Genomic DNA, 144,179 nt, shown 5'->3' on the forward strand with positions numbered 1-144,179 from the left:
ACTTCTACCCTGTCTACCCATCATTCTCTGCTTCTGCTATTACATGATATCTTATCTTTAGGAGATTCTGTCTCTTGGGAATAAGAGATTTGTAATAAAGATTTGTAAAATGTGGTAAATGGACACCAGGAAAGAAGCAATTTGTACCTAAAGGGAGTTGTGGGGGTTAAGAGGAAGTTATTTTGTTCGTCAGTCCATCCATCCGTCCACCCACCTATCCATTGACAAAAAGATTATCTCCTTGGCTAAACTCTACTCAGGCTCTCCTGAGCTCTTTTCTCAACTAGGTCAACTTTTGGGCTTCTGTGTTCATCTCTGTATTTTACAAATTTACAATAATTCTGCTAAGTCATTTTAACCATAACTGCCTACCCTCGATATATGATTACCCTCAATATCCCCCAGGTGATGTCTGATATCCTGGCCTGCCTTCAGCAAGAATCCTGTTAGGTCAGTTTAGCCAGAATTCTTCCTTACCTCAATGTTTCCTCTCAGTACATTTCCATTCACTGACCTCTCGGCTTCTTAGCTATAAATTGCCACTTTTCCTTGTTGTATTTGGAGTCAAGCCCAATTTCTCTGTCCTTCTGTAAGACCCCCTTGTAGCAGCTCTCCTGTATAGTTATTATAATAGCCTCACTTGACTGCAGTTCACCTTACTGTTCTTAACACATGTCAGAATGAACAATTTTTTTCTTTAACACCAGTCATCCATCCAGCTAACAAACACTGACTGAGAGCTGGCTAAGTGCCAGACACTGCTCTAGCTATTGGGTATATCATGATGAACAAAACAGCAAAGGTCCTGTCCTATTGGAGTTTATATTCTAGTTGGGGGGATATAAAGCTTGTTTCATGACTTGAGGGAAGGATAGAAGTTCTCTGTGTAGGTAAGAGAATCAGGATTCTCCTAACAGAGAGAAGAGAATACATAGAAGCACAAAGGCAAGAAATAGCAAGAATATAACTAAACTGCCAAAAATTTTAGTATAGTTAGCTCATGCCATGTGCAGTAGGAAGGCAAGGATGAGGGAGACGAGGTAGGGCCAGTCATGTCCGCAGCTGGGAGTTTGGGTATTATCCCATGGCAAGGGAAAGGTCTGATAATTTGTGCAATATCTCTGCCTTCCTTCTTCCTGCCACTGTGCCCTCTCCTTCTTCTATTTCAGTCAGATGTGTGCTTGTCATCCCCACCAAATGAGTCAGATAAGATGAGCGTATTAATTTATTTGAGCAGACATATGTCTACATCATTTGGAGAAAAGGCACCAGACCCACTTTGTACTCTCAAATAATGTGATTAGGGCTAGGTCGAAAGCAGCAAACCTCCGCCCCTCCTAATCAGTTCTGCCTGCTTCAGCCCACTTCACTTCTCAGTTTGTCTTCTCAGCAAATTCTTACTTCCTTAACTCCCCACTCCTCAGGCCCTTTTGCCCACCACACACATACTTTGCCCATCTTATAGATTTATAGCTCTCCTGTTCTTGTTATTTGTTACGGCACATTACAATATTCACTGATTTCTATAATGAAGAAGGGATAAATGTTTTAGAATCTCTTTCCCTTTATGTGGGGGAAGTTACTGTAATATGAAATATGATCCAATCCTAATCTCACACCTTACATTCGTGGAATTCCAAAGGCAAGATTTGGACACGAATTTAGAGACTGTTTTGTCCAAATGCTTCATTTTAGAAAAATCTTTTTGTCTCAGAGAAACTTATCTAAAATTAACAAGCTCTGGAGTTAGAAGCAACAGAGGTACATCCTAGTTCCGTTACTCATGGGTGGGTATGTAGGGGTGTGTGTGTGTGTGTACATGTTTGGGTGTTAAAGGGGATGTGTGGTGGCAGGTCCTGGTCTAGACAGGGAAGTGAAGAAGGTCAGCCACAATCCCATGTACCTGGGCTTTGTGGCTGCTGGCACACTCCTGCAGGAGTTGAGACAGCAGAGGATCCAGGCCATCTGGCCACAACCCCAGCAGCAGGGATCCCTTCCTCTCTGCTCGAGGGTTAAGCTTTGCCATGTTCCTGCTCCTTTCAGTCTCGGCTTTTACTGCTCCTGCTACTTCTATGGACTCAGAAGGTTAATAACTTGAAAGAAACCAACTAATCAGTGTTTATGGCTTCTGCTGACTCTCAGTTTCTTCTGGTTAAGGTTCCTGCCTTCTGGTTCTCTCCGTGGTTCCTTCAGCTTGTGCCCATTGCTAACTCTCTTTCTTTCTGTCTATCCTTCACACCCCTGAAGAGAGAGGGATTGGATGGTTCATTTAGTTTCACGGGTATTTCTTATGGACAAAGTTCTTGTGCCAGACTCTCCTGAAGGCTGCCACCGGGCCTGTGGATCAGTTGTCCTGGGGCCACCCCATGACCAGGGTGGCTATAGTCTGCCTTCATCAGAAGGGACTATGGAGATGGCAGGCCCTAAACGTGTCAAACCTTCTCTCCAAGCAGACTCTGTTAGTGACTATCAGTGACTATGGTGGAGCCTAAATTCAGGCATTCACAGGCCTCATTCGCCCGCTCCCTAGTTCTGCGTATCTCTTCCTCACCAGTGTCCTGCCTCTTAGCTCCTCATTCCCCTGTGGCACCCTGTTGTTTCTCCTCCACTGCAGAGCAAGGCCCCCTCTCCCAGATTTTGGTATTATTGAACAGGATCTACTTAATTAATTATAACTGAAAATGGCTCACTCTGTTTCTTTGGGTATTTACATTTTCAATGATACCTTAAGCTGAACAAATTCTCCTCTAATGTGATTATTTCAGACAGCTAGAAGGAAAGAAAGATTTGGGAGGGAGCACATTTCCCCGGACTACTCCAATTATCATGTAAACAAACAGTCATTTATTCTCTGTGTCAATCAATGCAGTTCCAAACTTCTATTAACTATCTCACTACCACCTCTATTTCTTGATGATGATTGAGACATTAATGATTTTTTTTTTGTGAGACACACAGAATAGGGATGTTGAGACTGGGAGAAATAATCACATTTTATGCTCTAAAAGAGGCTCAGAAGAAACAAAATAAAGGACAGGAAAATCTTTTTATAAGGGGGAAATGTTTCTAATTTAAGGACTCTCAAACTTGCCATCACCCATTGCACTAAAGCAAAGCTAAGTTGTCATTCACGTATCTGGAATTAGTTCTGTATTCTCAAGGAGTTATTCTTTTTTTTTTTTTTTTTGAGATGGAGTCTCACTCTGTCACCCAGGCTGGAGTGCAGTGGCTGGATCTCAGCTTACTGCAAGCTCCGCCTCCCGGGTTTACGCCATTCTCCTGCCTCAGCCTCCTGAGTAGCTGGGACTACAGGCGCCCGCCACCTCTCCCGGCTAGTTCTTTGTATTTTTTAGTAGAGACAGGGTTTCACCGTGTTAGCCAGGATGGTCTCGATCTCCTGACCTCGTGATCCGCCTGTCTTGGCATCCCAGGGATTACAGGCTTGAGCCACCGCACCCGGCCAGGAGTTATTCTTTAGTCAATAATTATTATTCTAGTGTCTACTATAGACTGGGTGATATTCAAGAAATGTCAATTAGTATCTTATACTGAGTAAGGAGCAGCCATGGAGATACTCATTGTAAATATTTTTATTTTTACATTCATTTGCATTTGTCTTAAATGAAATAGAGAATATGTTTATGTACATGTGTGGGTATATATTTATTAAGTCTATCTTAACTTCAAGTTATATTAGCAAGATTTTTATATAAATAAACATGTAAAAAGATGTCATTCTCAAAAGATAGTATTCTAGTGACTATATAATCTATCATTTCAGTAGACATGATCATTGCCCCTGTTAATATTAGTGTAGTTTTAATATTTTCACTATTGCAATGATGCTACAATTATCCTTCTATATCAATCATTATTTACATTGATTATTATTCCTTAGAATAGATTCCCAGATCTGGAAGTACTGGGCTGAAAAGCATGAAGGTTTTTAAAATAAGAAAGTTATCTTTGATGTTAGTTGTAAAGAAGCTACAATGGCAGACATAGAAGCAATGCCAGAACCTTCTTCTCAAGTCTGGAGAAAAACGCATTAGTAGTATTGAGTTTTCTCCATCACGGGAAGGAAGTCTACTTTTTTTTTTTTTTTTTGAAACGGAGTCTCGCTCTATCGCCCAGGCTGGAGTGCATTGGCCGGATCTCAGCTCACTGCAAGCTCTGCCTCCCAGGTTTACGCCATTCTCCTGCCTCAGCCTCCCGAATAGCTGGGACTACAGGCGCCTGCCACCTTGCCTGGCTAGTTTTTTTTTTTTTTTTGTATTTTTTTAGTAGAGACGGGGTTTCACGGTGTTAGCCAGGATGGTCTTGATCTCCTGACCTCGTGATCCACCCGTCTCGGCCTCCCAAAGTGCTGGGATTATAGGCTTGAGCCACCGCGCCCGGCCGGAAGTCTACTTTTAAGAAGTGACTTCCAGCTCATGCCTGTAATCCTGTAATCCCAGCACTTTGGGACTCTGAGGAGGGTGGATCACCTGAAGTCAGGAGTTCAAGACCAGCCTGGGCAACATGGTGAAACCCCATCTCTGCTAAAAATACAAAAATTAGCTAGGCCTGGTGGTAATCCCAGATATTCAGGAGGCTGAAGAATGAGAATGGCTTGAACCCAGGAGGAAGAGGTTGCAGTGAGCTGAGATTGTGCCATTGCATTCCAGCCTGGGCGACAGAGTGAGACTCCATTTAAAAAAACAAAATAAAATATGTGACCTTCACTTTAGCCTACACTTTTTTGTTCAAGAAACATGTAACTGGGGTTTGGAGTCCTTTAATATCATTAACCACCTTCCACTGCCACATTAACAGTATCCTCCTGTCAGTCGACTCTGTCTACTCTTAGGATAAAATCCCGAGGCCTTTCATGACTTGAAACATCCACATAATCTGGCCCCTGCCTGCCTTTCCAGCCATGTTGTGACATTCTCCCCTTCCTTAGTCTGCAACCACACACTCCTCCTTCAGTTCCTGAGTGTGCCAACCTCTCTCAAAGGCCTTAGTCTAGTCATTTCTGTCTGGAATGTTTTCCCCTCATGATCTTTACATGGTCTAGCTCTTTCTTTTCCTACAGAACTCAAGTATTTTTTCTCTATTCTTTTTTTTTTTTTTTTTTTTTTAATTTCAGCAGCTTTTTGGGAACAGGTGGTGTTTGGTTACATGAATAAGTTCTTTGGTGGTGATTCCTGAGATTTTGGTGCACCCATTACCTGAGCAGTATACACCGTACCAAATGTGTAGTCTTTCATCCCTCACCACCCCATCCTTTCCCCCGTGTTCCCAAATTCCACTGTACCATTCTTATGCCTTTGCATCCTCATAGCTTAGCTCCCACTTGTGAGTAAGAACATGTTTAGTGTTCCATTCCTGAGTTACTTCACTTAGAATAATGGTCTCCAACTCCATCCAGGTTGCTGCAAATGCTATTATTTTGCTCGTTTTTAAGGCTGAGTAGTATTCTACTGTATCTGTATATACCACAATTTATTTACCCACTTGATTGATGGGCATGTGAGCTGGTTCCATATTTTTGCAATTGCAAATTGTGCTGCTATAAACATGCATGTGCAAGTATCCTTTCTGTATAATGACTTCTTTTCCTCTGAGTAGATACTCAGGAGTAGGATTACCGGATCAAATGGAAGTTCTACTTTTAGTTCTTTAAGGAATTTCCAGAGTTTTCCATAGTGGCTGTACTAGTTTACATTCCCACCAGCAGTGTAAAAGTGTTCCCTTTTCACTGCATCCATGCTAACCTCTATTACTGTTGTTTGATTTTTGGACTATGGTCATCCTTGCAGGAGTAAGGTGGTATCACATTGTGGTTTTGATTTGCATTTCCCTGATCATTAGTGATATTGAGCATTTTTCATATGTTTGCTGGCCATTTGTATATCTTTTTTTATGCAAATTATCTATTCAGGTCTTAGCTCACTTTTTGATGGAATTGTTTGGTTTTATCTTGCTGATTTGTTTGAGTTCCGTGTAGATTCTGGATATTAGTCCTTTGTCAGATGTATGGATTATGAAGATTTCTCCTAGAGTAAACATGCCTGTTTACTCTGCTGATTGCTTCTTTTGTTATACAGAAGCTTTCAGTTTGGTTAAGTCCCATGTATCTATCTTTGTTTTTGTTGCATTTGCTTTTGGATTCTAGGTCATGAAGTCTTTGCCCAAGCCAATGTCTAGAAGGGTTTTCCCCATGTTATCTTCTAGAATTTTTATGGTTTCAGGTCTTAGATTTAAGTCTTTGATCCATCTTGAATTGATTTTTGTATAAGGTGAGAGATGAGAATCCAGTTTTATTCTTCTACATGTGGCTTGGCAATTATCGCAGCACCATAAACTCTGAAATCCCTGGAGACCAGCACAGTGACTAGCATGTAGTAGTAGACACTTGATAACTATTTGTCATTACATTTCTAGTGAATTTTACCAGTTGTGGCACTGGGACAAAGTGTCCCATAAGATGAGATATTCAATCTAAAGCCAGATTTTAAAGGGAGAAACTTGGCCTTCAGGCCCAAGGTTGAAGTTGATCTGCGTTACCTGGTGTGGTAGCTAAACAACGTCCCCAAAAAGACATCCATGTCCTAATTCCTAGAACCTGTGAATATCTCAGAATGAAACACTGAGGTTTGCTTGGCCAAACAGCCAGTCAACAGCCCACCCCAGGGTTGGGGTAGCTGTGACCTAGGTGTAAAGACCTAAACTCCAATTTTTAAGTGCCTGTCTCAGAAGAAGTCTGAACTGCAGAAGGCACAGCATCCACTGAAGCCCAAATAAAACCAGTAGAAGAACCTTTGTGATTACATTTATGGCCCACTGGATAATCCAGGACAGTCTCCCCATCTCAAGGCTCTTTACTCAGTTATACCTTTGTTATATACCTCAGTTAAAGTCTCTTTGGCCATATAAGATCAGATGCTCAACTCAAATCTGGGTATAAATCTGAAATGGACTTCAACATGTGCTCTCTGTGAGCTGGTTGTTAGAGAGTGGCCTAGAGTAATTGAAACAACATAGATGATGGCATCAGCCTTTGGTTTGAATCTAAGATTAGGCATTTACTAACTAGCTGCGTGGCCTTGGACCAGTCATCTAACCTAGCTGAAATATAGTTTCCTTACCTGAAAAATGTCAGTAATATCTACCATGCAAGATAGTTGTGGAGATTGGAAAGTCTATTAATAATGTGCTGAGTACATAGTAGCTTTGCAAAGTGGTGATTATTATTATTACTGGGGTCTCTTCCAGGAAACCATTGCTAGAGTCATGGATCAGGGACTAAGATTTGTCTTAGGTTGGTGTGCCTGCTCCCCGACCCCAAATACCAAAGAAAGAAGCAGATATCAGAAAGGGAGATACTAAGGGATTATGTCCATTACTCTGCCCCCTCCCCTACTCCCGGTCTCAAACCCTTTTCAGCACCATCAGGCAAACCATAAAATAGGAAATATGTGTATTTCCTCACCTGGTAGAAAGCCTATGAAACTTCTGTGCAAAAAGTTACCTTTCAGTCCCATTTTCTTCACCTCTAAAATAAGGTTAATAATAGTACCTCCCATACAAGATTACTGTAAACACAGAAATTAGATAATGCATGTAAAACACATACCAAGGAACCTGGTATAAGGTAAGTGCTCGATCAATGTTAGTGGCAATGGGATCCTGGAGGTGCTAATAATGAGGAGAAGGATGGTGATGATGATAATTCAATGAGAGTGGCTAGTTTTCCTGGTTAAATTCAGCAGACACCTTGGCAATTGACAGCTCTCACATGGCCTTAAGGCAGAAAATTCTCTCTCTCTCTCTCTCTCTCTCTCTCTCTCTCTCTCTCTCTCTCTCTCTCTCCCTCCCTCCTTAAAACAACACAAATTTATTCTCTTAACAGTTTTAGGGGTCAGAAATTCGAAATCAGTCTCACTGGGCTACAGTCAAGGCATAGGCTGGGCTGCATTCTGCTGGAGGCTCTAGGGGAGAATCTCTTTCCTTGCTTTTTTCAGCTTCCAGAAGCCACCTACATTCCTGGCTTCATAGCTTTCCTCCTCTGTCTTCAAAGGGCATCACTCTTACTGCTGCTTCCATCAACATATCTTCTTCTTCCTTTGACCTTCTGTCCCCCGTCTTATAAGAACCCTTGTGATTACATTTACAGTCCACTAGATAACCCAGGATAACCCAGGACAATCTCATCTCAAGATCCTAAGCTCAGTTACACCTGCAAAGTCTCCTCAACTCAGTTATACCTGCAAAGTCTCCTTGGCTATATAAAGTAACATTCATGGGATCTGGCCATTTAAGATGTGAATATTTTAGGGGGAGGTTATTCAGTTTACCACAACCATCCATGGCCTGTGCCCACTTCCACACTTCCTCAGGTAGACTTCAAAATCTGTCTTTGTGAATCTTCCACTGCATACACCCTTAACACACTTGCCCTTCCCTCTTTCTGTTGTAAGCTTCACCCCTGGGTAACCTAGCCCTCCACCTACTACAGGTCTGCACCCAGGCAGCTCAACAAGTCTGGACTGAAACACAATTGTGCCAGTGTGTCCCACCTGACATTTTAAACCCCAGATCTCAGGCAGGTTCTCAGTGCTAAGGCAGAATTCTTGACATAGGCAGGGCACAGACAGGCTGGGGTGAGGTAGAATAATTCAGGCTTGAGATAATTCACAAAGCCAATGAATGACAGATAGGAAGGGTTAAACAGGGGTAGGAAAATCCCATGTGGATTTAAAAAATGAATTTTGAGGAACATTTGCTCTGATTGTGAAGACTTTGTGTGTGAAGACTTCTTGGTGATGAAATTCTAAGGCAAAAAAATATTGTGCAGTCAGCCCAAAACAAAGGAATCAATTCTAAGTCTGCTAAGAAGCTTGTGGGAAAAGGTCTTGTAAGTACAAGGCTTAACTTCTTGTGGGGGAAGACAGAAAATGATAAGATAAACACAGAAAGAAAAAATGTAATGCCAGGTAGAGAAAAATGCTGATAACGGCAAAATAGGAAAGTGGATGGAGAATGACACGGATTGCTCTTTTAGAAGGGGGGCCAGAGAGGGCTTCTCTGAAGTGATGACTGTGAGTGCAGCACACAGTGAAGGAGTGAAAAGAGAGGTTGGCAGGCAGAGAGAACAGCAAGTGCAAAATCCTCCAGGCAGGGTTTGTTTGGCAAGTTTAAGGAACAGAATGGAAGTCAGTGTGGCTGGAGCAGAGTGAGCACAGAAGGGAGTGATACATGAAGTTGGAGGGGATTCCAGAGGTCACACCATGGAGGGGCTTTGAGGACTTCACGTCATTGTTTGGCTGCTCCTTTGATGTGGGAGACAGATGCCCTTCTCCCTGTATCCACTGGAGAGTCATACTGCATTCAGCAATAGCCTGCTCATGTGTCACCTCTGCCGAGAAGCCCTCTGGTATCTCCTAGAGGCATTACTGACAGGCCTCCTGCATTCTCGCCTGGCTCTGGGAGTATATTATGGAAAATCAAGTGTTTTTCTTACACACCCAATATAGAATGCGTCACCTCTGGTCACCAGAATGTGTGTGGGGATTTTTTTTCTCACATACCAAAAGCAATTTTCCAGCGAACACTGTTAAAGCAAACTAAATATGGGCTGAGAAGGACTCCGTAATTTTATATTTGAGACCTGGTGGATGAAGTGTAACCTTGTTAAGATAAGCAGACAAGACTGAAAACCTAACTTAGGAGTATGTGCCTGTAACAATAGCTGAGTCTTGACCAATCCCAGAGGCCATACTTCAACCACTCATAGACTGCTAAGTGTTCGAACTGTGTTCAAATAAGGCAAACACCAACCTGTAACCAATCCAGCTGTTTCCCTACCTCACTTCTGATTTCTGTACGTCACTTCCCTTTTTTGTCTGTAAATTTCTTCTGACCATGCGGCATGCTTGGTAGTCTCTGAATCTGCTGAGTCTGAGGGCGGCCCTATTCGAGAATCATTCATTGCTCAATTAAACTCCTTTAAATTTAATTCAGCTGAAGTTTTTCTTTTAACACCACCAACTGGGTGTCTTATAACTTAATTCAATAATGACACTATCTACCTGGAATTAGAGTCAGATTTCACAGGTTAAGAGCGCAGTCCCAAAAAACTGCCCTCCAACTTCAGATGCCCGTCACAACTAGTAGGTCACCTATACTTCTGACCAAATGGCTGTAAATCAGAGTTCCTCCTCCTTGAGTTTGATTAATTTGCTAGAGGCTTACAGAACTCAGGGAAACACCCTACTTAATCTACCCATTTATTATAAGGGATATTACAAAAGATACAGATGAAGAGCCAGATGGAAGAGATACATACATAGGGCAAGGCGTGTGGGAAGGGACACAGAGTTTCCAGGCCTTTTCTGGGCAGGAGCCTCTACCTATTCAGCCACCTGGAAGCTCTCTAAACCATGGTCCCTTTGGATTTATGTTGAAGCTTCATTACATAGATGTAATTGATTACATTTCTGGTCATCGAGGATCCATTCAACCTTCAGCCCCTCTTGCCTTCTCTGAGATCAGGGGATGGGGCTTAAAGTTTCAACCTTTAGTCATACGATTCGTTCCCCTGGCAAACAGCTTCCATCCTGAGGCTATCCAGAAGCCCACCAAAAGTTGCCTGCCTCACTAGAACAAAAGATGCTCCTATTACCCAGGAAGTTCTGAAGGATTTAGGAGCTCTGTATCAGACACTCCTATCACTCAGGAAATTACAAAGGGTTTAGAAGCTCTGTGTCAGGAACTAGGGTCAAAGACCAAATATTAGAACAAAAGATTCTCCTAGCACCTCTATCTACAAGATAGAGCACTTCTATCCAATCAGGAGCAGAGACCAAACACATGTTTCTAACTAGATGGCAGTATCGCAAGTCCCTTACCTTGGGGGACATTAACACTTCTCAAGATCACAGTCTCTGGATAGGACAAAGTTACCTTCCTGTGAGAGTTGAAATGATCCATCCCTCTCCAAGCCCCAGTATCTGAGTCACCACCATGTAATAGGATCTTTTAGAGGATTTGTTTTCTCCTCCTTTATTTGAAAAGCAATTTTGCTTCCTTCTCCATTGTCTGGTTCTGTTTACATCTCATATTTTTGCCTTTTTACATAATTCACATTCTTGGCATTTGGGGTGGTAAGGAGTTCACAAGTATAGGAGGGGTCAGGTAGGAGGAGGGGTGAGAGAAGAGGGAGGAGCTTGGACAAAGAAGCTGAGAGCATAAGATCAAAAGAAGAGTAAAGAAATAAAATAGAAAAAAAGAAGGGGCAGTCTGATCCCTGGAAAGTCATCTCTCACGCCATTGCTGTCCATGGGAGTGGGCCTCCTTGACCTGCCTGCTGTAGCTACAATGCAAGAGGGCTGGAGGGCTCATATTTGAGGATATGAAGGGTGAAAATAAGCCTCGTGTTTTAAATGCAGTCATTAAACTGGTTAACATTAAGGACTAAAAAGGCAAAACCCGATGTTAAAAATAATAAAGATAATATATAACTTTTTTTTTGATGGATCTCATCACTCTGATGTATTTTTTTTTTATTATTATTATACTTTAAGTTCTAGGGTACATGTGCACAACATGCAGGTTTGATATATAGGTATACATGTGCCATGTTAATTTGCTGCACCAATAAACTCGTCATTTACATTAGGTGTTTCTCCTAATGCTATCCCTTCCCAAGCCCCCCACCCCCAACAGGCCCCGGTGTGTGATGTTTCCCGCCCTGTGTCCAAGTGATCTCATTGTTCAATTCCCACCGATGAGTGAGAACATGCAGTGTTTGGTTTTCTGTTGCTGTGTTAGTTTGCTGAGAATGATGGTTTCCAGCTTCTTCCATGTCCCTGCAAAGGACATGAACTCATCCTTTTTTATGGCTGTGTAGTATTCCATGGTGTATCTGTGCCACATTTTCTTTTTTTTCTTCCATATCTTGGCTTTTATTAATAATGCTGCAAAGAACATGGGAGTTCAAATATTTTTCAACATATTGATTGTATTTGCTTTGTACATATACCCATGAGTGGGACTGCTGAATAACATAGTTCTTTTTTTTTTTTATACTTTAAGTTCTAGAGTACATGTGCACAATGTGCAGGTTTGTTACATATATATACATGTGCCATGTTGGTGTGCTGCACCCATTAACTCGTCATTTACATTAGGTATATCTCCTAATGCTATCCCTCCCTCTTCCCTGCACTCCACAACAGGCCCTGGTGTGTGATGTTCCCCTTCCTGTGTCCAGGTGTTCTCATTGTTCAATTTCCACCTATGAGCGAGAACATGTGGTGTTTGGTTTTTTTGTCCTTGTGATAGTTTGCTGAGAATGATGGTTTCCAGCTTCATCCATGTCCCTACAAAGGACTTGGACTCATCCTTTTCTATGGCTGCATATTATTCCATGGTGCATATGTGCCACATTTTCTTAATCCAGTCTATCATTGATGGGCATTTGGGTTGATTCCAAGTGTTTGCTTTTGTGAACAGTGCTGCAATAAACATACATGTGCATGTGTGTTTACAGTAGCATGACTTACAATCCTTTGGGTGTATACCCAGTAATCGGATGGCTGGGTCAAATTGTATTTCTAGCTCTAGATCCTTGAGGAATTGCCACACTGTCTTCCACAATGGTTGAACTAATTTACACTCCCACCAACAGTGTAAAAGCATTCCTATGTTTCCACATCCTCTCCAGCATCTGTTGTTTCCTCACTTTTTAATGATTGCCATTCTAACTGGCATGAAATGGCATCTCATTGTGGTTTTGATTTGCATTTCTCTGATGACCAGTGATAATGAGCATTTTTTCAATGTGTCTGTTGGCTACATAAATGTCTTCTTTTGAGAAGTATCTGTTTATATCCTTTGCCCACTTTTTGATGGGGTTGTTTTTCTTGTAATTTGTTTGAATTCTTTGTAGATTCTGGATATTAGCCCTTTGTCAGATGGGTAGATTGCAAAAACTTTCTCCCATTCCGTAGGTTGCCTGTTCACTCTGATGGTAGTTTCTTTTGCTGTGCAGAAGCTCTTTAGCTTAATTAGATCCTATTTGCCCATTTTGGCTTTTGTTGCAATTACTTTTGGTGTTTTAGTCATGAAGTCCTTGCCCGTGTCTATGTCCTGAATGGTATTGCCGAGGTTTTCTTCTAGAGTTCTTATGGTTTTAGGTCTAACATTTAAGTCTTTAATCCATCTTGAATTAATTTTTGTATAAGGTATAAGGAAGGGATCCAGTTTCAGCTTTCTGCATATGGCTAGCTAGTTTTCTCAGCATGATGTATTAAATAGGGAATCCTTTCCCCACTGCTTGTTTTCATCAGGTTTGTCAAAGATCAGAGGTTGTAGATGTGTGGTGTTATTTTTGAGGCCTCTGTTCTGTTCCATTGGTCTATATATCAGTTTTGGTACCAGTACCATGCTGTTTTGGTTACTGTAGCCTTGTAGTATAGTTTGAAGTCAGGTAGCGTGATGCCTCCAGCTTTGTTCTTTTTGCTTAGGATTGTCTTGGCAATGCAGGTTCTTTTTGGTTCCATATGAACTTTAAAGTAGTTTTTCCAAATCTGTGAAGAAAGTCTTTGGTAGCTTGATAGGGATGGCATTGAATCGATAAATTACCTTGGGCAGTATGACCATTTTCATGATATTGATTCTTCCTGTCCATGAGCATGGAATATACTTACATTTGTGTGTATCCTCTTTTACTTCACTGAGCAGTGGTTTGTAGTTCTCCTTGAAGAGGTCCTTCACATCCCTTGTAAGTTGGATTCCTAGGTATTTTATTTTCTTTGTAGCAATTGTGAATGGGAGTTCACTCATGATTTGGCTCTCTGTCTGTTATTAGTGTATAGGAATGCTTGTGATTTTTGCACACTGATTTTGTATCCTGAGACTTTGCTGAAGTTGCTTATCTGCTTAAGGAGATTTGGGGCTGAGACAATGGGGCTTTCTAAATATACAATCATGTCATCTGCAAACAGGGACAATTTGACTTCTTTTCCTAATTGAATACCCTTTATTTCTTTATCTTGCCTGATTGCCCTGGCCAGAACATCTAACATTATGTTTAATAGGCATGGTGAGAGAGGGCATCCTTGTCTTGTGTCAGTTTTCAAAGAGAGTGCTTCCAGTTTTTGCCCATTCAGTGTGATATTGGCTGTGGGTTTGTGACAAATAGCTCTTATTATTTTGAGATACGTTCCATCAAAACCTAGTTTATTGAGAGTTTTTAGCATGAAGGTTGTTGAAATTTGTTGTAGGCCTTTTCTGCATCTATTGAGATAATCATGTGGTTTTTGTCATTGGTTCTGTTTATGTGATGGATTACGTTTATTGATTTGCATATGTTGAACCAGCCTTGCATCCCAGGAATAAAGCTGACTTGATTGTGGTGGATAAGCTTTTTGATGTGCTGCTGGATTTGGCTTGCAAGTATTTTATTGAGGATTTTCACATCGATGTTCATCAGGGATATTGGTCTAAAATTCTCTTTTTTTTGTTGTGTCTCTGCCAGGCTTTGGTATCAGGATAATGCTGGTCTCATTTTATGAGTTAGGGAGAATTCCCTCTTTTTCTATTGATTGGAATAGTTTCAGAAGGAATGGTCCTCTTTGTACCTCTGGTAGAATTCGGCTGTGAATCCATCTGGTCCCGCACTTTTTTTGGTTGGTAGGCTATTAATTATTGCCTCAATTTCAGAGCCTGTTATTGTTCTATTCAAAGATTCAACTTCTTTCTGGTTTAATCTTAGGAGGTTGTATGTGTCCAGGAATTTATCCATTTCTTCTAGATTTTTAAATTTATTTGTGTAGAGGTGTTTACAGTATTCTCTGATGGTAGTTTGTATTTCTGTGGGGTCTGTGGTGATATCCCGTTTATCATTTTTTATTGCATCTATTTGATTCTTCTCTCTTTTCTTCTTTATTAGTCTTGCTAGCGGTCTATCAATTTTGTTGATCTTCTCAAAAAACAAGCTCCCGGATTCATTGATTTTTTGAAGGGTTTTTTGGTATCTCTATCTCTTTCAGTTCTGCTCTGATCTTAGTTATTTCTTGCCTTCTGGTAGCTTTTGAAAATGTGTGCTCTTGCTTCTCTAGTTCTTTTAATTGTGATGTTAGGGTGTCAATTTTAGATGTTTCCTGCGTTCTCTTGTGGGCATTTCGTGCTATAAATTTCCCTCTAAACACTGCTTTAAATGTGTCCCAGAGATTCTGATACACTGTGTCTTTGTCCTCATTGGTTTCAAAGAACATCTTTACTTCTGCCTTCATTTTATTATTTATCCAGCAGTCATTCAGGAGCAGGTTGTACGGTTTCCATGTAGTTGTGCAAGGTTTTGACTGAGTTTCTTAATCCTGAGATCTAATTTGATTGCACTGTGGTCTGAGAGATAGTTTGTCGTGATTTCTGTTCTTTTATATTTGCTGAGGAGTGCTTTACTTCCAATTATGTGGTCAATTTTAAAATAAGTGCAATGTGGTGCTGAGAAGAATGTATATTCTGTTGATTTGGGATGGAGAGTTCAGTAGATATCTATTAGGTCTCCTCGTTGCAGTGCTGAGTTCAAGTCCTAAATATCCTTGTTAACCTTCTGTCTTAATGATCTGTCTAATATTGACAGTGGGATGTTACAGTCTCCCATTATTATTGTGTGGGAGTCTAAGTCTCTTTATAGGTCTCTAAGGACTTGCTTTATGAATCTGGGTGCTTCTCTATTGGGTGCATATATATTTAGGATATTTGACTCTTCTTGTTGAATTGATCCCTTTACCATTAGGTAATGGCCTTCTTTGTCTCTTTGTTGGTTTAAAGGCTGTTTTATCAGAGACTAGGATTGCAAGCCCTGTTTTTCTTTTTGCTTTCCATTTGCTCGGTAGATCTTCCTCCAGCCCCTTATTTTGAGCCTATGTGTGTGTCTGCACATGAGATGGGTCTCCTGAATACAGCATGCTGATGGGTCTTGACTCTTTATGCAATTTGCCAGTCTGTGTCTTTTAATTGGGGCATTTAGCCCATTTCCATTTAAGGTTAATATTGTTATGTGTGAGTTTGATCCATCGTTATGACATTAGCTGGTTATTTTGCCCATTAATTGATGCAGTTTCTTCATAGCATCAATGATCTTCACAATTTGGTGTGTTTTTGCACTGGCTGGTACTGGTTGCTTCTTTTTATGTTTAGTGCTTTCTTCAGGAGCTCTTGTAAGGCAGGCCTGGTGGTGACAAAATCTCTCAGCATTTGCTTGTCTGTAAAGGATTTTATTTCTGCTTCACATATGAAGCTTAGTTTGGCTGGATATGAAATTCTGGGTTGAAAATTGTTTTCTAAGAATATTGAATAAGAATGTTGAATATTGGCCCCCACTCTCTTCTGGCTTATAGTATTTCTATCAAGAGATCTGCTGTTAGTCTGATAGGCCTCCCTTTGTGGGTAACCCGACCTTTCTCTCTGGCTGCCCTTAACATTCTTCCTTCATTTCAACCTTGATGAATCTGACAATTATGTGCCTTGGGGTTGCTCTTCTTGAGGAGTATCTTTGTGGTGTTCTCTGTATTTCCTGAATTTGAATGTTGCCCTGCCTTGCTAGGTTGAAGAAATTCTCCTGGATAATATCCTGAATAGTGTTTTCCAACTTGGTTCCATTCTCCCCATCACTTTCAGGTACACCAATCAAACGTAGGTTTTTGTCTTTTCACATAGTCCCATATTTCTTGGAAACATTGTTCATTTCTTTTTAATCTTTTTTCTCTAACCTTGCCATCTTGCTTTATTTCATTAATTTGATCTTCAATTACTGATACTCTTTCTTCCACTTGATCAAATCAGCTCTTGAAGCTTATGCATGCATTACAAAATTCTCGTGCCATGGTTTTCAGCTCCATCAGGTCATTTAAGGTCTTCTCTACACTGTTTATTCTAGTTAGCCATTCATCTAACCTTTTTTCAAGGTTTTTATCTTCCTTGCAATGATTTCAAACATGCTCCTTTAGCTTGGAGAAGTTTGTTATTACTGACCTTCTTAAGCCTACTTCTGTCAACTCATCAAAGTCATTCTCTGTCCTGTTTCGTTCTGTTGCTGGCGAGGAGCTGTGATCCTTTGGAGGAGAAGAGACACTCTGGTTTTTAGAATTTTCAGCTTTTCTGCTCTCATTTCTCCCCATCTTTGTGGTTTTACCTACCTGTGGTCTTTGATGTTGGTGACCTACAGATGGGGTTTTGGTGTAGATGTCCTTTTTGTTGATGTTGATGCTATTCCATTCTGTTTTTTAGTTTTCCTTCTAACAGTCAGGTCCCTCAGCTGCAGGTCTGTTGGAGTTTGCTGGAGGTCCACTCCAGACCCTGTTTGCCTGGGTATCACCAGCAGAGACTGCAGAATAGCAAATATTGCTGCCTGATCCTTCTACTGGAAGCTTCGGCCCAGAGGGGCACCTGCCTATATGAGGTATCTGTTGGCCTCTGCTTCGAGGTGTCTCCCAGTTAGGCTATGTGGGGATCAGGGACCCACTTGAGGAGGTAGTCTGTCCCTTCTCAGAGCTCAAACACTGTGCTGGGAGAACCACTTCTCTCTTCAGAGCTGTCAGACAGGGACATTTAAGTCTGCAGAAGTTGTCTGCTGCCTTTTGTTCAGCTATGCCCCGCCCATCAAAGTGGAGTCTATAGAGGCAGTAGGCCTTGCTTAGCTGCAGTGCCTCCACCCAGTTCGAGCTTCCTGGCCGCTTTGTTTACCTACTCAAGCCTTAGCAATGGTGGACACCCCTCTCCCAGCCAGGCTGCCACCTTGTAGTTAGATCTCAGACTGCTGTGCAAAGAGTGAGCATGGCTCCATGGGCATGGGACCCACCGAGCCAGGCATGGGGGAGTCTCCTTGTCTGCCAGTTGCTAAGACCTTGGGAAAAGTGCAGTATTTGGGTGGAAGTGTCCCATTTTTCTAGGTACAGTCTGTCACAGCTTACCTTGGCTAGGAAGGGGAAATCCCTGACCCCTTGCACTTCCTGGGTGAGGTGATGCCCTGCCCTGATTCAGCTTGCCCTCAGTGGGCTGCACCCACTGTCCAACCAACCAGTCCCACTGAGATGAACCAGGTACCTCAGTTGGAAATGCACAAATCACTCATCTTCTGCGTTGATCATGCTGGGAGCTGCAGACCAGAGCTGTTCCTATTCGGCCATCTTGGGACCAATTGACCCACTCTGGTGTATTTTTAAAAAACAGTATAAGGCCAGGCACAGTGGCTCACACCTGTAATCCCAGTACTTTGGGAGACTGAGGCAGAAGGATCACTTGAGGCCAGGAGTTCAAGACCAGCCTGAGCAACATAGGGAGTCTACATCTCTGCAAAAATTTTTAAAATTTAGCTGAGCATGGTGACTCACGCCTGTGGTCTCAGCTACTGTGGAGGCTGAAGTCGGAGGATTGCTTGGGCCTAGGAGTTTGAGGCTGAAATAAGCTGTTACTGAGCCACTGTACTCCAACCTGGGCAACAGAGCAAGACCCCGACTCAAGACAAAAACAAACAAACAAATGAAGGGCACAAATTTGCCAGTTAGGCAGACCTGAGTTCAAGGTTTTTTTTTTTCCTTTTAAAATTTATTTATTTATTTGTAGAGGCAGGGTCTCAATATGTTGACCAGACTGGTTTTCCACTCCTGGCCTCAAGTGACTCCCCCCTGCCTTGGCCTCCCAAAGTGCTAGGATTACAGATTTGAGCCACTGCACTGAGGCTTAAATATATTTGTTATTAAATGACAGATAAAATTGTATGTATTTTTATTTACAACATGATATTTTGAAGTATATATATACACACACATATGTGTATATGTATGCATGTGTATATATACATATATGATACATGTACATATATGTGTGTATATATATACGCACACACACACAAGCACGCACACATGTATATACACAGTGGAATGACTAAATCCAGCCAATGAACATGCATGACCTCACAAAGCTGTCATTTTTGTGAAGATACACATTCACACTCAGCGTTTTTCAGGAGTGCCATATATTAATAACTGTAGTCACTGTGTTGTACAATTGATCTCTTGAACTTATTCCTCCTATCTAAATGAAATTTTGTATTCCTTTACCAACATTCTCCAATCCACCCTCCCCCACTACCCAAGACCCTGGTAACTTCTATAACTTTCTACTTACATGAGATCAACTTTTTTAAGTTCCACATATGGGTGAGATCATGCAGTATTTGTCTTTCTGGGCCTGATTTATTTACCATAAATAAATCAGCTTCATTTATGTTGCTGCAAATGATAAGATTTTCTTCTTTTTTATGACTTAATGGTTTTCCATTATGTGCATTTATTTTCTTTATGTGTTCATCCACTGATGGACACTTAGGTTGATTCCATATCTTGGCTATTGTGAATAATGCTGCAATAAACATGGGAGGGCAGACATCTCTTCAACACATCGATTTCATTTCCTTTGGATATATACCCAGTAGTGGCATTGCTGGTACATAGAGTCATTCTATGTTCAGTTTTTTAGGGAACCTCCGTGCTGTTTTCCATAATGACTGTGCTGATTTACATCCCCACCAGCAGTGCGCAACGGTTTCCTTCCTCCACATCCCAGCCAACATTTGTAATCTTTTGTCTTTTTGATGCTAGCCCTTCCAACAGGTGTAAATTGATGTCTCACTGCAGTTTTAATTTGCATTTTTCTGATGATGTTGAGTATTTTTTTCATATGCCTGCTGGTCGTTTGTATGTCTTAAGAAATACCTGTTCAGATCTTTTTGACCATTTTTAAGTTGGGTTGTTTGTTTTCTTGCTATTGAGTTGTTTGAGGTCCTTAGATATTTTGGATATAAACCCTTATCAGATGCATAGTTTACAAATATTTTCTCCTATTCTGTAGGCTGTTTCTTCACTCTGTCGATTGTTTCCTTGGCTGTGCAGAAGCTTTTTAGCTTGATATATCCCATTTGACTGTCAATTTTTGCTTTTGTTGCCTTTACTTTTGAGGTCACATCCAAAAAGCCATCACCCAGACCAATGTCATGAGACTTTCCCCTAAGTTTTCTTCTAATAGTTATATAATTTCAGGTCTTACATTTTAGTGTTTCATCCATTTTGAGTCTACTTTTGTATATGATATGGGATAATAATCTAATTTTATTCTTCTGCATAAGGATATTCCATTTTCCCAGCATCATTTATTGAAAAGAGTGTTCTTTCCCCTTGTGTGTTCTTGGTACCTTTGTCAAAAATCAGTTGCCTGTAAATACATGGATTTATTCCTGGGCTCTCTATCCTGTTTCATTGGTCTAGATGTCTGTTCTTGTGCCAATACCATGCTCTTTTCATTACTATCTCTTTGTAGTGTAATTTTGAAGTCAGGTAGTGTGATATCTCCAGCTTAGTTCTTTTCGTTCAAGACTGCTTTGGCTATTTGGGATCTTTTGTGGTTCTGTATGAATTTTAGGACTGTTTTTTGCTATTTTAGTGAATAATGTCCTTGCTATTTTGAGAGGGATTGCACTGAATCTGTAGAATGCTTTGGGTAGTGCAGACATTTTAACAATATTAATTCTTCCAGTCCATAGAATATATTTTCATTTATGGATGTCTTCTTCAATGTCTTTTATCAAGGTTTTATAGTTTTCAGTGTAGAAGTCTTCAACCTCTTTTGTTCAACTATTCATAACTTTTCTTGTAGCTATCATAAATGGGATTTTCTTGTTTTTCAGGCAGTTTGCTGTTAGTGTGTAGAAATGCTGTATGTTGATTTCATATACTGCAACTTTACTGAATTCATTTATTGGCTTTAACTTTTTAATGGTGTCCTTAAAACTTTCTATATATAAGATCATGTCATCTGCAAGTGGGGCAATTTAAGTTCTTCCTTTTTAATTTGGATGCCTTTTATTCTTTCTTTTATTTAATTGCTCTGGCCAGGACCTCCAGTAGTAAGTTGAATAGAACTGGCAAGAGTGGGTCTCTTTGTCTTATACTGGATCTTAGAGGAAATGCTTTCAACTTTTCCCCACTGAGTACGGTGTTAGCTATGGATTGGTCATAAATGGCCCTTGTTTTGTTGAGGTACATTCCATCTAAACCTAATTTGTTGAGAGTTTTTTTTTTTTTTTATCGTAAAAGGATGTTGAATTTTATCAAATGCCTTTTCTGCATCTATTGAAATGATCATACGGTTTTAGTCCTTCATCCTGTTAATGTATCACATTTGCTGACTTACATATGTTGAACCATTCTTGAATCCCTGGGATGAATCCAACTTGTTCATTACATTTTTATTACTTAAATGACTCTTGATCCAGTTTTTTTTTAATTGCTAATAAAGCTGTTTCTTGTTCATTTGTCAGAGGCTTTAACTGATGCCCTTACCAATTACAAAGGCTAACAATAGTGCTCAAGAGAGTAGGTGTAGTACCTGTTTACCCACAGCATCTTCTACAATAACCAACAACCGACAACCTATTACTGTGAGGCAGTTCTCCATGCATTAGCTAAAGAGATGAGCTATATAAAGTCACAAGACTTCGGTTTAAATTTTGTCCCCATCAGTGCCTTACGTTTGTCACAAAATCTCTTTAGGCCTCAATTTGCCCAACTACAAAATGGGAATGATGATACTAATAACACATATTGCAAAAGTTTGCTGTGTGGATCAAATGAAATAATGTATGTAAAGGACTTATACAGTGCCTGATACATAGTAAATGTTTCATATATGTTGTGATTAGTAGTACTTCAAACTATAGTGTCCTAAAGCTTTTTCTAGATCTCATCATAAATGGAGTCAGATTTGTTCATTTGGAGTTAGCAAAAGGGAAAAACTACTCCTTTGTTTTGCAAAATGTCTAATTGAAAGGCACGCTTCATGGTATCAAGACAAAGGAAGCCAAGGAACTCTGTATAACAAAGTAAAACTTCCTTTTCTAGTATATGAAGTTTTTTAAATACAAAATAATTTGGAATTTTCTTGGGACAGATCCCAGAAAGGTTTGGGGAAGTCCTGGATGCTGGGAAGAAGAAAGATGTGAGGTAGAATTCTATAGAGAGGGCAGGCTGGAGAAACCCTGTGAGAATCTTCAGGAGAGAGAAGGTTGTTTCTTCCAGGCTCTCTTTATCAGACAGATGGTTTTCAGAACAACAGCATATAATTTAACTTTCTGTCAAGCCTGTGGTCTTAACTGCTAGACTGCAGAGCCTCTCTCTGCTGGAAATCCAACTTCTTCTTTAGACTTTCCCAGGTGGTGTCTCCGTTGAATGAATCCTTATTTCATGTACACTGGTATTGCACTATTTGCATCTCATAAAATACTTAATTATTCAATCATTCTACAAATCTGTATTGCATAATCTCTGTGCCAGGCTCTATGTTAGACATTCATTACAGAACATGAAAATATGAAGATATTTATATATATGGTTGTCTTCCCAATATTGTTTCCAGTGCTAACAGGTATGAGCACACCTCTGCATGGCACACATTGCACAGAAAATCCTTAATAAACGTTTGCTGAATTGAATGGAATCAATAATAGAGAAATATTAAAGAGAGAAATGGCCAGGTGCGGTGGCTCAGGCTGTAGTCCCAGGCCAAGACGGGTGGATCATGAGGTCAGGAGATCGAGACCATCCTGGCTAACACAGTGAAACCCTGTCTCTACTAAAAATACAAAAAATTAGCCGGGTGCGGTGGCGGGAGGCTGTAGTCCCAGCTACATGGGAGGCTGAGGCAGGAGAATGGCGTGAACCCGGGAGGCGGAGCTTGCAGTGAGCCGAGATTGCGCCACTGCACTCCAGCCTGGGCAAAAAGCAAGACTCCGTCTCAAAAAAAAAAAAAAAAAGAGAAATATTAAAATGAGTTTTGCTTGATAATTTTAACTGGTAGAGATTCCACACAGAGAAAATGGACTAAACAAAATCACTTAGTAGGAAAATGCAAGGTATTCTCTGGGGACAGTGAGATATTCATGTTTTCTGTAGCTGAGAGTGGTGGATAATGAGTTTGAAGCTATATTGTGAAGAGCCCTGAATGCTACCTTGACAATTTCATACATAGTTTTCAATCAATAGGGAGCTATTAAGGGTTCTTGAACAACTGTGAGAAATAATCAAGTCTGTTACTTAGGAAGATTAATTTAGCCATGGTGTTTAAGTGTCTTAGAGGAGAGGGACTAGTGAGGAGTAGCCCAGGTATAAAGCTAATGAACTTAACTAAGCAACGTTGTTCAAAACTTCAATGAGTTTGTTGCTAGAAAGAAATGGAAAGGCATATAAAGATATAAGAGTCTTTGTTAAAGTACAGGTCTTAGCAGCAGAGTAGAGGTAGGAGGTATGAGAAAGCAAAGAAAAGGAGGACTCAGAGACAATTCTGGGAACCAGGCCTATGAGGGGGGAAGAAATGTGTTGTCATTAAAAACAAACAAACCAATGAAAAAACAAAACAGAAACGGTGATCGCAAAAAGAGCTGTTGGTTTATTTAGAGCTGTGACCTTGTTAACAGGAGAATGGCTTCAGAGATGTTGAGTTGTTTGGTTTTTTTTTGACGGAGTTTCACTCTTGTTGCCAGGCTGGAGTGCAATCTTGGCTCACCGCAACCTCTGCCTCCCAGGTAGTTTCAAGCGATTCTCCTGCCTCAGCCTCCTGAGTAGCTGGGATTACAGGCATGCACCACCATGCCCGGCTAGATTTGTATTTTTTGGTAGAGATGGGGTTTCTCCATGTTGGTCAGGCTGGTCTCGAACTCCCGACCTCAGGTGATCCACCAGCCTCCGCCTCCCAAAGTGCTGGGATTACAGGTGAGAGCCACTGCGCCTGGCTGAGATGTTGAGTTTGAGGGCCATTTCCATATTGCAGAAGTGGCATTGAGCAAACTGCTAGAAATAAAAATGAGTCTTGACTGAATGATAGAGCCAGAGGTGAAGAGTTGAGAGTTAAAGGAATAGAAACAGCTGAAACTGTGATAATAAATACATAACCAAGGAGAAGGCACGGAGAGAAAAGAAAGGGCTGAAAAAAGAACATCGGGGGATTTTCAGGGAGAAAGAAAACTGAAACAAATAATAAGGCAGAAACAAAAAGAGAAAATTAGGCACCTTAAGGTAATGCTACAACAGCAAAAGCCAATAGATGGCAATGCATACTCAGGAGGGAAGATGGATTCAGCAGCACAAATGCTGAAGGATCTGTGGAGCAGGAGCACCGGGGACATGACAGGGGGTGGGGGGTGGGGACTGTGGTTTGATGAAAGGAAAACCAAATTCAAGAGAGATAAGAAAACTGACTTGGAAGAAAACAGTTACTTTTCCAAAATGTTGATTGCTAAAAAGAAGAGGAAAGACCAATGAGTAACTTGAAGAGGTTGCAGGGTAAAGTGTAAGGGATCTTACACTTTTATTTGTTTACATGCTTGTTTATTTATTTATTTATTTATTTGAGATGGACTCTTGCTCTGTCACCCAGGCTGGAGTGCAGTGGCGCAATCTTGGCTTACTGCAACCTCCGCCTCCCGGGTTCAAGCGATTCTCCTGCCTCAGCCTCCTGAGTAGCTGGGATACCAGGTATGTGCCACCGTGCCCAGCTAATTTTTCTGTATTTGTAGTAGAGATGGGGTTTCATCGTATTAGCCAGGATGGTCTCGATCTCCCCTCCTCCTGATGCGCCTGCCTTGGCCTCCCAAAGTGCTGGGATTACAGGCATGAGCCACCATTCCAGGCCCACTTAGACTTGTAAAGAAGGAAGTGGAGGGAGCTTACATTACAGAATCATGATCATCCAGACTATCTGATGAGAGTGAAAGGGCAAAGGAGCGTGGGCAGAGGAGTTGAGAAAAACAGAAAGAGGTTGGGGCAATCAACATAAGACAAAAGCTTGATTGTGGCTGGGTGCAGTGGTTCATGCCTATAATCCCAGCACTTTGGGAGGCTGAGGCGGGTGGATCACTTGAGGTCAGGAGTTGGAGATTGGCCTGGCCAACATGGTGAAACCCTATTGCCGAGACCAACTTGGTCAGGAAGACCCTAACCCAGCGGCACTAGAGGAATTAAAGACACACAGAAATATAGAAGTGTGAAGTGGGAAATCAGGGGTCTCACAGCCTTCAGAGCTGAGAGCCCTGAACAGAGATTTGCCCACATATTTATTAACAGCAAGCCAGTCATTAGCATTGTTTCTATAGACATTAAATCAACTAAAAGTATCCCTTACCGGAAACGAAGGGATGGGCTGAATTAAAGGAATAGGTTGGGCTAGTTAACTGTAGCAGGAACATGCCCTCAAAGATGCAGATCGCTCATGCTTTTGTTTGTGGCTTAAGAATGCCTTTAAGCGGTTTTCTGCCCTGGGTGGGCCAGGTGTTCCTTGCCCTCATTCCTGTAAACCCACAACCTTCCAGCTTGGGCTGGAAGGTCATTATGGACATACCAGAATGCTGCAGAGATTTTGTTTTGGGGCCAGTTTGTGACCGGATTTTGGGGTACTTGCTCCCAACACCCCATCTCTACTAAAAATACAAAAATTAGCCAGGTGTGGTGGTGTGCACCTATAATCCCAGTTACTCTGGAGGCTGAAGCAGGAGAATTGCTTGAACCCAGGAGGCAGAGATTGCAGTGAGCCGAGATTGTGCCATTGCACTCCAGCCCGGGTGACACAGCAAGACTCTGTCTAAAAAGAAAAAAAAAAAACACTTGATTTTCACAGAGCAGTGAGGACCAAGTTCAGTTAAATAGCATGGAGTTCTGTTAGTGTAGACAAGACTTCTTTAACAAGCCTGAATGTTCACAGGGTAAGATCTGAGAAAATAAAGGCAGGGCTATGCCAACCGGGATGAACCTTGTAAGATAGGAATGGTAGGCCACAGGGAGAGGACTAGTAGCATGGCTCTGGGGCAAGTGACTTGACAACAGGAGAAGGGATAACTAACAGAGAAAACAGAGAGGTAGATAGATTAGAGACCATGATGAGAATACATGTCAGGCTCAGCAGGGCTGAAGCACAGAGAAAAGGGCACACTGGTTAGATAGGAAACAGCTTAGAGTGGCAAATGGCAATGTCATATCTTCCTTGTTTCTGCACCTTTGCTTATTTTGCTTCATTGGCTCAGAAACCCAACTGATTTCTTCCAATACAAAATTTCCCCATATTCAAGAATAACTATTCTGCCTTGCCTAAGTACTCCAACCCTCAATAATCTTTTTTTTTTAATCCTTCTCTATGCGTATAACTTGGGTCACTTATCTCGGTACTAAATTATGGGTCTGTACCATATGCCTTCATGTATGTTAATCTCATCAATCTGGTTTTGTTGAAAGCTTCTGGAAGGCAGAGACCTTGCCTGATATTCTGCTTGCAACTCTGCCTCTTAGCATAGCACTCGGCCAAAGCGAGTCCTCAGTAACTACTTGGTGATTGAGCAGATGAAAGGAGATCAGAGAGAGATAACAAGTAAAAAGTTTGGAGATGACAATGACTTGATAACTCCTGAACTGGACAAACAGCTCCTGAACAGAAGCTAATTATGTTCCATGATCCCTCTACACTTCAAAGCATCTGCTTGGAACTCCCACTCCCCAAATAATTCCTTCTTCAATCTACTCTTTTCCTACCTCAAACAGCCCACAATTCTCATAACCAAGAGAAATATACCACACGATCCAATTAGTATCCTAGCACTTCAGTGACAGAAAAGGATCATAAAAGATCATTTAGTCCACTTTTATCATTTTTCACACGAGGAAGCTTAAAAATCCAAGCAGATACAGTGAAGTGCAGTGACTTGTCCAAAATCACACCACTGGTTAATGCCAGAGCCAAGACCAGAAGTGAGATCTCCTGGCTATTACACTTTTTATGACATCACATTGCATCAATATCAAAGTAAGCAATTTTTCTATTTATCATAACCCTAAATTCTAATGTGTCTGAAGAAATTTCTAACTTTCCAACCCAATGTTTCTTCTTTAATCAGAGTAGTTTATAAAAGACTATACTTTCAAAAAGGGATTCCGGAAAGGAAGGTTAATTTATTGAGTAAATACTAAGGGACAAGTCCTGTGCTGGAAATTTTATAGATTTTGTCTCATTTATTCCTCATATCTCCACTATGAGATAGTTAACTGCCTTACGAGTGAAGAGATGCAAAAAGATTAAGATACTTGCTTAAATTTACACAGTTAATAAGTAGTATAATGGAGATTTGATCCAATACCTGGTGGCTCCCCAAGCCCACTGCCTTTTGAGTAAACTGTTAAAATTTCTTTTAGCTAGAGCAGGGAAGGGTGAAGAACAAGGTCTATTTTCATACCAACTCTTGCAGTAAGGGACAAATGATTTAGGATTGAGAGAAAAGCTTAGGGCAAAATGAAAACATTACACATATGGACTCCAAAGCAAATGGGGAATGGGCAATTCCAGATGAGCTCCCTTTTCCACAGTGCTTTATATTTTGCAGCTTCTTTTCCTAAGAGAAGGGAAATAAATGGCCCCACTGTTCTTGGGAGTGGGACAGAAGTATCTTATCCTCAAGGGACTGGCCATCTTAGTTTTCAAATTATTCCTTTCTTATCATCCAAGAGAGAAGGAAGCTTCTGGAACTGTGCCTGCTTTGCAATTCTATGCCCATTTTATCTTATCCAAGAGTGCCATCTTTGTAGCATGTCACCATGGAGACTTGATCAAACGCATGCTCATGCACTTAATCTTGCAATCTGTTGCTCACTGACTGATGTTCCTTCTTAGGCCAAAGAACAGCAGGTTCTTAAATGAATTCTTTTAAAGAACCAGACTGCTGACAAATGTTTAACCCAAGTCTGGTACATAGCACTTTAGTAATACACAATATTAAATCTGTTATTGTTTGGATAGCACAACTCAGGATGTTTGAATTAAGACTTGGAAAAAGAAAAGGCACATCATGTGTGTTAACTCTTACGCTGCTTGTCAAACTTTCCAAGTTTGTTTCATTCAGCAAACATTTATTGAGCTAGGTAACTATCTCACATCTCGAGTATGGAGATATGAAGATAACTAAGACATGAACTTTGACCCCAAAGAGCTCAAAGTCTGGCTGGGGACACACAGAAATAAAGTAACTATAGTATAATATCACATATGCTATAACAGACACACATGGAACTCACGAGAGAAACAGCTAGCTCCAAATGGAGGTAGAATAGGTGAAGAGAGAGCATTAGGAATGGCTTCTCAGATGAGGTGCCATTTGAGTTTGATCTTAAAGGGTTGATTCATGCGAAGGGAAATGAAAAGAAAACAACTCCAACAAAGGCTTGGAAGCACAACAGGAAAAACGTAGTTAAGGAACAGAATAATCAAATCAAATTAGTGTGTAGAATTTGGGGTAGGGATCCCCGGAGATTGGCAGGCAGTGGGGATGGAAAACTAAACTGGATATAGTAAGTAAAGGCTCTATGTGCCATATTGTAGCAATGCGGATGGTTGAATCATAAGCAGTGATCAGAATATGGGTAGTTTTATTAGGACTTTGAACTTCAAATTGAGAATAATGAGGACTCTGCTGGATTTTTGGTGAGAGAAGAACATGATCAGTTTTGGATTCTGAAAAGCTCATTTTCCTTAGCATATGAAGAAGAGATTTTTGCAGGACTAAGAGGTCCAGACAACACTAGAGGCAGGGAGAACAATCATGAGGTTTGTGTACTCATCTAGGAAAAAGACCTAGGGCAGAAGGGATATTGTGAAGGGGCGGGGGACACAACTGGTAGAGATATAATTAAATTAGAATCAATTGAGATAAAATTTTCAGGTCTCGGTGACACATGGAATGAGAGGGATAATGGATAATTAAGGCTTAGTCAATGAGAAGGCTTCCCAGAAGGCACATATGACAATCCAGTTTGACCAGCACTTCAGTCACATGGCCATGTATAGCACAATTGGAAGCTGGGAAATGTAGTCTTTTTTTCTGGGGAGTCATGGGATCAGCTGAAAATAGGTATACACTTATCAAGTGGGATAAGGGCAATCTCTGCCACCCGTATCTGTATTATAGCTGCAGTATTTGAATCATCCTTTTATTTTCTCTCCTCTGGAGATGTTGAAGATGAGACTCTTCAAGGGGAGATATTGTATCTGCAGTAGCCAACAGTGCCGGACACACAGCAGATACATAGATACTTAGTATGCTTTGCAATGAAACAATCTTGCCACTGCCTAGATACATATCTTTTTCTTTTCTCTTTTCTTTTCTTTTTTCTTTCCCTCCTTCCCTCCCTCCCTCCCTCCCTCCCTCCCTCCCTCCCTCCCTCCCTCTCTTTCTGTCTTTCTTTCTTTTCTTTTTTTGACAGAGTTTCACTCTTGTCGCCAGGCTGGAGTGCAGTGGCACAATCTCGGCTCACTGCAACTTCTGCCTCCTGGGTTCAAGCAATTCTCCTGCCTCAGCCTCCTGAGCAACTGGAATTATAGCTGCTTGCCAGGATGCCTGGCTAATTTTTATATTTTTAGTAGAGATGAGGTTTCACCATGTTGGCCAGGCTGGTCTCGAACTCCTGACCTTCCAAAGTGCTGGGATTACAGGTGTGAGCCACCATGTCCAGCCTTGCTTAGACATATTTCAAGTTCTTCCCTTTGAGCTTAAATTCAGCTAATTAATGCACCTTTTCTATGCTCACACCTTTTCCCGTCAACTTTCTGTCATTCCTTCATAGATCGGCTCAGGATGTTTGTCATACAGCAGTCACTTCTCAAAATGTGGACAATTGTTGTTTTCATTATAAAGAATGAGTACTTAGATTTTTTAAAAATGAAATTTTACTAGAGCTTCTGAAAGTGTGCAGGATAAGTTAAAAAAAAATAAAAAGGTAAGATGGTAAATCTGGTGATTTCTTCAGTATCCAGATGTACATATCAGGTTTTTAACAAGAAAGACAGATAAAATAGAAAAAAAATGAAAGGTTAGAAGAGCGTTACTTGGAATGCACTAAGGAAGAGGAAAGAATTAGCAATGATTTTTGAGGCTGGAAAACTAGGAAAATTGTACAACATTGGCAGAAAGACAAAGTCCACAGTTAGGATGGGGTGGAGACAGAGTAATTTTTATGGCAAAGATGACATTGGATTAACTCACTTAGGCCTTACTTTAAAATTTAGCTGTAATTATGATTTATCAACACATATCTCCTCCTTCCTTGGAACTTGGGAAGGAACTTCCTTATGTATCACTGAATTTTTATCCTTTCCCAGAAAACAGACATGCTAAGTTACCATATTGAAAATGTGGTAGTGAGTTATTCAATGGTTGCAGCATTGTTACTTCAAAATGGAAGGCATTTATACATTTCAATTCAAAATAAGAAAATTTCACACTGCATCTAGATTCAAATTATCTATAATCTGTCACTCTATAGAGGGACATGTATTTAAATGTTAGTAGTAAACAGAATTGAGTAAGTTTTTTCATCTCTCAAAATGTCTATTAAATTTCAACTTGATGTGATCAATGGAACACCAGGAATTCATGAAGTTTCAAAGTGGTCCAAGCACAAGTAAACCATTTTTTTTTTTTTTTTTTTTAGTTTTAGGAAGATAAATAGCTGAGAACTTCTTATACCTGCATAGTAACCCAGACACTAAACTCTAAACTTGCTCAACTTTTTAGAGCAAATTCATCAGATATTACCATGAAAAATGTGAGTTTGGATGCAAGGAGTAAAACGGACTAAATAAAAACATATTTGAAACTCCTCCTCCTCTTTAATACCTATGTAACTTCTTAAAAAAAAAAAACAACCTTATAATAGTATTGGCCAGTCATTTGAATCTTTGAAGAAAAAATTGATACTGTTATGCATGAAAACACAGCACCTATCCCTCACTCTTCCAACTTCTGAAAAGAGCTAGAGAGTGGCAAGTGCAACCATCATCTTCTCCCCAAAACTCCATATTTAGTGGTAATATTTTCTAAAACTTCTTTGAATTTTACTAGAGGTTATATATTGTAGCTTTTTTTCCCACTTGAACATTTATAGACAATACTGACACATGTTTGAAATAATAGATTGGAATTAACCCTCATATTAATTTTAGTTTCTTCCAAAGTGTGCATAGAACAAAGAACCAAAGGACAACATGCTAACTAATAAAGTAAATCGCTGGTACTTACGACTTAGCAAGTTATCTTCAGAAGCACTGGGTGTTGGATCTTGAAGCTGATAGCTTAAAGAGTGTGATTCTTTTGAAATGGGACCAAAGAAGGCTAAGATAAGCCCAGCACCATAGGGCTCCCAACTTAGGGGTGTTGACTGGACGGCTGAAGAGGTAATATCAATACAGTGTGCCGTGCTGTCAGTACCTAGATGATGGATAACACGATACTAGAAATGGTGGCCACAGTCAGGAGACTCGGCCTTCCTGCAGGTGAAACAAAGGAATAATAGGTGCTCTCTCACATTCAGAAGTGTGTGAGATGCCAACATCCACGAGAATATTCCATTTCTCCTTCTGAAGCAGAGTGTTACCTCTTCTACCATCCACATCCTGACAAGGCCTTTGGAAATCAACTCAAAAATTTTTAGCATTACTTTTCGGGGGAAGTTTGATTTAAAAAAATCTCAGTAATAATCTGAATCTAAATTCTTGATTTTTAAATTAGGAAAATGAATCTTTTGACACATTTCAAGGAGTCGCTCCAAGACCATCCATGGACCCAAAACCACTGACTCTGGGTTTTAAATCCTGTTAGTTTGGATTTCCTTAATTGCATTCATAAGCCCAGAGGTTCTCAAACTTTGCCCCATATTAAAATCACCTTGAAAACTTAAAAAACAAACCAACAACAACAACAAACCTCAGTGCCCAGGCCAGGTCATGTCCTGTTCCAATTAAATCAGAGTCTCTAGAGGTGGGGCCCAGGAATAAATATACATGTTTTAAACTCTCCAGGTGATTCCACAGCGCAGCAAAGGTCAGCAAAGGCGTCTGCAGCTGAAATAATTTAGTTGGAATTATCTTGAAAAAAAGAAGTAAAGATAGATTAGGGATGTAATGCTTTCTCAGCGCTTTTCCTGGGCCAATAGGCGAGTGCAATTCCCTCAGCGAACGCCAAGGGGCACCCTCTCCCTCCCCGCTGTACCTGGAACGCCTTCCTCTTTCCAACCGCACAAAGAGCCCGGCCTCCTCCCGGGTGACATCACAAAGGGCCGGTCCCCCGCCCCTTCGGCGCCACCACGTGTGTCCCTGCGCCCGGTGGCCACCGACTCAGTCCTCGCCGGCCAGTCTGGGCAGCGGAGGAGGGTGGTTGGCAGTGGCTGGAAGCTTCGCTATGGGAAGTTGTTTCTTTGATCTCTCGCGCCCAGCCCTCCTCCCTGGTTCTCCGCAGCCGCTGTCGGAGGAGAGCACCCGGAGGCGCGGGCTGCAGTCGCCGCGGCTTCTCCCCGCCTGGGCGGCCGCGCCGCTGGGCAGGTGCTGAGCGCCCCTAGAGCCTCCCTTGCCGCCTCCCTCCTCTGCCCGGCTGCAGCAGTGCACATGGGGTGTTGGAGGTAGATGGGCTCCCGGCCCGGGAGGCGGCGGTGGATGCGGCGCTGGGCAGAAGCAGCCGCCGATTCCAGCTGCCGTGGGGCCGCGCGCCCCGGGCGCCCCTGCGAGTCCCCGGCTCAGCCATGGGGACCTCTGCGAGCAGCAGCACCGCCCTCGCCTCCTGCAGCCGCATCGCCCGCCGAGCCAGAGCCACGATGATCGCGGGCTCCCTTCTGCTGGTGAGCGCTTGCGGGGACCGGGGGTAGCGGCGGCGCCGGAGCAGAAGGAACCGCTCTTCGGGAGCCGGGCGGATCTCCGGGCCGCGGCTTCGGGAGGCGCGGGGCCGGGCCGACTGGGTTACGGGCACTGAGGGGGTTGCAAGGGAAGGCAACACACCGGAGGGCCTCGACTAGGTTATTTGGGGGAATCGCAGGGCTCAGCCGGGGCTGGGGAATGAAGACGAATTGTTTTCCTTGCAGTCTGGCTTTGCTGGAGGAGGCGCTAGAGGTGGCCGCCCGGCTTCTGCGCATTTGAGGGCTTTTCCCCCTACTCGGCCTACCTCGAGCACCCCACGCCCGCAGCCACAGCCCTCCACCCATCGGCCACTGCCCCTTTGCGTGGTGTGGGGCCGGGGCCGCGGTGTGGGGCTCCGTGGGCCGGCCGAGCCCGGCGCTTTGTTGCAGCTGCAATGTCATGTCGGGATGCTACCGCAGTGGAAGAGAGTGGTACCGGTGCGCGCCGGACACCGGAGACCTCCGGGTGCTGCCTCGCGGTGCATTCCCAAGCAGGGCGCAAGCAGCCCCCTCCTCCATCCCTTTACCCTCTCTCTTCCCTCTTGGCTTGGGTGGGGTCTCAGGTTCTGCATGCCGAAATATCACCCTTAGACCCACTCTCCGGCGCCTCCAAAGCGCCGGCTTCCAGCCAGCCAGCGCGCTGGCACTCGAATGGGGGGAGGGGGAAGGAGATGTGTGTAAAGGAAGATGAATTTTCTGCGGTCTTTCCGATCCCTCCTTTACCTGTGGCTAGGCAGGTGACCCTGCAGGATGGTGCAGTCTTCCTCATCGCCCAAGCTGCATCCATATCTCGGGTCAATCATGTTGACCAAAAACTTACCCTCAACTTCCCCCAAATTCCTTCCCTTTACTTCCAACTATTGGGGTGAAGGGGCAAGTTAGATGGAAGAAAATTTGAGATCAAACCCTTGAGCTTCCCTTGCCTATCTTTTATCCCTGCAGGAAGGATGGAGATTCTTAGATAAAAACCAAACAAAAACAAAAAACAAGAGCTTGTTTTCATGGCAGGGCTGTGTAAGGGAAAAGCAGGCTTGCTGTCTCCTTCCCCAAAAGGGCTTAACGCCTGGCCAGCCAAGAACTGCTTAGATCTCAGGGCATTGCAGTTGCTATGGCCTGGGAATTCATCCTACAGACACTCTGGTTCCTTGTGTGTGTGTTTTAAGAGGAAGAGAGAGACTAAAGAAAAGTTTGTTACTGTTAGCATTTATAATGAAGCAAGTCACAGTCTCCCTTCAGAAACTCTTTTCTGCCCATTTATTAATGGCATGGCCAAGGTTTATATCTTTGAAATGAGTGTGGTGGATGGTAAGCAGTAGTGGGGGAGTCTCTTGGGACAATGAACCTGAATTGACAGTCTTGGTGTGGAGAGAAACACATCTAGGTCCATGGGAACACTGATCCTAGTTCAGTGGAGTGAGAATTACTCCTTTTTCACGGCCTTAGATCCACTACTATCCACTACTATGTTTTGGGTGCTTCCAACACATCTGATTATTATATGCCTCATAGAGTCCATTCCCAGATTAAATCTTAAGTCATTGTGCAATACTCCATTTATTTTACCTTTTAGCATGAGGTAGGTAATTAAACAAAGGTCTTGATGTAATCAAACGGTAGGTTGCTTTAACTGAGAAAGGGCCCAGCTCCTTTTTTTGAATCATCAGGCTAGGTGCCCTGGGTCACGCCTGTAACCCCAGCATTTTGGGAGGCCAAGGTGGGAGGATTGCTTGAGTTCAGGAGTTCGAGATTTGCCTGGGCAACATAGTGAGACCCCATCTCTACAAGAAGTCAGGTGGGTGTGGTAGTGGTGTACCCCTGTATGCCCAGCTTCTCAGGAGGCTGAGGTGGGAGGATGGCTTGAACCTAGGATGTTGAGGCTGCAGTGAGCTGCGATCATGCCATGGCACTCCAGCCTGAGTCACAAAGTGAGACCTTGTCTCAAAAACCAAACTAAAAAATAAGTCATCAAACTCAACCTATCCTAAAAATTTTGCACTGGATTTGCAACTAAAGACCTGACAATTTAAGTTTGGCTGCTTTGAAAAAAATAAAATTTATAATGGGGATTAGGAGCAGTCTCAAGATGATAACCAATACAGGATTCCTTATTCTTCTGCTAGCTATGCTAAAAAGACTTCAGTTAAATTCATAGAATGGCATGAGGTTGAGCCCTTCATCCTGAAGGGTGACTGGAGGGTGTGCCAGGAATCAGCAGAGACTATGTTATAATCCCCATCCAGGGTGGGGAGGAAATGCCTTTTGTCTTTCACATTCTTACTCTGCATGCCCAAGTCCACAGGACAGACTTTGTTAATGTGTAAAATGATGATCTCATGATACTGTTCCAAGAAGTATTTATCCCATTGGGATCATTGGCCATGTGAACATGATGGACACCAGGTACTGGAGCCTGGGTACACATGGCAGGGTACTCAGAACACTACTGGGGGAGGTGGGCAAGTTAGTGGCATGCCCACATATTGCAGTTAGATTAAAAAAGTAATAATCCAAATAAAGTGTTCTGTTTATTGTGTCTTCTAATGCTCTTCTTTCAAATATCTCCGTTTTTGTGTGACAGTATTTATTGTCGTCATTTTTGTGTTGCGACTTTTTGTTTGTCATGACTGGCTAACTGCATGAAAGATAGCTTACTATGAGCTTATAAAAATACAAATATACATGCACACAATATGATATAATACATAAACACACATATATAGCAATTGTATATGTATAGAGAGAGCAATTGCTACATGCCAGGTGCTTTGTATATGATATCTCACTTATTCATAGCATCTTTGTGAAGCAGGCGATATTATCTCCATTTTATAGTTGAGAAAATGGAAGTTCCTGGAATTTCATTAGTTTGTCCCAGGCGACACAGCTTGCACGTGATATTGCTGGGGCCAGAACTCAGAACTGCCCGGCTCTTCAGCTCATGTCCTCCTTTAGCCTTGTGCTACACTGCGTGTTTCACAAGTCCAAATTGCTTGGTAATAAAATGTAACAACAGAGAAGTTGTTGTTGGGGAACAGTTAAGATGGCGGTTTGGTTCATTACAGAACGTGAATGAGAATTACAGGAATGCTTTTGGAAGGAAGTATTCTTGTTGCTTGCACTTCTACTTCTGATGGGTGTCTGCATGATAATAGGAAGTAAAACATACACTGAAAGACAAGAGCTGGGTTCAAAAGTCTGGGGCTCAGGTGGACAAAACGTTCTTGTTGCTCAACACCCAGTAAGTCTAATGTGCATGGATGTGCTTTGTCGTCAGAATCTAAGATTACCTTCCACCTTCTTGACTTTACCAATTGTACTTTCCTGCCTGAGACACTTACCCTTGCTATATCATATCTCTGTAAGGCAGAGACAAGACTTTTAGGTTTGTTCCACTGATAAGGAATGCTCTAGAATGGCTTGCCCAGCCTGACAATACATAGTCAGAGACGCCTCTTGCCCTCAGGGAGCTCACTTTAACTGCATAGATAGGATGTTCACAGTGAGGCAGTCAGAAGAGAAGGGAGCCATAACTGGTAAGGGTATCAGGTGTGAAGTTTTAGAAAACACTCTTTTGCAAGCATTATGAATTCCAGATAGAGGGCTATTTGCTGTTATAGCCTGTCCAGCTGTGTGTTTGCCTAGAAAGTGCCAAGTAATAGTGTTTTTCTGTTACTGAAACTAGACATGTAGCTTAGTGCTACCTCCTGATCTTCATTTATCAAAGTACATTACCTGGCACATTGGCAATTCACTTTGACTGTTTGGGCAGGCGTGGAGTGGTCTGGAGGAGGCTGAAGTTCTGAATCACGTCAAGACTTGGTGGCCAATTCAAGCAGAACTTTAAATTAGAGCTGATATTATATCCAAAAGATTTTCTCCCTCCTATATATCTTAGCTCTACAATCCTAGAATGAGAAAGCTGCAAGGGAACATAAAAAATACTGATTTAACACCCTATATTTTTTGGTTGAGAGAAAAAAAATACTCTCTTGGGGAAGTGACTCATTTTTCATATTTACAAATGAACCTGCATGGAGCACCCTTTCTAAGCGAGGCACTATCCTGGGCAGTGGGAACCCAGGGATGAACTGGGGTTTGGATCTTGCCATGAAGGTACAATTTATATGGTATATAAAATGAACATGGCCATCACCAGTGCTGGTTGGGTTTTGCTCACCCATATGGAATCAGTGGATGAAGGTACTATACTTACCGTAATACACAAAATATGACTGATGTTAAAATCTTCAAAATACCTGAAGTAACTTTGGCTGTTAGTCAGAGAATCAGAGAAAAAAAAACCACTTTCAAATCTGAGAATGACATACGTTAGCCTCGGTGGAGAAAGCAACTTCTAATCAGAGGAATGGGGAGTTCAAAACCTGTGCTGGAATGCAGGAGTCCTGACCTACCCCATGAGTTATCATTACATTCAAAATGTGTATAACGGAGTTGAGCTCTCTCATCTGAACTGTTTCTGAAGACATGTGTTTGAATCTTCTTCAAGTCCAGTCCAAAACAAACAAACCTCTAGTGTAAATAAACTACACAAGTAAATCAAATCAGCAATAAAAAAAGTTCCTCGTAAATGGGATTTAAGGACTACCTTAAGTTGGGAAGGAAAAAAAGGGAGACTTGAAAAGGCATATATCCACCTAATGCCTGCTTGACGTGTTTTAGTGTGGCCAAATGTTGACAAAGTCTATCAAGCAGGATATGGTAAGCACAGTCAGTGCTGTATTTTCTGGGGCAGTTTGCAGACAGTCCTTTTCTCCAGGTATGCTCTCACTGGGTCAGAACAAATAGGTGTGACCTTCTGGGCTGGCTCTGGCAGATGGTCTTTGTCCTCTCTGCATTGTAGACCAGAATGTGGAGACATCACACTTTAACTTTTCAGGCAACTATATACACGAAGATGAGAGGTGAAGCCTCTTTGGAAGCTGCATAGACAGTTTACAAATTAATTTTGTGCTCAGCTGGTCCTTCATAAAGCATGTAAACTCTAATTGCCTTAAATAAACATCTTTTTTTTTTTTTTTTTTTGGTTTGGTTTTTGGTGACACAAAATGGTCAGGTGCATTATCAGACCATTAGTATTCAGGGGCTGGTATGAATTGAGTGACTTTTCCTCATGCTTATTTTCCAGTAAGCACTAATATTCTGTTGGCTTTCTTTCCCCAAGCAGGCCTGGCAAATTCCGGTGATACCAGGTCATCAGCAACTTCTTGGCAAACTCAGGTGCTTCTCTTCTGTGACAGGAAGAGCCCAGGTTATCTCTGAACTTTGGACTTGTGTCCAGTGATCACTTGGAGCTGACTCAGTGTGGACCATTAGACAAAGATACGTCTGTTTGACAGAATGACAATAGGAGCCATAATAGGAATCAATTTGGTCCCCAAAGTTGGATCCTCATTTAGCATTAGCAGAAGGCTGGGTTTTGTGGCTGTAGCAGCAACAGCTGCTGAGCTTTGATTATTCAGGATGGGGCAAGATCATGAATAAATACTGGCCTTGCCCCAGTGTTTGTGTTTGTCAAATACCAAAAAATAAAATAGGAATCCTAAATTGGCTTGTACGCTGCCACCTGGCTTTCTTACCACCTTCATTTCTAGCCTGAATCCAAGAGGGGAGGAGCTTGGGCAGAGTTTATAACCTGAGAGGAACCTGGCAGATATCAGTGAGTACAGGCAGGACTGAGGGCTATCCAGAGGTGGGGTTCACTGATATTTAGGCTGCTGACTCAAAGCAATAGTGAGCAATAGTGATCTCAGTGAGATCAGTGGGCAATAGCAATCTCACTGTTCTTGAGAGGTGTTAAAAGCCACCAGAAGATTTTCTTGTCAGTATCCTGGCTTCGAGATGACACATGTGTGCGGTGGTGGGAAAGTTGCACTCAGAGAGATCTCAGGCAGGTGTGGGGCTGAGCAGGGTGTGGGTGGGGATCAGGACATTGCCCTGTGGCTTCATATTTAAAAATTAAACCTAAGACTTTGTGCTAAACAAAAATAAAAACAAGAAAAGTAACGGGGGGCACTTAGTAAGCTAAGTCATAGCAAGGTTCATTATCTAATCTTTATATACTTTTCTATTTGTTCTGCTGCTCTCAATACTGCTGTGTGGCTCTGTTGCTTGGCTCCCTTGCAAATCTATCTGTTTTGGGGAAAGGAGCATGAGCTTAATGGATTTAGGAGAGAGGAGAGGAGTGAGTCCATGAGTCCTGGAATCAAATGAGAGCAGCTGTGGATTCAATAGGGCTTCAGCTCTGAGAGCCCAGAGGGGAGGAATAAGCAAGTGGGTGTTCATATTAATCATTGATATTGCTATCACTTATTTATTGAGTACTTATCTTTGACATTGTGTTGAATACCTTCTACAACTGATCTCAATACATCTGACAAGTCTATGAGGTAGTAGCATTAGCCCCATTTTACAGATAAGCGAATGGAGTTTGAAAAATCTTATGGTCATGCAGTTGGCAACTGCAGGAGAGAGGATTTAAATCTAGGTCAGTGTGGCTTTGTGCACACTGCTTTTTCTGAAAGTTGTTGGTAGGAGAGAGGTCACCTTAATTTACCAGAATTTTGTTTTCTGTAAAGAGAATGACTTTACCCTAGAGTTGAACATTCTCTTTCCAGAAATTTAATGAGCAATTCTGCTCCATGATGGTACTTGGAAGTTTAACTAAAACTGCTGGTCATAAAGTGAGAGCGACGTTTGAAAGGGGAGGGTATGCAGTCATTGGTAAGCTTTTTCCAGCATTTTCCTGTGGTGTGACTCTGACGGGCAATGGTGCCATGGCTAAGATGGAAAGATACTCCTGTAAATTGAAATGTTATAAATAGGGAATGAATGCTTTGCTTTCCTGCTACTTGGGTCATTTTGAAAAATATTTGTTTAGTGAGTAACGGTGTGACATGGGTTCTGCTTAGCAATGTAGTTTCAACTCACTTATCCTGAGAACTTGAGGACCTTTTAGGGTTTTCTTTGCTGTCAGCCTAGTTATTTGTATAGAATAAGTGCACGGGCTTGTACCATCTGTTATTAGTATTTCCTTTTTTCACTTTTCATTTCAGGTCTCTTAGAAACCGGTTTAACTCCATGATTTGAGGGGTATCAGAAGTCATGTGTTTGTGTGTGGCTTATCATACTGACTGGTAGCACTCGCTTAAGTAAGCTTTTAAATATCGCTTTGTAGGTTGTAGAGACTGAGTAAACTAGGAAAAGGTAAAGGGTGAGAGGAAATTATTTAATCATTTGTCCTGGAAAACAGGTTGGAATTCTGGTCTCCCAAATAACCTTTGGGACAAGACCATTGTTTGATTTCATCCTATATACGGCCAGGTCAGCTTACCCAGGATGAGGAGAGGTGGGAGTGTTGGGAAGGAAGAAAGAGATTCCAAGACGAATGGTAACAGGTCCTCAGAATAATTTAGCTGGATATTTTTGTTAATCTATTTTGTGATGCTATAAAGGAATATACGAGACTGGGTCATTTATAAAGAAAAGAAGTTTATTTCACTCATGGTTCTGCAGGCTGTACAAGAAGCATGGAGTTAGCATCTGGTTGGCTTTTGGTAAGACCTCAGGAAGCTTTCAGTCATGGCAGAAGGGAAGGGTGGCTGGTGTGTCACATGGTGAGAGAGGGAGCAGAAGAGAGGGAAGGAAGTGCTAGGCTCTTTAAACAACCAGGTCTGGTAGGAATTAAAAGAACTCAGTTATCACCAATGGGACAATGCTAAGCCATTCATGACAGATCCACCTCATGACCCAAACATCTGCCATAACACTCCCTCCAACATTGGAGATCACATGTCAACATGAGATTTGGAGAGGACGTACATCCTAACTATATCATGATTCAATCTTTGCTGTTCCTTTATGTGTAGAAGTCCATGACTCCACTCTCCTCTTGGGTTTAAACCTTGCTGACCTGGTCAAGGAAAAATAACAAAATAGACAAGGTTTGTGTGTGTTTCCTCATTTGAAAAGCTCAGGGCTAATACTGTTTTTCAGCTTCTCAAAGATGATATGCTCTTCATCTTTGTGTTTCTGGCTCAATGTCCTGACACATAGCAGTTAAGCAATAAATGATTAATGAATTTCAGAAGGATCTTGATTTAAACTAACTGTTCATTCATTCTAGACAATTTAGAGGTTAGTTGGAGCTAGAGTTACATCTCAGTCCTTTGAACTACAACTGAAGAATAGTTGACTTATTAAGAAAGAACAATTTAAACTTATGTAAGTTGGCAGACTAGAAGAACCTACTGGGTGTAGAATTCTCTTTATGTGTCATTTCAATTCAATTCCCTTTGTTTACAGTATTTATGTATAGTTAAAACTAATGTGTACGTACCTGCTTGTGTTCTGCTTTTCTTAGTGTAGATATTTTCTGTTATCTTAGATAGATATATTTATATGTTATCCATTTAATAAAATTTATAGGGCATCTATTAAATGTCAGGCATTGCTAGACTTTGGGTATATGATAGTGAAAGGCTGGCTATTCATGGGCTTTCTTTCTTGGATGCCATAAAAGCGGTGATGCTTAATAAGAACAAGCCATTTAAAGAACAGAAGGAAGAATATGCCAGGAGGAAGGACGGTATGTGGGATGGCCCAGAGGGAGGAAAGAGCCTACATGTCCAGAGAATAGAAAGAAGATTATGGTGGTTGGTGCTCAGTGAATGGGGACAATGGATCGAGCTTGAAAAGGCAGGCAGAGGCAAAATCATACAAGATCCTTTAAGGGATCAGGACATCACACAGAGTGCAGTGGGAAGCAGGGTAATAATATGACTTGAATGCAATTAAAAAAAAAAAACTCACTGGCAGCTCTGTGGAGAATGAATTAGAGAAGGGGAGCATAGAAGCTGGAGGCCAGTTAGCACCTTTTACAGTAATTCAGGGCAGAGACGATGGTGCTGGGCCAGTGACAATGAAGATGGGGATTACTAGATAGAAATTTTGGAGAGATTTGCTGATGGCGAGATAGGAAGGAGCAGGTGATATTGAAACAAAGCAGTGATCAAGGCTGATTCCTAGGTTCCCACATTGAGCAGTCTATGGTGGTCTGATTACTTTGAAAGGGAAGGCTTGGGGAGCAGTGGGTGAAACTGAGAGGCCTTAAGTTTGGATGCATATTGAAAAAGTTTGAGGTGCCTGTGATTCACTCATTTCAAGCCTTTATGGCTGCCACTTTTTAATAGCTCTATCCCCTCCAGTTGGCACTGTGCTGAGCCATTCTACGGTTGTTGGATGCTTGGCTTGCTGTCTCTTTGGTCTTCCACTACAAGCAGCACTAATGAAGTTGTCTCTGTATAAACCAATGGCTCTTTTTCCTTTTTGGGTTTTCCCCAAGCTGTGTTCCTCAAAGTGGAATTGCTGGGTCAAAGGAAATGAATGAATAGCTTTATGGCTTTTGCTGCACATTGCCAGACTGTAGTCCAGAAGAACTGAATTAATTTAGAATGCCACCAGCCACCTATAAATGTGCTTTCTAGCCCACAAGACTGCCAGTATTGGAGTTTATAACTATAATTTATTTACACTGCTTTAATTATAGATATATGAGGGTCCTTGGTTGTGCAAATTTGAATTTCAATAGCTCCTAGGGATATCAGACATTTATCCATAGGATGATCACCTTTGTAATTATGTACTCATGTAGCCCTCTGTTGTAACGATTGAGTAGGAGTTATGTTAGCCACATTTGCATGAATTCTTTATATACATTTTTAGTTTTATAAGCTTTTATTAGCAGTGTATGTCATATTTTTACATTCTACTTTTAATATTCTTATATTTAATAACATAAAAATTGAGATTTATGTTTTTATTTTTGAGATAGAGTCTTATTCTGTCCCCCAGGCTGGAGTGAAGGTGGCACGATCTCGGCTCACTGCAACCTTTTCCTCCCGGGTTCAAGCGATTTTCCTGCCTCAGCCTCCTGAATAGCTGAGATTACAGCGTGCACCACCCTGCCGGACTAATTTTTGTATTTTTGGTAGAGGCGGAGTTTCACCATGTTGGCCATTTTGGCTGGTCTCAAACTCCTGACCTCAAGTGATCCTCCTGCCTCAGCCTCCCAAAGTGCTGGGATTACAGGTGTGAGCCACCACACCCAGCTGAGACTTATATTTTTAAACCTTTTTCTTTGTTTGTGTCTGAAAATATTTTGCGTCTGAGAATATTTTCATTTTATTGGTGCTGTTCATTTTAACAGAAATTGATCTCTTTGCAGGTGCAATGAACTATTCTGATAACTTTGAATTTTCTATGTGATGTTTTAAATGTTGGGTTTGTTGACTTTTTGGACTTTAGTGTCATATTTGTGGTAAGAACTACATTAGTATGTTCTGCAAGACAGTAATACTCATTGCGTGAGGAAAGGGTTTTATGGTCAACTATGTTTAGGGAGTGCTAGGTTCAACTAAGTCACCATTTCTGGCAGCTCTCCTGCAGGGCCTGCTGGCGCCGACAATAGGTTAATATTAATTATGCCTTTCTAAGAGAAGGCTCTAATCAGGAGCACTTTCTAAAGTTTTAGGCCAGGGGCTGGTAAACTTTGTCTGTGAAGGACCAGATAGTATATATTTGCAGCTTTATGGGCCATGTGATTTCTGCTCTAACTACTTAATTCTGTGTTTGAATGGTGAGAGCAGCCCTAGGCAATACCTAAGAGATTGGGTGTGGCTGTGTTCCAATAAAGTTTTATTTGTGGACATTACAATTTGATTGTCATATCATTGTTATATGTCACAAAATATGATTATTTGTTGGATTTTTAAAACACTATTTAAAATGTAAAAACCAATCTTAGATTGTGAGCAGAAACAGGCAGGTACTGGAGCTTACTCACTCTTTTACAATTTTTATTTATTTATTTTAATTTGGGACAGGGTCTTGCTCTGTCACCCAGGCTGGAGTTCAGTGATGTGATCACAGCTCACTGTAGCCTCAACCTCCTGGGCTCGAGTGATCCTCCTACCTCACTCAGCTTCCTGAGTAGCTGGAACACCACCATACCTGGCTTTTTTTTTTTTTTTTTTTTTTTTATTTAATTTTTTGTAGTGACGGGGGTCTCCCTGTGTTGCCAGACTGGTCTCAAGCTCCTGGGTTAAAGCGATCCTCTCCCCTTGCCCTCCCATGCTCACTCTTTTTTAAGACCATAGAATCATTAATATCGCATGGGACTAGATCAGGGAAACTCACTGTGGGAAATGCTTACTTAAATTCTTCTCCAGTTATCTAAAGTACTTATTAACAGTAAATCCTTTCTGCTCTCTTGTGTTTTCTCATTTGCTGTATACCAAGTTTTTATTGTAAATGTTTTGAAAATGCTAGTGGACCCATGTTTCTCTTTTAACTCTTTGCTGTGCAGACTGTATTTTTTGTTTTGTTACTTGCTCTTAGTCCGGGATGGTTTGTTTCAGGATTATAGCTTTTAAAAATCTGAAGTCTTTGATACACTTCTCAGGAATTGAATACTTACATTTTAATTGAGGTGTTTTAAAAGATTGTCTTGGCCAGGTGCAGTGGCTTACATCTGTGATCCAGCACTTTGGGAGACCGAGGCAGGCGGATCACTTGAGGTCAGGAGTTCAAGACCAGCCTGGTCAATATGGTGAAGTCCCATCTCTACTAAAAATGCAAACATTAGCTGGGCATGGTGGCACACGCTTGTAATCCCAGCTACTGGGGAGGCTGAGGCAGGAAAATTGCGTGATCCCAGGAGGGAGAAGTTGCAGTGAGCCCAGATCTTGCCACTGCAATCCAGCCTGGGTGATAGAGCGAGACTCCGTCTCAAAAAACTTAAAAAAAAAAAAAAAAAAAAAAAGTGAAAAGAGAAAGGATTTTCCATCACTGGTTAGAAAATTTGAAAAATAAAAGTAAAAAACTAAAAGATTGTTAAAATATAGTACATCGTTAAGTTGGCGGGATTGATAATTAAAATAACATTTATGGAATGCTTACTAAGTGTCAGACACGTTTTGCCTGCTTTATCTGTATTAACAATTCTCAAAACAGTCTTTGAAGAGTAGGTATTGCTAATTAACTCCTTTATACTAATGAGAAAGCAGAGACACAGAAGTGAGTCATTTGCCAAGGCCACCCAGAATTAAGGATAAAAAAAAAATCCAACATGTTTTTCTACTCGCACACAAGGCTAAATACAACACCTTTGACACCAAATTCTCCAGCAGACACCAATTGAGTGCCCTCTAATTCAATTGAGTTCTGACCTGTCTACCTGGAGGTAGGGTCGGATCCCACAGTTTAAAGACTCAGTCCCAGGGGACTGCCCCCAACATCTGATGTCAAGCACAAGCCGCAGATTATTTTGCCTGTGCTTTGGCCTGACCAGCTGTAGATCAAGGTTCCCACAAACCCTTCCTCAGGTTTGATTAATGTGCTAGAGCGGCTCACAGAACTCAGGGAAACACTTTACTTACTCAGCCTCCTGAGTAGCTGGGACCACAGGCATGTACCACCATGCCCAACTCCAGTTTCTTAATAAAGGATACAATAAAGGATACAAATGAACAGCCAGATGGAGGAAATGCATAGGACAAGGTGTGTGGGAAGGGGCATGGAGCTTTCATGCCCTCTCTGGGTGCGCCATCCTCCAGGAATCTCCAGGTGTTCAGCTGTTCAGAAGCTCTCCAAACCCCAGTCCTTTTGGGCTTTTATGGAGACTTCATTACTTAGACATGATTGATTATATCACTAGCCTTTGGTGATCAGCTCAACCTTCAGTCCTTCTCCCCTTCCTGGAGGTTGGAGGTGGAGTTGAAAGTCCCAACCCTTCAATCATACCTTGGTCTTTCTTATGACCAGCCCCTATCCTGAAGCTACTTAGCAGCCCCCAGCCACCAATCATCTCATTAGCATACAAAAGACACTATTATGACTGGAGATTTTAAGGTTTTAGGAGTTGTGCACCAGAAACCAGGGACAGAGACCAAATATATAGTTATTAGATCACACTATCACACCTAGCTAGTACCTGGTAGATCTGGGCTGCTCAACACGCTATAGGCTAAAATATTAATAGGTTTTGTTTATGTGTGCTTTTATACTGGAGTTGCTGCACTGGCTGGAGTCATTGGTTTTGCCTTGGTTCATATGCTTTTCTTTAAATCCTTAGTGAGCACAGAGTAACATTCCTTCTGCATCTTTCCTCCTGTCTTGCATGGAATGCCAATTCATTTACTACTTAGTAACTAAATAAATGGGTAGCCTACTCTTGGCTTCTTCATGTATGCAGAAGTCTTAGAAATAGTTATTTCTAAGGACATGGAAGGAGATGAGGTTCTGTGGCCCCAGGACTGAGTGCTGCTGAGTATACACTCTCCTGCATTGCAGGTTCCAGGGAAAACAGCACCTGGGTTAAGTCTCGCATGGCTTTTCCTTTTTCCAGTGTCCCCTGAGCTTGCCTCCTTCCAGTCCTGCAGTCAGCACATTCTAGCCTTGGCATCCTCTATATTCGCCAGCTTTAAAAACGGTCCCCGCTTTTGTCTTAGCAACAGAAGACTTTTTTTTTTTTAAATCAGAGAGGATAGTAGCAAATGCAAGAGTTGACAAATGTCTATAACATAACTGGGAACAGTTCTGTCTGGGATTTGTGGAAGCTCTGTCCTTGAAGCCTTCCTCTTTGAGCGTTCCTTTTCCCCCACTTCAAATCTACAGAATTCTAAGCAGCCAGTGTCTTGATATTACACATTTAATGTGATGCTCAAAATAAAATGATCAGAAATTCTGAAAGGTCTAGCTCTGCCTGGCTTTTGCCTTTTGATCATCTGTTATCATGTTTTAGATTCACCATCTCAGGAATAACTTGGTTGCATTATCATCTCTACGGTAACAGGTTTCCTCTTCAAAATATTAGTTTTATGCAGCATTAAAAAAATTCTACAACAAACTCATAGGCAGTCTCTCTGCCTGTCCTTTATGAATAGAAAAAAAGTGTATCGCTGCCTTGACTTTGCTCATTTTCCACTAAAAATTATTAGAGTTTGATAGGGAACAAGAATGACAAAAATATATTGTAACCATCAGCTGTGAGGAATCTTTTGTTTGTTTGAAGGATGAGGTCATGGAGTAAGAATTGTTAAAGAATAAATAGGCATCAACATTCTGACATGTCTTTGCAGATCTGGGTGCTTCCTGTCCTTAGTCAGGCCCATCTCTGTGTCCTAGAATAGAAATGACAATAGGAGACGTGTGATGTGGCTTACCAGGGTGAATGCTGAGACCCAGAGAGTCTTTACAGTTGGTTATTTAGAGCTACCTCCTCCCTTTTTTGAAATTTGTGTTGTTCTGAGTTTACTTTTTAATCAATCATTCAGTAGGCATTTTATAGTGCTCATAAATCCTGTACAGTTTGGAATGGCACACTGATATTTACCTCATGTATCCATTGTTGGTGAAATAAATGTCTTGGATAAATGAAATTTTCCAAATAACTAAAGTTTAAACTAGGATAGAGCATAGATAACTTCCAGAGGATAATCTTATTATGCTGTTTATAATTCTAATCACCAAGTTAGTATCACCTTTTGTGAAGAAATAAGAGGGGAGGCTGTGTCCAGTGGCTCATGCCTATAATTCCAGCACTTTTGGGGACTGAGGTGGCAGGAATGCTTGAAGCCAGGAGTTTGAGATCAGCCTGAGCAACATAGTGAGACCCCCTGGCCCCCCTCAAAAAAAAAGAAAGAAATGAGGAGGGAATGTTTTAACTCTTTGATACATTTGCTTGTCACCTTAAGTACCCTGCAGAGTATAATTCCCGTAAGCCATTTGTCGTTCTGTTAAAACAGAGTGATGTCCTCAGGGTCTTTGGAGATGAAATGAAGTATCTGTCCTTGCACTGAAGGGTATAAGGCCAGACTGCTTTATCTCTTGAGTTATTGTGGCTACATTGTGGAGGCTTTGGGTTTTCTGCTGCTTGCTTTTAAACCTGCACTCGGCCGGGCATGTTGGCTCACGCCTGTAATCCCAGCACTTTGGGAGGCCGAGGCAGGCGGATCACGAGGTCAGGAGATGGAGACCATCCTAGCCAACATGGGGAAACCCCATCTCTACTAAAATACAAAAAATTAGCTCGGCGTGGTGGTGGGCGCCTGGAGTCCCAGCTACTTGGGAGTTTGAGGCAGGGGAATAGCTTGAACCTAGGAGGCGGAGGTTGCAGACAGCCTGGCGACAGAGCAAGACTCTGTCTCAAAACAACAACAACAACAACAACAACAACTAAAAAAACCTGCACTCATCTTTAGCAACCTCCTCTACCACCACTTCTAATATGCTGGTTCTAATTATTTATGGTCTGTAAGTCCATTCATTCATTTATTCAACTAACACTTGTCAGATGTTACCATGAGTCAGGTCCTTGAGGGCATGGATAGCACCAGTAAATGAAATACACTTGATCCTTGTCCCGATGGAGTTTGTGATCCATGGGGGAAGACATGCTAAACAGAAGAATGGGTAAGTACAAAATTGTGGTAGCCATACTGGGGGAAAAAATGGGAATAAGGGGATCTTGTGAAACTTGTTTTTATTAGTGGAGAGGTGGTCAGGGGTGGCATTCCAGAGAAAGTCCTATCTTTGTTAAAGACTTTGCCTTTCATCCTAAGTCATGTGGGAATTGATTGAGAGTTTTAAGCAGGGGATGAAAGGATGAGATTTGGTGTGTGAGTTGGAGTGGGTGTCAAGAAAGGAAGCCAAGATCTCAGTACTCATTGCTAAACTCTCAGAGGTCTGATGATTCCTGTGAGTGAGCTTCTGCTCTCTGTATTTTTTGACATTTCTTTTGACTGCCCTGTGCAGGTGTTGACAGACTTTCTCTATAAAGGGCTGGATAGTATATTATCCAGCATATAGTATATATGGTGTATTCTGTAAAGGGCTGGATAATATTTTAAGTTTGTAGGACATAAGGTATCTTTTGGAACTATTCAACTCTGCCACTGTAGCATGAAAGCAGCCATAGTCAATACCTACATAAATGGCTGAATTCCAATAAACGTGTTTATAAGAACAATTGGCCTGTGGGATTTAGTTTGCTGACCCCTGGCTTGGAGAACGCTTTGCTTCTTATTCCCGTGATCTTCATTATTGAGGTAGTTGTGCAAGGGAGGAAATGCAATCTATGTGGTCATCCCTGGCCTTGAGCTGCTTGTAATCATTATAGGAAGATAACTATATACACTTAAGTGGCCATCAGCAAACATCACAAGACAATCTATAATTAGGCACCAATATGATGAACAGAAACAGGAAATGTGATGAAGAGTTCACTCATCTGCTTGGAATCTGGGTGTCTAGGAATAATTTTAAAGGCTTTACAGGGAAGGTGGAACTTGACAGAAATAATTGTAAACACTTAGAGGGTTAGAGGTGAATACAACCTAGTCCAACTTGCAAATTTTAGTGATGCAGTGTTAGAAGATGAACAAAAGCAAACCACAGAACACTATGTATCGACAGTCCCCTTGGATATGTAAGACAAAACAAAACAAAAATCAATGGGAACAGCCAATTTAAGGTATGCATGCATGTACGTATGTATTATGTATCAATGCTCAGAAAAGGGTCTGGAAAGATGTGCACCAAAATTAACAGTGAGTCTCTCTGGAAATGAGTGGATTTGAGCAGAGACTTAAATGTTTTACTTTATAGTTCCTAATTGTTAGAATTATTACATGAATGTTTATTTTCATCATAAAAATATTAATACAGGGCAATATTAAAACAGTTAAAAGTGCCAGATTGGTTAAGAGGCTGAGAGAGAGTGGTGCGGAGAGTGCGATTGGGCTGTCTCCAAAATGTGTCTCAGAACCAGAGATTAGAGCCCTTAGTTCAGGGTGTCCACAACTTGGATGGGCATCAGAATCACTTGGAAAGCTTAAAAAGAAAATGAACCAAAGCTAAAACCAAATAAATTCCTGGCCCCATTGCAGACCCACAGTGATCTCAGATGATGGGGCTGGGATGTGATTTTTTTAAAAAAGCTTCCCAGGTAATTTTGATGCTGCCTTGAGACCTGAGGCTTTGGTGAGCCTCTGATCTAGTTTATCCAACTCTGTACAAATGAAGGAATTAAGGATCTTGATCAGGTAGGACTCAGCCTCAGATCTTTTGGCTCCCACTCTCTTGTACTTTTCAATGACTGCGTCCCCTAATTCAGGTGTTTTCCTAGCATTAGCTTTGGGTGGCATCTCAACTTGTTGTCGTGTTATACGGAAAACATTCTTAAATTCCACTTTTGAATGGGGTCCACCTCATCCCCATTTCCCATTGCTTCACTCCCAGATCATCATTGGGAATAATTTCTGCAGTGTTTTAATTTTCTTAGAAATCAGAGGGTTGCCACCAGGCTAGTGGGAAAAGCCCAGTTTTAGATCATGAGTTGACTAAAAGGCCTTAGGAAAATGGCTTTTCTCAGGTGCCATCTGAGTCTCTAAAAAGAGAAAGGGATATTGCCAAGTCTTCCTCTCAGCAGGGTTTCACTCAGGCAAAAGAGTCCGTGGAATGGTCCCTCCAGCTTTGTAGCACAGATTGGGTTAACTGCTTACTTCAGAATTGGAAGAGGCCTTCGAGGTCCCTCTAGTTCAGTGATTTTCAGACTTGTTTTAGGAATAAACCCCCTGCAAATGAATTCTTACTTGGAAAGCCGTATTAGCAAATTGGTAAAGTGGAGATGCTTGGTTTAGACAGAGATGGGGGGCTTGGAGCTTACCTCTCCTCCTCCCTGGTCTAAGGGGCATCCTGAGAGCTGTGTTCTGTCCAGTGCTCTCTTAAGTCCTATTTGAAAACCACTGATTTCTTCCTCTTTCCCCTTCCATAAGTAATGGTTCACCAACTTCAACTAACCTGAGCCCTCAAATCTGTCACCTTCTCTCCATTTCCACATCCACCACCCTAGTCTGAGTCACTACCACCTTTCATGTTGGTTTTCACCCTCTAACTGGGTTTTCTCGTCTACTCTCCCATATACCCCTTTCACCCTCTGCTCTGAAGCAGATAGCTTTTTTATTCACAGGTGCAATTATATGCCTCCTCCCCCCACCTATCATGTAAACATTTAATGACTTCTCATTGCATTTTGAATTAAGATCAGCATGTGGAGGCTCTTCAGATGTAACTGTGGCCCCTCTGTTGCATCTTGAGATAGAGCCATGAGCTTTTTAGTTCCTGTACTGAGCTTCCTTCTGCTTCACACTTTTGCTCTGGTGTTCTCTCTGTCTAACCCCCTTTCACTACTTCTTACCTGGAGTTAATTTCTGCCTCTCCATCCTTAAAAGCTATATCAAAATGTTTCTCTAACTTCCCTGAGCTGGGAAGCACCTGTTAAATTCCCTGTCATAGGATTCTATATTTCTCTCTCTCAGCAGTGATCTCAATTCTAATTGAGTAATTACTTTTTCTTGAGGTCAGGAGTTGAGAATTGAGTATATTCTTTTTCTATTCATTCCAACCTAGAATGTAAACTTCATAAGGGCTGGAATAGAGTTCTCAAGGTTCTTTTTTTTTTTTTTTTTTTTTTTTTTTTGAGACCGAGTCTTGCTCTGTCGCCCAGGCTGGAGTGCAGTGGCCGGATCTCAGCTCACTGCAAGCTCCGCCTCCCGGGTTTACGCCATTCTCCTGCCTCAGCCTCCCGAGTAGCTGGGACTACAGGCGCCAGCCACCTCGCCCGGCTAGCTTTTTGTATTTTTTAGTAGAGACGGGGTTTCACCGTGTTAGCCAGGATGATCTCGAACTCCTGACCTCGTGATCCGCCCGTCTCGGCCTCCCAAAGTGCTGGGATTACAGGCTTGAGCCACCGCGCCCGGCCAAGAGTTCTCAAGGTTCTATTCTCAGGCCATGGCATGGTGTCTTGCACACACCTATTAGATCTTCAATAAGCATTTGTCCAATGAATTCATAGTGTCTAGTTTTTGCCATATCTCATTTCTAGTGTTCGCCCGCACACGACTGCAGAAGGATCATTGTTTGTTGGCTCTGCTTGTGGGAACTGGAATTGTCTCTTGTTGTGTGAGGTAATTTAAAGGTTCTTTTTTAGAGACACATTGTGTAAAGTGGGTTACCCAGTATGATACAGTTTAAACAGGGCCGAGTTTTGCTTTAATTAGAAACTTGATCTATTATTCCAAATGAACAAAGAACTCTAAAATCCACTTAAAGTCTGAGAGAGTGTGGAGGCTGTGGCGTTGGGAGGTGGGTTTTATGTACAGCTGGGAAACCCTCTTTGGTAACTCAGTAATCAGGGTTCCTTACTTTAGATTTAGAAGTGCCTATCTGGGGGGAAATATAGAGAGCTGTAGGAAGCCTACCCCAGCTCCATACCCAAATCCACACCTGCTTGCTATTCATGACCTCCTGTGCTCGTTCTGCAGAGCCAACCTGGTGAGGGTGTGTGGGTGTGTCTGACCGTCCATCCTCTCACACAGGTAGGGAGGCTGACTTAGATCACACAACACATCAGAGTGATATTCATCGTCGACCACCACTCCCTGCCCAGATCTTGGGTTCAGTTCTCTTCTTTCATTAATTGAAGCATAATAAGCTGCTATTTGGGTTTCTAATACAGCTTTCAAACTTTCAGAACACCGCAGCTATCCAAAACTGCTTTTGAATGTAGACACGCCAGGAAGTACAGAGCAGAGCCACTTTTGCAACCTCTTGGGTTGGGTCTTTAGTGGGGAGATAGGGTCTAATCCCGTCGTTGGTATTCTTTTCTTTTCTTCTTCTTCTTTTTTTTTTTTTTTGAGACGGAGTCTGAGTCTGTCGCTCAGGGTGGAGTAATGTGGCGGTCTCGGCTCACTGCAACCTCTGCCTCCCAGGCTCAAGCAATTATCCGTCCTCAGCCTCCTGAGTAGCTGGGATTACAGGAAAAATGCCACCACATCTGGCGAATTTTTGCATTTTTAGTAGAGACAGGGTTTCACTATGTTGATCAGGCTGGTCTCGAACTCCTGACCTCAAATGATCTACCCACCTTGGCCTCCCAAAGTGCTGGGATTACAAGCGTGAGCCACTGTGCCCGGCTGGTATTCTTGACAAATGTAACTTGGGCTCCACAGGATGGTTCCTTTTATCCGGTGCATCTGCTGTGCTCGGAAAAAGGTGACTGGGGCTTATTTTGCAAATAGAAGGAACAAGAAAACAAAGGGCAAAGTCAGAAGGGAAAAGGGAAGACATTACAGATTTTATCATCAAGCAGGAGGTTTTTTCCAGGCTCTAAGATGAGGTTAAGCTTCTTCACAAGAGAATCAACAACTGTCCTTTTTTTTTTTTTTTGGCGGAGGGGAGGGTCTTGATAGAAAAAATGAATATACCATCATAAGCTGAAAATTAGTTTTCAATATTATCATTTAACTAGATGGGTAGCTCTGGGATAGGGGAAAGGGACCTCAGGGAAATACTTTTGATTCAAATAGTTAAATTTTGGGGTGGGAGAGAATTGAACCTTGAATTAAGTGTCAAGGTGCTAAAAAGACAGAAACTGATCACTATGAAAAAAATGTTTGATTTATTCTCTTAGTCACTGCTATAGCAGCCAATTTAGAGGGAATTTGCCTTGCTGGGTAGCTGGTAGTTTGAGGCAGCCATTATTGCCCTGACACATAAACTTTGTGCATTTCATAAAGGATAGTGAAAACTGTTGGAACTTCTCAATATTGATTAATGCAGAAAAACTTCCTCTTAATATTCTTATTCTCCCCCACTGTCTTCTCAGAAGGACCTCAGGATTTAGTCCCACAAATATAATTTCCTTTCCCCTAAATGCCTGTTGACTCCCTCTTGCTGGGTCTAGCTTTGTGCTTCCTCTCCTGGGTGGCTGCAGGCCCATGCTTTCGTAGCTATGGTCTTCAAAGGCTGAACAAACAGGGTGTGAATGTGAATCTAAAAGCATCAACTCCGTTGTTTAAAGCACATCACAAAAATGCCAAAGGCCTGCCTCTGTTTTGACAAGTAAATAAAAGTTTAGCTTCACGGAGGCAAACCGTCTGAAAAAATCATGCCGTGACTGTCAGGTAATGCCAAGCAGGCAATCTGGTGCTGTGGAAGTGGCAGCTTGAATGCATGCCTTCCTGGTTCTCAGCTGCCTTGTCCTCCCACCATGAAATGACAGCTTAACATTGGGGTTGGAGAAAGGAAGATAACTATTTAGCAAGTTATTTTCCTATTGCATTTGGATTTTGTCTAGTATATAACTTTTTTTTTTTTTTTTTTTTGAGACAGAGTCTCTTGTCACCCAGGCTGGAGTGCAATGGTGCGATCTCGGCTCATTGCAACCTCCGCCTCCCAGGTTCAAGCGATTCTCATGCCTCAGCCTCCCGAGTAGCTGGGATTACAGGCATGTGCCACCATGCCTGGTTAATTTTGTATTTTTAGTAGAGACAGGGTTTCACCATGTCAGCCAGGCTGGTCTTGAACTCGTGACCTCAGGTGATCTGCGTGCCTTGGCCTTCGAAAATGCTGGGATTACAGGTGTGAGCCACTGCGCCCAGCCGTATATAACATTTTAAATCTCAGCTACGAAGTGTTTTCACATCCGTATTCTCAACTGATTTTTATAATCAATTTGAGATGCATTGTCAGTTTCATTTTACAAATGGTAAAAAGGGAAGCTGATGCAAAGGTCAGGCAATGAAACCAAAGCGTCACAGCAAGTAGATCAAGCTGCAGGATGGGATCCACGTCTTCGTTTCTGTGGTTCTACTGTGTTGCAGCACGCTATCAAAAGGATGCAGTCCTGGTCGGATCTTTAACAGGAATGATGATGGTGGTGCTGGAATTGTTGACCCTTTTTTCTCCTCTGCTCCTATGTAACATCTTCTTGGTTTTTGTTCCTTTCCCTCCCCTTCTGTTTCTTTCAGCTTGGATTCCTTAGCACCACCACAGCTCAGCCAGAACAGAAGGCCTCGAATCTCATTGGCACATACCGCCATGTTGACCGTGCCACTGGCCAGGTGCTAACCTGTGACAAGTGTCCAGCAGGAACCTATGTCTCTGAGCATTGTACCAACACAAGCCTGCGCGTCTGCAGCAGTTGCCCTGTGGGGACTTTTACCAGGCATGAGAATGGCATAGAGAAATGCCATGACTGTAGTCAGCCATGCCCATGGCCAATGATTGAGAAATTACCTTGTGCTGCCTTGACTGACCGAGAATGCACTTGCCCACCTGGCATGTTCCAGTCTAACGCAACCTGTGCCCCCCATACGGTGTGTCCTGTGGGTTGGGGCGTGCGGAAGAAAGGGACAGAGACTGAGGATGTGCGGTGTAAGCAGTGTGCTCGGGGTACCTTCTCAGATGTGCCTTCTAGTGTGATGAAATGCAAAGCATACACAGACTGTCTGAGTCAGAACCTGGTGGTGATCAAGCCGGGGACCAAGGAGGCAGACAACGTCTGTGGCACACTTCCGTCCTTCTCCAGCTCCACCTCACCTTCCCCTGGCACAGCCATCTTTTCACGCCCAGAGCACATGGATTCCCATGAAGTCCCTTCCTCCACTTATATTCCCAAAGGTAACTTAACCTCATGAATTATTTATTTGAGGAAGGCTTTGAGCCCAGTGGCGGTACCAAGAGTGGGCTTATACCAAAGATGTTTTCTCCACTTTGTGTATTCCAAAGTCACCCCCTTGGAGAAGAGGCCTTCAAATGGTGGCTAATTAAATCTGGCTTCTTTGGACTTATTAGAAACATGTAGACTCAGAATTTTTCTATTAGGGGAGATCAAATATCTAAAAACTAGGTCACATCAAGCTATAAAATATGAACCAAGAGAAATAAGGACAGCGTGTGACCTTATGTAAGTCACTTAACCTCTTCAGGCCTCGGTTTCAAACTTGTCAAACAAATGAATGATTTAGATGTTTCAGGTTCCTTCCAGATTAAAAGTTTTCCAACATGGAGTCAGTCCCAGGCAGACACAGGCAGGAGCAGAGAAAGAGGGAGAAAGGGAGAAAATATCATTACATCTGGAAGCGAGGGACGAATTTTGAATCCAGGTGGGGCAAAGAATGGGTAGGAAAGTTAGGAGCATCAGGAAATAGGCAAATTTGTATCAGATTGAAGGTAACTAGCACTCATGTCTGGAAAATAATAACCATTTTTTCCCAATGATTTTAACTTTACTCCTTGTATCAATTATTCAAGTTTTCCATCAGAACCTCTAGCAGAATATAAAATTTATCCTTTATTTTCAAATTCTTTTTGATTGAATGTAATTTTCATGAGATGATGACCCACTTGAGTTGTTCCTCCTAGTGTCCTCTCATGCATGATTACATTTAGCCTTCATGATAACCCCGTGGAGACAGCCATCTTACAACTGCCAATTGAAATGAAGAAACAGCCTCCAAGAGCTCAGATGGCCACTCCAGCTTTTCTTAGGCCAAGTCCTGTCTCTAGGGACTCAAAATTTCCATCTCTCATACCTCTTAATGAAGATTACTTGTGGAGACTTCTCTGAGAGAAGTCCGCTAAGCTGCCAGCCCAAATCTTGTTTAATCTCTTGATAACAGATGCTCTTAATCACTGACCTGTCCCGCCAAGTCTTTCACTAGTCAAATTTGCATTTGATTTCTTTTCTTTATCTTAGTCATATTCTCAGTTTTACCACTGCATCATAAAATAGTCAAAAGATGGGAGAAGGAAGATGGACAAAAGAATTAAATTTGAACTGGTTCTCTGAAAACTGAAAATAAGAACTGATTAGATCTCTGCACACGTATGTGCCTGCTCAGTATATGAAGTACAGGAGAAGCTGTTGTCAAGCTCAGCTGTTGGATCCTTAAAGATGCCCTTGGTTTTGGAGTAAGAAAGTGAGTTCAGTGGTTCAGTTCCATTTTTGCCTTCCACATAGGGTCTTTACGAAAATGTGCAACATAATTTATTCTTAAGCCCCAAAGGTCATCTCATCTTTGATTATCTGGCCTAGCTTGGAGATGACCTGGGAAAGGAGGGAATGTATAGATCCCCAAATATGGAAAAGCTCTTCCCCCCTCCTTACTCTTTTTTCTAGGCATGAACTCAACAGAATCCAACTCTTCTGCCTCTGTTAGACCAAAGGTACTGAGTAGCATCCAGGAAGGGACAGTCCCTGACAACACAAGCTCAGCAAGGGGGAAGGAAGACGTGAACAAGACCCTCCCAAACCTTCAGGTAGTCAACCACCAGCAAGGCCCCCACCATAGACACATCCTGAAGCTGCTGCCATCCATGGAGGCCACTGGGGGCGAGAAGTCCAGCACGCCCATCAAGGGCCCCAAGAGGGGACATCCTAGACAGAACCTACACAAGCATTTTGACATCAATGAGCATTTGCCCTGGATGATTGTGCTTTTCCTGCTGCTGGTGCTTGTGGTGATTGTGGTGTGCAGTATCCGGAAAAGCTCGAGGACTCTGAAAAAGGGGCCCCGGCAGGATCCCAGTGCCATTGTGGAAAAGGCAGGGCTGAAGAAATCCATGACTCCAACCCAGAACCGGGAGAAATGGATCTACTACTGCAATGGTCATGGTGAGCCTTCTGTCTTTTCTCCTTGCTCACAGATCTCTCTGCTGCTTTTTCCCTAGTCCCTGTTTTCTGAAGGAATGGGAATGCATAGTTTGTGGAATCTCTTTTGTAGACCAAACACTACTTGATCTAGTCGTGTTATAGAAAAAGAGATTGTCTTATTAGAAGTAATACATTCAGAGAGAATAATCTCTCTTCCTCCTTTTCCCCTGGTACCTTTAAAACAGAAGAATGTTGCAGAATCAGAGACGTGAGTGACCCCTAGGGACTTTGTTTGACCTTGTCATTTAACAAATGAGGAATCTGAGTTCAGAGAGTTTTGGCAACATTGATCCAAACAAGAGGCTAGTTGTTTCTGAGGACAGATGGGACGAGACTCCTGACTGTTGGAGCACTTGCTTTTTCTATATGATTAGGCTGTGAAGCAAGTGAAGGGGACAAAACCCAACTTGTCATAAGTTTGCCTTCTTCAATCAGAACCTTGCTTTTAGATTCCTAACAATTTCCTCACATGTATATTTTCTTCACTTAACTTTTTAGGATCCCATGTCTGTCAGGAGGGTAGGATGGTCTTTTGGATTGCAGACCCCAGAAGCATAATAGGTCGGTCATCATCTGAGGCTCAGTATTACTTTCCTGGTAGTCAGCATGTGTTGCATACAGGCTGGAATATTTTGGCCTTTCCTCTTTTGAGGGCAAAAAAATAGCTTACAGAACTTGTCCCAGAGCTCAGTTTGATCTGAAGACTGCAGTTTTCAGACTGTGCAGTAAGTTCCCTTTCTTTAAATCCTAAATGAAACTTCAGCCCAGTTTTGATAACCCCATTCAGGTGTGTCCTCTCCCCTCAAAGAGAAAGGGGTGTATCTACTTTTCTAAAAAGCAGTTTGGCTTTTTGTAGTCTTACAAATATTGATACCATTTGGCATGGCAATTCCATTCTTGTGACTCTATCATAAAGGTATAATCAGAAATATTGAAACAAAGTTACAAGCACAAAGATCTTAAACTTTTAAACCAACATCATATCTCATAGAAATTGAAAACAACAGAAGGACAATTTTAGGGAAATAACTAAATGAATTATGGTGTATTCATAGAATGGAATATTATGTTGACATTCAAGATTTTATGAAGTTTTTGATTTTAGCCAGGAAAGTGTTTATACTAGGTCAAAGGGAAAAAACAAACACCAAACTGCATACTTTATAGAATATAATCCCAACTCTCATAAAACTTGAAAATAAGACTGAATGGAAATATGGCAAAGTGACATTTTTTTTTCCCCCAGTATGGTGGGATTTATGTGTGGGTTTCTTTTTTCTTTATTAGTTTTCTGTACTTTCCCCAAGTTGTCTGTACTAAGTACATGCTACTTCTATAATGAAAAATTTAGGAAAAGTTAAAGTCTTGCAACTCATTTTGCTTCCCCTTGTTGATTTGTGCAAATCAAGTTTGTCCATCCCCTGACCCAGGACAGCTTTAAGCTTTAGCTTTGAATGCGGCCCGACACAAATTCATAAACTTTCTGAAATCATTATGAGGGTTTTTTTGTTTGTTTGTTTTGTTTTTTTGACAGAATTTAGCTCTTGTTGCCCAGGCTAGAGTGCAATGGCACGATCTCGGCTCACTGCAACCTCCGCCTCCCAGGTTCAAGCAATTCTCCTGTCTCAGCCTCCCGAGTAGCTGGGATGACAGGCATGTGCTACCATGCCCAGCTAATTTTGTATTTTTAGTAGAGATGGGGTTTCTCCGTGTTGGTCAGGCTGGTCTTGAACTCCCAATCTCAGGTGATCCGCCTGCCTCGGCCTCCCAAAGTGCTGGGATTACAGTCATGAGCCACCTCCCCCAGCATTTTTTTTTTTAAAGCTTATCAGTTATTGTTGGTGTATTTTATGTGGCCCAAGACGATTCTTCTTCCAGTATGGCTCAGGGAAGCCAAAAGATTGGACACCTATGATGTAAATGGTCAAAAGTCAAGTGAAAGTCGGACAGAAGCAAACATCCTAGTTGGGTCTTAGCAGTCTAATCCTGCATAAACTTGAATAAGACAACTATTTACTGGAAGCCTGGCTGGGGAAAGCTTCAATTGCCCCCTTCTTTTTAATTAAAAAAAAAAAATCTTTTTATTTGTACATATTTCCAAACTTTTGAAAAGTTGCAACAATAGTACAAAGAATACCTATTTACCTGTGCCAACGTTTACCTATTATTAACATGTTGCTCTTTTGCTTTATTGTTTGCTCTCTCTACATAAAAAATACACCTATAGGGCCAGGTGCGGTGGCTCATGCCTGTAATCCCAGCCCTTTGGGAGGCTGAGGCATGCAGATCATCTGAGGTCAGGAGTTTGAGACTAGCCTGGCCAGCATGGCGAAACTCCGTATCTATTAAAAATACAATGATTAGCCAGGTGTGGTGGCACACGCCTATAGTCCCAGCTCTTCAGGAGGCTGGGGTAGGAGAATCACTTAAACCTGGGAGGCAGAGGTTGCAGTGAGCCAAGATCACGCCATGCACTCCAGCTGGGCCACAGAGTGAGACTTCATCTCAAAAAAAAAAAAAAAAATTTCACACATAGATTTTACATTATAAAATATGTATTATAGAATAGCTTATTATACATTATATAACATGTAATATATAATACATAATTATGTGCATATATACACATACATACATGGGAAAAATATTGTTTCTTAATTATTTTATGGCCTTTTATCCCCTGATACTTTAGCATGTATTTCCCGACAATAAGACTATTCTCTGCAGAAAACATACTACAGTTTTCAACCTTAATAAATTTAGCAGGGTTACAATACTTTGCCTTTCATTTGCCAATATTGTATGTTGACGCAATAAGGCCCTTGGTAGATAATATACTTTTTTTCTCTAACGTAGGATCCAGTCTAGGATCAGAATTGCATTAAACTGCCCTGTAAGTGGCTAGTCAGGATATTTGTTCTGTTGCAGATTTACCCAATTAGTAGAAAACAATGTGAACATCCTGGTAGATAATTAAATATCTGGAACTGTCCTCTCATTATTCACTTTATTACAAAAGCAACTCCATTCCTTTAGTAGTTACTTTTATAGATTAGATTATGATCAGCTACATTTTAAAACTCTCTTTTGCAGTCTGGTTTTTAAAATTCTTGAGAACACAGCAAGTGGTAGAGTAAAAACTGGTCCAGCAGCAGAAAGCAATTTAATATAATAATCTTAGATGTTCTTATGACCATGGTAACCTTATAAACTACTATGCCTGTGTCCTTAAAACAATATCCTACTTTGTAAAAATAATGGAAGTGCCAAATCAAACAAAGCCCGCTCCTACCCTTCTGTGAAAGCAGTACCTCAGCAATGTGCTTTTCAAACTAAATTACAGTAGTTTCATTGAGGCATAACTATCTCTTCCAATAGTTTAGGCTTGTTCCTCAGATTTTTGCATTGGGATATTTATATTTAAGGTATTTTTCTAAGGAAAGTCTTTTCTTTCCAAATTGCTAGTCTCAAACATGCAACTGGGTAAAATCCTATTACAAAGAGAGGTTCTGTTTAGTAAAGCCATTCCAGGTGCTCGGAGTGGCTTCTAGAAACAGGGCTTTGTTGGTCTGATTGCACTGAGTTCTGGCCAGCAGATAATCCTGTATAATAAGATCTTTTCCTGGTCCTTGTCTATTTCACACTGAATTGTTCATGAGGATAAGGTGGGAAGGAAATGGCTTAGCCTTGGGTTGTTTTCTATCCGAGGTCTTCTAAAATCTCACTTATCCCTGCCTACCCTCAGTAGAACAAGTCACGCTCCTGGATGCCATATAGATCCTCCGAACTCTGAAGCTAGGCCATTGGTTTCTGTCTTTCTTGCGAACAGAAACCTCTTTTATTATTCAGCTCTACTCATCCATCTTCATCTACCATGGACGTATAGTTTTTAAAGTTGAACTCCAGAAAGCTACAATCGTACTTTCATGGAGTCCTAGTATTGGAAACATAAGATGAGACCTCACATGGCTAGGAGATGGAAAAATGAGGGTGCTGTGGTATTTTGTATGCTTTCTTCCTTTCTGAAGTCAGAGCAATTTTATGTTTGGTAGATGTTGGTATGTGTTTGGGGACTGGACTGTGGTTTCATGTAGTATATCTACTTCAGCAACAGGAATTGGAAGTACTTCAGAATGTTTATATACAAAATTGTAGTTAAGAGGTTGAAGTGTCAGCAAGATAAGAATATTGTTAATACTCAATTTGTCATGATTTTATCATTTTTTAAAGATGTATTTCTTTATGTTGTATAACCTCAACATAATGGGGTAAGTGGTGGGGGAGTGTCCAAAAAGTTCAATTTAATAAAAATTAAGGATTTATGTGGATTCACATTAACCACCAGGTTACATGGAAAACATTTTTTTTATTTGATCTGTTTTGTCACAAAAGAACAAAAGTAAAGATAGTAGAACTTAATCCCTATACAATTGGCCATACATGGCACTGAGAAAAGTCACCAATGATCTGAAAACACTTTGTTCATTTCCTTATAGCTATGGAGGCTACAAAACTGTATTCCAGTCCCAAGTGAAAAACAGCATAGCTGAGAACAGAAACCAATTGCTGTTCGCTCATTGCTGTTTTTAATTTGTGCCGTTACTATTTCCCTTTTCCTTCTTTCTTTCTCTCCTTCCTCCCTTCCCTCCCCATTCTTCCTCCCTCCTTAACTATTTGCAAAAAGTAGGAAGTCTTGTTCTCAGCAACGAGTTGGCCTGGAAATTTAGAGGGGAAGTTTGAAAAGCAGGTGAGCAGTAGGAATTGCCCTGAAAGTACTTATGGACAAAGAAGCTCTGCAAAGTGACAAAAGGAACAAAACATCGGCAGTTTCTGGCTTGGATCATATTTCCTTTTTCCTTCGGACTGTGAAGAAAAGTGAGGGAAAAAAGGTGAGAGACAAAGGAATTGGATATACCTAGTTTAAACCTGCTCAGTTTCTGATTAGCACATTCTTCAGTGCTCTGCCTTGAGGAGACACTGCAGTAAGTATTTGTTAGAGACAGTGATCCCTCTCCACTTAGTTACATGAGGCACATGCGGTAGATAGGCAGCATCTCCTTTAAATCAGCTGCAACAGGGATTATGAAATCAGTCGGGGCAGGCACTGTTTCTCAAGCAGATTGTTTTGTACCCACTACAGCAAAAGGGCAAAGGTCTTATCCTGTAGAACTGGATTCTAAGATGCAATTTCTTCATTCCTTTAGCTCTCGCCATCTGTCACTGTTTAACTCTTTGTGGCTATGTGGTTTGTCTCCCCACATAGCTTCTAAGTTCTTAGAGAGAAGACATTGGGTCTTACTGTGTGTTTCCCTATGCCTGGAACAGGGCTCGAGGAGGGGTGGTCCAGAGCTGAGCTGGCACATATGGTAACCACTAGCGTCATGAGCTATTTAATTTAAAACTAAAATTAACTAAAGTTAAAAATTCAGCTCCTCAGTTGCACCAGCCACATCTTAAGTACTCAGTAGCCACACATAGCTTGTGGTTACCATATTGGATAGGACAGATAGAGAACACTGCCATCATCATACAAAGTTCTCTTGGATAGCACTGGTGTAAAGCACCCATAAACTAACTAATCTACATATACTTTTTAAGGCCGGATTGTTTTAAAGACATTGCATTGGTTGTTTTCTTGTTGACTTATACTGATGTTGGTGTTAGGGATTTAAACATAGAGACCTTCAGGTGGGTTCTTTATACTAAATTGCCATAGATGATAAGAATTATTTTTCAGAGCTAAAGGAGGCTTCCATAACAGCACCGCTTTAAAATACGCAAAAACTGACTAGGAAAAGATTGCTGACATCCGTTATCTGATTTGCTTATTTCAAAGTGAAACACATCAGCCAATGGACACTGGAGAGCAGGGTGATGCTGAGAGAGAACCCTGCTAATTCAAAGGCCAAGGCAGCTTTGTAAACGCTTGGGTGCTTAGGTTTAACTAGTGTGGAAATGGATTAACCTTCAGTGACTTTAGACTTGGATGTAAATATATGCTGTCCAAAACAATATTTTCCCTAAGCTATCTATACCACAGGTCAGCAAAGTATTTTGCCAGGTATTTTAAGAGAATCTAGGAGATTTTTAGGATTACAGGTTGCAACTACTCCACTCTGTTTGAAAGTGAGTAGTATGAAGTGGCCAGAGACACCATGTAAATGATGGGTGTGGCTATGTTCCAGCAAAGCTTTATTTGCAAGAACAGGTGGTTTGTCCTGCAGGCTGTTGTGTACCAGCATCTGGTCTACACCATAGACTGGTCATCTTTTAGCAGCTTCTTCTCTTTCACCTTCTGCTGGTTTGCACAGCTTGGATAAACAGTCCGATTCTTGGAGCCTTTCTCGAATTTCAACAGTTCGAGCTCAGTTTTTCCTCTAGCAGTAACTGTTTCTAAGTCTGCTGAAGGGTTAAGTAGCAAAGGAGAACCATCAGCTATGAGTGGGAGCAAGGAAAAGGTGGCAGCTGGCCTTGCATTTTCCCTTAAAAATTGTTCTATGCTTCCTCCATCTCCTAACAGATGTCAGCTTTCACCAGGAGAGCTCCATCTTCTGTATGGGTCCACCTCACAGGTGTACCTGCCATGTACCTGCTACAGCTCATCTCTTTGCCAAACTGGAGCCATAGAGAAGAGAGGAGGGATTCTGGGAGAGCTGAGGTTCAAATCTATTCTGCTACTAAAAGGCTGGATGATCTCAGGCAAGGCACTTCCTCTCTTTGGATCTCATCTTTCTTTGCAAAATCAGGAGACTTGAACCTATCACAGAAGGGCCACCAGATTTTGATCAGTGTGACAATTTATTTGTGCCTTACCTGAGTGTGCCTACTGTCTTGCTGGCTTCTATTGGGGAAAACATTGGCCTGAGGGGTCCTGCAATGTGCTGTAGGGTGGGGAACACTGCGCTGCTAGTCAGAGGGAAGAGACCAGGCTCAATGCCAACCTGATGCCACAGAAGGATTGTGTGCTCACTGCAACATGAGAGAGCTTTCCCCCAGGTTTATGAGAGTGTGAGGGCAGGTTAGTGAAAATTTCTATTTAAATTAGGTCACAAGGTTGGGGGAAAACCAAGAGAATGTGTAATAACTCTGTGTGCTTTTATGGAGAATGTGAGATTTTTTTTTCTTTTTTTAAAATTATACTTTAAGTTCTGGGGTACATGTGCACAAAGTGCAGATTTGATACATAGGTATACATGTGTCATGTTGGTTTGCTGCACCTATCAACTCATCGTTTACATTAGGTATTTCTCCTAAAACTATCCCTCCCCCAGTCCCCCACCCCCCAACAGACCCCGGTGCGCAATGTTCCCCTTCCTGTGTCCAAGTGTTCTCATTGTTCAATTCCCACCTATGAGTGAGAACATGCGGTGTTTGGTTTTCTGTCCTTGTGATAGTTTGCTGAGAATGATGGTTTCCAACTTCATCCATGTCCCTACAAAGGACACGGACTCATCTTTTTTTATGGCTGCATAGTATTCCATGGTGTATATGTGCCACATTTTCTTAATCCAGTCTATCACTGATGGACATTTGGGTTGGTTCCAAGTCTTTGCTATTGTGAATAGTGCTGCAGTAAACATACGTGTACATGTGTCTTTATAGTAGCATGATTTATAATCCTTTGGGTATATACCCAGTAATGGGACTGCTGGGTCAAATGATAATTCTAGTTCTAGATCCTTGAGGAATCGCTACACTGTCTTCCACAATGGTTGAACTAATTTACACTCCCACATTAGGAGTGGAAATATAGGAATGTAAAAGCATTCCTATTTCTCCACATCCTCTCCAGTATCTGTTGTTTCCTGACTTTTTAATGATTGCCAATTAAAAGACACAGACTGACAAATTGGATAAAGAATCAAGACCCATTGTTGTGCTATATTCAGGAGACCCATCTCATGTGCAGAGACACACATAGGCTCAAAATAAGGGGATGGAGGAAGATCTACCAAACAAATGGAAAGCAAAAAAAAGCAGGGGTTGCAATCCTAGTCTCTGACAAAACAGACTTTAAACCAACAAAGCTCCAAAGAGACAAAGAAGGCAATCATTAAAAAGTCAGGCGACAACAGATACTGGAGAGGATGTGGAGAAATAGGAATGCTTTTACGTACACCAATCAAACGTAGATTTCGTCTTTTCAAATGCAGATTTCGTCATTTCTTTTTACTCTTTTTTCTCTAACCTTGTCATCTCACTTTATTTCATTAATTTGATCTTCAATCACTGATACCCTTTCTTCCACTTGATCAAATCAGCTATTAAAGCTTGTGCATGTGTCACAGAGTTCTTGTGACATGGTTTTCAGCTCCATCAGGTCATTTAAGGTCTTCTCTACACTGTTTATTCTAGTTAGCCATTTGTCTAATCTTTTTTCAAGGTTTTTAGCTTCCTTGCAATGCGTTCAAACATGCTCCTTTAGTTCAGAGAAGTTTATTATTACTGACCTCCTGAAGCCTACTTCTGTCAGCTCATCAAAGTAATTCTCCATCCAGCTTTGTTCCATTGCTGGCGAGAAGCTGCAATTCTTTGGAGGAGAAGAGGTGCTCTGATTTTTATAATTTTCAGCTTTTCTGCTCTCGTTTCTCCCCATCTTTGTGGTTTTATCTACCTTTTGCCTTTGATGTTGGTGACTTACAGATGGGGTTTTGGTGTAAACGACCCATTTGTTGGTATTCATTTCTGTTTGTTAGTTTTCCTTCTAATAGGTCCCTCAGCTGCAAGTCTGTTGGAGTTTGCTGGAGGTCCACTCCAGACCCTGTTTGCCTGGGTATCACCAGTGGAAGTTGCAGAACAGCAAATATTGCAGAACAGCAAATATTGCTGCCTGATCCTTCCTCTGGAAGCTTCATCCAAGGGGGCAGCTGCCTTTATGAGGTGTCTGTTGGCCCCTACTGGGACGTGACTCCCAGTTAGGCTACATGGGGGTCAAGGACCCTCTTGAGGAGGCAGTCTGTCCCTTCTCAGAGCTCAAATGCCATGCTAGGAGAACCACTTCTCTCTTCAGAGCTGTCAGACAGGGACGTTTAAGTCTGCAGAAGTTGTCTGCGGCCTTTTTTTCAGCTATGCCCTGCCCACAGAGGTGGAGTCTAGAGGAAGCAGGCTTTTTGAACTGTGGTGGGGTCTGCCCAGTTAGAGCTTACCGGCTGCTTTGTTTACCTACTCAAGCCTCAGCAATGGCAGATGTCCCTCCCCCAGCCAGGCTGCCACCTCGCAGTTCAATCTCAGATTGCTGCAGTAGCAGTGAGCAAGGCTCTGTGGGTGTGGCACCGGCTGAGCCAGGCACAGGAGAGAATCTCGTCTGCCGGTTGCTAAGACCTTGGGAAAAGTGCAGTATTTGGGCAGAAGTCTCCCATTTTTCCAGGTTGTCTGTCAGGGCCTTCTGTTGGCTAGGAAAGGGAAATCCCCTGACCCCTTGTGCTTCCTAGGCGAGGCAACACCCTGCCCTGCTTCAGCTTGCCCTCTATGGGCTGCACCCACTGTCCAACCAGTCCCAGTGAGATGAACCAGGTACCTCAGTAGGAAATGAAGAGATCACCCATCTTCTGCATCGATCACGCTGGGAACTGCAGACCGGAGCTGTTCCTATTCGGCCATCTTGATCCTACTTCCAAATGTGAGATATTTTTGTAGTGATTGAAATTGAGCAGTTATTATAGAACTAGTAATGTCTTGAGTCTTTCATTCCCTTCAAGTGTGTAACCAAAAATTATAATATTCCAGCATGCAGCCTGATTGTAAAGGAATGGAAAAGTTCTATCCAAAGGTTTCATCCGTCTCTGAATATTTATGATGAGGGACACTTTGGTTTCACATGAGCCAAGGAGCCCTAGCCATAAACAGAACTCCTGAGAACAACCTTGCATTGGTCACAAGGTGGGTCACGAGGTATTTACATACCTAGTAAATGCTTTACTTGCCTTGGAAAAGTTGCTCAACTCTTGTATGGGCTGGGAAGAGGTCAGCAGGTCATATCCACCCGTAGAGAGTAGCCAGCTTCTGGGATACACATGTCCTGGAAGTAAAACCCTCCCAGTCTATTAAGTATTAATAAATAGGTGCAGGTTTTGGCTATACTGGAAATCCTTCTTAACTTTAGTATTTCTGATCATGGCTTATTAGTGTGAACATGACTCTCCCCAGTAAAAACTCTCTTAAATTACATGTTTACCACAGATCAGTGAATCTTTGTAATTTGTTGGGACTACATGCTTAAATTTTACAAGATAACATAAAAGTTATCTTGCAAATGGAGAAAACTGTCACTCAGTTTTCTGGGTGGAGGCTGGGAAATAAAATAATTTATTTCACTTCTAGAAAGGCAATGTCCACGTCTGGTTTCACATGCAGGTTACAGGCTAAGTGCTCTGCTGGGAAGAAGGTGGCTTTCCAGGGGCCCAGGAAGACCTCTTGTCCACAGGGTATATTTTTAGGTATGACAACCAAATTTCTTCCTGGAAAAATGCTTATGAGAGATATTAAATAAGAGAGGAATTATTCTCTGTCTTAGATGATATTTCTCCCTCTTTGTTCTGCTTTTTGGTATATTATCTCTTGGTTGAGAGTTATTGTTATCTATATGTTGCATTATTTGCCTAAATAGAAGCTAAATGGTCAGTCTTCCCAATTCTGAATTAGTTGGAATTTGGCTAAAGCAGGGAAATACATTATATGAAGTAAACATGCTATCCTACTCTGAAATGATGGAGGGAAGTTTGGGATAAGTTTGTAACCAGGTTCACTCTTAAGGGATCTCAAGGCAAAGGAAAAACTAGAAAATAATCTTTAAAAAGACTTGTTATTCAACTGCTTAACTTGTGATGTTTTTATTTAGTTATATACATTTGAACACCATGTTCAAGGCACTGTTCCAGGACTAGGGCTTACTAGGCTTTAGTAACATAGTGTTTGTTTTCATTTTATTTTTTGGAAAATTTACAAGTTGGAGAGCAATGAAGATCATGGGGAACGTGTGTGTGTGTGTGTGTGTGTGTGTGTGTGTGTGTGTGTCTGTGTGTGTGTGTTTGTATGTAAGTCAAGGTTAGAAGAGATTCACTTAGTCCAGTCCTCTCATTATACTGAGGATGAAGCTGAGGCACAGGAAGAAAGGGTGACTTGCCTGAAGTCACATGGCCAGTAGGGTTAGAGGGAAGCCAAGGCCTGGCTCTCTAATTCCCGAGACAGTGCTCTTTATATTTGACATGTTGCTTTCCTGGTCAAAGGACTGCAGGGTTCTTCTGCTCAGTGCAGAGGACATTCTGGTTTCTAAACAATTACTCAAGTTTCTTGAATGAGAAAACATACAGGCGATGCAAAAACCTAGAAGATAAATGAGGATACTGGAGACTGAGGTTGGGAAAACAAAGGAATGAAGGAACATAGCCCTTTGGCCCTTATCAGGGGCATAGGGTAGATGAGGAGGCAGGGATGGAAGGCGTGTCTCAGAGCCTGACCTACTCTCTCCCCCTGGATAACCTGGGTGACACTGGTAATGGTTCCCAGATGATAATCAAGCCAGAAGGGGAAGCGGTATGTGTCTACCTTTGATGAGCATCTTTTACCTGGATGATTTCAGGCTGCGGGAGGTGAAAGAACTGGTGGCTGTGAGATAAATTAAGCGATCTTGGCTCCAGGTGAAAGCAACTTAAAGAAATTCTTAAACTCTTTCAACATGCATGAAACCTTCCCACCTTTCTCTTGAAGAGACAAAGGTATTCTTCTTCATGTCTCCTTTCCTTGAACCCTCTTAGAGACTTGAGCACCTTTCTGGCTGCTTTTGACATTCTCTGACTTTAACTTAGTTTTACTTGAAAATCTATAAGAAAGTTCCTCTAGGAGAGCCTTATTATTGGTGACGGAAGGGAGAGAATAATACTTCCTGTTTGCTGAATGCTTATGATGTGCCAGGCACGGTTCTGTGGGATTTATATATATATTCTTGTTGAATTCTCAGAATAACCTTATGATGTCAGGATCATGCCAATTTTACACATGAGGAGCAGTGGCACAGAAAGATAAAGTAAGTTGACTAAGGCCACACCACGAGTCAGTGGTGAGCCGGGACTGGCTCTCAGGCATATGGCTTTGGATCCGGAGCTGGGAACTAGTGCATACACTGCATCTCACTCTTACCCTTCCATCCTTTGGTGAAGGAGGAGGGGAGGTGTGGACAGACACTTGAAACCTAGACCATCACAAATACACTGTTGCAACATATTTCTCCTCAATTTCTACTTGTTTCCCTTTCTAGGACCCCATGATGAGGAGTGGGGGTTGATGGAGAGACATATTCAAGATATTTATATTCAAAGAAGCAACCAAGATTCAGAAAGATGGGGTTGATAATTGTTTACTTCACCCTGGGAGGCAGCATAGTGCAGTGAAAGGTGAGGGCTCATGTGTCAGATATACTTGGGTTTTGAGTATCAGTCCTGTCTATGCCATGGTACCAAGCCTGTGTCTCACCTGTAATGTGGGTGTGAATCCTATCTCATGGGATGTCTATGCAGATTGATTGATATAATATGTAGCATTGATAACATTGCCAGGTTGGTTGCCCCTTTTTCTTCCCCACAAGGTCAGGGAGATGAGCCATACTGAAGCATTCATGAAGAGCTGAGGTCAGGCGGAGGGACATTATATCTGATTTTCAACCCAAGTAGAAATCTGTCTAGGGTCAAAATTTATAATGAGTCACATAGGCCAGAAAAAGTGGTTGCAGAGGCAACAACTGCACTAGGAACTTTTACTGTAAAATGCCTTAAAGATTGACCAGTATAAGAGTGGAAAAGAAAATCAGAGTGTGAGGCCAGGTGTGGTGACTCACGCCTATAATCCCAGCACTTTGGGAGGCTGGGGCCTGATCACTTGAGGTCAGGAGTTCGAGAACAGCTTGGCCAACATGGTGAAACCCCATCTCTACTAAAAAATACAAAAATTAGCTGGGCGTGATGGTGCGTGCCTCTAGTCCCAGCTACTCAGGAGGCTGAGGCAGGAGAACCACTGGAACCTGGGAGGCAGAGGTTACAGTGAGCCGAGATCTCACTACTGCACTCCAGCCTGGGTGACAGAATGAGACTTCATCTCAACAAAAAGAAAAGAAAAAAGAAAATCAGACTGTGGCATGGGTAGTCTGACTCTAACAATGTTAGAGGCTGGAAGGAAGGAAATTTACTCACACGGGTCTGCTCGTGTAGGATGGCACCTGCTAAGTTGATGGGTGCAGCCTTGGGAGGCGATAGAAGGGAATATTCTGTGTACTAGTGAAAAAGCAAACCTGCTCATTGGGAGATGTGTGGAGTGGGGCAGCATTGGCTCGGGAGGGAAGCTGTGCAGAGGGAAGGACCCTGTAGGCCTGATTTTGCTCACCTTAATGATAAAGGTCTTGGATTCAAATATTTGTAATGTCTCTTTTCATCTTAAAATCCTTCTCTTCGGAGATGCAAAAACTGAAACTTGCAGTTGAAAACAACCTACAACCAACCCCTTCTGTATTTTAGGATTGAAATTCAAATAGTTAAAGTACAGACCAGCTGGCTTGGTGGTCGAACCTCTTATTAGCATAACTTTGATGTCTCAATTTGAATGTAAAGACTGTTCTTTGGGGAAATAACACTGCTTAACAACCAAGACATAATTTGCTTAGCGTACTTATTTATATACTGAATTAAGTTATATTTTAGGACTTGAGTTTCTGGTTATAACATTTTTTATTTCTTCCATTCTATCCCTTATCCACAATGTACTACTCAAGCAAAGCAAATCATAACATCCCTCTTTCCCTAGCAAACCAGCAAAAATGGTTTTACTCAGTAACAGCCCAGTTCAGAGTTCTAAGTTCCTATGAATCCCAACCACAGGCTTAGAAAAAAATGTTTCCTTCCTTCCCCAAGTGTGATTCCTCTTTTAGGATTGGTCAGATGTGGGAGAATTTGTCTTTATTGGGGGTTGTGAACAAAACCCATCTCCCAGACTCAGAACCCTGCAGACTTCTCCCTCTTTCTAGGGTAAGTAGTAAGGGCCAGTCCAATAGTGGGAGTACATTGGCAATGCAGTGCAATTGTAGGAGTGGAATTGCATGGTTCTTATACAAAGATTTCCTAGAGGTTTCAGTGGTTAGGTGACAGAAGTCGATCAACTGTAAGCTGTGCTGTGGATATATTTGAACAATATTAATAAACTCTTCAATCAAGTATCAGGAACAGCTTAAGAAAACTTTCATCTGAATCATTAAAACCACCATATGCAGTGTTTGGAAATGAACAAATCAAGTGTGTTAGGGATGATATGTTATGTTAGCACTTTGCCACTTTGGTTTTGCTTAAAATGAAGTTATGGGGTGTTTGTTACTACCGGCATAGGCAAGATCAGGAGGTGATTTGGAATGCAAAGATGACATAAAATGTGATTACTATGATATACATTTTTAACCTTTATAGGAAAGGCTCCTTCTGCTACATTGTTTTCACATTCTACTTTTCTTTAACAAAGATTGATATGTTTCCTAAGTGCCATGTCCTGTTCTAAGCTTTTATAAATATCAACTCCATTTTCATAACCCTATAAGGAAGGCCACTACTATTCCTATTTTAACAGATGGGGAAACTGAGGTTTGAAGAGTAACTTCCGCAAGGTCACATAGCTAGGAAGTAGCAGTGCCAGGTTTTAAAGTCAGGCACTGATCTGACGCTAGACACTGTCCCTTAATGATCAGAATCTGCATTTTCCCATAAATTACTTGGTGCTAGAAAGGTCTAACCTTTTGTGGTTGATTTAAAAAACAAAACAAAACAAAACAAAAAAACCCAAAACTGTGCTCAATCAAGAATAAAATTATTTACCTTAGCAAAGCCCAGCTTGTTCTGAAATAAAACGCCTACAAAATTGTCATCAGCAGTAAATTTTCCTCTGTGGAAATCACTCAGATTTCCTACTTGTTCATAAATTGCTTGAAATAGAAAAATTCTAAAGCCAGACACCCAATGGCTGAAGGCTCTACAAGTCTGTTTTAAGAAATAGAGGCTGTTTCAAGTCAGAGGTAATGGAGTCATTCTAATCTGAACTCACTTCTATTGAACTTGATGTTTTTCTCAGCACCAGACAGCAGTGGCAACAGCAGCAGCAGTTGCTGCAACCAAAGAAGCTTTCACTCCTTTGCCAGGTAGACCTTTTGACTAAAAATTCCAGACAGTCATCCTGTCTGTCAGCCCGAATTTCCTATGGGAAGTAGGCTTGAAGTGTAAACAGCAGGAAGCCAGGCTGAAAGGAGCAGGTTATTCCCTTTAAGAGGCTGCTGTGTCCTAGTGTTCCAGCTCCAGGCTGACGGCCGCAGTCATTTTCCAGCGGCGGGGTTGGACTGTTCTCACCCCCACCCCCATCCCACTGCCTTTTCCACCTCTGAGTCCAGGAATGCCATTTCCAGAAGACAGCACCTTTCTCTTTAACCTCTTAGGGTGTTTGAGGATTATAAAGCACACAAAACTGTTGGCAGGAAAAAAAGCCTCTTATGGTTGTATCCTAAAAAGCATTATCTTATGCACAAGGTGGCCAGAGGCATGGCCTTTGACTTTGGGAGTCAGAGACTGTTATTCTCCTCAGACCCGCCCTCTAGTGACTTTGTTCTCTAGCCTTTAGGGTGAAGCTATTAATTTATTTATTTATTATTTTTTGAGATGGAGTCTTGCTCTGTCGCCTAGGCTGGAGTGCAGTGGCGTGATCTCGGCTCACTGCAACCTCTGCCTCCCAGGTTCAAGTGATTCTCCTTTCTCAGCCTCCTGAGTATCTGGGACCACCATGCCCAGCTAATTTTTATATTTTTAGTAGAGACGGGGTTTTGCCATGTTAGCCAGACTGGTCTCAAACTCCTGACCTCTTGGTCTCCCAAAGTGCTGGGATTACAGGTGTGAACCACTGTGCCCGACCTAAGGTATTTATTTTTAAAATGTATATTTCACTCTCTGTTTTAACTAACAGCTCTTAAATTTAAGCTGTTTGGGATATTGAAAAGCAAATCAGCATTTCCCCCACATAGGACTCAAATACAAATAGAAAAATTACATCTAAAAATGTATGTCCTTGAGTCAACCTGGTCAGGTATTACATAAGCAGATTTTGCAGAAGAAGAGGAATTTCTGGAATTCTGCTGATGTTCTTCACGAGTAATTGGTGGTTAACATTGCAATGTATGTATAGAATTTGACATATTAGGCTTATTGATGATGTGTCAAATTTTAATGAATAGGTGAATTCAAATGTATAAGTAAAAAAAAAACCTCTTACTATATTTCACCAAATCTGAGACACAGTTAATTGTGAGACATACCACTCTTTTATACACCACTAAGGAGAAAAAGGAAACACTACAAACAAACTGTGAAAAGGCATTGATTAAAATATACATTCAGGTGTCTTAGAATTAGTAAATATGGCGATCTTTCAGCCGCAGTCTCACCTTTTTCCATAGTCTGACAACATGATTCTAATGCCACTTTTCAGTTATCAGTTTTCCTCTGCTTGGCATATTGGGCAGCAATTGACACTCTTACCTCCCTTTTCCTTGAAACACTTTCTTGCCTTTGCCTCCAAAACACCACATTGTCCTGGTTTTCCTCCTCCATCTTGGGCTGTTTCTTCTCTGTCTCCATGGCGAGTTCCTCCTCATTTTCCTGACCTCTAAACAGTGGAGAGCTCCGGGACTCAGTGCTTGCACCTCTTTTCAATGTACACACTCTCTCCCTTGGTGACCCACAACTTTAAATACCATCTATCTGCTGGTAATTCCCAAGTGCATATTCCAGCCTGGATCTTTTACCTGAACTCACTATAGAAATATGCTCCTGCCTGCTTGACAGACCCAGATGTTTAACGGGCACCTCATGCTTAAGATGTCTAACACCAAATTCCAAACCATACCTCCACATCAATTGCCCATCACAGAAAGTGGTCCCCTGCCTTCCACTTGCTCAGGCCGAAACCTTAGCATCCTTGATTCCCTTATTACATTCTCGCCCCATATTTGAGTCATTAGCAAATCGTATCTGTCAGCTCTACCTTCAAAATACATGCAGAAGTCCACCATCTCCCATCACCTCCACGGACACCACTTTGGCCCAGACCATTATTACCTCTGCTGGATTACTGCTGTGGCCTCTAACTGGTTGCTCCATTTTTATCTGGGCCCCCTTCAGTGTATTCTTGACCCAACACATGGAATGATATCATTTAAATGTAAAGTCAGATTGAGTCATTTCTCTCCCCAAGGTCTCCAGTGACTTTCTATTGAATGCAGAGTAGCAGCTTAAAGGCCAGATGTGATCTGCACTCTCCCAACTCCAATTTTTTCTGTCTCTATGACTCCTACTGGTCCCTCTGCCTGGCCCACTTGCTCCAGCCATGCCAGCCTTCCTGCTCCATCTTGTCCATGCCAATACCCTTCCTGACATTGCACCTGCTGCTCCCTTTGCCCAGAACCCTCTTTCCGCAGATAATCTGCACAGCTTTCTCCATTAAGGGCTTGATGCTACCTCTATGAGGCTTCTCTTAGATGTGACAGCCCCATCACCTTCTACCCTATCCTCTTTCCCTGCTTTGTTGTTCTCCTTAGCTCTCCTCCCTATCTAACACCGTTTATGTTTTATTACTTCCCCACAATGGAACGTAGCCTTCACAAAGAAAGGGATTTTGTTTCACTTGGCATTTGTTCACTGCCATGAAAAGTGCCTGTACCTAGAAAAGTGTCCGGCACAAAGTAGATAGATGCTCAAGAAATTTTTGTTGAGTGAATAAGTTAACAGCTTCAGGTATTTGGGATAACTTCAAAAACAGACTAAGGTAAAGAGGAAGGAGGGATGTTTTTGTTTTGTTTTTTGCCCAGTGGAATGAAATAAAAGATTATTCGTTTTCCTCACAGTATCAGTGATATTTCTTCCATTTGGAAAATTGTCTGCTGTTTTGATAGTCCATCATTGGAAAACACGTTGTCCATTTACTTCAAGAGATCTTTGCACAGTGTTTTTTGTTTTTTCTTTTTCTTTTTCCTTCTTAATAGTCCCCAAGGTTCATCTGAGCTTACGGTTATTGTCTATTAAACCTTCAACCAGATAGTGATAAATTCTGCTTCAGAAATAATTTTTTTGCAGCTAAAGTAAAATCTAAACAGATCTTCTAACTTTTACACCTCAATTAGGAAAGGACTATTTTTAACCTGGGGCATACATAGTTCCCAGCACTAATAAAGCAGTTTCCTCTGTAGTGGACGTACTGGAAGTTACTGCTGTTGGTACACAAATTTTTAACCACGCTATGGTATACTGGTTACTATGAATCACAGGTACATGTGGGTATGTTGCTTTTAGGAACACTTACTCTGTTATTAGGCCGGAGAGACCACAGCTTGGACAGCTGATCTCAGCAGAAGGATTCTGCTGCAGTGGGAGAATCTGGGAGAACTTTCCCACTTGTGAGCTTTGACCACTAAAGTGGACGCAGTGGATCACTCTCAATGGGAAGAGGGCACTGGCAGAGGGAGAGGCCCTTGTACAAGAACAGGGTTCCTGGGAGCCCAGGTTTCACCCACTGATGAGCACAGAACACCATAGTCCTTTCTTCTCATTATTGTAGAGGCTGGAGATCTGGCAGGGCCACAAGGCTAGGGTGTGTGTGGGCCTGGGGCCACTCAGGTTCTCAGTGGCTTCAGTTACAGAAGCTGATGAGATGACAGATGGTGAGGAGACTCAGTTAAGAGGATAGAGATGACAAAAAAAAAAAAAAAAAAAAAAAGGCTGTCATTCATTCATCCAAAGATATTTGTGGTATTCCTCTGATAAGTTCTGGGGATACTGCTAGTCAAAGCAGTGTGGGCTTGGGCTTGGCCTTAAAGGCACCTTTGAGGACATGACCATTGTATGTGGAACATCAATTCCAATTCCAGTAATGTTAAAGCCAGGCTTTTATTCCAATTTCTGACTTTGACATATGTTGCTTTGTATATTTGCTGTATGTGCTGTGGCCATCTTTGTCCCTGTATCTGCAGCTTGTAAGGTTATGGACACAGTGCTTGCCTACTAGGAGCATGTCTTTTGAGGAGGTTTGGGGTGGTGTTAGAAGGGAGGTTGTCTTGAGTTCATGTCTCCTATCTTCCATGTGTACATCTCAGGAGACTGCTGTGTGTGTGTTGAGAAACTGGCACAGGGATAACTGTGGAGTCATCTGTCCTGGGAGGAGGTTGTGTGTTAATTGCCTCCCTGGGAATTTTCTCATTATTTATCCCTATACAACTCTCTTTCTAGAAGAATAATGAGAACTGACATTACATGTAACAAGATGTATTGGGGGTGCTTGAATCTTTTTATAGGATGAGTTTGATACCATCAAAAAGTTTATAAACTTGTCTCTTAGATGCACCCATTCTGCATGAGGCGTGGTTGTGCAGCATGAAACTGAGTGCTATGTTGTGTAGTTCCAGGCAGCCTTTGCTTCCTCCGGCTTTGTCTTCACTGTCCTTTATACTTCTTCCAAGGAAGGCTTTGATATGGGTTCTCAGTGATGACATTCATTTCAGATATTTATCTCCACAAGGAAAACAGCCTTCATATTTTCTCTAGTTATAAAGGTCAATTTGGGTTTTTATTAAAAGAGAAGGAACCCATTTTTGCATCCTGAAGCTGATATTCAGCTTTTAAAAAATGAGCTTCAAATTAGGATTGTCCCCCAGATAATGTGTAATTCAAGATTTTGTACTGCACTGGAAATTGCCATTTCTTCCATAATAACCCAGTTTATCAGCCCATACCTCAGTTCTTGAGCTCTCCTGCTGGGGATCAGGTCAGTACCAGCTCACTTGGAAGAAGCCATTGAGTATGGCTGTGATGGCCTGCATGTGGCAGAGGTGGTAGCAGCAGCATTTTTCCTTCCACATTTCCCCTCCTGTGGATGACTTCAGTGATCTCCTAACGTGTATGTGTGAGGTTCCAAGAAACACAGGAAGCCGGGAGTCTGGTGCTTGGCTCCATTGTTTAGCACCAGTAATCCCGGTGCTAAAACCTGTGTTTGTATAGAACTCTTCCCATCTTTTAGGTTCATTGGCCCAATGACACTTGTCCAGGCAGAAATGGAGGGGCAGGGGAAGAAGAGCTGAACTGTACTGACGTGCCACCCTAGGAGTCTTTAATGCTTGATTGCATAAATCTCCTTAACCACTCTACCAGATAAGAGGTGGTGTTTCTATTTCACTTAAGTGAAAAGTGAAATCTGAGAGGTTGCCATTTGCCCAGGGTCATGCAACTAACAAGTCACAAAGCTGGAGTTTGAAACCATGTCTTGCAACTACTACCGATGATCTTCCCACTACCTGTTCCTTCCCATCCTCGTACTTTTTTCCAGGGGCCAGGGCCACCTTCTCAGACAGTTCCTGACTAGTACAGCCTCGGATATATAGGGCTTGACTCCTTTGATGACCTCCCCAGAAACGTCATCCATTCTCCAGAACTCCAGGATCTGGCACCAAGGGAAAAGGCAATGTTGGCAGGGCACGGTGGCTCACACTCGTAATCCCAGCATTTTAGGAAGCCTAGGCAGGTGGATCACTTGGGGCCAGGAGATCGAAACCAGTCTGGCCAACATGATGAAACCCTGTCTCTAGTAAAAATACAAAAATTAGCTGGGCGTGGTGGTGCACACCTGTAGTTCTAGCTACTCGGGAGCCTGAGGCCGGAGAATCTCTTGAATCCAGGAGGTGGAGGTTGCAGTGAGCCAAGATTGCACCACTGCACTCCAGTCCAGCCTGGGTGACTGAGTGAGACTCTGTCTCACAAAAGAAAAAAAAGGCAATGTGGTGTTCTATCCCCCTGTCTATCAGCCCTTCAGTGGGTTGAGGGTTGTGCTACTTTTCAACGTAAGGAAAAAGACACTTGGCACCACATCCAGTTAAACAATTAAGATCAATTCAACACAGCGACTGTCACCAATTTTGATGAAAACCCTGGGAACTCCAATGGGACAGATGACTGGGCATCCTGCCAAGCAGAGAGGTGGTCTCCATGTCACTGTCATTTCACATTGAGGTTAATAATTGGGGTGGGAACTTTCATTGTCTTCTGAGTGTGGTTTCTTTTCTTTTAATGAAATGCTTTTCTAAATCTTTATGCTATTTGACAGTCCTACCCAAGGTCTCTTTAAATTGCTGTCATTGCAGGGGCTGGAGAACTACAGCCCGTGGGTCATATCCAGCCTACTTTTTTTGTAAATCGAGTTTTATTAGAACACAGCCACATTCATTTGTGGTGTTGGTGACTGCTTTCATGCTCCAACAGAGATGGGGAGTCATGACAGAGACTGTATGGTTTTCAAAGCCTCAAATATTTACTGCTGTCCTTACAGGAAAAATTTGCTGACTTCTCTCTTTCTCTCTCTTTTTCTTCTTCTTTTAGGGTATCATAGATTTAAAGAAAGGAAATAAAGGGTGCGGTGGCTCATGCCTGTAGTCCCAGCACTTTGGGAGGCTGAGGTGGGCAGATCAGTTGAGGTCAGGAGTTTGAGACCAGCCTGGCCAACATGGCGAAACCCCGTGTCTACTAAAAATAACAAAAATTATCCGGGCATGGTGGTGCGCACCTGTAGTCCCAGGTACTAGGGAGGCTGAGGTGGGAGAATCTCTTGAACCCAGGAGGCAGAGGCTGCAGTGAGCCGAGATCACAAGAAAAGAAATAAAGTCCCTGGGGAAATTGTTCCAGTGTCTATTAGGTGGTGCGAAAGTTACTGTGGTCTTTGCCATTTTGGTGACCAAAAAAAAACACAATTACTTTTTTTTGAGACAGAGTTTTACTCTGTTGCTTAAGCTGGAGTGCAGTGGTACAATCCTGGCTCACTACAACCTCTGTCTCTCAGGTTCCAGCGATTCTCCTGCCTCAGCCTCCTGAGTAGCTGGGATTACAGGTGTGCACCACCACACCTGGCTAATTTTTTGTATTTTTAGTAGAGACAGGGTTTCGCTATGTTGGCCAGGTTGGTCACGAACTCCTGAATCAAGGGATCCACTCAGCTTATCCTCCCAAAGAATTACAGGCGTAAGCCACCCGCCCAGCCTGCGAATGCTTTTGCACCAACATATACTTGGTTAATAATAACAGACCAGGAGGCAGCACACACACTGTGGCCAGCCTTGAGTGCATTCATCCTAGGCTGGATGGCCATTCCTGAGGAGAGTAATTCCAGCAAATAATAATGTTCCTCCACTACATCATATTCCCTATTAACCACTATTGAGGCACCACTAACTGGGTGGGTGACCTGGACTAGTCACCAACCCCTCTGCATGCGATTTCCTTGCCAACAAAATTGAACACTTAATCGTGTGTATTTATACAGTATATATAAACACATCTTATATATGTGTATGTTATATATGTGTGTGTTATATAGACAGTTTAAAAAGGAATAGTAAAATAAATCTCAAATAAAAGTAATAACATGAAAAGAAAACCCATTTCTCCACTGTCCAGCCGAGGAAACAGAACTTTATGAATACCTTTGAAATCCCTTCTGTGCTCCTTCCCCTCCCCAAAGAGGTAACTATCTCAATTTGGCAAATCATCCTCCTGTTTTTCTGTGTAGTTGATTGTTTTCTTTTGCCTAACACTTTTTCCTAAACAAAGAAGGCATTCAAAGCCCCAATCTGGTCTCCTCACTGGGGTTTTGTGATCATGTGCTAGACTAAAATGTTGGTATCCCCTGAGGGAGTCATTGATTTATCTTTGATTTATCAACTCCATGGAGGGAGAGGACAACAGTAAAGAACACTGGCGACCCCAGTCAGTTCGTGGAGTTGACCTCATGTTTTCATAGTAGAGAATCTAGTTGAGAGAGAGAACAAGATGAAACCTGATTTGTAGACCTTAAATTTAGCTTCCAGTCCATTTTAGTTTATGGGAAATCTCATTGTATCTATTCTTTGTGGGGTTTTTTTTCTTTCTTTCTTTATTTTGTGCCTTAAAAAAAGGATAAATACAGTACTGGGTTTTGGAAGAAGGAGTGGTTGTTAAACTTAAACCTTTTAAACTCTGTAATTACTGCGTAAAGGCCGTGTATTTGCATCTGAAATGTGCATTGAGCCTTAAGTTTAGTGCTCCGTATATGGAGCTTTCGTAATGATGGGAGCACTTCCAAAAATAAATTAACTCTATAGAAAATGTTAATCAGCTTATCCCCAGTGACCCTAGTGAGTTTCTCCATTGTACACATGAGGAAATGGACATGACAGTTAGAGGTTTGCCCAAAGCCACTGTCATTGGCATTATGAGGATTTAAGCAATGGTCCTGCTTACCAGAAAACACGGTCATGTTTTCATGTAAGACACTGTGGGCCTTAGTCAAATTGATCTAAATTAAGATTCAGGGACTAACAAGACTTTTGGTGTTTGGAAGAGTCTACCACATCAAACACAAGGAGTTGGCTTATTCCTTAAAGCTACCTGCAGGGTTTTAAATCAGATATGGGTTTTCTGAGGAGTCTATTTGCTTGAAATCAAAAACTCTGTATCTGACTAAACATTGCTCAGAAAACTGAAAAGCAATTGGTTCAAGTAACGTCACACTGCCAGGGAAAACTGTGAGAAGTACAGTAATGACTCAATTTGTGGCGTCCTTTTTTAATTTTTTGTGGCATTCTACGTTTTTTTTTTTTTTTTTTTTAGATAGGGTCTCCCTCTCTTGCCCAGACTGGAGTGCAATTGTGTAATCTTGGCTCACTGCAACCTCCATCTCTGGGGCTCAAGCAATCCTCCCACCTCAGTCTCCCAAGTAGCTGGGACTATAGGCCTATGCCACCACACCCGGCTAATTTTTGTATTTTTTGTAGAAATGGATTTTCACCATGTTGCCCAGGATGGTCTCGAACTCCTGGACTCAAGTGATCCACCTGCCTCAACCTCCCAAAGTGCTGCATTACAGGTGTGAGCCACCCTACCCAGCCAGCATTCTACTTTTATAGTTGACAAGAAAACAGCCTTCTACTAGGAACTTATTTTTGAAAACCATTTTCAGTGGATTGGTTCAGGATGTGTCTACAGTTTTCCACATCATCTGCCTCAACAGGATTGCTTGGCAGAGTAAGAATGCATGTTGAGGAGCCACAGTGTCCTTCGTTTTTACAGAAACTTTTATAATTATTATTGTTTTTATTGGCAATAATTGATAGCTCATTTTATAAATATTTTCCTGAACAACTGATGGATGCAAAAAAATTTTTTTTTCTAGGAAACCTTTGATTGAGAAATCAGAACAGTAAGCCCCTCTTTATTCTTCTTTTTTCCTTTCTCTCCTAAGCCTCACTTGAGAATGTGACCATATTTTTTTACTGAGTAGTAAATATTTTTAAGATATTGTTAACTATAACAACTATGTTATCAGGGCAAGTGAGCATGGCCTCATTCAAAGACATGATATTGGCCAGGTGCGGTGGATCACACCTGTAATCCCAGCACTTTGGGAGGCCAAGGCAGGCAGATCACCTGAGGTCAGGAGTTCGAGACCAGCCTGGCCAACACGATGAAACCTCATCTCTACCAAAAATACAAAAATTAGTTAGGTGTGGTGGCAGGTGTCTGTAATCCCAGCTACTTGGGAGGGTGATGCAGGAGAATCCCTTGAACTCAGGAGGCCTATGGTTGCAATGAGCTGAGATTGCACCATTGCACTCCAGCCTAGGTGGCAAGAGCAAAACTTCATCTAAAAAAAAAAAAAAACAACAACAAAGACATGACATTGATTCAGAGGACTTACTCACCCATTGTAGTAAAATACCAGAGCCCTTACTATAAGGGTGATATATGCACCCCACATGTAAATCCTGGCAAAGCCGATGGTAATTGTAGAGAGAAGATGCCGTAAAGAGAGAGACACCAAAGTGAGCTCCTCAGGGAGAGCCTCTCCTCACGAAGGGTTGGTGCCAGGTGCTTATCCTGAGTTTTTGGATCTTGAGATTTGGTTTTTGCAATTCACCAGTTTCATCATCACCATTTCATCTGTTCATCAGATCTGGGGACCACAAATGCACACTCACTGGGTTTTCAAGTGACTGCTGAGCCAGAATAACAATATATTGAATCACTGGGGACAGCTGTCTGTCAGAATAACCAGTCATGGTCATTTATAAGCCGAGGCATTTCCTTCCTCTTGGAATGTGCCATCAATATTGTCACATTTCATAGTGGTTACACATATAGGATTTCAATTGCAAACCTGGTGAGTTGGGTTCAATAACCAACTCAACTACCTTTGTGATATTGGGCCAGTAGCCTAACATTTCTAAGTGTATTTTTTTCTTACCTGTGTAATTGAAATATTAATGCCTTATAAAGATGTTCAGTGAGCTAATGCCTTAACATAATACCTAGAAGATAACAGCTTTTGTTATTACACTGTCCCTTTGGCTGCTGTCTTCATTATAACTATGCGAGTCAAGTTGGGAGACTGAATAATGAATTAGAAAATTGCTTGTTGAACATGACTTTGAGCACAAGTTACGGGTTCTTCAGGAATGCTTCCATTGGCCTGGAACAGGTGAGCACACTGTCAGTTGATATAAAGGACACCATTCCCAGAATTTGAACACCTTTTACCTAGACAGTGCTGGGTAAAGTCCATTGCAGTTTTAATTTGCGGCTTCCCTTTTTCTAAATGCCATGAAGTCACCATGTTTTTTAGATGGGAGCCTCTAACTTACTTGGTTACTGTTGTATTTAGTACAGTAGTTAAGTTTTAGATTATGCACTATTCTGAGTAATGTGATCAAATCTCACGGTCCTGTACCATCCTGCTCTGTCCTTCCGGGGAAGGGAATCATCCCTTTGTCCAGCATATCCATGATGGAGACCTCACCTGCCTGTGAGTCACTTAGTAGCCGTCTAGATTATCAGATTGACTGTCTCGGTACTGGTACCACAGTGCCTGTGTTCAAGTCACCCTTATTTTACTTAATAATGGCCCAAAGCTCGAGAGGAATGATGCTGACAATTTGGATATGCCAGCGGCCATAAAGTGCTTCCTTTAAGTGAAAATGTGAAAGTTCCCCACTTAATAAGAAAATAACTTAAAGTATAATAATAATAATAATAATAATAATAAGGAAAAAAAAGCCAATTGTATGCTGAGGTTGCTAAGATCTACAAGAAGAAGGAATCTTCTATCCATGACATTGTGTACAGTAACAGAGAAATCACTGTGAATACCTTATTTGGTTTGGCTTTCAAAACATCTTTTTGGGTCTGATTTATTATAATTCCATGATCGCTCTTTCTTCTGATTCTGCACTCAGGAAGTGAAATTTGTATGAGGGTACCAGCTAGTCCACAAGATGAGCTGCTTTTGCCAAGTGCTTAAGGGAGGCAATGCATTCCTTTGACACAGGGCGATAGGAAAGCATGCCTCTTCTAGTTCATTCATTAAAACAGAGCTGCCTTAGATAAGAAGCTTTCCTTACAAGCCCTCATTTGTTTTTTATTTTTTCTCTGGTATAGGTATCGACATCCTGAAGCTTGTAGCAGCCCAAGTGGGAAGCCAGTGGAAAGATATCTATCAGTTTCTCTGCAATGCCAGTGAGAGAGAGGTTGCTGCTTTCTCCAACGGGTACACAGCCGACCACGAGCAGGCCTACGCAGCTCTGCAGCACTGGACCATCCGGGGACCCGAGGCCAGCCTCGCCCAGCTAATTAGCGCCCTGCGCCAGCACCGGAGAAACGATGTTGTGGAGAAGATTCGTGGGCTGATGGAAGACACCACCCAGGTAATGGAGCCCTGGTTGTGTGTCTTTACCACTGACCTATTGCCCCTATGCTTCAAATTTTATCAGTTGTATGGGAACAAAGAAAAATAACATATTCGGTGGATAGGCACACACACACACACACCCTAATTTCTAGAATGGGGGTTCTCAGTGGCCGTCCGTTAGAATCATCTAGAAAACTTTAAAAAAAATACTGATGCTCGGACCCTACCTGCAGAGCAGTCACATCAGAATCTCCAGGGGGCAGAGTATGAATCAGTGTTTTTAAAAGCTCTCTTTGTTACCCCATTTACCATATCCTTTTGCGTGGCACACTTTGAACAAAACCAAGAAAATACGCTTTTTACTACACCCACCTCTTCTCCAGAGGGTGTTTTTGTGAAGTGGCTTATGAAGGCAGCATTCTCGCGTCCCGAGGATGCAGGTGGTGCTAGCAACAGTTGATGACAGAACTGATTCTCCTCCTTGGGTTGTTCCATGGAGCACATCAGATGGGAACTGAGGGGACCCAGGAGTGTGATTTCTTTATAGCCAATGAACCCTGGCTTTGGAGCCAGACAACACAGGATTTGACTCCTGGCTCTGGTACATATTAGCTTAGGTGACGAAGGGTAAGTTACTTCAACTTTCCATGCCTCTGTTATTCACGTTTTCAAGCCTGCTATATAAGATTAAGATGAGAAATAAAGCATATAAAATGCCTGACTCATTGCAAGTGTTCTACAAATGGTAGTTACGACCATGATGTAACTCATTTTACTTAACCTTTCTTTAATTGTGTGTACTTCCCTGAAAGGCCATGAATAAAGTACAGATTTGGATATTGAATCATATTTTCCATAGACTTCGATTCAGGTTTCAGAACATATTCCCAAAGTAAAGAAAGTGCTACCACTAAGACTTGATAAAACCCACTTAAGATTTAAAGGGCCAGGCCGGGCGCGGTGGCTCAAGCCTGTAATCCCAGCACTTTGGGAGGCCGAGACGGGCGGATCACGAGGTCAGGAGATCGAGACCATCCTGGCTAACACGGTGAAACCCCGTCTCTACTGAAAAATACAAAAAACTAGCCGGGCAAGGTGGCGGGCGCCTGTAGTCCCAGCTACTCGAGAGGCTGAGGCAGGAAAATGGCGTAAACCCAGGAGGCGGAGCTTGCAGTGAGCTGAGATCCGGCCACTGCACTCCAGCCTGGGCGACAGAGCACGACTCTGTCTCAAAAAAAAAAAGAAAAAAAAAAGATTTAAAGGGCCGGTCTGTGTTATTATTCCGGTGGTCCAAATTTGTTACCTAAAAGAGCTAGGTAGAGATTTTTTATGACATCAATTCAATTTACTATCATTCTATATCACATTTTGTGTATCAAAGGATTCCATTTTACATACTTTATACTTATGCATAAGTATACTTTATGTACTTAAGAAGTCCAAATGCTTTTATCTTTTTATACTGATAGCGCAGTACTTCTTGACAATTGATGTAACCATTTATCAGGTGAATCTTTTATCCAAGTAACTGGATGATAATAATTTATAGGTGCTAATTGACTTTGAAGGTGGTCTTTTAAAGCTCCTGGCATATTTTTAACTTCTTTGAAATGTGGAATTTCAGAAAAAATACTTATTAATAGACCCAAGTGATAAACATTCAAAGGCATACACCAGTGTCTTACGACTTTCTAATAAATAATTTAGGTGTGAAATATTATTCAAAACTAAAACTAGGCTTTATGTAGCTGGATTTGGGGAAAAGTGAGGAAGATGTTAACCCTCCAATTAGGTAAAATGGCTGCAGTTTGAATACAGGGAGTTTAGAGGCAAAGCATTGCCATGCATTCTTAGAGACTGGGTTTAAGGAGAGAGCTGGAAGACAAGCCTAAGGTTCAAAGAAGGATTTAGATATGTGAGAATAAGTCACCTAATGTCCTTGATGATGCCTAAAAGAAAGATAACATGGCCAGGCGCGGTAGCTCAACGCCTGTAATCCCAGCACTTTGGGAGGCTGAGGTGGGCGGATCACGAGGTCAGAAGATCGAGACCATCCTGGCTAACATGATGAAACGCCGTCTCTACTAAAAATACAAAAAATTAGCCGGGTGCGGTGGCGGGCACCTGTAGTCCCAGCTACTCGGGAGGCTGAGGCAGGAGAATGGCGTGAACCCGGGAGGCGGAGCTTGCAATGAGCCGAGGTCGCACCACTGCACTCCAGCCTGGGCGATAGAGCGAGACTCCGTCTCAAAAAAAAAAAAAAAAGAAAGATAACATACTACTGATGCAGGTTAGGATTTGGTTAACCCAAACCTATGGTGGGCCCATGGAAAAATAAAAAGGGGAGAGTGCGTGTCAAAAAGAGTGATTCATAATAAAATCATTAGGTCAACAAATAAGAGAACAAAGCACCTTCTTCCTAAGTGCCAAATTCTCGTACACTTTAATCCTTTCCTTCCCCTTATCTGTTCTATAATACCAAAAGATTGTAATAGTAGCTATTTTTTGTTATTTATTTTTTGAGAACAGTAATGTCAAAGCACTGTACAGCTTTCTCTGTGGTTCTGCTATAGCCTGTGAGTTATGATGGAGGCTGAGAAGGCAATATTAAGTTTTTTAGTTCATGTTTTAATAATATACATCAATGTCTAGCAGCATTTTGGATCCAGCTCTAACTCTAATTTTAATAGCCAATGAACATGGATTTCTGGCTGCCAGTTCTTATTACAGGTTGAGTTTCCTTTATCTGATATGCTTGAGACTGGAAGCGTTTTAGATTTTGGATTTTTTCAGACTTCGGAATATTTGCATATACATAATGAGATAGCTTGGGGATGGGACCCAAGTCTAAACATGAAATTCCTTTATGTTTCACATATACCTTATATACATAGACTGAAGGTAAGTTTATACAAAATTAGAAAAAGTGTGTGCATGAAGCAAAGTTTGTGTTAAGTACTCATGTGTGGAATTTTCCACTTGTGGCATTATGTTGGCGCTCAAAAAGTTTTGGATTTTGAATTTTGGGATTAGGGATACTCAAGTGGTAATTGCACAGTATGTTACTCTCTGTCCATAGTTTATTTCTGAAAGTTGTCCCGTCAAACAAGAGAATCAAAAGGCAGGGGGCTTAATTGAGACTTCTTATTCTCATCCTGTGATGGGCTTGTACTCCCTCTGCATGGTGGTACTGCTGGGGATTTGGGGCTTTGCCCCAGGAGTTAATGGACTCTTAATGGGTAAAAATGACTATTTTTTTTTTAATGGTCAATGTTTTTTCTCTTCATAAGCGTGAAAGTGCCTGTGTTATGTTCCACTCAATCCACTCAAAGGATTAACCCTGGTGTGGCTTTTAGTTGCCTCTGTCAAGAACAGCCAGTTCATTATTAACCACGGTGGCCTATTCGCCATTTTTAAATTACACCCATTCAGAGTCCGACTCTTCCTTTATCTGAGGTAGGAGCTGTATTTTTCAGCACCCTCTTCTTTCAAATTCAACATCTAAAATGAACCCAGCCTTCCAGAATCATAGCTATTCTTCCTTTCTGGGACATGAGCATTTGGAAGAAGCAGCAAAGCAGTGGGATGATAGTTGGAAGTTATTGCAATTTTGCCAAAGCTATTAAAAAACAAAACACTGCCCTAATACAGCATTCCAATTTGTATGTTATCTCTTTTTCCATCCTTTTACTTTGATTTTTTTCTCTGTCTTTAAAGAGTGTCTCTTGTAAGAAGCATATATTCCAGATTTTTTCCTTGAATCTAGTCTGATAGCTTTTGACAATTAGAGAATTTCAGTGTGTTTACATTTTTATGTAATTATATAATTGCTTTTTAAATGTAATTTTAAAAATGTAATTACTGAAATATTTGGGTTTAAATCTACCATATCTTTGTTTTCAATGTGTCCTGTCCTCTTTGCTTCCTCTCTCTCTCTCCATCTTTTCTTGCTTTCTCTTGAAATAATCAAGTATTTTTTTCTTATTCCATTTTTCCTCATCTGTTAGCTTGTTAATTTCACATTTTTTACTTCACTTTTAATGAATACCCAAGGGATTACAACACACGTACTTAAATTATGACATATAGGTAATAAATGTACTTCTTACGATTTTACAGATACTACAACAACCTTAGAAGGCTTGAATCCTATTTATCCTCCTCTTACACTTTGCTTTTGTTTTCATGAATTTTCATGTTACACTTTTAATACTGCTAAAAGGCAGAGTTGTAATGGTTTTACACAGTCAGTAGTCACACGGACTTATCCGCATATTGCTCTTTTCTGTTCTTAATACCTTCCTCCTGGAGCTTCAACTTCTACTTGAGATAATTTTTCTTTTGCCTAAAGAATACTTCTCTGTATAGGTTTCCAGCAGTAAACTCTGTTTTTCTTGGTCTGAAAAGTACCCTCTAAATAAATGAATAAATTGCATTATTTCACCTTAGTTTTTTGAAGGATAGCTGGAAATAAAATTCTAGCTTGCCAGTTATTTTCCTTTAGTCTTTTAATGCCTGGGTTTAAGTTTCCCCTGCTAATCAGCAAAGGAGAGGATGCGATTTTATTTTTAAATCTATATTACATAACAAATTTTGTGCACAATATTATAACAGGCACTTTGGGCAATGCAAAGATGAGTAAGACAAAGTCAATTGCCATCAAGGAAGCTTACATTTGGATGGAAGGAAGAAATTTACACATACTTAGATAATCTAAAGGAGTAAATCCAAGAGGTCGGGGAGAGGAATGTGCTGGATCTCCATCTAACCAGCCAGTAAGGCTCTGATCAGAACATCAGTATGGAGACGTGTGCCGGGTTAAATCCCTGTCCTGGAAACATAGTCACTTTGGGGACCTGAGTAAATTACTTGGCCTCTCTGCCTCAGTTTCTTCATGAAGAAATAGGAACAACATGAGAGCCTGTCCTATGGGTTACTCTGAGAATGAAGTGATTGTGTCCCACTGTAAGCACTTGTCAGATGTTGACTATTAATATTGCAATTGTTTCCAGGCTCTGGAGGCAAAAGAGATGGAAGAATGTTCCTAACTAGTTAAAACTCATACACATAATGGGTCTTTTAGATGCTGAATACTGAGGGTCACTTAGTGTTAGGTGGGGATGTTCACCCAATTCCAGGACTGCTGAAAGCAGATGGCCGAGCAGGAAGGCTGCTATCTGGGTTCAGTGCCCCAGAGCTGGAAATCCGAGCTAACTGTAGGTATGTGTTGCTTACTGCCTGAGCACATGTTCCTAGGCTGGCTGGGATGTTTTCTCTAGCAAGGGAGATAATGGTCTGCTTCCTCAATAGCTGGCAGAAAAAGAGAAATGAAATTGAGCAAGTGAATTTCTGGTTTTTCTTATGATTTGGTTTTCCATGTTTTTTTTTTTTTTTTTTTTTTTAGCTCCCTTCTTTTATTTTACAGCCTTTGTATGTGCAGAGAGACTTAACCAGTACACTCTTTCCCTATGCTTTGGACAGGGTGGGAGGAAGGGAGTCTGTTTCTTCTCCATAGGAAACCCTGGGCAAACAATTTCTCTAACTCTGAGATTTTTCCTTTTAAAATGGAAATTACAGGACCTGCTCTTCACACTCGGAGTGGTTATCAAAATTAATTTTAATAATCAAATTACTGTGGGCCATACTAGAGTGAGATATTAAGGTGATGTTTAGCAGCTAGGTTCAGAAGTATTATATCTGTGGTTAGAGTTTCAGTATCCCTTCATTGCTTCATGAGAGAAAGGGGCAGAAAAAGAAATTTTATAGATACTTAAAAAATGATATTAAAAACAACCACAACAATTTAAAATAATATAAATTGTTCCTTTAGCTGTCTGCTTTGATCAGAGATTCACAAATATAAAGGACTGACGTTAACCAGGCAGTGGAGTGGAGAATCCATGCTCTGCTTCTTATCACTCCTTCCATAAGATTCAGTAGATTAAAACTACACTATAATTTAACAGCCAGTGGACCCACCGCCAATGTTTTGTGGTGGTTGTTGTTGATTTCTATATAATAGAATGATTCTTTGTTAGGGTATTTTAGTCCTTTCCAGAACCACATAGGAGACCTATGTCTCAGGAACAGAGCATTTGTGCACTTAGGCACTCTCTCTCTCTCTCTCTCTACTATAGTAGACTCTGTGTTGGAGCCTGGATGGCTTTGCTCTGTATAATCAACTCGGAGAATCCCAACAGCTAGAGAAGTACTGGCCCTTCTATTTTGGTGAGAACAGCACGCCTGCCTCTGCTGCAGAGGGAACTACAGTTACTGATTTTTTGCTTACCAGCTGCAGGATGCAGCTGTCCTTATCTACGGGTCTGACTGAGACCAGCTATTTTCAGAAATTTAATACAGTGAGGGCGAGTTGAAGCAACTACCAGCTGTACATTAACTGTTGACTTTTTGCTTGTTCAAATTAGTCTTTGTCATTAATTTTCCTATTTGTCATCTCTTAGAAAATAGGGATTCTTGTCCTAAGACCTGAGGACCTAAAGTAACAGCTAAACTTGCATGTTATCTAGCAGCTGCCCTCTGCCATGTTACTACAGCATGGAGGGTTATTTAAGGTCAAGTTACTTAATTCGTAGGGTGTGACTGTGGGCTATAGGGAACTTCTGGGGTGGTGGTGAGAAGAGGATGTTATAAAGGGATTGCTGACTGACACACTTAGAACCAGGAACATTTAGTGATGCTTGTGTTTAAAGTTGTCATTGTGCGCAAAAGAGCAATGTTTATAAATAGCCGTTAGATTTTTAATGACATTTCAGGCGGTTCTATTTATTATCATAGTCCAAGGTTTCATTCAGTTAGTCGACAACCTTTTGTCAGACACCAGCTGTGTGCCTGGTACTGGGTAAAGAAGAAAAATGGTCGGTGCCTTTCAATAACTCACTTGTGGCAATGGAGATGCATGTGCAAATAATTATCATTGAAGTGTGCATGAGGAATTATAAGCATCAGAGTGAAAGAGTACTCAACCTGCCAAAAAAAATACATAGAAAGCTAGACCAGATATATATTTGTCCATTTGAAAGTCATTTAAAAAAATCAGACTAGTTTTTTTTCAAGACTATATTTTGGTCCTCTTTCCTGAAATGTTCACATTTGGTTTCCACCTAGGAAGCCCCACCTGCTTTTTCATATTAAGGGCTTCTCAAATCTTTGACTCTGCAAAGAACATCTGTTTTACTTATATCCTTGTTTTGCTCAGTAGCAAGCTTTTTAGAAACCCTTAACAGTTCTGTAATATTTAAGGCATAGAAGTAAGGTTTGAATATCCCATTTCACGTCACGTGCTAGAGATCGCACTTTGAATCTCCAGGAACTACTAGAAGGAACTGATAAATTCAAGAATTTGACTTTGTCCCTCTGAATTGGGTTTGAATTTTGCTTTTGCCACTCACTATGTGACCTTGGGCAAGTCCTATAAAGTCTCCAAGCCTCAGTTTCTTTGTAAGTGTCTTGGAAAGATCTTGCTGAGAACTAGAGGTGAGTGTAAATGCCCAGTCCTGCACTTGACATAGAGTAGGGGGCTCAGTAAACCTTAGCAACTATTTTCTGTGTTGGAATTTGAATTCTACATCGTCCTTTTTTTGACTTAACAGCAAATGCATCCTGTTTTCAATAAGTGCACATTAAGTTGAAAGTGGACCAGCATTTGCTAAGTATCTGTTTCGTCCCAAACACTGTCGGGGTGCTCTATAACTGGTTTATTTAGCAAACTTCATGGTCCTGAGAAGTATAGGTGAAATGGTTTGCGTCTGTGTCCCTGCCCAAACCTCATGTTGAATTGTAATTCCCAGTGTTGGAGGTTGGGCCTGGTGGGAAGTGACTGGATCATGGGGGCAGATTTCCCGCTTTGGCACTGTTCTTGCAATCGAGTTCTCACGAGATCTGATTGTGTAAAAGCGAGTGACACCTCCCCCTGTCACCACTGCTCTGACCATGTAAGACATGCCTGCTTCCCCTTTGCCTTCTGCCATGATTATAAGTTTCCTGAGGCATCCCCAATCATGCTTCCTGTACAGCTTGCAGAACCGTGAGCTTATGAAACCTCATTTCCTTATAAATTATCCAATTTCAGGTATTTTTTTATAGCAGTATGAAAACTGACTAATACAGATATATTACTATATTTCATTGAATCCCGTGTCAATTGTAAGATGTACCATTGTCATTATGTATTACTGAGAAAGAAATAAAATACTGCTAATTATAATTGTAAGAGACATCCCCATTTCAGAGATGTTAAAATGTGAAAAAAAAAAATACGCATCATAGAATTTAAAAAAATGTAGTAGTTGAGCTTGCTGTATACAGATCGTAAGGAGAAAAGTCTAGGAAACAGATTCTTGGGGTCTTTATATTAATGTACACTCCCTCCCCAACACACACACACACACACACACACACATTCTTATTAGTATTGCTTTTAAGGTTGAGATAATTTAACACAGACAACTTATTTGATAGATTTTCAGAGCACCCATTATGTATTGAGCCCTGTACCAGGCACTAAGATACTAAATGAAACAAAACAAAATACAAAACAGAATCATCCCTTAGGATACTGACAGTTTTATAGGAGGGATAGATATGTGAGCCAGACTTGAGAATATCTTCTGTGAAGCTGCTATACAGAGGGATTGAAGTGGGCTTTAATTTTTTTTCTGAGACAGAGGGTCTCACCATTCAGAAAAGGCTGGGTCTGTTAGTGGATGACATTTCCCACCCCTTTAATCTACGCCCTTACTGGCTTTCTCATTGTGAGGAAATCAGAATCAATACTGTGAAAAGAAACTTATTTTCTCCATCAATTACCAGTGCAGGAGAGCACATTTTCATTTTTTCTTTTTAAGGCCAAAGCACCAATTTGGATAAAGTTGAATAGCTTCCAGCTTTGGCCTAGCTTCTCCGCTCTCTGTTTGTGAAAGTGTCCCTTATTCTGTTATAAACCAAGTGTCAATAACAGGTACACTTGCTGATGAGGAATTGCATCGTGGTCAGCAGTAGGTTTTATTTTATATCAGTTAATTTCGAGGTTTTCATCATTTATTTGTCACCATTTCCTTGGGAGAAACTAATGTCATTCCTGATATTTTAATAAACAGTTGCCAGAGAGGAAGCTTTGATTGATCTACAGTTGGACTTTCGGAGGATGACTGAAATTAAATGCCCAACAACTAAAATAACTTCTCACCAAACAAGTATTAGAAAAAAAAACTTGGGGGAAATGTTTTGTTTTTATAATCACAACAGTAGAGAATAACATAAAACACAGAAGTCATACAAGAACAATGCAACTACTTAACAATAAATACACAAGCCAGAAAACACTATATGCAAATCAAAAGACAAAATAATCACAGGTAGAAATTGTTTGAAACATTGGGTTAAGTTTCTTGAAAAATAAGGAGTTTTTACAAATTAAGAAAAACATGTGCAGTCTTGTGAAAAAGTTCACAGAGAAGGAAAACTGAAGACTTTTTAAACATGCAGATTTTTAACCTCTCAGGCTGGCACAGAGACCTATGATTCCACATCTAGGAAGATATCTTACACAGGTTCACATGCATTCCGAATGATGCAAGTACACGTGTATTCATTGTAGTGTCATGTGTAATAGCAAAAGAATGAGGAGATCTACAAATGCCCTTCACTAGAGGACTGGTTATGTAAGTTATTGAACATCCATACAGTGGAACAGCATGCACTTGTCCGAAGAAGTGAGTCAGCTCTTCATGTGCTAACCTCAAGAAGGGTTAAACGAGAAAAGGCAAGGTGAAGAGTAGTATGTAGGATGGGGCACAGTGGCTCACACCTGTAATCCCAGCACTTTGGGAGGCCCAGGTGGGTGGATCACCTGAAGTCAGGAGTTCGAGAACAGCCTGGCCAACATGGTGAAACCCCATCTCTACTAAAAATACAAAAATTATCTGGGCCTGGTGGTGCATGCCTGTAATCCCAGCTACTCAGGAGGCTGAGGCATGAAAATCAATTGAATACGGGATGTGGAGGCTGCAGTGAGCTGAGATTGCACCACTGCACTCCAGCCTGGGAGACACACAAAAACAAAACAAAAAAAACAACAGTATGTACATTGTGCCACCATATTGCAAATATATATACACACACAGTATATACATAGATGTTAAAAATTGTTTTAAAAAATAAGGGGGGTGGAGAATATATGTAGTTATTTGTTGGTATAAGTATAGACTATCTCTGGACGAGTATATTGTGACTTGGTAACAGTAGTTACCACCATGGAGGGAAACTGAGTTGCCGAGACTTGGAAGTCAGAGGTTAAAGTCAAAGGTAACTTGGACTTGTAGACCATATGCATTGTAATTCTAATGGCATGAATCTAATTAATGGACTTATTATGCAGTGCTAATTTAATCAGATTTGTTGAGTTCAAAAAGCCTGAGTCATAAAGATGAACTTAAGCCTTCTTACTTCAAGGTCTTGAGTTTCCTTTGAAATTACTTTCCATCCTCCACAGTGTCTTATGGCAAACTTTAAAAAGGTTTGTGAAACTTTTTCTCATGGATAGGATTATCGAAAGGCTTTCTTGTGGGAAAGATTTTCCAATAGAAGTTTAGGGAAACGTAAGGAATTTCCAGCGGAGCATGATCTCCTCATGTTCCGATGGTGCTGAGCTCTCAGAAGGCTTGGCAACACATTCTAACGTGAGTGGGCTCCAGCTCTGAACCAAGAGAACCCACTTATTCACTGTCCTCACTTCCTCTTTTTGAGAAAGCTAGTCAGTGAGTCAGCTCAGGGCTGCAACACCATTACCGTTGATGTCAGCAGCCTGGACAGCTTGCAGACACCCACGCCGGCAGCGGGGCGGGGCCGCTCCCCCCTTTTCCCTCCCTCTGGAGGCAGCTGGTTCTTACCAGCTTTGGCAGCTTTGTGCAGCACTATTTGTTGTGGCTTTTCTCCTTACATACAGGAAAGGCACAGCTCTCTTGCTTAGGGCAAGGATTGGCTATTGACACTTCGACTTAAATGGGGGTGGATTTATAGACTTTGGAGCTCAATTTTGAAATCAACTCTTAGACATGAGAATTCTAAGACAAGGTAGATACAGACAATTATAGCCAACTACCTCGATTTGAGTTTGGGGTATTTAAGCAAGAAACCAACCGTGACCAGCTAACCTAGGCTAACTTCATATGCCTTAAGTAAGGTTGCAGTTGAAACAAAACCTTTTCATTATTTTGTGTTGAACAGATCTAGGGTGAGTGGGAGTTTTTAAAAATAATTCCCCAGTGGTTTTGGCATTTTTTTGGCCAGTTTAATCCTGAGATTCCCCTGATGGTGGGTGAGTTTGTTCTGCGGCTCTGCATTGGCTCCCAGCTTAAGGTTCACTCACCTATGCCATCTCTGTGGTCTGGCTTGAGGGCTCCGAAGGAAGGTGAGCAGAACATCTTGGTGTTGTACTCCTGTTCCTTCTTCCATCCCATGACATCCAGTGATCCCAGGGAGCTCTAGACAGCAGATGGCCCTCGCTGTCCACTTGGCAATTGACAATTTAGATTTAAGTGTTGGTGCTGTTCCCTACTTATGCAGTGGAAGCACCTCCTTGCTTCATGTACTAAAGTCTGTGCTGCACAGGAGAAGAAGAAAGAAGGAAAGAAAACAAGAGGTTTTAACTCAACGATCAGAAGCTCAGGAAAAGTTTGGGGAATTTTTGTTTTAAAGTTACTTGACTCTTGGCCCTTCTCTTTAATTTTTTAAAATAACATTTTAAGAGAAGACTTACAAAGCAAAGAAAATTTGGAAGCACATTACCACGAATAATAAATCTACCATCTAGATTCAGTAGTTATTCACATTTTGGCATATTTGCTTTATCTATGTATGTATACGTTTCCAGTCCATATTCCCGTTTTGAAGACTTTCCCTAAATTTCTTATAACTGATAATCCTTCTTTCAAGCATTTAGAAATCAGCATTTTTCCATTTGCCTCTTAAGATTTTTGTTTGCAAAAAAATTTGAGTATATTTGTGTTCTACTTGCCAAGACCCCTTACTCGGGATTGAATTGAACAAGAATTCACACTCAGAAGAATAATTTTAAAATCATTGTCTCTCATCATTTGAAACTTTTTAGGTTGATGTATTTGTTTTTATTTTTTAAGGGAGAAACCATTATATACAAGTATTCTACAGTGTCGGAACTTAGGAATTGAATAGATTCAGATAAATTGTTTTGTGATCAGGCTGGTAACCCTCATTATATGAACCCACATTTATATCTGAAATCCTGAAACCACATAGATTTGCATTAGAAAGCATTTCTTATTATCTGAATTCCTCTTCTCTAAAGACCACATAGATTCAGATGTCAAGAAATACTTTTCTGGCAAAGGAAATATGCCTTTTTGTCCTCCCAGAGCCCAATCTTATATGCCTATATAGGCCTATAGAAGGTCTTGAAATCTAATTTGATTTTGATTAAGTGGGCAGCTGGGAAAGCAGGGGAAACAGGCTTGAGATAATATCATAATTCTTAGATAGTTGTAATTTTATATTTATTTGTGACTAGAATTCCTTTGAGATAAACTTTTAGTAGAAATTGAATTTTTTTATTATTATTATTTTTTAACCAGTCACTGGTCTGTTGGGATCTGAAATATTTTCAATAGAAAACAAAGTTATTGACTACTGTTGAGGTATCTTGTATTTACAGAATCTTTCATATTTATCTCAGGGCAATCATCCAGCTGGAGTGTAAATCTGCCATTGAGTCCCAGGTACTTACAGATCTCACCTCTACCCCCTTCACTCTGGCAGAGGGGCTCAGGCAATGCCTTGTGGTCATGTGATTGCTTGTAATCAGATTACAGGGTTTGTCAATTTTCTCTAAATGCTGTGGGGTCCAGACAGGGAAGTGACTTGGCAGCAAAGAGGGTAACTTTGAAACTAGACAGACCTGGTGTTGAATCCTGGTTCTATGGCTGGGGGCAAGTTATTACCTCTTAGAGCCTCAGTTTCCTCATCTATAAAATGGGGCTGATACAACTTCCTTAGCAGCAAATGAATCACAGCTATTTTCTGCTGAGTCACCTAGCACAGTTCTGGCAATGGCTTATTTCTTCGGGTCTCTTTTTGTTACCTCATGTGGAATAGCAATAAGTTTCAGTTAGATTTAGCAAAGGGCTTTTAAAAACCATTATTAAAGTGATAGAGATTTTCACAAATGTAACATAGAACTCTTCTTTCTAAGTGTTGAATGAGGTCTGGAGGGAAAAGTAAATCAAGACAGTGACTTTACTATAAGGAGCTTTCTGCTGGGGACTGTCAGGCATATCTGGTTATATTACGGAAAGGGGGCCTGGTGTTATTGAACTGGGTAGTGTCAGGAGCCAAGGGGTTCAATTGAACCATGTTAGCAGGCTGGCAAAGAGCATCCATGCTGGGTAATTAATACTTCATTTCAGGGGGTTACTGATGCATCAAAGTCATTAATTAGTTTTATGAAAACAGATTGTGCAACCATAGGGAGATAGTAATTGGGTAGTAATTGAAAATAACTTTGTGGTAAACTTTAGTTGAGTAGGTAGTTCAGTTGGGGGTAACTTGGAAGCGGAAAGAGAATTGGAGTGGGGGATTAGGGCATGAGGAGAATGAAGTAGCAACAGTAAAACGAGCAATAAATAAGACATAATTTGAATGGAAGGAACACAAAAGTGACCTAGTCTAACCTGTTTAGGTTAGAAATGAGACCACAGGTCTGATGAGGGAAGTGGTTTTCCTAGCACCACACAGCTAGTTAGTGTTATGTCTTCTCTCTTTTCTTGCAATGCTTTTTCTAGGATTTTCATGACTTTGATTTTTAGGAGCTGACTATGGGGAACATGAAGTGCATGCCACACAGATGGTGGCTGAGGCTGGAGTTCTAGCCCATTCCTGCTCTCAGAGTCTACTCAGGAATGCTGCCAGATCTTGCTGCCTCGAAATCTTATTTCATTTCTCTACCACCCTTGTCATGAATAAAACTTGGAAGGATTTTCCTTTACCATCCATGGCTCTGCCATCCCCAGGGCCTAGGGGAATACTGCAACCTTCACCAGTGTGTCATCTCAGGAAAGGCCAGTCAACAGGGAAGTGATTTTTCAGTTTGTTTTTAGAAGTGGAGAATTATTTTTGAGCTAAAGTTTCCATTTCTTTTTCTTTTCTTTCTTTCTTTCTTTTTTTTTTTTTTTTTTTTTTTTTTGAGATGGAGTCTTGCTCTGTCACCCAGGCTGGAGTGCAGTGGCACGATCTTGCCTCACTGCAACCTCTGCCTCCCGGGTCCCGGGTTCAAGTGATCCTCCTGCCTCAGCCTCCTGAGTAACTAGGATTACAGGCATGTGCCACCATGCCTGGCTAATTTTTGTAGTTTTAGTAGAGACAGGGTTTCACTATGTTGGCCAGGCTGGTCTTGGACTCCTGACCTACAGTGATCTGCCCATTTGGCCTCCCAAAGTGTTGGGATTACAGGTGTAAGCCACCGCACCCAGCCTCAGTTTCCAATTTTGATTTGGTTGAGCACCCAGAGTGAGTACTTCAGTTTTTTAGAAGTCTGGTTGGTGTGGGAATGTAGGGTTGGCAAGGACACAGCTGGAAATGGGGAAGGGCAATGATGACAGTCATGGCTCATTGTGGTACAATCCAGATGTAAGTTAAATCATTATTCTCATAAACACTGCTACCAAACTCAGTAGCCCAGAGATGTTCAGATGCCCAAATTTCCAGCAGCAGTCTGTTTACCTAATCCGTTTGGATGGTTCCTTGTACTCAGTGGTAGAGATGCTCGGAAAGGAAAATTGTTAGGTCAGCAGCAGAGCTTTAGGTGTGACTCAGCCTTGAGTAAGTTCAACCATTTATCTTTCTTCCCTTATCAGTTTGGACTAATAAGTACCTGGAAGGACTAAGTGTGTTTGCATGGAAACTAATCAGAAGGACATTTGGGACTTGTTTGGCCAAAAGAAATGCCACGTTCTTGAAGTTCACAAAATAGAATTGTTCTCTTTTGGGCTGCTTTGGGAGCTCTCCATGCCCCCTACCATTCTGGTCTATTTACTGTCCCCACCTCACTTCTTATGTGAGTCTTCCAAGTTAGGATTACGTCAACGGTAGTAAGCAAAAAACTGTAGTTTTCAAGTTTCTCCAAAGGAGCTTCAAAAAAGTGACAGATACATTGCCTTTACAGGACACATTTTCTTAATATCTGCCTCATTGAAATAAGTTGGGGCATGTATGAATGCCAAGTCCATGAACATTTCACAAAAGTATAGAGAGGAGCTCAGCCACATTGATAATCTTCCTGCTACCCTGTTTCTTGGCTACCCATATAAATAAGAGCTGCTGCGGTCACAACATTTTCAAGGTAGTGGAAGGAAAATATACTTATCAGTGGTGACTGCTTTTAAAAGCATTTATTGATTGTCTAGCTGTAAAAGTTAATAAGTTAATATATCTTTTTTCTTTTTTCTTTTCTTTCTTTTTTTTTTTTTTTTTTTTTTTTGAGACTGGAGTGCACTGGCACAATCTTGGCTCACTGCAACCTCCACCTCCCGGGTTTAAGTGATTCTCCTGCCTCAGACTCCCAAGTAGTTGGGATTACAGGCGCACGCCACCACACCAGGCTCATTTTTGTATTTTTAGTAGAGACAGGGTTTCACCATGTTGCCCACGCTGGTCTTGAACTCCTGACCTCAAGTGATCCACCCATCTCGGCCTCCCAAAGTGCTGGGATTACAGGCGTGAGTCACCGTGCTCAGCCTAATATATCTTTACGGAGAATCTGGAAAGCTCAAAGAAACTTAGGATATAAATTATTTTGTTTTATGAGTATCCTGGTAAGTTTATGCTCAAAGCTTTTATAAGAGGATCCTCTTCTCTGGAAACACGGCTTTCTTGTTTAGAGTATTTGTCTTCTCTTTAGTATCTAAATCTTATTATAGGTGTTCTTCATTGGCTGTAAACTCAGAATACTGAACCATGAACTTTCAGGATTAATAAAACAAGGAATTAATTTATTCCATGTATTCTGATGGCTCAGTGTTCTGATTAGAAAGCAGAAGTAACACAATGCTTAGTACAGTAGCAGTACTGCAAACAGGCTTTGATGGATATTGTATATATTATGGTAAAGCGAGGAAAGAAATTTCTATGAGCATTATTTTTTCTTTTGGGAAAGAATGAAAACAACTTAAATGAAGTCAGAATGCAACCAGCTACTGTTGCACAAATTAAGAGATACTTATACTTCGTAACTGAGTAGATTTTCTAGAAAGATGATTTTTAAATGGTCTCTGACTTTGGCAATGCTTGTGAGCTCTGTTGTGATGCTAATATCATTTGTAGGGGCATTTTCATATTCACCTGATTCATTGCTAATTACAGGAGAGCATCAGTTCAGCATTCTGTCTTTCCAATCATGTTGGAAATCATGTGCTTAATTTTTGCTTTTGGACCTTTTGGCAAAATTGGGGGGAAAATTAAACATTTAAAGTTTTCAAATGAATTTAGGAAATAGGTGGGTGGACTTTTTGGTTTGTTAGCATATGATTTGTGGGTGGGAATTTCCTTTTTAAGCAAGAACAGTGTACTATGTTGACTGACCATGTCTTCCAGTGTATTGTCCCCGAGAACCAGAATGTAGACAAGTGTTCTTTATCTAACTGAATGAATTTAAAAAGTGTGTTGGAGGTCAGGAGATTGAGACCATCCTGGCTAACTCAGTGAAACCCCGTCTCTACTAAAAATACAAAAAATTTAGCCAGGCGTGGTGGCGGTCGCCTGTAGTCCCAGCTATTGGGGATGCTGAGGCAGGAGAATGGCGTGAACCCAGGAGGCAGAGCTTGCAGTGAGCTGAGATCGCGCCACTGCACTCCAGCCTGGGGATGAGAGCGAGACTCTGTCTCAAAACAAAACAAACAAACAAAAAACATAAATGAAGTATGTTGGCATAAATGGCCATGTGCATTTTCAAGGAGGAGGGGCATGTGCCAGGGTCAATGGAATTAAAATTTTACAAGCGTATACATAACATTTGTCTGTAGATCAGAAAGGGACTGCTAGGTATGCATGTTTCTCAAGTCTGAAACTTGCACTGGAAGCAGCAGCAGGGCGTGGGTGGTGGTTCAGAGGAAAAACGCTGTTGGAACATTAGACATGTGCAGTCATCAGTTGTCTTTCACAATCTGAAATCAGTTGCAAGAATTTCTCAGGCCTTAAAATTTGTAAAAGAAGCAGTTGTGTTTGGTTTGTGCTTTATATAACTATTCCATGTAATACTCTGAAATATCAATATCTTCGTCGAAGAGCTTGAAAACATTTTACTTGAAGTGTATGAGTGAAGGGCTGAGGATTCTGAGTGGTGATTAACAGCTTGGGAAGACTGCCCATCATTCCCTGAATCCTGCTCTGTGTGATCGGGCCATCTGGCTCCCAGGATTTTTAATCCATGTCGGAAGAGCCAATAAAAAGATAAAGTCAATTACTAGGAGAGGCCACAAGTGCCTGCCAGAGTTGTGATGTATTTTCTCAAATGAAAGGGTCAAAGAGAGATGTCAAGCAGGCCTGAGTTTCTTGCTGTCTCCCAGTAGCTGTGTGCTCTCTTTGGGCCCCAGTCGCTTCACTGGTAAAATGAGGTCACATCACCTATCACTCCCCCCTATCTCCACTGCACGCCCCCAGTACAAGTCATAGTCATACTGTATGTAGCCACTGTAGGAGCGTCCTAACTGCTCTCCCTGCTTTGATTGTTGCCTCCCTAAAATCCATTCTCTACCCACCAGCCACAGTGGCGTGGTGAAGCTCACCATCTTTATCTGAAACTATCTTGTGTGTTTGCTGTTGTCTCTCTGACCTCCCCACTCCATAATGCAATCTTCACAGTCTCTGTTCTGTCCTTTCAGTCATTACTCTCTCCTCCCAGCCACTAACACCTCTCATTTTCACCTGTTCTTATTCTTAATTTTAGCAGTTTTTTTCCTGAGCTAGTTTGAAATGAGAGTCAGAAAACCTGGGGTCTAGTTTTAGTTCTGTGACTTCCCTGTGGCCCTTAGTTAAGAAAGTCACTTCACTTCTCCAGGCCCCAGTTTCATTCCCTGTGAAGCTGAGTGTAAGAGTCAGCGAGCACTGTGGTAACAAAGGACCGCAGACTGAGGGCTTAAACAACAGAAACTGATCTTCTCACAATTCTGGAACCTTAGAAAGCTGTCTTCTGAGGTCTCTCTCTCGGCTTGTAGATGGCTGCCTTCTCACCAAGTCTTCCCTCTGTGTGCGTTTGTGTCCTCCTCATCTCTTCTTTTTATTAAAGACACCAGTTATAGGAGTGTAGCCAACCCTAATGACCTCATTTACCGTAATTACCTCTTTAAAGGCCCTCTCTCCCAATAGTCACATTCTGAGGTACTGGGGGTCAGGGCTTCAACATGGAGGGGCTTAATTCATCCAGCTCATAATACTAAATTATATCTAGGACTCCTTTCAGCTCTACAAAATTATATTTTAAATTGGGGATCTTTCTCCTTACACTCATGTTCCCTTCTACTCCCCTGAGATAATAGCTTGGTTCATATGCCTCCCAGTTTTTAGTACTCATGCATATCCTCACTGTAGTTTTGAAGGGTTTAAAAGTCTGTGTGTATGTCTAGTAATCATATAAATAAGTTATGGTCAACTGAAATGGGAGGATGTATATATAAAATATTAAATGGGAAAAAAATAACCTCTGAGGAGGGATTTTAATTTTACTGGTTTTTTTTTTTTTTTTTTTTTGTCTATATATAATAATAAAAAAAAAAAATGTTCCCTCCTACAGCTGGAAACTGACAAACTGGCTCTCCCGATGAGCCCCAGCCCGCTTAGCCCAAGCCCCATCCCCAGCCCCAACGCGAAACTTGAGAATTCCGCTCTCCTGACGGTGGAGCCTTCCCCCCAGGACAAGAACAAGGGCTTCTTCGTGGATGAGTCGGAGCCCCTTCTCCGCTGTGACTCTACATCCAGCGGCTCCTCCGCGCTGAGCAGGAACGGTTCCTTTATTACCAAAGGTACAAGCATCTCAGCAGACCTCACACAGGCACTTTAAACCCCACAAAGAGCCCCTGGGATTTGTCCCTCCCCTTCCACAGTCCAGGTGTAGTTGAGAGGTGAGTCATCTGAATTACCGGCCCAGGAAGACCTGTCCGAAACTTCAAGATACGCTGGCCCGAGAAAAACCTCGCCATTGGCTGGTGAAGACACGCCTCCGAAATCTTCACAGCTCACACTGCCTGGTGGAGAGCCTCGTGGCCACCCTTTGGCCTCATGATGCTATCAAATGTGTGTTTCGGGGAAGGCCTGATAAAATGTAGTCTGGCAAGATTTTTGAAAATTATTTACCAAGCTTGCTGTATCCAAAGATTTAAAGTTGAACTTATCTGAAGTCAGAAGTACAGGTTTTAGTCCGTGTGCAGCAGCTCATGCCTGTAATCCCAGCACTTTGGAAGGCCAAGGTGGGCCAATCACTTGAGGCCAGGAGTTCGAGACCAACCTAGGCAACAAAACAAGACGTGGTCTCTACAAAAAAATTAAAAATTAACCTGTAGTCCCAGCAGCTCCAGAGGCTAAGGCAGGAGGATCCCTTGAGCCCAGGAGTTTGTACCACTCTGTTACCTGGTAACAGAGAAAGACCCTGTCTCAAAAACAAACAAAAAACCCCTAAACCAACAAAACCTATTTCGTTGAAATTTAACTTGACTACTGAGTTTTTTGGTGCCACCTTAAATTTTGTACCAGGGGCAAGTGCCTCATTTGCCTCTTTATAAGTCCAGGCTCTGGCTGGCACCATATCCAGATGGTAGGCACAATGTCTAAGCTTGAGCATCATTGATAAAGTGGGTCTAGCCAGGTGCGGTGGCTCACGCCTGTAATCCCAGCACTTTGGGAAGCCGAGGTTGGCGGATTGCTTGAGGCCAGGAGCTAGAGATCAGCCTGGTCAACATGGTGAAACCCCATCTCTACTAAAAAAAAGAAAAATTAGCCCTCTGTAGTTCCAGCTACTCGGAGGCTGAGGCAAAGGAATCACTTGAACCTGAGAGGCAAAGGTTGCAGTGAGCTGAGATCGTGCCACTGCACTCCAGACTGGATGACAAGAGCAAAACTTTGTCTCAAAAAAAAAAAGAAAACTACAGGTTTTAGTGACTTAAAAATACCCTAAAATTCACTTTGTTAAACTACATTGCAAATACCAATATTTTAAACATTATGGATTGGTAGTTTTGGCAAAGAATTTGCAACTTTTAATTTTTAATATCGGTTAGGGAATTAGCATACACTATTTGTCACAGTTTTTAAAGAAATTTTCTAGTTTTGGGTAATTCCAGTTATATTTTAGTGAAAGGGTTATATTTGATATTTTATGTATTTATAAAATGTTTTATTTACATATTTATAATTTATATACTTTATATATTTATATTAATCTCTTTTACATTTACATAAAATATTTATATTTTAGTTTATATTTTATGTTATATATTATATTTTAGAAAAAGTGTTTTATAATAGTAATAAAAGTTATAGTTCCTCATCCCAATGTAAGGTATGACCTGAGAAGAAATAATGTTTTCTTATTTATGTGCTTTTACTATCTCAGCAGTTTGGTTCTAAAGTATCACAATGTAATCGGAAAGTCAGATAAGTAGACTACTTTATGTTAGAATTTTTGATTATTTGGAAAAGGCATGGGCCTATGTATATCTTAGTTTAGTAAACACATTACAGATAGGGAAAGTAGTAAAGGTTTTTTAGTTTTGTGTTTTTGTTTCTTTGGTTTCTTTAAGTATCTCACCATTCACTTTCTGAATTCCAAAATAATTTAGAAGTTAGTTAAGTCTAGGCAAATGTCACATTAATGATACCTCAGCAAGCCATTCAAGCAAGACCTTGTCTGATCTCTATCAGGCAAATCTTGTTTGCTATCTTACACGTGCAATGCCAGTAAAAACTCTTGTGTTGTTTCGAATGTGCCAGAGGGTCACTCACTCTCTCACTGTAATGGAGGAAGGAGAATAATAGGCTGGGGAGGAAATAGATGTATCTCTCTCTAGGACCCCCTCTCCTTCCCCCAGGCCTTGCCAGTACAGTCACCTTACAGCTGTCTTTGCTTCCCTCTCTTCTCTGCAGAAAAGAAGGACACAGTGTTGCGGCAGGTACGCCTGGACCCCTGTGACTTGCAGCCTATCTTTGATGACATGCTCCATATTCTAAATCCTGAGGAGCTGCGGGTGATTGAAGAGATTCCCCAGGCTGAGGACAAACTGGACCGGCTATTCGAAATTATTGGAGTTAAGAGCCAGGAAGCCAGCCAGACCCTCCTGGACTCTGTTTATAGCCATCTTCCTGACCTGCTGTAGAACATAGGGTTACTGCATTCTGGAAATTACTCAATTTAGTGGCAGGGTGGTTTTTTTTTTTTTCTTCTGTTTCTGATTTTTGTTGTTTGGGGGGTGTGTGTGTGTGTGTTTAACAGTGTATATGGCCAGTGCTTGAGTTCTTTCTTTCTCTCTTTTTTTTAAAATAACTCTTCTGGGAAGTTGGTTTATAAGCCTTTGCAAGGTGTAACTGTTGTGAAATACCCACCACTAAAGTTTTTTAAGCTCCATATTTTCTCCATTTTGCCTTCTTACGTGTTTTCAAGATTGTTCTGTGCACTTTAAATTTACTTAACTTACCATAAATGCAGTGTGACTTTTCCCACACACTGGATTGTGAGGCTCTTAACTTCTTAAAAGTATAATGGCATCTTGTGAATCCTATAAGCAGTCTTTATGTCTCTTAACTTTCACACCTACTTTTTAAAAACAAATATTATTACTATTTTTATTATTATTTGTCCTTTATAAATTTTCTTAAAGATTAAGAAAATTTAAGACCCCATTTGAGTTACTGTAATGCAATTCAACTTTGAGTTATCGTTTAAATACGTCTTGTATAGTTCATATTCATGGCTGAAACTTGACCACACTGTTGCTGATTGTATGGTTTTCACCTGAACACTGTGTAGAATGCTTGATTACTTGTACTCTTCTTATGCTAATATGCTCTGGGCTGGAGAAATGATGTCCTCAAGCCATCAGGATTTGCTATTTAAGTGGCTTGACAACTGGGCCACCAAAGAACTTGAACTTCACCTTTTAAGAATTGAGCTGTTCTGGAACACATTGCTGCACTTTGGAAAGTCAAAATCAAGTGCCAGTGGCACCCTTTCCATAGAGAATTTGCCCAGCTTTGCTTTAACCTATGTCTTGTTTTTATATACGTATAGTCAATAGGTCCAATCTGCTCTCAAGGCCTTGGTCTTGGTGGGATTCCTTCACCAATTACTTTAATTAAAAATGGCTGCAGCTATAAGAACCCTTGTCTGATATATTTGCAACTATGCTCCCATTTACAAATGTATCTTCTAATGCTCAGTTGCCAGATTCCAATGCAGAGGTGGCGTGGACTCCCTTTTTGTGGGCGGGGTTTGTGGGTAGTGGTGAAGGACCGATATCAGAAAAATGCCTTCAAGTGTACTAATTTATTAATAAACATTAGGTGTTTGTTACTTAAGTAGTCTGAGTGTATTTAATCGTTAAATCTCTTGCTTTGTACATTTCCTCTAGTTGTGTGTTGATTAGTCTTTTGCAAAAGTATGTGTGTTCTAAAAACCTCAGCCATTCTAATCTGTAAATCATGGAAATTTGCAAAGGTTTGTGTTTGGAAAGGTACCTGGAGTTTTGTAGGGTTCAGTGAAAACTACCAAGCATTTCCTAGTCTTTTGGGTTAAATCTGAGAATTCAGTTTTTGAGATTGTCCTTATTATAGGAAATGGGTAGATACCTCATTGTTCCTGAATAAGTTCAGAGGACTCTTATGGTCTTGAGGCAGGGTGAGATCTCACCTTGGTATTCATTGCATGTCTCCCTTTTCTTGAGAACCATGGCTCTACATAATTCCAACAACCAGAACCTCAGCAATTTTAAGTTCCTCTTTCCATGAGAAACTGGAAGTGGATGCCTTGCTTGAATATTTGGACACCCACGTCAACGACATTAAAGGGTTTTTCTGGTTTCATCCGCTTCCACATGGTTGGTTTCTAGAGAACTATCCTGGTATTTAATTACACTGGTTCTTACACCAGCTTTCCCCTTTTGTCGATAAAAGACACAAACTCTGTCAGGAAGGAAAGCAAACTAGAATCGGTCACAGATGGTAGTGGAGGAGACAGAGTGCATTTCAGAGGATTTCAGAACTGCCACTAATTTCATGTGGGGGTAGAAAACACAAAGAATGAACAAATTGTTATTATGGTTAAGTTTGTGGATTATTTGTACCTTGTATCTTGCGATGCTTTCATTAATAACTCACATTTACACAGGTTTATACTTTACAAAGTAATTTTTATATTACTTTATTGAATCCTCACAACTATAAGATAGGTACTATTATTGTGTCCATTTTATAGATTAAAAAACAGGCTTATAAAGGCCAAATAACTTGTCTAAAGCCTATAGCAAAGTTGTAGAGATCAGACTTGAATCCATGTCTTCTGACTGTCTGTATCCAAGACTGATTGTTCCATGTATATAGGACCAGTGACCAGAAATTCCTTATTGGCTGAAATAGTGGGCAGAGACCACAGTGATGAAATTTATTTGGGTTATAAGTAAAGCCCTATATGCAAGTTCAGTCGGTACTTGTGAAAGTGTTGGAATGAGGTGACATCAGTTGATGACCCATAGGGAAGGAACATAGGATATGTGGTTAAATGAAAGCTTAATATTGAACTAACATGACATACATCTTTTCTAAAAAGAATGCAACCTCCAGCTGCATTATTAAAAAATAAAAAGTTCTGATCAGAGCCAATGATAGTGTCATTTTTATACTGTGTGACTCACTTCAGAGCTTTCCTCTAGCTTTGGGCTATCTTACTTTGAGGAGTATGGCTGAAGTGAAAGGTTTCCAGTGTGTCAGGGGGATATAGTGGGATACCAAGAAGAGTAAGAAACAGAATCAGGAGCAACTGTCAGCAAATCTAAGCCTGACAATGAAGACCAGGCAGCAGGAGAAAGATTAGCTTCAGTTATTTGAAGGTCTAAGGAAGAGATGATGTAGTTTTCTCCAGAGGGTAATATACTTTCCTCTAGGCTAATGTAGGCTAAGTGCAATTAGGCTGAGCTGCTTTTCAAATAAGAGAATGATTCCTGCTCTGGGAAAAAGTTGGGCCTGCATCAGTGGTTCTCAAACTTTCATGTAACTAATCACCTGGGAATAAGCAGTCAATTAAAAAGGCAGTTTCAGAGACAATTCGATTCAGGTTTGTGGTGAATTCCAGAATGAGTTTCCCACACTTAGAGAAAGTGCTTTAGATCCTTGCCACTGTGGATGAGGACGGCAGTATCCATACTACTAGGAAGCATTGTGTTAGAAATGCAGAATTTGAGGCCACTATGTTGTGCTCCCTAAACTTGAATATGCAAATGAAACACATAGGTATCTTAAAGGCAGATTGGGTTTTAATTGGTCTGTGGGACTGGGCTGAGGCTGCATTTCTTTTTTTTTCTTTTTTTTTTTTTTTTTTTTGAGATGGAGTCTCACTCTGTCACCCAGGCTGGAGTGCAGTGGCACAATCTCAGCTCACTGCAGCCTCTGCCTCCCAGGTTCAAGCAATTCTGCCTCAGCCTCCCAAGTAGCTGGGACTACAGGTGCCCGCCACCATGCCCAGCTACTTTTTTTTGTATTTTTAGTAGAGACAGGGTTTCACTATGTTGGCTAGGCTGGTCTCGAACTCCTGACCTCGTGATTCGCCCACCTTGGCCTCCCAAAGTGCTGGGATTGCAGGCGTGAGCCACTGCAGCGGCCTGAGGCTGGATTTCTAACAAGCTCCTGGGTGATGTGGATGCTCCTGGTCGTCAGATAACACTGGGTAGCCTGAAACAGGCCAATTATGCCTCAGTTTCATGCAAAGGGTAGCACTAATATGGGAGATTATACCACTTCCATGTGAGAGAAGTAAACAAATTCTGATGATCCAAAGAGATTTCCAGAACCAGACAATCTTGGGCAAATTCTACAGTAGTGGGTCTTAATTCTGACTGCACATTGAAATCAGTGGGAACACTTTGAGAGACCCAATGCCCAGGTCATACACAAAACCAACAATGTCAGAATCACAGGAGATACGACTCAGGCAGTAGCACTTTTATTTTTCATTTTAAATTTTTATTTTATTTTTTTATGTGGAGGGGGAGCTTTTAAAAAAAAGGTTTACTTTAGGTTCAGGAGTCCATGGGCGGGTTGTATATATATATGTGTGTGTGTGTGTGTGTGTGTGTGTGTGTGTGTGTGTGTGGTGTAAACTCTTGTTGCAGGAGTTTATTGTACAGATTATTTTGTCACCCAAATAATATACTAAGCCTAGTATCTGTTATTTTTCTGATCTTCTCCCCCCACCACTATCCAACCTCAAATAGGCCCCAGTGTCTTGTTCCCCTCTTCGTGTCCATGTATTCTCATCATTTAACTTCCACTTATAAGTGAGAACATGCAGTATTTGGCTTTCTGTTCCTGCATTAGTTCACAAAGGATGGTGGCCTCCAGCTCCGTCTGTGTTCCTGCAAAGGACATGATCTCATCCTTTTTTATGGCTGTGTAGTATTCCGTGATACCACATTCCATATGTACTACTTTTTCTTTATCCAGTTTACCATACATGGACATTTAGTTGATTCCATGTCTTTGCTACTGTGAGTAGTGCTGCAATGAACGTATGTATGCATGTGTCTTTATGGTAGAATGGTTTATATTCCTTTGGGTATATACCCAGTAATGGGATTGAGTAGCATTTTTTAAAGCTCTCCAGGAGATCCCAATGTATAGTCAGCTAAGAGAGCTTAGGAAAAGAGCCTTTCTCAAACTTCATCCAAGATCTGATGAACAAACCTCCCAGAGAGTTAACCTGAAGATCTGTAACTGAAAAGTGATTTTGCTATTGCCTACTTGACTCTGCATGTTTGTTTTAGGACCCATAACCTTACTGTAAGATTTATATGATTATGCTAAGAATTGGTACACACCAAGCACTGATGAGGCAACACCTTCAAGCTCAATTGTGTTGATGAACCTACCTGCAAGTACAGTAATCAATTCTTCATGGTTTTTAGCAAAATGTATAGGATAACGTTAGTCAAGAATATTTGGGAAATGATGTTATTATGATTTAAGTTACTGTATTTATATTTGATAGAATGCCAGTTTTCAAAGAGATATAGTGAAATATAATGAGTCATGAAACTGCCCTGACTACATTAGAGTCTCACTCTGGGCCATTTGGAACAGCAATCTACTGTACAATACTACAGATGCAACAGGTACCTATACTGGCCTTTGACTGGAGAAAAAAGATGTGATCTCTTGTTGAGCAGAATTGAGGTCCTTACATTGGAAGGAGCCTTGGACATCACCTGGAGAGCCCTGTGGTTTTCTGGTGGAGGAGCTAGACTCACATCTGCTAGTTAGTGGTGGAGCCTGGTCACCTTAGCCCCTGTCAGCACTCTTTTATTATTCCAAGCTATCTCTTTTTGCTTCTTTTCTTACTACCTTTCTTGAAAGTAAGTAGAAAACAAAATCCACTCATCTGAGTAAGGATTGAGTTTTAAAAAGGCTTTTATTTTACTTGACTTTGAAGTAGCTGTTTACATGAAACACATTTGGATTTTGGAGTCTTGGATTTCCAATATAGATATTCATAGGATAACTTGCCAGGATTCATAAGAAACATGCCAATGGGTGCCTCTAGGAAGGAAAATGGGCTAGCAAGGAGACAGAAGGCAAAGAAGGACATGTTCTTGTCGTGATTTGTTATTTTGAGCATTTTGAGTAGTACAATATTTGTATATATTATTGAATTCAAAAAGTTGCAAATAATAACTGTAGAATGTTTCTATGGCTTCCAGGAAATGTGCACTGATGAAGCCCAAGGTAAGAGTCATATGCACTAGACTTAAAATGCTAGCAATAGCTTTCTGAGGAGCATTTTAGTAAAATCTGCAAAGGGAATCAGCCTCTTGCCCTGCTCTCCAGGAGAAGTGGCCACCTTCCCCACCCCTCCACATCCTCTTCATGAGAATTTGACATCCTTTTCTTGGGCTTAGATCACAAACACAAAAGTAATACAAAGTTCAAATGGAGAGAATTCAAAGTTTGAAATTTAGGGAGATGGGACAGAGTAGCTAATGTCTGGCTAAAACATATTTTTATATTTCTTATCACAGAAATCTCTCATAATCAGGCCGGGCGCGGTGGCTCACGCCTGTAATCCCAGCACTTTGGGAGGCTGGGGTGGGCGGATTACCTGAGGTCGGGAGTTTAAGACCAGCCTGACCAATATGTGGAAACTCTGTCTCCACTAAAAATATCAAAATTAGCTGGGCCTGGTGGTGCATGCCTGTAATCCCAGCTACTTGGGTGGCTGAGGTGGAAGAATTGCTTGAACCTGGGAGGCAGGAGGTTACGGTGAGCCTAGATCGCGCCATTGCACTCCAGCCTGGGCAACAAGAGTGAAACTCCATCTCAAAAAAAGAAAAAAGATATCACTCATAATCAATGTCTTTGTGAGGAAAAATATCAAAGATTTCTCAAGGATCCTTTAGCAGTTCATCTCTCCAAAGAAGATACTTCTGTTCTGCACTGGCACTGTCTCATTGTCACTCATCTACTGCTTTATCCACAACAACATGCCAAACAGGAAATCTCATGGGAAAGGAAGAGGCATAAAGACAGCTCATTTCCAAGAATCCTATAACAATTGTTTCTCACTGCTTCCAGAAACTTAGAACAGTCAATTTCATAGCATGGGTTTTTTGTTGATGTTGTTGCTGTTTAAATATAGTACACTCTCCCACAGAAGCTTTCATTCCATCACTCTACTCATCTATCCATGAAACATTTGAGCAACTACAAGGCACTATGTTAGAAGCTATAAGTACAAAGAGGAATGTGATACAAGATGGTAACTACCAATGAGAACAAGGCATTAGTTCACTGCTGTATTCTCAGCATCTAGACCCGTGCCTGGAACATGGTAGGTGTTCAGTCACTACAATGTTGAATAAATAAATGAATGTATGATCCTGGCTTCAAGAATTCACAGCTTAGAAAGAGAAATAGACTTATGAACATCATCAAATGTATCCGAGTGAAGTGATAGTAATATGAAGAGGATATTAGGAAAGCAAGAAACTAAAATATGAATCAAGGAAAAATATTGCAAGATCCCCTACTGTAAACCTTCTTTCTTATTAATTTTAAAGAAAATTGTGTCAAAAACAAAGGGCTGACAATTGCAGTTCCATGCATTTCAAAACTTGAGGAAGGAAGATGAAAGGCAGAAGAAAACAAAGGGAAAAATATAGGAATATGGTAGATACGATTTTATAAGCAGGGATTTCGTATCATTTATAAATTGGTTGTTCCACCATTTCCTGGGCTTACAGTTTATCATCATTACAAGATAAGACGTGAGGCCCAGTCATTCTATTCCTTTGCGCATATCACATACTCAGAGGATAGAAAGGATATATGTCCCCTCATGGACAGACTCTTCCTATAAAGTATTGAAAGCACTTGGCATTATTCACTCTTCAATCTTAACCTGCATCTTATGATGTGGGGTCTGTTATTTCCATTCTACTAATGAGGAATCTGAGGAGAAGAGAGACAGTGACTTTCCTAAAGCCACATAGCTAGTAAAGGCTATAGCCAGGAAGGCTTGTTGTAGAAATGAGTGAGCCAGGCATGGTGGTAAATCCTGGAGACAAAATGGCAAATAAAATGGATCTGATTCCTGTTTTCCTAATGCCTTTCACCTGGACTCAACTGAAATTGAATTTTGGAGTAGAGGGCTTTTTCCTTAGTAAAACATTTTGTACTTTCAAATAATTTAAGGCATACAAGTTTCTTTCTTTCTTTTTTTTGAGATGGAGTTTCGCTTTTTGGCCAGGCTGGAGTGCAAAGGTGCCATCTCAGCTCACTGCAACCTCTGCCTCCCGGGTTCAAGTGATTCTCCTGCTTCAGCCTCCCTAGTAGCTGGGATTACAGGCACGTGCTACCACGCCCGGCTAATTTTGTATTTTTAGTAGAGATAGGGGTTTCTCCATATTGGTCAGGCTGGTCTCGAACTCCCGACCTCAGGTGATCTGCCCACCTCGGCCTCCCAAAGCGCTGGGATTATAGGCATGAGCCACCGCACCTGGCCGACACACAAGTTTCAAAAATACCACAGTGAGTTTCTATTTCCTTCACCTAGCTTTTTATTTTAATAGTTATTCTTCACACAGATTTCTCTAAGAATAATATCTTGTGTAGCCATAGACATTATCAAATTCAGAAAATTGACATTGATACAAAATTACTAACTAAAACTACAGATCAGAGTTCATGTTAGCTTTTAACCTGCACTTTTTTGGGGGTGGATATGAAATGTTATCACATCTATTGATTCACTTGGTAACCACCACCATAACCAGAATTTAGAACTGTTTCTTCACACAAAGAAACTTCCTTCAGCTAACTTTATACTCATACCTCACTTTCCACTGTAAACCCTGGCAACCGTGCCCATTACTATAGTTTTGTGGTTTAGAGAATGTTAAATAAATGGAATCATACAGGATATAGCCTTCTGAGATTGACCTTATTTCACTCAGCATAATCCCCTTGAGATCTGACCACAGTTGTTTTGCATATCAGTACTCCTTATTCCCGATTTTGAAATTCTTCACCTGGATGGAGCTGGAGACAACTTGATGCTTTCCCTAGAATGAAGAGTCCCAATTTGTATATCAGTGTTAAGAAGAAAACAAAACAAACACCTAAGGTGAGATTTTCGTGGACTTAAAACAAACAAACAAACAAAAGCTTAACTTCTATTTTAAGTTCAGGGGTATATGTGCAGGTTTGTTATATAGGTAAACTTGTGTCATAGGGGTATGTTGTACAGATTATTTTGTCACCCAGGTATTAAGCCTGTTACCCATTAGTCATTTTTCCTGATTCTCTCCCTCCTCCCACCCTTCAACCTCCAATCAGCCCCAGTGTGTGTTGTTTTCCTGTATGCATACATGTGTTCTTATCATTTAGCTCCACTTATAAGTGAGATGACGTGGTATTTAGTTTTCTGTTCCCGAATTCGTTTGCTAAGGATAATGGCATCCAGCTCCATCTATGTTCCTGAAAAGGAGATTATCTTGTTCTTTTTTTGTGGCTGAATAGTATTCCATGGTGTACATGTACCACATTTTCTTTTTGTTGTTGTTGTTTTCTATTGAGATGGAGTCTTGCTCTGTTGCCCAGGCTGGAGTGCAGTGGCATGATCTTGGCTCACTGCAACCTCCACCTCCCAGATTCAAGTGATTCTGCTGTCTCAGCCTCCCCCAAGTAGCTGAAATTACAGGTGTATGCCACCATGCCTGGCTAATTTTTGTGTTTTTAGTAGAGATGGGGTTTCACCATTTTGCCCAGGCTGGCCTCAAACTCCTGACCTCAAGTGATCTGCCCACTTTGGTCTCCCAAAATGCTGGGATTACAGGCATGAGCTACTGTGCCTGGCCTTTATCATAGAATGATTTGTATTCCTTGGGGTGTATACTCAAGTTATGGTGTTACTAGGTCGAATTGTATTTCTGCTTTTAGGTCTTTTAGGAATCACCACACCAATTTCTACAATGGTTGAACTAATTTACTCCAACCAACAATGTATAAGCATTCCGTTTTCTCCACAATCTCACCAGCATCTGTTATTTTTTAACTTTTTAGTAATAGCCATTCTGACTGGTGTGAGATAGTATTTCATTGTGGTTTTGATTAGTATTTCTCTAATGATTGGTTATGTTGTTGAACTTTTTGTTCATATGATTGTTGGCTGCATGTATGTCTTCTTTTGAAAATGGTCTGTTCATATCCTTTGCCCACTTCATAATGGGGTTGTTTGTTTTTCTCTTGTAAATTTACAAAAACAAAAGCATAGATCAATGGAACAGAAGAGAGAACTGAGAAATAAGGCCACACACCTATGACCATCTGATCTTGGACAAAGCTGACAAAAACAAGCAATGGCAAAAAGACTCCCAATCCAGTAGATGGTGCTGGGATAACTGACTAGCCGTATGCAGAATATTGAAGCTAGACCCCTTCCCCACACCATATACAAAAATCAACTCAACCTGATTAAACACTTAAATGTGAAACCCAAAACTATAAAAACCCTAGAAGACAACCCAGGCAATACCATTTTGGACATAAGAACAGGCAAAGATTGCATGATAAAGACAAGAAAGGTAATTGCAACAAAAGCGAAAATTGACAAATGGGATCTAATTAAACTAAAGAGCATCCATACAGCAAAGGAAACTATCAACAGAGTAAAGAGACAACTTACAGAATGGCAGAAAATGTTTGCAAACTATGAATTTGAAAAAGGTCTAATTTCCAGCATCCATAAAGAACTTGAACAAATTCCACATACTATTTTAAAAAGTGTGTCATTAATATAAAAACTATTTATATTAGCAGTATGTAATTGTATGTAATCATTATCACCTGTAAAGAAAAAGAAAAATAGAAGGTAAACGTTCTTACAGAGAGAGCAGAGCTTTAAGATTCATTTTCATTTTAAGTCTATTTTATTTTGCCAGTGTATTAACATTTATAGGTCAGTTACACTAACATTAATTATTAATTTTTTCATTTCCATAATGGTTAAGAGCTTTTTCAAGCACCCATGTCTGTAAAAAATATTTTAAAGTTTCTTTTGTTGTAGCAGGAAAAAAACAGAAAAACAAAGTTTGTTCTTTTTAATTGCTGAGTAGCATTCCATGGTATAGATATACCATAGTTCGCTTGACCATTCAAACTTTGAAGGACATTTGGACATTTCCAAATGTCCTTTTATTAAATTTATTAAGGACATTTGGACATTTCCAGTTTCTGGCTATTATAAATAAAGCTATGAACATTCATATACAGGTTTTTGTGCAGACCTAAGTTTTCATTTCTTTAGGGTAAATACATTAGTGTAGGATTGTTGGGGAATATGATAAGTGTATGTTTAACTTTATAATAGACTGTCAAGCTGTTTTCACAGTAGTGGTACTATTGATACGGCTCTGATCAGCGGAGGAACACCAGGGGTCTTGTCTCCAGTCTAATTGGAAAAAACAACACAGACACACTGCGGAGTGGTTTTAAGGAGCGTAGAGTTCAATAGGCAAGAAAGAAGGGGGAAGAAAGAAAGAAGACTGTTGCCCTGTAAAGAGACAGAGGGAGGGGGGCTCCAAAGCTGAGAGAGGCAACCCTAAGTGCCACTGCTACCAGTCAGTTTTATGAGTAGGCTGGAGGAGGCGGTGTCTGATTTGCATAGGGCTCAGGGGATTGGTTTGACCAGGCATGTCATTCACGTAGCCAGTGAAAAAGCTGGCACTCCCACTCTAGCCTTTTAATATGCAAATTGAGGGCGTAATGATGTTCTACACACGTGGGGGTATGTGGGGTTGGGCATGTTGCCAGGAACATGTGGGGCAAGGGCAAGAAGGCCACAGCAATTGCCATGTTTGGGTGGACCCAGTTTCTAATGGCCTGTATTTGCATATCAAAGGTTGCTGGCCTGGCTCTAAGAGCTGATTTAAAAACGAAAACTTCCCAAGGATCCCTTTTCCTCTCTATCTGGCTAAAATAATTTCTGAATAACTACTACAACACTATCGTGTAATATAATTCCCATATTGATGTATAAGAGATTCACTTGCGCTGTATCCATGCTAGTCCTTGGTATTGTCAATGTTCTTTATTATAGTCATTCAACTAAGTGTCTAGTGGTACAAACTTAAATTTATAAAGTTATGGGCTGGGTGCAGTGTCTCACACCTGTAATCCCAGCACTTTGGGAGGCCGAAGCTGGATGATTGCTCGAGTCTAGGAGTTCAAGACCAGCCAGCGCAAGATGGCGAAATCCTGTCTTAACTAAAAATACAAAAAATTAGCCAGGCATGGTGGCGCACGCCTGTAGTCCCAGCTACTTGGGAGGCAGAGGTTCAAGGATCCCTGAACGTGGGAGGTCGAGGCTGCAGTGAGCGGAGATTGTGCCCCTGTATAACAGCCCGGGCAACTGGAGTGAGCCCTTGCCTCAAAAAATAAAAAATAAAAAAGTTATGAAGACATGCAACTAAGTAAGAATTTAAAATTGAAAAGTACTATCTCAGCCGGGTGTGGTGTCTCACATCTGTAATTCCAGCCCTTTGAGAAGCTGAGGCAGGCGGATCACCTGAGGTCAGCAGTTTGAGACCAGACTGACCAACATGGTAAAACCTCATCTCTATTGAAAACACAAAAATTAACTGGGCGTGGTGGTGGATTGAGGCACAAGAATCGCTTGAACCTGGGAGGCAGAGGTTGCAGTGAGGCGAGATTCTGCCACTACACTCCAGCCTAGGCGACAGAGCCAGACTCTGTCTCAAAAAAAAAAAGAAAAGAAAAGAAAAAGAAAAGAAAGAAAAGGAAAGTGCTCTGATGCTTACTTCTATTTACTTACTACAATTTCATTCTTCTTTATTTTTCTTAAAAAAAAATCACTTATGTGTGTTAAGAACACTTAACATGAATTTACCCCCTTAAAATTTCAAGTTTACAATATAGTATTGTTGACCATAGGCGCAATGTTGTACTGTAGGTCTCTAGAAGTTATTCATCTTGCTTAACTGAAACTTTAGACCTGTTGGTTATTAATTCCCCATTTCCCCTTGGAAACACTATTCCAGTCTTTGCTTTTATGAATTTGACTGTTTTAGAGTCCTCATATAAATGGAATCATGCAGTATTTGTCTTTCTGTGACTATTTCACTTATCATAATGCCTGCAGGGTTTATCCAGGTTGTCACACATTACAGAATTTTCTTTTAAGGCTGAATAATATTCCATTGTCTACATATGCATTTTCTTTATCTATTCATGTATTGATGGACATTTAGGTTGTTTCTATATCCTGGCTATTGTGTGAATAGTGCTGCAATAAATATGGGAGCACTAATATCTCTTCAAGATCCCGATTTCAATTCTTTTGGATAAAGACCCAGACGTGGGATTGTTGGATCACACAATAGTTCTATTTTTAATTTTTGAGGAACCTCCATACTGTTTTCTATAGGGTTTGCATCATTTTGCATTCCTATCAATAGTGTGAAAGGGTTCCAATTTGTCCACATCCTCCTCAACAATTACCTTAAAATTTTCCATAGCAGTCATCTTGACAGATGCAAAGTGATATTTCATTGTGGTTTTGATTTGCATTTTTCTAATGATTAATGACATTGAACATGTTTTCATATAGCTGTGGACCATTTGTATGTCTTCTTTAGAGAAATGTCTCTTCAAGTCTTTAGCCCATTTTTAAATTGGGATATTAGTATTTTTGCTATTGAGTGGTAGGGGTTCCTTATATATTTTGAAAATATATACTTTGAAAAACTCCTTGTTGGATAAATGGTTTGCAAATATTTTTTCCAATCTATAATTTGCCCTTTCACAATGTTGATGGTTTTCATTGTTCTGCAGAAGCTTTTTAGTTTGATGTAGTCCTACTTGTCTATTTTTGCTTTTGTTACCTGTGCTTCTGGTGTCATATCTATACAGTGATTGCCAAGAACAATGACAAGGGGATTTATCCCTGTATTTTCTTTTTTTTCTTCAACTTTTATTTTAAGTTCCGTGGTACATGTGCAAGATGTTCAGGTTTGTTACATAGGTAAACGTGTGCCATGGTGGTTTGCCGCACAGATTAATCCATCACCTAGGTGTTAAGCCCAGCATCCATTAGCTAGTCTTCCTGATGCCTTCCCTCCCTCCCCCACGTGTGTTGTTCCCCCAATGTATCCATGTGTTCTCATCCATCAGCTCCCACTTGTCAGTGAGAACATGTGGTGTTTGGTTTTCTGTTCCTGTGTTAGTTTGCTGAAGATAATGACTTTGAGTTCCATCCATGATGATCTCCATCAGATCATGCAAAGGATATGATCTTGTTCCTTTTTATGGTTGCATAGCATTCATGGTATATATGTACCACATTTTCTTTATTCAGTTTATCATTGATTGGCATTTGGGTTGATTTCATGTTTTTACTATTGTGAATAGTGCTGTAATGAACATATGTGTGCATGTGTCTTTATAATAGAATAATTTATATTCTTTTGGGTGTATACTCAGTAATGGTATTACTGGGTCGAATGGAATTTCTGCCTTTCGGTTTTTGAGAAGTCACCACACCAGTTTCCACAATAATTCAACTGATTTACACTCTCACCAACAATGTGTAACCATTCCTTTTTCTCCACAACCTCACCAGCATCTGTTATTTTTCGACTTTTTAATAAAAGCCATTCTGACTGGTGTGAAATGATATCTCATTGTGGTTTTGATTAGCATTTCTCTAATGGTTGGTTATGTTGTTGAACTTTTGTTCATATGATTGTTTGATGCATGTATGTCTTCTTTTGAGAAATGTCTGTTCATGTCCTTTGCCCACTTTTTAATGGAGTTGTTTGCCTTGTTCTTGTAAATTTGTTTAAGTTCCTTGTAGACTCTGGATATTAGACCTTTGTCAGATGTATAGACTGCAGAAACTTTCTCCCATTCTGTAGGCTGTCAGTTCACTCTGATGATAGTTTCTTTTTGCTGTACAGAAGCTCCTTAGTTTAGTTAGATTCCGTTTGTTAATTTTTGCTTTTGTTGCAATTGCTTTTGACATTTTCGTCATGATATCTTTGCTCTTGCCTATGTCCTGCACAGTGTTGCCTAAGTTTTCTTCTAGCATTTTTATAGTCTTTGGTTTTACATTTACATCTTTACTCTGTCTTGATTTTTGTATAAGGTGTAAGGAAAGGGTCCAGTTTCAATTTTCTGCATATGCTTAGCCAGTTCTCCCAGCACTATTTATTAAATAGAGATTCTTTTCCCCATTGCTTGTTTTTGTCAGGTTTGTTGAAGATCAGATGGTTGTAGATATGTAGTGTTATTTCTGAGGCCTCTGTTCTGTTCCATTGGTCTATATATCTATTTTGGTACCAGTATCATGCTGTTTTGGTTACTGTAGCCTTGTAGTATAGTTTGAAGTCAGGGAGCGTGATGCCTCCAGCTTTGTTCTTTTTGCTTAGGATTGTCTTGGCAATATGGGCTCTTTTTTGGTTCCATATGAACTTTAAAGTAGTTTTTTTCCAATTCTGTGAAGAAAGTCATTGGTAGCTTGATGGGGATGGCATTGAATCTATAAATTACCTTGGGCAGTATGGCCATTTTCACAGTATTGATTCTTCCTATCCACGAGCATGGAATGTTTTTCCATTTGTTTGTGTCCTCTCTGATTTCCTACAGAAATGGTTTGTAGTTCTCCTTAAAGAGGTCCTTCATTTCCCTTTTTAGCTGTATTCTTAGGTATTTTATTCTATTTGTAGTAATTGCAAATGGGAATTCATTTATGATTTGGCTCTCTGCTTGCCTGTTGCTGATGTATCGGAATGCTAGTGATTTTTACACATTGATTTTTGTATCCTGAGACTTTGTTGAAATTGCTTATCAGCTTAGGAAGTTTTGGGGCTGAGATGATGGAGTTTTCTAGATAAGGGAATATGTCATCTGCAAACAAAGATAATTTGACTTTTCCTCTTCCTATTTGAATACTGTTTATTTCTTTCTCTTGCCTGATTGCCCTGGCCAGAACTTCCAATACTATGTTGAATAGGAGTGATGAGAGAGGGCATCCTTGTCTTGTGCCAGTTTTCAAGGAGAATGCTTCCAGCTTTTGCCCATTCAGTTTATTGGTGGTGGGTTTATATATATGGCTCTTACGATTTTGAGGTATATTCCTTCAGTACCTAGTTTATTAAGTGTTTTTAACATGAAGCAATGTTGAATTTTATCAAAGGCCTTTTCTGCATCTATTGAGGTAATCATATGGTTTTTGTCTTTAGTTCTGTTTATGTTATGAATTATGTTTACTGATTTGCATATGTTGAACCAAACTTGCATCCTGGGGATGAAGCCAACTTGACCATGGTGGATAGAAGTTTTGGTGTGCTGCTGGATTTGGTTTGTCAGTGCTTTATTGAGGATTTTTGTATCAATGTTCATCAGGGATATTAGCCTGAAATTTTTTTATTTGCTGTATCTCTGCCAGGTTTTGGTGTCAGGATAATGCTGGCTACATAAAATGAGTTATGGAGGAGTCCTTCCTTTTCAGTTATTTGAAATAGTTTCAGTAGAAATGGTACCAGCTCCTCTCTGTACCTCTGGTAGAATTCATCTATAAATCCATCTGTTCCTGGTCTGTGTTTTTGGTTGGTAGGCTATTTATTTCTGCCTCAATTTCAGAACTCATTATTGGTCTGTTCAGGGATTCAGTTTCTTCCTGTTTCAGTCTTGGGAGGGTGTATGTGTCCAGGAATTTGTCTATTTCTCTAGATTTCTCTTGCCTAGTTTATGTGCGTAGAAGTGTTTATAGTATTCTCCGATGGTTTGTATTCTGTGGGGTCAGTGGTGATATCCCCTTTATCATTTTGGATTGTGTCTATTTGATTCTTCTCTCTTTTATTCTTTATTAGTCTAGTTAGTGGTCTATCTATTTTGTTAATTTTTTTGCAAAAAATCAATTCCTGGATTTGTTGATTTTTTGAAGGGTTTTTTGTGTCTCTGTCTCCCCCAGTTCAGCTCTGGTTTTACTTGTTTCTTGTCTTCTGCTAGCTTTGGGGTTTATTTGCTCTTGATCTTCTAGTTCTTTTAGTTGTGAAGATAGGTTGTCAGTTTGAGCTCTTTCTAGCTTTTTGATGTGGGACATTTAGTGCTATAAATTTCCCTTTTAATACGTCTTTAGCTGCATCCCAGAGATTCTTGTATATTGTCTCTTTGTTCTTATTAGTTTCAAAGAACTTCTTGATTTCTGCCATGATTTCATTATTTACCCAGGAGTCATTCAGGAGCAGGTTGTTCAATCTCCATGTAGTTGTGTGGTTTTCAGTGAATTTCCAGTTTGAATTCTAATTTGATTGTGCTGTGGTCTGAGAGACTGTTTGTTATGATCTCAGTTCTTTTGCATTTGCTGAGGAGTGTTTTACTTCCAATTATGTGATCAGTTTTAGAGTCAGTACCATGTGGCAATGGGAAGAATGTATGTATATTCTGTTGGTTTTGGGTGGAGAGTTCTGTAGTTATATGTTGGGTCCACTTGATCCAGAGCTGAGTTCAGGTCCTGAATATCTTCATTAATTTTCTGTCTCAATGATTTGTCTAATATCATCAGTGGGGTGTTGAAGTTTCCCACAATTATTGTGTGGAAGTCTAAGTCTCTTTGTAGGCCTCTAAGAACTTGCTTTATGAATCTGGGTGCTCCTGTATTGGATGCATATATATTTAGGATAGTTAGCTCTTCTTGGTGAATCGAACCCTTTACCATTTTGTAATTCCTTTATTTGTCTTTGTTGATCTTCGTTGGCTTAAAGTTTGTATTGTCAGAAACTAGGATTGCAACTCCTGCTTTTTTCTGCTTTCCATTTACTTGGTAAATTTTCCTCCATTCCTTTATTTTGAGCCTATGTGTGTCTTTGCATATGAGATGGGTTTCTTGAATACAGCGTACTGATAGGTCTTAACTCTTTATCCAGCTTGTCATTCTGTGTCTTTTAATTGCGGCATTTAGCCCATTTACATTTAAGGTGAATATTGTTATGTGTTAATTTGATCCTGTCATCATGATGCTGGCTGGTTATTTTGCAGACCTGTTTATGTAGTTGCTTCATGGTGTCACTAGTCTGTGTACTTCAGTGTTTTCTTAGTGACTGGTAACAGTTTTTCCTCTCCATATTTAGTGCTTCCTTTAGGAGCTCTTGCAAGGCAGGCCTGGTGGTGATGAATTCCTTCAGCATTTGCTTGTCTGAAAAGGATCTTATTTCTCCTTTGCTTTTGAAGCTTAATTTGGATGGAAATGAAATTCTGGGTTGGACACTCTTTTCTTTAAGAGTGTTGAATATTATACCCCAATCTCTTCTGGCTTGTACGGTTTCTGCTCAAAGACCCATTTTTAGTCTGATGGGCTTCCCTTTGTGGGTGGCCTGGCCTTTCTTTCAGGCTACCCTTAACATGTTTTCTTTCATTTCAATTTTGGATAATCTGATGATTATGTGTATTGCGGTTGAACTTCTCATGGAGTATCTTACTGGGTTTCTCTGGATTTCCTAAATTTGAAAGTTAGCCTGTCTTGCTAAGTTGAGAAAGTTCTCCTGGATGATACTCTTTTTTTATTTTATTTTATTTTATTTTATTTTTATTCCAAGTCTCACTCTGTTGTCCAGGCTGGAGTGCAGTGGTGCAATCTTGACTCACTACAACCTCCACCTCTAGAGTTCAAATGATTCTCCTGCCTCAGCCTCCTGAGTAGCTGGGATTACAAGCACATGCCACCTCACCCAGCTAATTTTTGTATTTTCAGTAGAGACGGGGTTTCACCATGTTGGCCAGACTGGTCTTGAACTCTTGGCCTCAAGTGATCCATCTGCCTCAGCCTCCTAAACTGCTGGAATTACAGGTGTAAGCCACTGCACTTGGCCTTCTGGATGATATCTTAAAGCACATTTTCCAACTTGGTTCTGTTCTCTCCCTCTCTTTCAGGTATCCCAATCAGTAGTAGGTTCAGTCTTTTCTCAGATGTTTTGTTTCTTCCTTTTCGTTCTTTTTTCTCTATCTTGTCTGCCTGTCATATTTCAGAAAGATAGTCTTCAATCTCTGAGATGCTTTTCTCTGCTTGGTCTATTTAGCTATTGATACTTGTGTGACTGCATTGTGAAGTTCTCATGTGTGTTTTTAGCTTCATCAAGTCATTTATATTCTTTTGTAAACTGGCTATTATTCTGATTATCAGCTCCTGTAATGTTTTATCATGATTCTTGGGTTAGAACATGCTCCTTTAGCTCAGCAAAGTTAGTTATTACCAATTTTTGGAAGCCTATTTCTATCAGTTCAGCCATCTCAGCCTCAGCCTAGTTCTGTGCCCTTGCTGGAGAGGTGTTGTGATCATTTGAAGGAGAAGAGGTACTCTGGCTTTTAGAGTCTTCAGCATTTTTGTATTAATTCTCATCTTTGTGGGTTTATCGACCTTTAGTCTTTGAGGTTGCTTACCTTTGAATGGGGTTTTTGTGGGGTCTTTTTCGTTGATGTTGTTTTTGTTTTGCTTTCTATTTTGTTTTTCTTTTAACAGTCAGGCCCCTCTTCTGTAGAGCTGCTGTGGTTTACTGGGAGTCCACTCCAGATCCTAATTGTCTCAGTCCCTCCCACACCTGGAGGTATCACCAGTGAAGGCTGCAAAACAGCAAAGATGGCAGCCTGCTCCTTCCTCTGGAAGCTTTGTCCCAGGGGGATTGATCTAATGGGGGACCCAAACGCTCCAGTAGGAGGTGTCTGGAGACCCCTGTTGGGAGGTCTCACCCAGTCAGGAGGAGCAAAATCAGGGATCAGCTGAAAGAAGCAGTCTGGCTGCCCCTTGGCAGAGCAGGTGCACTGTGCTGGAGGGGAACCCCATACTCTCCAGAGCCAGCAGGCAGGAAAGGTTAAGTCCACTAAACAACAGAGACCATAGCCGCCCCTCTCCCCAGGGACTTTGTCCCAGGGAGATCAGGGTTTTGTCAGTAAAATCCTGGCCAGAGTTGCTGAAATTCACACAGGGAGGCCCCTCCCAGTAAGGAGGGATGGATTGGGATCCCACATAAAGAAGCGGTCTGGCTGTGAACTGCCACAGCAACTGTGCTGCACTGTGGGGAATTCCTCATGGTTTGGACTGTCCAAACTCTCTAAAGTCAGCAGGCCAGGACCCCCAACTCGAGCTGCAGAGATGGCAGCTGCCCCTTCCAACTCTGGAACTCGGTTGTCTCAGGTATTCTCCAGCCTGCTGGCACTGGCTGGCTGGAATTCCAAGCTGGTGGGTCTTAACTTGTGAGGTGCCATGGGAGTGAGGTCCACAGAATGATGCCACTTGGCTCCCTGGCTTCAGCCTCCTTCCTAGGGGAATGCACAGACCGATCTCTTGCCTCACCAGAATTCCTGGGGCCAGGGTATGCAAAAACTCCTGGGTTTCTGTGCATGCCTGAGAAGCTGCCAAGAGCCTGCACAACTCTGGGCATCAGACCCAAGGCCCTGGGGGTGGGGGACAAGCTCACAAGGAGATCTTCTGATCCAAGGGTTGCAAAGATCTGCGGGAAAAGTGTGGTTTCCTGGGCAGGGTGGCACAATCACTCACTACCTCCCTTGGCTGGTGGTGGGGACTTCCCTGGCTCCGTGCCACTCCTGGGTGGGCTGTCGCCCCATCCTGCTTTTCCTGGCTCTCCGTGGGTCACATTGACTGCCTAGTCAGTCCCAATGCAAGAACCTGGATACCTCCGTTGAAGGTACAAAATTCACTTGTCATTTTCATTCTTCTCCTTGAGAGTTGCAGCTGCTTCTAAATGGCTATCTTGGTCTGTCCTCCACTCCTAGATCCCTATATTTTCTTCTAGGAGTTTTATAGTTTAAGGTGTTATGATTAAGCCTATAATCTATTTTGAGTTGATTTTTGTGTGTGGTGTAAAATAAGGATCCAATTTCATTCTCATATTCAGAGATGTCTTGACCAACATGCTCTGTTTAGGTTCTGACAGAGGGAAATTTCCCTGTTCAAGTGGATCCAGGTCAGTGTCAAAGGATGGAGCTGAAATCACTCAGGATTTCTCACAAAGTGTTATGGAAAAGTTTTGGCGAGATGTGTAGAGTGTTCTACAGGAAAAACTTCAGTAGGCCAATACATTTGAAAAAAGCTACGTACTCTGACCCCCTCCACCTTCCTTGAATATTATTATGCTCATTAGTAGCATATTAATGGAGCCAAAAAGTCCTGCCATGAAGTCACCTGCTTAACATTATTTAACACAGCATTTGCCGAATTCACATGATTATGAAATACATACTTCCTAACTAATATATACTTTACAATTATCATTTTTTTTTTTTTAACCAAGGCCTGTTTTCTCATGGAATAGTTATTTTCTTCAGAACAGAGTCCAGTTGACACTGAGCTACATCATGACATTGAAATAAAGCTGGATTTGTGGTCAGAAGTCCTGGGCCCACAGCAGCTATTGGTTAAAGCCAGGAAGGTCAGAGTATACTCAAGCCAAATATCAGGGTAAGGTAATACCCCAGCAGCTAAGGAGACTCTGAGAGTTTCAAGGAAGCAAGAGGCATGAGACAGATACTGTAACCACAGTCAGGTCAAGCTCCAGGTCAGGGACCAGTGACTGGACATATAAGAAAGAAAACTGACACCAGAGAAAAGCAATTAGAAAGTGATGAAGTGGTGCTGATAACTGAGCAAGGCTTTGGCAGAGCTAGAGATTTCACCTTCACTTTCTCCTTGGGCAGAAACCAAGTCCAGGGTCATAAGTGAGGCTTCAGGCCTGGCAGGGGCTGCAGCTGACTGGGGAATTGTAGGATCATAAGCACAGCTTATCCATTAAGTCAACGCAGTCTGAAGGTCCACATGCGAGCCTGGCTGGAGGACATTTGGGGCAGGTTCCAGAGGGCACATGCTAGTGTCAGGGATCTAGGACTTGATCCCTAGTCCCAGTGATCTAGGACTTGTAGGTTGCAAGGATCATTTCCAAGATCTCACAGTATAACATTCAGAGGTAACTCCAGGCAGGAATAGGGTGGGATGCCAGCTAAAGCTCAGACAGCAGAATGTTAGTATCAAAAAAGCTGGTAGCATATATTGGGTAACTAGTGCCTGAAATCTGGAAATAGGAGGTAGAAACTCTCATAGTGGCAGTCTGAAAGTAGGAGGTTAAAGACAGAGATTCTAGGCTCTCAGTGCCCTCCAAACAGCTCTTCCTCTCTGTCTAAAATCACATCTATACCTAGAGTTGGGGCGCAATTGAGCTTACAAAATAAGGGTGAGAGTTGGGTGAAATGTGAGAGTTGGGTCAAGCAAGACAGTATAATCAAAGCCTAGAAAAACATGAGTTGAGGCCGGGTGCGGTGGCTCAAGTCTATAATCCCAGCACCTTGGGAGGCCGAGACGGGCTGATCACGAGGTCAGGAGATCGAGACCATCCTGGCTAACACGGAGAAACCACGTCTCTACTAAAAAATACAAAAAATTAGCTGGGCGTGGTGGCGGGCGCCTGTAGTCCCAGCTAGGCAGGAGGCTGAGGCAGGAGAATTGCGTAAACCCGGGAGGTGGAGCTTGCAGTGAGCTGAGATCCGGCCACTGCACTCCAGCCTGGGTGACAGAGTGAGACTCCACTTCAAAAAAAAATAAAAAAATAAAAAAAGGAAAAACATGAGTTGAAAATGAGAGAAATGGGTGAATAATCCCCTGACTTAAATGAGAGAACAAATGGATGGAAATAATGTCACGTCTGGATGCAGAAAAACTGGCATTGTACTGGAACAAGGTTCTTGGTGGATCCTGAATCTAAATCTCATAAAGTGTGAAACTAGATCCCAGTATGATCGAATGCTTCCCTCTACCATTCAAACTGATCATTAAATCATCTTCCAGAAGTTTTGTTAAGTTTTACTTTAGAAAAACAAATGATCTATTTAGTAGCTCCAGACATCTACGACTCAAGGACTAAAGTATTATGTAAATGGAATGTACATTAGAGGTCATTTAATCACATTTCTAGAGCTCTCTAGTGCATACTGCACTGCAATTGAAATTTATGACCCCTGGAACTTAAAAACATTATCCATCTAGCCCTTGAGCTCTGAAACCAGTCAAGTGCAACAAATCAAGTGCAAAGTTTAGAATTTTTAACTGCCAAGCAAATGCGGGCAGTGACAATAGCCAGAACACATCATTCAGTGGCAATGATTACCTACACAACTCCAATTCAGCAGCCATTTGACAATACTAAATTTCATTTTGAGTTCTACAGATCTAGCTCAAAGTCTCAGCTACATGGTTAAACAGCTCTTGTGCCATGAACTGAACATTTCCAAGTAAGTTTCCACAGGTGCACTGCAGATACAGTCGACCTAATAAAAAACCAACCACCATAACAAAAATGATTATTTGCATTCTCACCCTCCCATCTTATAATTGTTTTGCCTCTATTTCGTTATACGAAGTAAAACAAATCTGTGAAAAAAACGTAAGGTCTAGTCTAATTTCTGTTTTGAAAACATTTTCTGGGAAAAGAAATGTTTGCAAACTAAATAAATATGCATGCCATGGATTTCCCCAGCTGACATACAAGTTCTTAATCAAGGAAAAATCTTTGAGGGAGGAAACAGTCTTTAGTTAATTATCAAAAAGATAAGTTAGTCTTGGGAGAATATGTTCTCACAGAAGATGATGTCAAAGTTGAAAAGTGCTTTGGTAAATTCAGGTGCTTGGGGAGTGCATCATAGTTATGTATCCTTATCGTAGCAGAATTCCCCCTCTCTTCCTAGCTCGACTCAAACCATCTCCCCGTGACTGCAATCAATATTGTTATCCAAGCTCTCAACTACGCTTAATTCTACATTTTCCACCCTCCTTGTTTTCTACCCCCTCTCCACTCAAATTTATTGGTCCAATCACGTGGTGCATTTTTCAATTCTCCAAATGGACCCCAGATTCCTTCACAGATCCTTGCTGGAACTGCTGTTTCTGCCTTGAATGCCCTTACTCCATGTTCAACTGCTTGCTACCTCCTTTTTTTTTTTTTAATTGGCTAATTCATTCTTATTCTGCAAGACTTTCCTGCCACCTCTTAGTCCCAACAAGTCATCTAGAAGTTCCCATCTCATTTTTGCTTTGTCTACTGTATGCCAGGAGCTGTGCCCAGTAAATGTGAGATTAATGAAAGGAAGTTATTAGGAAGTTAGGGGATTGGTAAGAAAGGAAGGAAGGACATTAAGAAGGAAAGACGGGAGGAAGGTAAGCCAGATGTTATGTGGACCACAATAACATACAACATTAAATCCAGTAAGAAGATAATATGGATGCTGTTAACCAGGTGTTTCCAATTCAACTGGAGTCGATGAGGCAAACCCAAGTGAGATCCTTAAAGTTACAAATTATAGGGCAACATTTACAACAACAATGAAAGAATACACTGCATAAATATAAAGTGGGGAAGCAATTAAAATGCAGAATTAGTCACTTTCTGTCCATCCTGGGAACAGGGTGTCTTGCATTCCTTTTTCCTAGGTCTCATCCCTTGTTTTTGGAAAAGTAAAATTTATGTAAAATGTATGTTTCTCTTCTCTCTTTCCTTTCTCTCTGAAATATTCTCATCAGGAAATGGTACAGTGTCTTGGATACGCTTTAAAATAATTTGAGTTTGGGTGAGGGGTGAATGGAACAAAGTTTAAGAGCTTCCTAAGCTTTTTCCCTTAGAAAATCTGCAAGCCTAGCTGTGAGTTGATTATTGCTGAATCTGAGTTACAGGTACACTGGGATTTGTTAAACTCTTCTACTTCTGTGTATGTTTGAAATTATTAATCATAAAAAACACAAAATAAATCCTTAAAAGGACAATGAGTTCTGCTCCAGTGGAGGCAAAGGAAGAATAATTGAATGTTTATACATGGCTTCAACAAAATGTAATGCACACATGTAATGTATCAGATACTTAACAAGACCTAAGATATTTACAATGATAAATGCAACTCTCCCTATGCTCCTGCTTCTCTCGCCTGAAACCTGGTTATCCTGGACCCTGAGTCAGGTCAGGGATGATTTATTTGGGGGGCAATGGCCCTATAGCTGAGAAATGGGAATAGCTTTCTCCTCTCATTGGATGCCACTGAGGGCCTCTTATATATTAAATATCCACCAAATATGAACACACTTACCAATGGAGTGCTCTATCTCCTTTCTTGTTTTCAGGCAAGTAATATTGGGATAATCAGAGTACATGTCTCTTAGGATTGTTGGAGGATTAAATGAGCTAGAACACAAAATTACTTACAATTTAGGCCAGCATAAGTTTTACTATCAGTGATAGTGTCAGCACTAGCATTAGTAACATAATTGGGGTTGGTATGGATATTGGAGTGCTATAACGACATTTGGAGAAGGTAGAGATGGATGTGCATTGGTAAAGAAGAAGAATTCGTGGAAGAAGTGAGCCACACTTTGCTGAATAGGTAACTTATTTTTAGACAGAGGGAGAAAACAGGACTATCTGGGTAGAAGAGTGGGGGAAGACACCACAGAGTCAGGAGGGAGCACAGAGTGCAGGGGACAGTAAAGTGGAAGGTGTGGAGGTGAGGGAGAAATGTAGGGTGGAAAGTGAGGCCGGGCTAGATTGTGGAGGCCTGGAACGGAGCAGCAAAGCTTAGACTTGAAGCAGGAGGCAGGATGAAACCAGGGGAGTGATCTGATGACGGAGGGGTGAGATGAAAGCATACTTCGGGAGGGTTAGGCTGGCATGAGGCACAGGATATCTTGGCCTTAGGCAGGTTCAGACAAAAAGTTGACAATAAGTCCCCAAGGAACTGCCATATTCTGAGGTTTGGCCCTGCTTTGGACTCCAAGTTGCAGTTTTGGTGGCCTCCTTGGGAAGGGTGGAGTTTTCCGATGGACCTCACAGTCTGTTTTTGGGTCCCATCTTACCATCAGCTTTTCTTCTAGGCTATGCTGTCACCTAACATTTATAGGTGATGTAAGCCAAAGGATTCTGCAGGCAGAGATTTTCAAAAGCACTTCCCAGAACACGCCTCATCTGGCTTTCCTCCCCTGCAGACAGGAGACAACGCATTGCTCAATTCGGCCAGAGGCCTTTGCAGTCATATGTCCATGGCTGACCTTGGCTTCTCTTTGGCTCACCTTGTGTGCCCCTCTCCACTGAGGCATCCCTCTTCCCCACCTCTTCATACATTGCACTTATTTAAACCTTCTCTACCCACCTCCGATTCCCCTGTGGAGTCTCTGAGGAGAAGTTTTACTGCCAGGCCCAGTAGCAAGGTTTAGAAAGACAACATGTACTGCCAAGCCCAGGATGGCAAGTTAGTGAGAAGCTGAGTCTCACTGCTCCTGTATTTTTGCATTGGCAGTGTTTTGTAGTACCAAGGAAGGCTCCCTGTGGGCATGTGTGCCCCACCCCAAGGTAGTGCCTGAGTGGCTGTTCTTGCTCAGCTGTAGCCTGCTTGGTCCATGCTCTGCACCAGCTGCAGGCTCCACTGCTCCATTTGTGCAGTGGGTGACTTGGGATTCTTGCTCTCTAAGTCCTTTCCAGCTCCAGCCTTTCAGAATCCCCCCTAGGACCTTCTCAGTCTCAGTGTGCTGGCCTAGGTGGAATCTTAACTCTAACCAGAGCTGTGGCTGCTCAGAGAGGTGCATGAAATCAATGGCCGTGGAGGAGTCATTCTGCAAACAACACACACACACACACACACACACACACACACACACACACACACCTGTACTTCCTGTGGCTCTGACTCCAATCTCTCTCTCTCCAGAGAGGGGGATTTTGACTTACATTTTGCCCAAGAAGCTTCAGGGTACATATGACCTGTATCCTTTTCACCTCCTGTACCTTGTTAAGATCCTGAGCTGAGACAAAACAAAGGGAAAATCTACATGGTTAACACACTCATGTCATCTCAAAGTCACAGCATATCCTGGTCCTTATGCTCTTCCCATTTCCTTGAATTGCCAGAGCTTCTCCTCTGCTTTTCTCTCTTATACCTGCAGTGGAAACCCAGGGTGCTCAAGGCCCTGCCATGGCCCAGGATGCTGTCTCAGAGATTGCAATTCAAACTTTCAGCTTAAAGGAAGATTTCAGTTTGGTTAGGGAAGACAGGTAACTGTCCCCACAGAGAATTTATCTGGTAAGTTCCTAGTGAGGGGAGAGATTGTCAATGCCTCATGAGTTTTCAGAAGCTGAGGAGCTTCCTGGTTTGAAGACTTTCAAAGGGCATGCCTGCTGTGGTAGAGATGCAAAGGCTTGGAAGGATTCTGGTTAGAGTGGTGGACACTGGAGATTTCCCAAGGGAACCTGAACCAATATGCACCTGAGAAAGAGCAGGTCCATGACAAACCTGAACTTTCCTGTTGGAGGAAGCATTTCATGGGCAGTTGGAGATAACGTTGGACAGAGAGAAGGGGGTCATCAATGAAGGACACTGGGGGATAAGGTGAACAGTCAGTGCCTGGAAAGGTGGACCCAGGATGCCTATGTAGCTGCTGTGGCACTTAGGAGAAGTTCAGTCAAGTGTTGTAACTAGATTATGAGTAAACTGTACTAAGGAGTCCTGAAACAGCTGTGATGAAATGAGCTTTGATAAAAGATCAGTTTATTTTTTTCAGGCAGTATCTTTCTTTAGAGTTGAAGTTTACCTTCCTTTATCACCATTCTACTCTCTACAGTTGCTTAAAGTGACGTTTCATGGACTTTGGACACAGGTTCCCTGTGGGCAGAACAAGCTGCTCGCAGTTTCAGGTATGTGTGTGTGTGTGTGTGAGAGAGAGAGAGAGAGAGGGAGGAAGAGAGAAGACATCAAGGAGGCAGAAGAGAAAGGATAGTGTAGTTTCTTACTATTGGTGCTCATTGAAAGTGTTTATTCGATGCTGTGGATTGAACTGAAGGAGAGAGCAGAATTAAAGAGCTGTAGCAGAGCCACCATGCACTCTCTTGTTTTGGGGCCTCTTTCACCAACCAAATCCATCCCATCTAGCTACCTCTGTAACAACAGAATGCTGGCAAAACGAGGGCAAACTGCTTGACAATAATTTCTTTGGGGTATTTCTGCTCTTTCTTGCCCTTAGGTCCTGTAGCTTTTCCTAGTCTTTGGATTCATTAACTTTGCTCTACAATACCATGGCTATTGACAGTACCCATCATCCTGGGTCAGCCACCTTACCAAAGCAGGGATTCTCCTCAGTAGGAGTTGTTTTGTGTTAAGTTGTCACCACTACTAAGAAGGTCATACAATGGTCTCCTGAGTTTGGGCCCACACTACCATTGTTGGTGATGAGCAGAAGGTGACATATGCCACCTGTCCCAAGGAGTTGAGCTTTTACTCCTATTAAATAAGCAACCAATTAACTGGACAAGTACTAATTGAATATCCTTTATGCCAATAAATATTTGAAGAAAGCCTCCCTTCCTTTGATACCCCAGGAGTTTTAACTCTAACTTGAGATTTGACTTGGCCGTGCTCTGGAATCATTTGTTTTTTCTTAACTATTTTTGTTTCTTCCTCTGAAAACCAAAGAAATATCTCCGACCTCTAAGTGCTCATGGGGCAATTGGAGAACTTGGATAATTAAAAATCAATACAAGAAACTCTTTCCCTGCTTCAGTTCTCTAATATTTTTTGGACTATATGGATATTTTCCCCCTTATTTTAAATGTACAGGTCACGCCTAGAGAAAAGAATAGAGAGTAATATAGCAATTGCCTGGATACCCATTATTCAGTTTTATTAAATATCATTATTTAGCCATAGTTGCTTCAGAATTTTGCTTTAAAAAAATGGACCTTTGTATTTTAATCCCAATTATATTGGGATTAAATTATATTATGTGAGCTGGGGATAAGTCGTTTATCTCTTTCTGCTTGATATTTAACATGCAGTGAAGGCTGGGACTTTATTGAAGGGAAAGCGGCAAAAATTCCAGATTCTACTACAGAAGAATTGTGAAATATGCTTGGTAGAAATTCCAAAACACTTAAAAACTGGAGCTTATAAGTTGTACTAGTCAAACAGAATGAAAGTAGATCTTAATTTTGTCAACTACAAAAATTTTTAAATTCAACTACAAAAATTTTTTTCTGTGAAAATGTTCAACAAGAAAAAATGTTTTAAGGTTTTGAAAATCCACCCACAACATAATAATTTATCCATCATTGTAGCTATTGTTGTTGCCCCCTTTAAATCAGCCTTTTTCAAATGATCATTAGGTGCTTAGGATTTAAGAATATGACTTCTTCCTTTGGTTGTAGTCCCTAGAAACCCAAAAGTTCAATGTTACTTTTTCTAGTTTGGCTTGGTTTAACAATTGTCTGGCATTCTTTGAAAAGAGAGCAATGTGTGAATAGATAACTCAGCTTCATTAATGAGTTGCTACATGAGGACTCAGCTTAAAAGTTGAGTTGTTTCACTTGGATCACAGAGTTGATTTGCAGAGTATTCATTCACATATATTGAATTAACCAATCTGATAATGACTTACAGAATTTAGAATACAGAAAGCATGTGAATCATAGTGGAGATACTTAGAAAAGTTAAAAATGACTAGCAAATCCTAAGATTTTTCATTTCCATTATAGATACGATTAACAATCATTATCTCTAAGGACAAAGATCATGTAATGTGCTTAAATCAATGCAAGACCAAGAGTAGTCAGTTAAATTCCATTTTATTGACAACAGTGCCCAATGCACTTAGTTGGGAACTATGAGATGTTTAAAAATGACTAATATGTAACTAGTTCATTGTCATCAAGTTGTGTAGTCTGGCAGACAGGTGTGTACAACTAAAAAGATTAAAAGGTAGTAAGAAGAAAGTGCTATAACAGGCACACAAAGGAGATGTCATGTGATCAGTCAGATGGGAACAGTTTGCTAATTCAGCAAAGATTTATGTAGCAAGTACGGAACAGTACATTCTAACCACCAGGAATGCAGGAAAGTTTAGGATATGATGGTATTTTATTTGGTCTCAAAGAATGGATAGGATTTCAGTAGAAAAAGAAATTGGGTGTGAAGGGTATAGGCAAGATAGTGAAAGAAGCAAGAAAAGATGAAAATGGTCCAGAATGAACAAATAATATAAAGATATGGTGTTTTAAAAAGATACCTGCACTCACTTGTTTATCACAGCACTATTCAGAATAGCAAAGACATGGAATCAACCCAGGTCCACATCAGTGGTGGATTAGATAAAGAAAATATGGTGGATTGGAGAAAGAAAACTCCAACACCATGGAATATTGCACATTCATAAAAAAAGAATGAAATCATGTCCCTTGCAGCAACATGGATGCAGCTGGGGGCCATTATCCTAAGTGAATTAATTCAGAAAACCAAATGTCACCTCTTCTCACTTATAAGTGGAATCTAAACATTGGGTACACACAGACACAAAGATGGGAACAAGAGACAATGGGGACTACTAGAGTGGGAAAGGAGGGAGTGGAGTAAGATTTGAAAAACTACCCATTGAGTATTATGTTCATTATTTGGTGACAAGATCAGCGGAAGCCTAAACCTTAGCATTATGCAATCTATCCATAACAAACCTGCACGTGGACTCCCTGAATCTGAAGAAAATAATGACATGTTTTAAATTTGCATGATTTGTCTACAGTTCCAGTCTTCAGTGCCTCACAGTCCATTTGTTTCTCTCAACACTGACCTAGCCTTTGTTCACATCACTGACTCAAAGGGCTTTTGGTGCAGTCATTAGTGATTTCTCCATGGCTGAATCCAATGGACACTCTTTGCTCTCATCTTATTTGATATCTTGGCAACATTGACACTGTGGTCCACTCTTGCCTTCTCATACAGTCTCATCCCTTGGCTTCTGGAACACTTTGCTTTTCCTTCTTTTTCTCTGATCTCTATTCTCAGTTCCCTTTTCTCTTTAAATCCCTTCTTGCCTCAAGTCTTCATGCATATATTTCTGTCTTAATAGCCCAGTCCTTGACACACTATACCTGTATAATTCTTTTTTAACCCTCATGTGTCAGCTCAATTATTATTTCCCTCAGGATGCATTTCCTACCTCCTACTCCCCAAACCTTGCTCCTAACCATTTAGGAGCCTTTTATTAAGTGTTCATAGTACCTACCTATCTTCCCAGATTAGTACTTGCCGTACTTTACTTCCATTGCTTGTAACATCTAAACCTAAACACAGATATCAGGTTTGAGTCTTAGGAAGGTGACTCCAAGAAGAGCATGAAGGATGAATTGGAAGGCCATGAAAACTGGAGTGCAGAAAACAATAGGAGGAAATTTTATTTATTTGATCATAACTAGAGGGCTAGAGATGCAGATGGAGAAGAAGGTAGAAAGAAATCCATTTAAAAGGTGCATTATAAGGTTTGATGACCCATCAGATGGAAGAGAGGTCTTGGGGCATACAAGGGAGGGAGCAATTAATACCCAGGGTTCTGTTGTGAACACATGGATTTATTTTTGTGCCACTAGCTAAATTAGGAAAAATATGGGTTTTGGAGTCAGATGGGCCTGAAGACCAATCTTATTTATGTTGAATTATCCATTAATTCTTAGCTAAGTTATGTGACCAGGCTGAGGTTTGATATTGTTCCCCTATAAAATAGGATTGATAAAATCAACCTTGCAGGGTTGTGAGGATTGAAATGAGGTCAGGTAAGAAACATGTCTTGCACAGAACCTGACACACACATGGTAGGCACTCAGTGAATTAAGATGATGATGGTTCGAGGCCTGAAAGTGCTAAATTCCAGATCCCTACAGAGCATCCCTGTGGACAAATTAGCTACCCAAAGAGACAAAAGGCATCTTAGACCGTGTCTCTTATAGCACTTATCAAGAGCTAGATTTTCAACATTGAAGCCCTCAAGACATTATCTTAATTTACTGTCTTACACCTTAGAATCTGGGACTATTGTTTTGTTAAAACTCCAGGGCTTACATGGATTCATTGACAAGTGAGATGCCACTTAGATTTGAACAAGTGGAGACTGGTGAAAGGTCTGGGGCAGTAGTGAAGGGCCAGTACCTAAAGAGTGTAATTCAATAAATAGAAGACAAGTTCCTACCTGTAGATGGGATTCAAGGTGATAGATTAACCTTTCAGCAGCTGTTTTCTCCTTAGCCAGGACTTGACAGAGCAGCAAGATCTTGGCACACATTTAAAATCTCACCCCAGAAACTTTCAAGGAAGACTCTCTTTAGTTCTGGTGGATAAAGGAAAAGCAGGCAGAATGCTTCATCTCAATGAATCGGATTGTTGTTATTCTTCTCCTGATGTGTAGAAAGTTTCCAAGCTCAGAGTGAGCCCTGTTGGTTGAAGAAACTTCAAAACTAACTTCAAAAGCAGTCCATCATGGCCTTTCAGCAAGGTGATATTTGTTGAACTGAATTTGGATAACTTTAAGGGCTCTGTTTCCAGTTCACACTCAGGGGCAGGTCCTTGATTTTAAACAAAGAGAGTTGAAACTCTTCTGCAACCTGTAGACTGCCTAGTTAATCAGATAACATGTTCTGAGATAGAATCAAAAGGGAGGTTTCCAAGGGAATTTCAAAGTTACACCATAAAGAGCTGAGAAGACTGTAGCTGGTCTAAACTTTTCTTTGATTCCTGGCTCTAATGTGGCCTTTTGGATAAATACCAGTTATTTCTCTGATTTATTTCTGAACTACAAAGAGGGTCTTCATCACCTGAGTTCTAAAAAAGAGAAAGTGAAAACGATGTATGCTCTTTATAGCATTGAGGAGCTAGATTTCAACATACAATGAATTTAACCATTTTCTTTTTGTTTGAATTTCAACAACATACACTGTAAAGCCAAATCAATACTAATCAACAATACTTAATTATGACTAGATTCAAATAGTGACCCAGCTGACCATTATTAGACATTTATAACAAACTGTCATTTCATACGTGTCATCACATTTAATTATATTAATTTTCACAACAAATTAGTGAATGAGGTATTACTAGTCTCATTCTAAAAATGAAGAAACTGAGTTTCAAGGTCACTTAGCTAACATCTTACTCTAACTGCAACCACCAGAATTTTTTGTTTAAAGAATGCTGTTTTTAGTCTAGTAAAATTCAGGTAGTTGTGAATCAAATGCAGAAAAATTTACAAATAAGATATTTTAAAACTTATAAATTAAGGCTAATGAGATAGACTATACACTACTTGAGGTCACAAGCTATGTCTTTGCTTTTTAGTTTCAGATCTTAATATGAAGAGAGATGTAATAAATGTTTGTGGAACAATATGCATGAATAATAATAATTTTGGGGGCCTTGGATACATGTGTAACCTTGCATGAAATCATATAATTCCAGAACTGGAAGAGATTTTAGAAGCATCTACATGAGTGGTTCCCAAACTTTAGCAAGTAGCATCAGAATCCTCTAAAGCGTTTGTTAAAACACAGATTGCTAGGCCCCAGCCTGAGTTCACAACCCTGATTCCACAAATTATTAGATGGGCAAAGTTGAATAAAACACTTGTCTCGGTCTCATTTTTCTTATAAATAAAATGGAGATGCTAATAATGTCACAATCTTACAGACTTTTTTGTAAGGATTCAATGGCCTGAGAAACTCAGTTCAATCATCCTGAGAGTTCCTGGTTCAGAAAGTCTGAAACGGTCTTGGAAATCTGCATTTTTAGTAAGTTTCCATGTGAAGCTGATGCTGCTGGTTCAGGGACCACACTTTAAAAATCGCTGACCTGCAACAACTATAACTAACATTTATTGAGGGCTTATGATACGCCAGGCACTATGCTAAAGTACATTACCTGCATTAAGTCATTCAATCATTACAATAAGTCTGTAAAATGGTGATATCATTAGAATCTCCATTTTATTTATAAGAAGAATGATACATAGAGAAGTGTTTTTTCCAACTTTGCCCATCTAATAACTGGTGGAACCAGGATTGTGAACTCAGGAAGTCTGATGCTAGATCCAGCACTTTTACATTATGCTACAGCATTCCAAGGAGTGAACTGCTTCTTGTGTCAACACTGAGATGGAAATGAAGGCTCACAAGAAGTGATTGCCCAAAGTCAGGCCATGAATTGGAAGAAGAGTATGTGAACAAGGACACAAGCTTCCGAATTCAGCGTCTTTTAAGCTGCTGCCTTCTCTTGGCATAGAGCACTAGTAAGAGTGGGGGAGGGCTCTAATCCTTCTTCCGATTTGAATCTAATCAGTTTGAGTGTCACAGATGTCCTTATGATGAGCTGACATCCTAATAGTTTCCTCTATTTACATATTATTTCATCTGAGGAAGGGAGGTGATGATAACCTGAGAGACAGAATAGAAAGTGCCATGAGTTGTGAGGCTGGACTCTCAGTCCCAGAAAAGAAAGGAGTCAGAGTGCTGAGTGGCTAAAGAGTGGGTGGAAGGAAATGTGTCCATGTGTCTTGGTAAGCGCTTAGTTATATCTCAGCCAACACATAGAAAATCTAGCTCTGGGCTAGGTGCAGTAGCTCATGCCTATAGTCCCAGCACTTTGGGAGGCTGAGGCAGGCTGATCACTTGAGGTCAGGAGACCAGCCTGGCCAATATGGTGAAACTCTGTCTCTACTAAAAATACAAAAATTAACTGGGCATGGCGGTGCACACCTGCAATCTCAGCTACTCAGGAGGCGAGGCAAGAGAATCACTTGAACCTGGGAGGCAGAGGTTGCAGTTAGCCAAGATCATGCCACTACACTGCAGCCTGGGTGGCAGAGCAAAATTCTGTCTCAAAAAAAAAAAAAAAAAAAAAAAAAAAAAAAAAAGGAAAATCTAGTTCTGAGAGACTTTAGGTAATTGTATTCCCAACTCTGAGGTCTCTCAGGGACTCTGGGAAGAAAAGTGGAGGATGTGTCATCAGCAGAAGCATGGACCTGGGAGGGCCCATAAAGTCATAGGTTCAGTCTCCCAGATACTAGCTATCCACTATATCCTTTGCCCCAGAATGTGCCCCTGCCCTGGGCCAGGTGTTGGACAAATATTTACAGACACAGCACACTGCAGTGGGAAAAGCATGGGCCTCAAGCCAACTCTCTCCTCGCCACTGACAACTGAATGAATTTAACCAGAGCCATCATCTTACAGAGTTGGCTTCCTTGTCTATAAAAGGGGGTATGGTAAGCAGAATAATGACCCTTTTCCTCCCTTAAAATGTTCACATTTTAATTCCTGGAACCTGGAACCATGTTGCCTTAAACAGCAAAAAGGGATTTGCAGATGTGATTTAGGATCTTGAGAGGGGAGTGTATCCTGGATTATACAGGTAGATCCAATGGAATCTCAAGGGTCTTTTTGAGGGAACAGAAGTGTTAGAGTCAGAGAAGGAGATGTGACCACGGAAACAGAAGTCGGAATGATGCTGTTGCTGGCTTTGAAGATGGAAAGTTGATGGAAACATGAGTTTAAGAATGCAGTGGCCTCTGTAACCCGGAAAAGGCAAGGAACTGATTCTTCCCAAGAGCCTCCAGAAGGAGTACAGTCCTGCCAGTACCTTGGTTTTAGCCCCTTGAGACCCATTTCAGACTTACTCCCAGAACTCTAAGATGATATATGTTTGTGTCCATTTAAGCCACTAAATATGTGGCAATTTGTTACAGTAGCAATAGGAAACTAACACATGAGGCAAATAACAAAGTCCTTGTCTACCTCTTAGGGCTGCTGGGAGAGTCAAATGAGATCCTTTATGTGGTGACACTTTAAAAACTGGAACCCACTATCCAAATATAAAGCACTATCATTATTGGCTTTACAGTGACTACCTGAGAGAGGAAACAGTGAGAGATAAGCACAGTGGTACACTGGTAGATGTTTAATAACCAGCTCTTGGGAGCAGGATGGGTTGGGAGGACTCTGATTTGTAACATTTGCCTTTTTCCAGGGAGTAAATACTTCCACCATGGCCCATTTCAAGCTACAACATGAAGTCACTGAAGCAGGAGGTGGTAAAAGATAGACATAATCAACTCTCACCGCTGCAAGGCAGCTCCAACACACCAGGGCATAAGCACAAATGCAGACTCGCCAGCAAACAAGCAAGCATGGCACATTTGCTTTCTGGTGGTCTTTCACTGTAACCCTCACACAGGAAGGCTAGAACCTTCCTGTGAGTCCAGATATACTATCAGGGAACAACCCTGTCTCAGAATCTGCACTGGGTTCCAGATTTTAATTTTCTGAATGGGATCATATGGTTATTGTCTTCCTTTAATAAGGATGTGGCAAGAGGAAATGGAACCCTTCTCTAGCCTCAAGAAGAATTTGAATTTGGTTGAAAAAGAAATCTCTTAAATTCAGGACTGTCCCTACCAAGTTCCTATAAAGAAAATAATTTTTCGGGCCTGGGAGATAAACTCTTTTGAAATGTGGCTCCTTGCTTAAGTTGGCAGAGAGTTCCATCCAACAAACACAAATTGGACACCTCCTGTGTCCGAGTGCTGGGCTCATGAAAAGATGTAACAACAACCATCAGACGTGGTCCCTGTCCTCAGGGAGCTCACAGTATAGTCCCGTGTTTCTTAGACCCCCGTTCCTCGTGTCTCACACTCAGGTCTTCTGCAAGATCGTGTACTGCCTATGCTTACAGTTAATTCATAATTTTAAGTTAAAATTTTTAAACTACCAGAATTGGATTTGGCTGGATATAAAAGAAACCCTACTTCAGTGGCTTAACCCAAGTGGGGGGTGTTTTTCATGTAATAAAAAGACTATGGTTAGGAAATAGCCTCTTCCTTCCAGCTCTGCCACCCTTAGTGTCTTAATAGTCAAAGATGGCTGTACCTCATCCAACCATTTCACCTTATTTTCATCATGAAGACAGAAGACAGAGAAGAATCAAAGAGAAAAAGGCACTTGCCCATGGTGGGATCTGTTTTATCGGGAAAACAATAGTTTTCCCCAAATCCCCATCCAGTAGACTTTTGCTTATATCTCGTTGGCCAGAACTGGATCACACAGTCACCATAGCTACAACATAGTCTAGGGACATGAATATTTTAAACTCGGAACATTGCTTCCTGAACAAAACTGAGGTTCTGTAAATGAAGTAAGAAGCTGTTAGCAACCAGTAATAGCTGTCACAATCTCTCTCTACTTAGTCTCACTTGAGAAACATCTGTAAACCCATGTAATTACTGGGCCACCTCATTTTTTTTTTTTTTTTTCTGAGACAGAGTCTCACTCTGTTGCCCAGGCTGAAGTTCAGTGGCATCATCATGGCTCACTGCAGCCTCCACCTCCTGAGCTCAAACAATTCTTTCACCTCAGCCTCCCAAGTAACTGGTACTACAGGCATGTACCACCATGCCTGGCTAATTTTTAAAAATTTTTAGTAGAGACAAGGTCTCACTATGTTGCCCAGGCTGCTCTCAAACCCCTGAGCTCAAGTGGTCCTCCCACCTCAGCCTCCCAAAGTGCTGGGATTATAGGCATGAGCCACTGCACCCAGCCATATGTTTTCTAATACATGCTAAAATACAAAACAAAATTGAAATGTAAAATTCATGGCTATGGAGAATTTTGTAAACTCTTACTGTCACTACCAGTGATTTTCTGGATTGCTTTATGGGGGTGTAGAATTTGCTGAAATCTCTTCTTTGGCAAAGGGCTAACTCAGGCACCAGACAAAAGATGGTCTCCAAGAGCATGTGACAAAAATTGGCTCTTAACTGCTCTTAGGGAGCAGACATTTAAAGAAATTTTTTAAATCAAGGTATTTACAATAGGTATTTATTTACAATAAAATACACACTAAGTGCACAATTTGATGAGTTTTAACTTATGTATCTCATCTGAAACTAATGCCCCAATCAAGATATAGACCCATATATACCTTTTTCTTTTTTTTGTTTTTTTTTGAGACCGAGTCTCGCTCTATCACCCAGGTTGGAGTGCAGTATTGCAATCTCAGCCCACTGCAACCTCCGCCTCCCGGGTTCAAGCGATTCTCCTGCTTCAGCCTCCCGCATAGCTGGGATTACAGGTACATGCCACCACACCCAGCTAATTTTTATATTTTTAATAGAGATAGGGTTTCACCATGTTGCCCAGGCTGGTCTCAAACTCCTGGGCTCAAGCGATCCACCCGCCTTGGTCTCCCAAAGTGCTGGAATTATAGGCGTGAGCGACCACGCCCAATCAAGACACAGAGCATTTCTATCACTCTAGAAAATTACTTTGTGTACCTTCCCATTCCCAGTCCACCTCCCCTCCACTCTGGGGTAACAATTATCCTAGTTTCTATATCCATAAATTAGTTTTGCCAAACTGATATCTTTGGTCTGCATTCAGCATGATCGAGATACAAAAAAAAAAAAAAAAATTAAGTGAATTTAACATCAGAATTACAGAAAAAGTTTGCCACTTTTCAAAGGTATGTAGCTCTTGGCCCAAACAGACACTGGGTACTAAATACTTTTGAAAATATGGCATACCTTTGCACATAGCAGCTGCTTTTGGTTATGGCTCTTTTCTTGGCTGGGAAAGGTTTCAGTCAACATATTGCCAGTGAGGAGCTGATTTTCCTAAAGGACTCTCCCGCCCCCAATGCACATCATTCACAAAGCTCTTCAATATTGAGATCTTGGGTATGGTTATTAATTGATTAATTCTTCGTCTCTCTCCAGAGCTTCAGCTGGATGAGTAACTGGGTGAACGCCTATGTGGTAAGGTGCTCTTCAGGATGAGATACTATGTGAAAGTGTAGCCCCAAGAAAGCAGGTGCTCTCAAATGAGTCATTGGTAACAAGCAGACAACACGTTTGTCCACCTTACCTGCCCCAACACCTCCCGCCCTTACTCCAAAGTATTCTCACACTCCACCCTCCAGAGGGGAAACAACTGGGTGAAAGGACACATGTTTGCAACCCAGATAAGGTTAGAATGACTATTCTCTCTAGCCAACTACTCATCAGGAAAGCGTTTTTAAGGATCAGCACAACTATGAGGAAGTTTGTTAAAGGGTTTTCCTTTTTTTTCTCTGACTTGCAAGGGAGATTCACTGTGCACTTTTTTTTCTTTCGCTTCTTTCTTTCTTTCTTTCTTTCTTTCTTTCTTTCTTTCTTTCTTTCTTTCTTTCTTTCTTTCTTTCTTTCTTTCTTTCTTTCTTTTTTTGGTAAAAACAAGTATAAGGTAGACATTGTGCCTTGGACACAGACATCTAGCTGAAGCCAAATACATCTTTGGCCAATAAAATGCCATGGGCCTTCTTGGTTCCATTATACCAAGTTACACTTTGGGTTCCGTTACACC

The 144,179-nt window shown here is 41.2% G+C and overlaps 1 protein-coding gene across 1 annotated transcript; it reads left to right on the top strand.

Annotated features, from left to right (window-relative positions):
* Window positions 1–32,184: 32,184 nt before the first annotated feature.
* Window positions 32,185–106,735, top strand: TNFRSF21 (TNF receptor superfamily member 21). Its single transcript, XM_010386625.2, has 6 exons — window positions 32,185–32,744; window positions 54,686–55,337; window positions 56,839–57,333; window positions 83,886–84,151; window positions 102,968–103,196; window positions 105,313–106,735. The coding sequence occupies exons 1-6, from the start codon at window positions 32,649–32,651 to the stop codon at window positions 105,540–105,542; spliced, it is 1,968 nt and encodes a 655-aa protein (XP_010384927.2). The 5' UTR covers window positions 32,185–32,648; the 3' UTR covers window positions 105,543–106,735.
* The last annotated feature ends 37,444 nt before the right edge of the window (window positions 106,736–144,179 follow it).

Source organism: Rhinopithecus roxellana, chromosome 4 (genome assembly GCF_007565055.1).
Source record: "Rhinopithecus roxellana isolate Shanxi Qingling chromosome 4, ASM756505v1, whole genome shotgun sequence".
NCBI classification, from domain to species: Eukaryota; Metazoa; Chordata; class Mammalia; order Primates; family Cercopithecidae; genus Rhinopithecus; species Rhinopithecus roxellana.

Excerpts from the sequence above, each read along its gene's own strand:
- TNFRSF21 (XM_010386625.2), top strand. The coding sequence starts at position 32,649 with ATGGGGACCTCTGCGAGCAGCAGCACCGCCCTCGCCTCCTGCAGCCGC. Across the intron at positions 32,745-54,685 it reads TCGCGGGCTCCCTTCTGCTG|CTTGGATTCCTTAGCACCAC; the intron begins GTGAGCGCTTGC and ends TGTTTCTTTCAG. Across the intron at positions 57,334-83,885 it reads CTACTACTGCAATGGTCATG|GTATCGACATCCTGAAGCTT; the intron begins GTGAGCCTTCTG and ends TCTCTGGTATAG.